General features: G+C 49.6%; 6 protein-coding genes and 1 long non-coding RNA gene across 14 annotated transcripts in view; all 7 read left to right on the top strand.

Moving 5' to 3' along the window:
- The window catches only part of ARNT (aryl hydrocarbon receptor nuclear translocator), a 43,117-nt gene extending 13,130 nt beyond the window's left edge, over positions 1–29,987 (top strand). For 2 of the 3 annotated variants that reach the window (XM_048827888.2, XM_048827889.2), the window contains exons 4-22: positions 1,883–1,927; positions 5,702–5,746; positions 7,940–8,153; positions 8,312–8,525; positions 9,219–9,318; positions 9,934–9,999; positions 11,238–11,323; positions 11,876–11,952; positions 12,655–12,789; positions 15,671–15,745; positions 16,607–16,758; positions 18,661–18,771; positions 19,334–19,409; positions 19,983–20,106; positions 20,803–20,902; positions 21,574–21,724; positions 23,529–23,688; positions 24,330–24,478; positions 25,268–29,987. In XM_048827888.2, the coding sequence (XP_048683845.2) occupies positions 1,883–1,927; positions 5,702–5,746; positions 7,940–8,153; positions 8,312–8,525; positions 9,219–9,318; positions 9,934–9,999; positions 11,238–11,323; positions 11,876–11,952; positions 12,655–12,789; positions 15,671–15,745; positions 16,607–16,758; positions 18,661–18,771; positions 19,334–19,409; positions 19,983–20,106; positions 20,803–20,902; positions 21,574–21,724; positions 23,529–23,688; positions 24,330–24,478; positions 25,268–25,357 (2,170 nt within the window). In that variant the 3' untranslated portion in view covers positions 25,358–29,987. The remainder of the gene's footprint in view (positions 1–1,882; positions 1,928–5,701; positions 5,747–7,939; positions 8,154–8,311; positions 8,526–9,218; positions 9,319–9,933; positions 10,000–11,237; positions 11,324–11,875; positions 11,953–12,654; positions 12,790–15,670; positions 15,746–16,606; positions 16,759–18,660; positions 18,772–19,333; positions 19,410–19,982; positions 20,107–20,802; positions 20,903–21,573; positions 21,725–23,528; positions 23,689–24,329; positions 24,479–25,267) is intronic. The other variant, XM_048827890.2, reaches the window with a different exon arrangement.
- A 9,981-nt stretch (positions 29,988–39,968) lies between these two features.
- LOC142069936 (uncharacterized) lies at positions 39,969–42,378 on the top strand. Its single transcript, XR_012665899.1, has 2 exons — positions 39,969–41,727; positions 42,061–42,378. It is a non-coding gene; the product is annotated as an uncharacterized LOC142069936 (long non-coding RNA).
- Positions 42,379–49,546: 7,168 nt separating this feature from the next.
- On the top strand, positions 49,547–60,028 carry LOC125625610 (cathepsin K). Of its 3 annotated transcripts, none has more exons than XM_048827895.2 (8): positions 49,547–49,700; positions 52,044–52,170; positions 53,763–53,885; positions 54,678–54,833; positions 55,164–55,382; positions 57,109–57,274; positions 58,826–58,931; positions 59,109–60,028. In XM_048827895.2, the coding sequence occupies exons 2-8, from the start codon at positions 52,045–52,047 to the stop codon at positions 59,206–59,208; spliced, it is 996 nt and encodes a 331-aa protein (XP_048683852.1). In that variant the 5' UTR covers positions 49,547–49,700; position 52,044; the 3' UTR covers positions 59,209–60,028. The 3 variants fall into 3 exon arrangements, with proteins under 3 accessions (XP_048683852.1, XP_048683850.1, XP_048683851.1); XM_048827893.2 differs by having other exon boundaries at positions 52,044–52,179; XM_048827894.2 differs by lacking the exon at positions 49,547–49,700 and adding an exon at positions 51,632–51,735 and having other exon boundaries at positions 52,044–52,179.
- An 11,320-nt stretch (positions 60,029–71,348) lies between these two features.
- LOC125625760 (cell adhesion molecule CEACAM21) lies at positions 71,349–76,649 on the top strand. Of its 2 annotated transcripts, XM_048828198.2 has the most exons (5): positions 71,349–71,463; positions 72,265–72,633; positions 73,424–73,522; positions 73,745–73,836; positions 74,438–76,649. In XM_048828198.2, exons 1-5 carry the CDS (start codon positions 71,409–71,411, stop codon positions 74,483–74,485), a joined length of 663 nt encoding a protein of 220 aa, XP_048684155.2. In that variant the 5' UTR covers positions 71,349–71,408; the 3' UTR covers positions 74,486–76,649. The 2 variants fall into 2 exon arrangements, with proteins under 2 accessions (XP_048684155.2, XP_048684156.2); XM_048828199.2 differs by lacking the exon at positions 73,424–73,522.
- A 9,984-nt stretch (positions 76,650–86,633) lies between these two features.
- On the top strand, positions 86,634–96,214 carry LOC125625866 (cathepsin S). The gene is made up of 8 exons (XM_048828436.2): positions 86,634–86,823; positions 87,783–87,923; positions 89,120–89,242; positions 90,844–90,993; positions 91,075–91,299; positions 92,745–92,910; positions 94,447–94,549; positions 94,790–96,214. Exons 2-8 carry the CDS (start codon positions 87,792–87,794, stop codon positions 94,887–94,889), a joined length of 999 nt encoding a protein of 332 aa, XP_048684393.2. The 5' UTR covers positions 86,634–86,823; positions 87,783–87,791; the 3' UTR covers positions 94,890–96,214.
- Positions 96,215–96,342: 128 nt separating this feature from the next.
- LOC125625867 (cathepsin S-like) lies at positions 96,343–110,205 on the top strand. Of its 3 annotated transcripts, none has more exons than XM_075122716.1 (8): positions 96,343–96,531; positions 100,824–100,964; positions 102,150–102,272; positions 104,518–104,667; positions 104,749–104,973; positions 106,364–106,529; positions 108,455–108,557; positions 108,798–110,205. In XM_075122716.1, the coding sequence occupies exons 2-8, from the start codon at positions 100,833–100,835 to the stop codon at positions 108,895–108,897; spliced, it is 999 nt and encodes a 332-aa protein (XP_074978817.1). In that variant the 5' UTR covers positions 96,343–96,531; positions 100,824–100,832; the 3' UTR covers positions 108,898–110,205. The 3 variants fall into 3 exon arrangements, with proteins under 3 accessions (XP_074978817.1, XP_048684394.1, XP_048684397.1); XM_048828437.2 differs by lacking the exon at positions 96,343–96,531 and adding an exon at positions 99,677–99,862; XM_048828440.2 differs by lacking the exons at positions 96,343–96,531; positions 100,824–100,964 and adding an exon at positions 100,971–101,160.
- Positions 110,206–123,902: 13,697 nt separating this feature from the next.
- LOC125625765 (cathepsin K) lies at positions 123,903–133,978 on the top strand. The gene is made up of 7 exons (XM_048828217.2): positions 123,903–124,031; positions 125,290–125,412; positions 126,024–126,182; positions 127,498–127,722; positions 129,919–130,084; positions 132,348–132,453; positions 133,698–133,978. The coding sequence occupies exons 1-7, from the start codon at positions 123,903–123,905 to the stop codon at positions 133,795–133,797; spliced, it is 1,008 nt and encodes a 335-aa protein (XP_048684174.1). The 3' UTR covers positions 133,798–133,978.
- Positions 133,979–138,710: the final 4,732 nt, after the last annotated feature.

Here is a 138,710-nt window from a genome sequence, read left to right as displayed (position 1 = left end):
TGGTTATTTCAGTTGATAAGATTAAGTATGGCACTGCAGAAACATCCCTGCTGGTGTAACGAAGTGGCTAATGGGGAAAAGCAAATGTGATTTAACTCCTTTTAGATCTTTTGAAGGCGAGTTAAGCAGCTGTTCAGTGTTTCCTTTGGGAATACAAGTCCAGCCTAATAGCATGTTTCTCCTATAACAAGGTCAAACCCTTTCGCTAATGAGCAGAGTTTCTATTACTACCCTAGCAATTTGCCATTCAATCTAGTGTACGGATGCTCTAGGTTAGCTTACAGCAGCCCCCTACTGCTGAGAACTCCCAGTGGCTGCAAACATCCCTGTTTATCATAATCCATATGGGAAGCCATGAAGATCTCATGTAATTAATCTGTAGTCCAGTTACATGGATTAGTTTTTTGGTTTAGACAACTCTAATGCAATTCTAGGATGCATTAGGCGAGGTATTTCCAGTAGATATGGGGAAGTGTTATTGCCAGCATACAAGGCACTGGTGAGACCTCTTCTGGAACACTGTGCTATTCTGGTCTCCCATGTTTTAGGAACATGAATTAGAACTGGAACCTGTAGCCCTTCTCTGCATGATCAGAGGAATGGAGAACTACCTGATGAGCGGAGACTTAAGGAACTTTGCTTGTTTAGCCTAACAAAATGAAGGGTGGGGGAAGGTATGATTGCTCTCTGTAAATACATCTGAGGGGTAAACACCAGGGAGGGAGAGGAGTTATTTAAGTTAAGGGCCAATGTTGGCACAAGAAGAAATGGATATAAACTGGCCATCAGTAACTTTAGGCTTGACATTAGATCAAGGTTTCTGACCATTAGAGGAGTGAAGTTCTGGAGCTGTCTTCCAAGGGGAGACATGGGGTAAAAAACCCGAACTTGTGTTAAGACTGAGGGGTGCCTACAATGTCATATGGCCCATCCACGACTGCTGTTAGCAAGTATTCTCCAACGGCCAGAGATGGGACACTAGAAGGCGAGAGCTCTGAGTTACTACAGAGAATTCTTTCCCAAATGTACGTCTGGTGGGTCTTGCCCACATGGTCAGGGTCTAAATGACTGCCATGTTTGGGGCCGGGAAGGAATTTCCCCCCAAGATTAGATTGGCAGAGACCCTGGGGGATTTTTTTCATCTTCCTTTGCTGCATGGGTCACGGGTCGCTTGCTGGTTTGAGTAAAAGGTGGATTCTCTGTAATTTTAAGTCTTTAAATCAAGATCTGAGGTCTTCAGTAACTCCAGCTAGAGGTTGTGGGCCTACCACAGGAGTGGGTGGGTGAGTTTCTGTGGCTTGCAATGTGCAGGAGATCAGACTAGATGATTGTGATGTTTCCTTTTGGCTTTAGAGTCTGAGTCTAATGAAGCTCAATATCCATATGTCAACTTTTCAATTTTTCCCAGATTGCATGGCATTTTGCTATGCAGTTTAATGCCATTTAGGCTTTGGAATGGCTAACAAGCATGACAATGGTTCCGGCTTCTTTATTTTTGTAGTGTATGTAGGATTTATCTACTGAATTCTAAGTCATTGACCTGATGAGGCTATGGGAGAAACTGCATCTTCAGAGCATAATTTAAGCCATTTTACTTACGACTTTCAGGCAGTGAGAGGTGGGTGATCTTGGTATGAGCTCACTCTTCTGCGTCACATGGAAGAAATGTAACTAATAGGCTTATTAATCTCTATGCACTTGGCAATGGGAAACAAAGCTATGACTTCACTATGTCGGGTTGTAACTTGTATTCTACGTAACTGGAGTATTTTTGTTTCAGCGTCTGGCTCTCCCACACAATTTAATCAGCTTGTTACTTTATTGTTGAAAAGGAATGACATGTAAGTATTTTAAAACATTTTTTCCTTTTCCCCCCTCCTAGATGTGATGATGATCAGATGCCAAATGATAAAGAGAGATTTGCCAGGTAAGAATTCACAGTACTGTGGTTGATAAAACCCACAAAGTCATACTGCTTGTATCTAGGGCACCTCACCTACCTGTTAGTGCATGTAGGTGCACCCTTCTCTTTTTTTGTGTTTTTCTGAGGAAAGTCTACATCTTGCACCAGGGAAGCTAGAAATCCTGCAAAATTGCTTTAGAGCAGTTTGATTGTAAAGGTATCAAACTAATTCAGTGTCTCTCTTGTTCAGCTGTCGATTAGGAGCCCCCAAATCTTGTAGAATCATAGAATATCAGGGTTGGAAGGGACCTCAGGAGATCATCTAGTCCAACCTCCTGCTCAAAGCAGGACCAATCCCCAATTTTTGCCCCAGATCCCTAAATGGCTCCCTCAAGGACTGAACTCACAACCCTGGGTTTAGCAGGCCAATGCTCAAACCGCTGAGCTATCCTTCCCCCCTAAAAATTGTATTTATAAAAATACAAGTGTGCAGCATGTTTGTAACAAACTGTACTTGTACAGTGTTTCCTTTTCTGTCTGTAGTATGCTCTGGGTGTTGTCTACTTGTATATTTTGTAGAGGAATTCTGCCAAAGTGGTGTGGATAAATGGGTTGGGTTGTTTTAGAGACCAGATAGTACAATAGCATTAGTAGAGAACTCTTTGACCTTGAAGTTTGAGGGAAGTGTCTGGTAGTGTTGGTGCCGTAGCACTCTTTCCTCGACTACAGCTGAAGTCAGTGGGAGCTGAGGGCGTTGAATGTCTTGCAGGAAGCTCTCTGCACCATCTAGAATTGGGTGCTGGCTCTGTTGTATTTCTCCAGTTGCCTTGGGCGCATTGAAGGGGCACCGCAGACTTAGAATGAAGATAATTTAAGCTGATTTGAAATGTTTAGTTTAAATGTTTTTTAATGTGACTTTGTAATTTTGCTAAACGTTTGAGTTTTATGTATGTTCTGAATGCTGTCTCCAGTCCACGTCTTCATTGTGAGAGTCCATTTTGTCTTCTGATTTTGCTAAACTCTTAGCCAAAATAAGCAACTCTAGAGCATTAGCATCAGTACATGCAATGACTTGTATTAAGCAACTAAATCATTCAGCTAGAGGTGGACCTGAACCAATGAATGCCCTAGATCTAAACGCTCCTGAACTTGGAGTTAAAATACAAACTTCAGGGTGTGGGGCTCGTCTCTGGGTACAAATTATGGCCATTTCTCAGTGTCAGAACTGCTTGTATTCCTTAGGAGAGAAAGCAAAGGATGTTACTTGTGTTTATAAAGAATTTCCGTTCACTAAAATCGCTGTGGGCGAAGGGCCTTGCAGTGTGGTGGGTCGTGGATCTTGAGATTCGGGGGTGCAGAGGAGGCAGGAATGGTACTGAACCTTCCATATGAAGCCCTTCTCAGGCAGAAGGACTATGTGTGTGCCAGTGTTGGGCCTCTGAAAGGGAAAAAGATTAAAAATGGTGTGCATGGGAGTGAGGCTTTGGCCCCTCACCCCTATTCGACTTCCTTGGGGAAGCGACAGTGTTCCAGCACTGGAGTTCTGTTGTCGCAGCAGCTCTGCATTTCCAGGTTTCTTTCCTAACTCCTTATTTCTGTGCGTTTACACAGGAGCGTCTTAATAACAAAAGTCTCAGCATGGAGAGCGAACACTCAACACCAGCCTCTTCAGGTCTATTATGGGCAGATTAAGATAATGCTATGGGCTCAACCTCACTGGGCTTTTGTACTTTGAGTTAATTGCCAATTCCCTTCAGTCAATGTTAACCAACCTGCACTGGCTAACCTGTGTTAAAAAGACCTCTTTCCCTAATGTAAACCTGGCCTTTGGTGGCTTTCAAAGAATCTTAAATATAATAAAAAAAGGCAGTCTTTAAGCATTATTGATGCATAATGTAGCACAGGTTCTCTTGGTATCATGTGTTGTGATATCCTAAGATTGTTCTACAGGGTCAGAACGTTAGCGCTCGAGTTGTATATACTATTTCAGTCCCTGACCCTTCCCAGGAGTTGAGTTAACTCTATAATACTCCAAGCCAGTGGTGCAGTGTTGCACATGGGGTCGTCTGGAAATTCATCTTGACCCTCTGCATGTGATCAACTTACGCCCTGAAGTATGAGATCAGGTTCTCCTTATCTTGGCATACCTAACTACAGATGTTAGCAGCGATGGACCTTCTAATTACCCAGGTTAAATCAAACAGCTACAGTCTTTAACCTCCACTCTTGTGGTTAAAAAATTAAACAAATAAAACAGTGGAGGCATTGAGGTTTAAAAGCGGCTAATGTGCAGGACCACTGTATCCAACATCATTCTGCATATCTTCAGCACTTAGTGTCTGTTCATTATTAATGTGTAAATAGATCCATTCTCTCCTGTACATGTTGACTATCAGGCAGCCAGCAAGATAGCAAGTTACTTCAAGTATAGAATAGGAGGTCTGCAAATACCTGGGTGTTACATTGATAAAGAGTAATCACACAACAGCAATCTGTGTAGAATTGGAAACTCTTTCACTACTGGTGGAATGGAAGAATGCAGTAAAGATTGGGGCTGGATAAAATATATATTTATACCACACATTTGATTGTGATACCCAGGGACTAAAGTCCTTTGTATCCGTGGAATTAACTTGCACCTATTTTGCCCATTAATCCATCTCTACTCGGACCTCTGAGCAGCTTTCATATGGCCACCATTTACCAGCAGAGTCTCTTCCCCACCCCTTCTTCCTCAAAGTATGTACTGAGTGAACCAGGGCTCGAAAGTCAAACATCAGCTGTTCAGTACAGGACTAATAACGGCTTTAAGGTCCAGTATATCACAGTTGGCCAGAAACTTAGATGCTCCACTCCAGGAACCCTAGGTATGTTTGGAAGAGCATGCTTTTTTAATGCCTGGCAAGCAGTGGGAGATGAAACATAAGATTGTAGCTCCCTGACTTATGGAGAACATTTAGTATCTGAAAACTTACAAATGTAGCTTTTGAATCATTATGTGGTACCTAAAGCAACATGGTCTGAAGGACAGAGAGGGTTGGAAAAAATACCGGCGAACTTTTCAAAGTGTTCCCCCCTCCGCCCCCCCCGACCTACTTTTCTCTAACAATGCTGTACAGGCATACATGTTGCTGTGATTATAAGGTTTCTGTAGGCCCCTTGTTTAGATGACTTGCACAGTACCTTTGTGGTTTCACTGCTCGTGCATAATGTGGTCGTCCCAAATGTCCCATCTCATCACACGGTGTCTGTGTATCTAACAGTGTTATAAAGGGCATTTGTGTCTTGGTCTCTGACTCTCTTGGCATTTGTGGGTGTCCTTGTATGCAAAGTCTGAGTGTCTTTTGTCTAGCTCACCAGTATGTTAACACTACGAATCAACAGGGTGCGTGTATTGATTAAAAATACCTTCTTTCTCATTACTTAGGGAGGTAAGTGTATTTTAATATGACTGAGAGTCAGGACTTCTGAGAGCTCTTCCCAGCTCTGCTGCTGATCTTCTGTGACCTTGGGCAAAATTATTTCTGTGCGCCCCAGTTTACCCATCTGTAAAAATGAGTGTAACACTTGCCTACCTTATAGGCTTGCTTGATGTTTTCAGAGTGCTTTGAGACACTTTGATAGAAGGTGCTAGATGAGTGTATAAAGCAATCCATTTAATGACCTCCTTGTTTTGTGATCTGTTTTTATTATAGAACAGATGTATCTATAGGTTGGGTTTCCTAATACATCTTCCCATTTTTTCATTTCTTTAAACTTTTTTCCATTTTTAGCTTAGTTCACTAATTTTATTTTTAGGTCTGATGATGAGCAGAGTTCAGCGGATAAGGAAAGACTTGCCAGGTAGGTAGGAGAATGAAGTTTTCAAGCATGGCAAAGCAGAGTACTTCCTCTCCTTGATGTTTCTGCGGGCATCCCCACTTTGTTTTTTCCTTATCTGCTGCAATAAAGGACTTGAAACTGGACAGACTTCTGGAAATCTGTGCAAAAGTGAAACTTCAAGCTGTATTCTCCTTGTGAAAACATCTTGCAATACCCTCAAAAGAATTTGTTTGCATCCAAACCCAGGCAGCATGAAGACTGCAGGGCAGAACGTGGCTGGGCCAGTGCTTTCACAGATTACTGTAGCTCTGCTAACTTCAGCCTTGGCAAGTAAAACCTCTCCTGCTGGACTGAGAGATGCTAGGTGCAACAATACTCAGTTTGTAAGCTCCTGCCATGTTGCGATGGTGCCTTTTACCACTGTATAAATAGATATCATAATTGCATTGGCCAGACTTCTTCTAAACGCAGTACCATGCCAAATGCTGGTTTGGTATATGGCAAAACAGAACGGGCACTGTGCTGTAAAAGAGTTAAGATTTTTTTTAAAAAAACTATGTTCTTGAGCAATCACTTCTCTTAAGTAATACACAGAATGATTACATGGGTTTGCATGTTTAGAGTTTATCAAGGTTCTGGTTGGCTTATTACATGCTGTCTAAGAAGCAGAGACACCTTCTGGAAGTGCAGCATTTCATAGTTGAAATATTTCTGACCCGATAAGAAAGATGTTCAGTGGCTTAAAGGAGGACCCCTAAGTGTGTCTATGGCGAAAGAGGGACTCATTAGCTGCTTGTGTAGACTGTAGAATGCAGTACTTCCAGGAGTCCTTGTTCTTCTTTAATTAAACAGTGACCCCACAATCTCTCTTTACGGCTGTCTTGCAAAATCCTTCTTGTTGGGAAGAGGCTTTTGCAATGGGGCAAGTAAAATATCATTAGTTGATTTCCCCCCTCCCCCCCCCATTATTCTGACAGAAAGGGTAGGTGAGTAACACATGTCTGGGCAGGTAAATTTTTGTTGCAGCTATGGAAGGCTGAATTAAAGGTGAATGGGATAGTCAAAGCACTGTGCCGAACGCTATTCCCCTTTCAGCAAAAGGCAAGTCCCTATTAAACAGCTGCATAAGCCTACGGTGACACTCCATTTTTAAATTTTTTTTTCCCTTTTTCATCTATTGTATTTAGTTCCTTTTTACTGTTTCTTCCACTTGCTGTCATCCATCCAGTTTCATCTCCCATCGTGTGATTCCTTGCATCTGATCCACTCTCTTTGCACCGCTAACCAATCTTTCCTATAGGAAACCTGGCATTATGTTCTGGTTTGAAAAATCCACCTTCATAACCCAACTAAATTACACTTGGTCCATAAATGCAACATGTGAACACATGCTAGCCTCTACCCTGCGGGGGCCAATAGGGAATGTCCCTCAGGAGCAGACAGATTCCTGAGAGGCATGTTAAATCCACTAGTGGGATCAAATCAAGGAGCGTTAGTTGTAATGCATCTCTAGGAATCTGTACCGCCGCATTGGCGGTAAGGTGGTGGGACACGAGGTACAGGTATGTGTGTCACAGGTAAGGACGGTGGGCCGCTTGTAGAGTTCACTTTGTTTTATACTAGAGATGAAATTGCCTCTCAAAAAAATTAGCAAGCCATAGTGCCTAATGGTCATATATCTGAAACTCCAGCAGTGGACAGAAATTACATTTACAACCAGTCTACGGCCTCTTTATGTGTCCAGCATGGTGAAAAAGGTGCCTTAGTGTAACTGAGAATCAGGCCTGTAGAGTTCACTTATTTCAAAGGAGAATCACCACAGTAACTGTGTGGAAACCTATATTACCATTGTGGGTTACTGGTTTTCTGCAGAGCTGTGCTCTTGAACAGCTGTAGAGAGCTTCCCGTGTTGAAGTAGCTTAGCCCTAACTTACTGTCCTTTGCAAGACTTCTTGAATAAATATAATTTAGAGCAAGGTGCTCTTGTGTTTGGCAAAGATGTCCTGGCTCTAGCTTTTCTCCCTTGCACTTGTTTTTCCCGTGTTCTTTCATGCATGCCCAGCATGGGAGGCTTTTGCAGCCCTTCTAACTTCTGAAGACCCTGGCGCATCTTTCAGTTTTTCGCTCCGGCCTGGCGGGAACCCAGGAAGGGTTGACGTGGCAAAAGAGCTGAGCCGTTTGGCTCTTCTAACCTCTCCCCATCTGCTTTCCCAGGGAGAATCACAGCGAGATAGAGCGCAGGCGTAGGAACAAGATGACCGCCTACATCACGGAGCTGTCAGACATGGTACCCACCTGCAGCGCCCTGGCTCGCAAGCCTGACAAGCTGACTATCTTGCGTATGGCTGTGTCTCACATGAAGTCCTTGCGGGGCACTGGCAACACCTCCACCGATGGCACCTACAAACCCTCCTTTCTCACTGATCAGGTCTCTGCTTTTTTTGCTTCTAAGGACAGATTGAAAGAGCTCAATGTGTAGCTGAGCCAGAGGGCGATTAATGTTGGGGAGACCTAAGAGCTTAAAGGTAGCTGGTGGGTGACGACTGTCTCGCCACTGGGTTAAGAACGTGTCTGTTCTGTATGCAGGAACTCAAACACTTGATTCTAGAAGCAGCCGATGGCTTTCTGTTCATAGTGTCTTGTGAGACCGGAAGGGTGGTATACGTCTCGGACTCGGTGACTCCCGTCCTGAACCAGCCGCAGTCCGAATGGTTCAGCAGCACCCTGTATGACCAGGTTCATCCTGATGACGTGGACAAACTGAGGGAGCAGCTGTCCACTTCGGAGAACGCTCTGACAGGTAAAGCAGCCTGCTGTGGAAACTCTGCCATGCTGACAATTCCCAGAATTTGTAGTGCGCCCATTGGTCTGGCGTGTGGGTGATTCTGTGAGGCTAGAACTGGGTCGTTAACATTCCTGATAAGAGGAACAGACCACCCTGGACCTCTAACAAAGATCCTGAGGATGCATCAGAAGATGCATATAGGCTGAATTTCCATTGTTCTCCTTGTTCGTGGTGCCAAATCTGTTACCAGGAGGGGGATGCTACTACTCCCCTGTTAAAGCATTGAATCCCTCACTCCATCCTCAAATATGCATGAACATGTGACAGACACTACCTTGCTATCTGAGAAGTGGATGGGATACCAAGGAACTCTTGAACAATGTGCCTTGATCTGCTCAAGCCGTTTGAGTGATGAGGCCTTTCCTTTTACCCCTCGAGCATCAGGGCTGACCATAATGCTGTCAGCTTCTGGAGCAGGGGACCAGCTTCTGCAGGAAGATGCAGATCAAGAGCCAGTCTTTAGTTTCAGTGTCACGAGGGAATTATCCACTGCTGTGTCCTATTTTAAAGCTGGTTAAGTAATAGCTGCTGCTTAGGAAATTACGTGGTGCCTGGTGCGCTGTCTGGTGTATCCTGGTGATACTGAGTGACGATCCCAGAAGTTGTCCTGCAAAACAGCGTCACTTTGCTTGTCTTTTTCCCCCTCAGGTCGAATCCTTGATCTAAAGACTGGGACAGTCAAGAAGGAAGGCCAGCAATCCATGAGAATGTGCATGGGCTCAAGGAGATCTTTCATATGTCGAATGAGGTAATACGGGGAATCCGATAGGAGATCTGGTTGCATGAGCCCCTGGCTAAACCTGTGAACTGGCTGCTTAACAAATATCGGAGCAGTTAAGCTTTTCTTTGGCTCTTTCAGCCTTCTCAGGTTCGATGAGATGGAAGGTTGCTCTGTAAAACCTGATTTCCGAATGGGGTTCAGCTCTAAAACAGACTCTTACTTTTCCCACCCTGTGTTAAGGGGATTGTACAGCTCTCCGAGATATAACCACAGGCAGCTCAGGAACTCCAGGCTCTGTTCAAGCTCTGCCATTGACTTGCTCTGACCTTGGGCAGGTCACCTAGCCCTCTGCTTCAGTAAAGTAGGGCTAGTTACCCACAAGGGGCGGTAGCGATGTCCGCTTCTCCTGCTGATGTAGCACTGGCTACACCGAAAATTCAGCCGGTGTCATGGTATTGCTCAGGGGTGTGGATTTTTCACACTCTCCAGTGACATTGTTATACTGACGTAAGTTTGTAGTGTAGACCAGGGCTCAATTCATGTTTATAAAGCATTGTGGAATCTTGAATAAAAGGGCAAAGTGTCTTATTTACAGTCTTTATCGTTGGGGTTTAAACTTTTTCCCCCTCTTGACTGGTCCAGGTGTGGCAACAGCTCAGTGGATCCAGTCTCCATGAATAGGCTCAGCTTCATGAGGAACCGATGCAGGTAAACTGCAGGGATCACATTTAAAGATGATATGTATGAGTCTCACACCACACTGAGTAACAAAGTAAAAAAAAAAAAGTACCTTAGAGCGGTTTGGGATGCGTGGTCCGTAACGCATATGTGAGACGGTATAGCACAGCCTATTTGAGTGCTTCAGTACAGAGAGACCTTAGCAATGCCACTTTCCACAAGACCCTGTTAATGTGCAGATTCAAGCTTCAAACCATAATTCTATGCAGTGTATAGATTAAAGCTGCAGCGGTAGAGCACAGGTTGAGATTCTGTTCCCTTAGGCTTTAATATATTTTATATTTTGAAGACCATACTTTTAAAGGACATTAAGGCAGGCTCAGATGTCTTCAGTCCCTGGAAATTACAGCACATGAAATAGCTCATTCAGCAAGCATCTGACCTTAAGAACATAAGACCGACCTTACTGGGTCAGACCAGTGGTCTGTCTAGCCCAGAGTCCTGTCTTCTGACAGTGGCTGGAGCCAGATGCTCCAGAGAGAATGAATAGGACAGGGCAGATCTTCAGTGATCTATCCCCTGGCATCCAGTCCCAGCTTCCGGCATTCAGAGTCTTAGGCTTGGTCTGCACTACAGAGTTACAGAGTAGCAGCCGTGTTTGTCTGTATTCGCAAAAAGAAAAGGAGTACTAGTGGCACCTTAGAGACTAACCAATTTAGTCACGAAAGCTTATGCTCAAATAAATTGGTTAGTCTCTAAGGTGCCACTAGTACTCCTTTTCTTCTTACTACAGAGTTAGGTCAATATAAGGCAGTTTAGGTTGACGTAACTCTGTGTCTATGCTACGACGTCACTCCCGCCAATGTAAGTCACCCACTACCCCAATCTAATACCTCCACCTCCATAAGAAACATAGCACTTAGGGTGATGTAGTTAGGGCAGTGCAGTGTCTGTGTAGACACTGCATTATGTACATCACCTTTTGGCAGTCAGCCCCATGTGTGGCTCACAGCTCGGAACCCCTCACCCCCCCCACGCCCTGGGGCTGACAGCCCGAGCTGTTTGGGACACCCAGCGCATGGGGTTGCATCCCTGACCATCTTGGCTAACAGCCATCGATGGATCTAAATTAGGTGTCATTGGGCATGTAGGCTCAGGGACTGCACTCCCTCCCTGTAGACCCTTCATTTCAGTTATTTAAAGAATCCAAAATGAGTTGAGCCTCTTAAACATATAAAGAATAATCTTAATTGTTTTGTCTTCTCTAGGAGTGGCTTGGGTGCAGTGAAAGATGGGGAGCCCCATTACGTGGTGGTGCACTGCACGGGGTATATAAAAGCCTGGCCCCCAGCGGGTAAGGAATTATGCCAACTCCTTGAAATATTCAAGTTACCAAATCTGCTCTTAAGCCAGTGTGTGTTACTAGCATGTTCTTGTGTCCCTTCTGTGCATGCACCTCGCTTTCAGACCACCCATGTCTCTAAGCAGGGATGTTTGGAGACACATTTCAAAATCCATAGAGAACTAAAAAGGGTGCCGAACTCTGCTGAATCAGTTCCTATAGGTCTGGGGTTTTATAGAAGGATGGGACGTTCCTGATGGTCGGGCGAGCAGGTCTCGCTTTCAGAACACAGTCCGCTAGAGAATCTGGGGCTGAAACTAGACTCCTTTCCTTTGACTTTCATATAACACTTCGAGTAAGTTGAAAACTGCACAGGCATTGAACGTATTTTTAACCTGTCAGTCCCTTTTGACTAAGAGAAAGTGATTGGCAACAACATAACAGTAAGGCGTGAAATATTGAAATCAGAGCTGCTTCTCTTGCTGCTTCCTCTGTGGAATTAGGGGCTTCTGGTTCGCTTGTCATGCTGTAATTTCTTAAACATTCTCTCATCTTTTGTCTCAGGTGTCTCATTGCCAGACGATGACCCAGATGCTGGCCAGGGGAGCAAATTTTGTCTTGTGGCCATTGGCAGACTACAGGTGAGTAGAAACTTTGTCATTCAGTGGGAATGTGGTGATGCTGAGAATTAAACCACTTTCCTATTTTCTCTCCAAGGTCCTTGACCAGTATACTCTCTCCATACAGCCTGTCTGTGTTCCTTCCCGCTCAACCGTGTCATCTGTGGGTCTAGATAAAGCAAACACAAAAAATCTCTGGAGAATAAAACTGTCCACAGCTCTGATTTGCAAAGCCTACAGAAACTTAGCTATGGATTTCCCACAAGCCCAGCACAGCACTCTGAAACCTGCCAGGTGCATTCTGGGAACTGACATGCCAGCAAGTGCACTGAATGCCCCATCTGGCTTCACAATTCCTACCCTCTATCTCATGCTGGCATTTCAACTCATGGGGGTGTTGTGAGCATCACTGCCCTTTGGAAATGTGCAAATGGCTGTATAAATATTTAATTAGCCTTTGAATTGGGTATGGATTTACCTGGGCTCAGATGCAGCTTTATTCCACCTTTCTGACATACCTTATTAAACAGGAATGTCTCTATCTGCCACCTGTACCTCTCTAAGCAGCGATGCCTGCTTCATGGTTCAGTGGGAGAAAATTCTGTTCAACCAAGCTAAGCACCTATTGTATATGTTGGCTAGGAGGGCACGTTTGCACTTCTGAGTGGCTTTCTGTAAAGCTGAAACTGAATCTAATGGTGCAAAATCTGTCTTGCTTTTCAGGTCACTAGCTCACCCAACTGCACAGACCTGAACAGCATTTGTCAGCCAACTGAGTTCATCTCCCGACACAACACTGAAGGCGTTTTCACTTTCGTAGATCACCGCTGCGTGGGTACAGTTGGCTACCAACCACAGGTGAGAAACGGTAGACGCTTCCCAGTGTAGAGTGCTGCAATTCAAACCGGCTTCCCCTCCTCCTCCTCGCTCCACATGTCATGGCTTTGGTTGTCTGATAGAACTGAGCTAAAACAAATTAGTGCTTAAGTATTGACCCAGCCATCAATTTCAGCTCCACTAGTTGCTTAGAAAACAATGAAAGGTGACAAATCTGAGGAGCTGTCCCAGATTGAGGTGTCAATAGAGGGAAGTTTTGAAACGCATCAGTACATTAAACAGTAATAAGTCACCAGGACCAGGTGGTATTCACCCAAGCATTCTAAAGGAGCTAAAATATGAAATTGCAGAACTACTGAGTGTGGTATGTCCCCTATCACTTAAATCAATTTCAGTACCAAACGACTGGAGGATCGCTAATGTGACACCAATTTTTAAAAAAGGCTCCAGGGGTGATCCTGTCAGATACAGGCCGGTAAAACTAATTTCAATACCAGGCAAATTGGCTGAAAGTATAGTAAAGAACAGAATTATCGAACACCTAGATAAACACGATTTGTTGGGGAAGAGTCAACACAGCTCTTCTAAAGGGAAATCATGCCTCACCAGTCTACTGGAATTTCTTTGAGGGTGTCAACAAAGATGTGGACAAGGGTGATCCAGTGGGTATAATGTACGTGGACTTTCGGAAAGTCTTTGACAAGGTCCCTTACCAAAGGCTCGTAAGCAAAGTAAGCAGTCATGGGATAAGAGGGAAGGTCCTCTCATGGATCAGTAACAGGTTAAAAGACAGGAAACAATGGTTAGGAATAAATGGTCAGTTTTCAGATTGGAGAGAGGTAAATAGCGGTGTTCCCCAGGAATCTGTACTGCGATCAGTGGTGTTCAACGTGTTCATAAATGATCTGGAAAAAGGGGTAAACAGGGAGGTGGCAAAGTTTGCAGATGATACAAATTTACTCAAGATAGTTAAGTCCAAAGCAGACTGTGAAGAGTTACAAAGGATCTTACAAAACTGGGTGACTGGGCAACAGAACAGTAGATGAAATTCAGTGTTGATAAATGCAAAATAGTGCATATTGGAAAACATAATCCAACTGTACATACAAAATGGAGTCTAAATTAGCTGTTACCACTCGAGATCTTGGAGTTGTGGATAGTTCTCTGAAAACATCCGCTTTGTGTGCAGCGTCAGTTAAAGTGAACAATGTCGGGAACCATTAGGAGAGGGATAGATAATAAGACAGTAAATATCATAATGCCACTCTAAATCCCTGGTGTCATAAATATAAAGGGAAGGGTAACCACTTTTCTGTATACAGTGCTATAAAATCCCTCCTGGCCAGAGGCAACATCCTGTAAAGGGTTAAGAAGCTCAGCTAACCTGGCTGGCACCTGACCCAAAGGACCAATAAGGGGATAAGATACTTTCAAATCTTGAGGGGGGGACAGGTTTTTGTTTGTGCTCTTTGTTTATGTGGTGTTCTCTCTCGGGACTGAGAGAGGCCAGACAGAAATCCATCTTCTCCAACCCATCCTAATCCAAGTCTCCAATATTGCAACCAGCATAGGTAAGCCAGACAAGGCGGATTAGTTTATCTTTTATTTTATGTGAATTTCCTCTGTGTTAAGAGGGAGGTTTATTCCTGTTTTCTGTAACTTTAAGGTTTTGCCCAGAGGGGGGATCCTCTGTGTTTTGAATCTGAATACCCTGTAAAGTATTTTCCATCTTGATTTTACAGAGATGATTTTTCCCTTTCTTTTTTTAATAAAACCCTTCTTTTAAGAACCTGAGTGATTTTTCCATTGCTCCAAGATCCAGGGGTTTGGGTCTTTGATGATTTTGTAACCAATTTTTAACCTAAGCTGGTAAGAATAAGCTTAGGGGGTCTTTCATGCGGGTCCCCACATCTGTACCCTAGAGTTCAGAGTGGGGAAGGAACCCTGACACATGATATGCCCACACCTTGAATGCTGTGTGCAGTTCTGGTCATCCCATCTCAAAAAATATATATTAGAAACGGGAAAACTACGGAGAAGGGCAACAAAAATGATGCCAGGGTGTGGAACAGCTTCTGTATGAGGCGAGATTAAAAAGACTGGGACTGTTCATCTTGAAAAAGAGGCGACCAAAGCGGGATAGGACGGAGGTCTGTAAAATCATGACCGGTGTGGAGGAAGTGAAGAAGGAAGTGTTATTGACCTCTTTGTGTAACACAAGAACTGGGGTCACCCGATGAAATTAATAGGCAACAGATTTAAAACAAAGGAAGTATTTCTTCACACAACGTGCAGTCAACCTGTGGAACTCATTGCCAGGGGATGTTGTGAAGGCCAAAACTATAACAATTCAAAAGAAGAATTAGGAGGATAGGTCCATCAATGGTTATTAGCCAAGACTGTCAAGGATGCAATCCCATGCTCTGGGTGTCCCTAAGCCTCTGACTGCCAGAGTCTGAGACTACCAGAGGATGGATCCCTCAGTAATCTGTTCTGTTCATTCCCTTTGAAGCATTTGACATTGGCCATTGTCAGAAGACAGGACTCTGGGCTAGATGGAGCATTGGGATGACCCAGCATGGCCATTCTGATGTTCTTGTGTAACACAGATCAGTGGAGGGAGGTGGATCTGGCATATATTTAGAGCAAATTTGATTAAGGCAAGGTCTTTGACTCCACTTTTGAGTTACAAATTAAACATCAGGGTCAACTGCTGTGGTGCTGTGTTTTGTAAAAGTGCATCAATTCCTAAAATAGGTGGGTGTCCTGATGTTTTTGTCCCAGAGAGTTGTATGTGAGAGTTGTAAGCATTAGTCGAAAGTGGAGCTATTCGAGCAGGCCAAAAGCAGGGAATTTGCTTATTAAGTGCAGACTTTTTTATTCCTTTCCTCTCCAAAATTAGGAACTCTTGGGGAAAGACATTGTGGATTTCTGCCACCCGGAAGACCAGCAGCTTTTGCGAGACAGCTTTCAGCAGGTAATATATTTAGCCACCGTGGCTGCTTACAACTTGATATGCATCCAGGTTGTAAACCAATATTCCTATTGGCCGTCTGCTGTGCAGTGGAACTAAACTGGTTTAGATTTTTATCAAGGCAGGAATCACACCTTACTGGCCTTAAATTTCTCAGTTACTGAGTAGCATACATTTGAATAGATTATTAAACACAGGAGAACTTGCTAACATGCAAAATGAAACTAGGTGGGTTTGTGTGTCTAATTTATTTTTGAATTCCTCCTTTTGCTGCTAGTTGTCTGAGACCAGAGATGTGAGTACAAAGTCTTGACATCAAGGCCATGCTTCAGTGGCTGTGTTTTAACACCAGTTCATCTGCCTTGCCATGCGTAAGGTGTCCAAACTTTAAATGGATGTGGCTTGCTGGCCCTCTTGATGTTGTTACTCTCTCCTCTGAGGGCGCTTGACTTGGCAGGGCAGGAAAGACTCCACTACTGATGATTCTGAAAAGCGGCTCCTCATTCATTTGACCCAATAGTAAGAATTATAAACAGCGGACAATCTTTGGTTGCTGGAGAAATGAACTTTTTTGTTGTTGTTTTCATATATTCCATTGCTGCAAAAAGCATTAATTGAAGGCATAAGAAAATGCTACATTCCACTCCCATATCATCATCCTGGGAAGTCAGACCATTGGAGGAATATTAAGAGTTGAAAAGAATAGAGTAGTTGTATTTTGACGGGGAAGCAAGGTATGATATTATAGCCTTCTGACAAAGAATGCCATAGTCAGCTGCTAGCAGGGTGGGTGTTTGCTTATAAACAACACTGTTCTCAAACGTCTTTTTATCAGGTATTACTGATGGCGTTAAATTTTTCTAGGTGGTGAAGTTAAAAGGCCAGGTTCTGTCAGTCATGTTCCGATTCCGGTCCAAAAACCGTGAATGGCTCTGGATGAGAACCAGCTCCTTTACCTTCCAGAACCCCTACTCAGATGAGATTGAGTACATCATCTGTACCAACACCAACGTTAAGTATGTACATGGCAATGGCTTTCAATCCATGAGCACTTTCAGCGATAGCATATGCACTTTGCCTGATCTAGTGCCTCCCAATATGACCAGCTACACAGACCGGATGCTTTACGAGCTCGGGTTCTTCCACCATCACCCCCTCTTTCTCCCCCCTCACCCCCCCAAGCTTCTGTGCTTTCTTAAAAAAATCACTCACTACACTGGGCAGTATCCTGACAGTGGTGTAGTGCGTGCTATGAAATGCTTTTAATATGCATAACATGGAATTCTTTTGGATGCTCAGTTGGGAGTTTAGGGAGCTGTCAAAATTCAGTTGTTTAACTCCTTAACTTGCTGGTGGTGCATGGACTCTTCAGGCTGTTTATCTGCATTTGGAGTGTTAATACTAGGACGGTGTATTTTAATGTAGCACTTGGCTTCCATGGCAGCAGGACGAGGCATGGATAGGTTGGGGCCCGGATTTGCTTGAATGTGAGCAGGAAAATCCTCAGCTGACACTAGAAAGTAAATATTGACTTTGGTGTTGTCTGCTTGCTTCAGTAGCTCATCCTAGAGTCAGGAAAGAATCTCCCCTAATTGTGACACTGCAGTAAAAATTGTGCTCTCTCTGTTACTATCTTCACAACCCACCACCCGTTCCCTTCTTGGCCATCATGGCATGGCAATTCTGTGCCATAGTTGGCTCTCCATTGTGGGTAGTCAAGGGATGCTGCCTCTTCCTAGGGGGAGCACGAGGCTCTTTATACAGGCCTGGCACTTGAGATCCTGAGAGGGAACGTTCGAGTCTGGCAGGCACGTATCTTGTAGTTGCAGAGCTAGTATTAGCCTTAAAGGACATCTGCCCAGCTGGACAAGAAGCAAGCCAGGCCAGCTGAGTTGGATGTTCAGGATCCCTTCTGGACCTTTCTCAATCACGCTGTACAGTCAGCAGTACACCTTATCCACGCACCAGTAGGAGAAACCCAGTCTAATCAGACTCCCTTAAAAAGATTCAGAGCAATATTAATCCGGTCCCTCTAGGGGCTTCCCTTTGGTTCTAGACCACCAAGGTATGAGCACAGGGTAAGGATCCAAGAATCTGTATTTTAATCATGCCTCTGATGTGCACTTAGCTTTTCCTGGCATTAGAGGCATCTCTTTGACTGTATTCTCTCCTCCTCTTATTCAGTCCACATAAATCCATTCCCATTTCCATACTCCAGCTTCCAAATATACCACGCAAGTTCAGACCAGAAAAGCACAGCTGTGCATCAGATAGCATATGGTGCACTCCAGCTGCCTGGCTCTTCGCTAAGTGCACTGTGCTTAGTTTTATTTTTCACAGACCCAAGTACTCTCTGCTGGGCAGAAGCAACAGCGTTTAAAACACATGTTGAGAGATACCAGATTTTTCTACCTTACGGGAAAGCTTGTTAAAGTTGAGTTACATTCCCCTATACAGACTTCACGACTAGACAGAAGCGGAGCCCAGAGGCTGTTTCTAGGGTTTATATTAGGGTTAACAGTGGCCCCTTACTGAGAGCATCCTGCTCGATCCATGATTTATTTACTGACTCAAATGGTAAGTCATGTATGCTTTAGGCCAGACAATCTTGGGAGTGCTGATTATTTGAGATGTATGTAAGACTGGTGAGGCTTCCAGTGTACACAAATTTAATAGCTTTTCTTCCTGCTGCGTATCTTGGGGGGACTAGTGCCCTTTGGATCATAGATGTGTATCCCATTAGATGTCTGATCTAAAGGCCGTTGAAGTTAGAGGATCATTCCATTGACTTCATTGGGCTTGTGCAAAGACGAGGCTCTTGGACCCACGACTGAACCAAAAAAGGCAAATTTTAAAGGACAGTAACTGACATGTGCACCGTTCCTTTTCTCTCTCCCTTTTTTTTAAACAACACTAAGGAACTCAAGCCAGGAATCTCGGCCTGCTGTGTCTAACTCGATGCAGCGGCCACAGCAAGGACAGAACGTCAGCCTTCCCCTGGACATGGGCACAGCTCAGCTGGCGTCAAGGTGAATGGATTCTACTGTGCCTTTAACTTTGGTCATCTTCCCTCTCTTCCCTTACCTGGCCACCTTATTTTTATAGGCCTGTCAGTTCTCTCTTCTCATCCCTACTTTGCTCTTTGCCAGAGGAGCAGACACTCTAGGGTTAAATGACTGAGTCAAGAGCTCCAAAATATTTATTACAGCAATCAGCTGACCTAGTTAAGTAGCAAGGCTAATGTTGAACTGGCAATTAATTTTTAAATGAGCGGAAAAGAAGAATAGCTGATCTGCTGGAGTCCAGTGGGCCAGGCAGGAGATTGATTGCTTACAAGAGAGTTGAATGGTTGATGCTGTGAGCCTCTGTCGCAGAAACTTCCTTTTGCAGGGTGGCGTCTTAATCGGGTCATGCTGGAAAATATTGGGTTTTGATGGGGGTTGAGCGTAGGCAGAATCTCCAGTAACTCTGTAGCAATCCTCCTTGCTTGTGTAGAGACACTCCAGTTCCTGGCTGCCAGTGGGTCAGGGCTTAGTTAGCTCGGTTGTTTTTAGCAGACCCAGTTCTTATTACATTTACGTTCTACTTTAGGCAGCAGCAGCCACAACAGACTGAGATGGAAGTGGTCCCAGGAAGAGAGAGTCTGTCTGGTTACGACCACTCGCAGGTAAATCAGCAGGGATCTTGATGGTCTTTGTTCTGTGTGTTGTGATCTGTCCCTGACTGTAGATGAAAACTGGCCTATATAGCAGTAATTTGAGAGCCCCGCGTGGGAGTCTGAGTTGCTGGGTTTCACTGGAGCCCATGTTGTGACTTTCTGAGAAGAGAGAGTTGGGCCTGCCACCTGCCCTGCATGAGTCGTGCCCTCATCTCTCCATCAGGTGTGCTGGTACAGCCTCTCCTGCAGGGCAGGGCAAAGCTGCTTCCAGAATTCTGAGCCCACTGGTGCTCAGTCCCTCTGCTTGGGGTGCCCATGTCCCCCAAGAACTGCCTCGTGCAACCCCCATTCTTGAGCTGTTGTCAATACGCTCAGCACCATCAGTCTGGAACAATTCAAGTGGATATTGAGACTGCGCTAAAGCACCTTGCAGACCAAGGTTTATGTAAAAAGCCAGGCAACAAATGCCGTCTGCTCTTTATCATAGACAGTAGGTTCCTAAGTGGCTTCCTCTGTAACCTCAGAGACATCTCTGTTTTGCCTACTGGTTGCTTGTGCTTATATCTCCCTCCTGTGATCCAGGTTGCTGTCCAGCCTGTGACTGCTGCTGGCCCAGAACGCAGCAAACCCCTGGAAAAAGCGGAGGCTCTGTTTAGTCAGGAGAGGGACCCGCGGTTCAGTGAAATCTACTCCAATATCAATACAGGTAGGGATTGTGCTGTGCAGAGGTTGCTGAGTTAGCCTGGACGTTCAGTTGACTCTGTTTCTCGAGCTCAGTCCTGGCTCGGTATCATCACCTGTTCTGTTTAAATGAATCTAGTGCTAGGGACAGGTGCTGAAGTGGCAGTGGAGAGGGAAGTCCCTTCTCTTGCAGAACAGGAATGTCTCAGGCACCCCACTCACCCACCAGTCTGCCTCTAAGCTTTTCCCCCGATTGCTGCCTTCCCACCAGTGCCTGCCTGACTGCAGTCAGCATCTTGGCAATGTTTTGGGGGAGGGTGGCAAGGGCAGTCTTTTGACCTACACCTTGGACCAAGTTTCCCAAGTGTGGGATCTCCTCATAACCCCTTCTGCCTATCCCCAGAGAGCAGATTTGTTTTCTGTGACTCAGAACAGACAACCGTGAACGTCCTAAGCCCCAAAAAGATCTTAAGGCAAAGCTTATTAGAAAATTGAGAGGAAATCAAATTAAATAAGCTGTTATGGAACCATCTGCAGTCTGAGTCTGGGTAATGTCTGTTACAAGACTGTCCCTTATCTAGCCAAGCTGTTTAAGCCAAAGAATCAAACTTGACGTGGAGAGCTCAGGTGTTTAGCTCCCTTGCTAACAGCCTTTGTCTTGGCCTCCATCCATCAGCATTACCTTGTCACAGGCTCTAACCTGTTTGCCTTTCTTTCACAGATCAGAGCAAAGCCCTTCCTGCCAGCACAGTGCCGGCCAATCAGCCACTCTTCCCCCAGGGAAACACTTTCACTCCTGCGCGGCCCGCTGAAAGTTTCAGGTGAAGTTGGTGTGCTGGATGGGGTCGGGTTGCTGTGAATTGTATCTTTCTCTTTGTATTCTGTCTATCCAGGCTTAGTTTTCTGGAGGGGCAACAGAAGAAACGAAGGGTGACAGTGCTTTGTGGTGTCTTGCCACTGCTGAAAGATAAGTGGACCGTAATAACCATCCAGAATGAGCACACTCTGTTGCCCTAAAGGGGACTCTCCCATGCACCAGAACTGACTGTTTGTTGCAAGCGCTGGATCATATCACAATGAAATATGCCTGCCGTTCTTAAAATGCAAGTTTAAACCAAACCCCTAGGAAATATTTGCATGTGCCAGGGTGTCCCTAGTACTCAGACACCATTGTCTTTTAGTTCATTGAAACCATTTGGTTCTGCATGTTTGCTTATATTAATTGCCTGCCAGACAGTAGCTAGACACTGGTGGAAATATTACTACAAATGGACAGACAGCAGAGGCAGAAGTGCATGCTCTGTCACATCCTCTCCAAGTTTAGGCTAGCCTCTTGTGTTGTAATTGAGGTATCTAAGTTGTGTGGGGACTGTGGATTATCTGCAGATGATTAGTACCTGTCTGCCTATGCTTGTAATGCCTCGTAAGGCACGTCTAGTGGTAATGGTTAAATCTGGGCTAACTCTTTAAAGCATGTTCTCTTCTATTCTAGGAGCAGTAGCATGGTACCCCCCGTCAACATCATCCAGCAGCAGCCTGCTTCAGCAGGCCAGATTTTAGCTCAGATTTCTCGCCACTCCAGCACCACTCCAGTCACTGCAACCAACTGGGTGTCGGCGACACGACCGTCCTTCACGGCACGGGTAATATTTCCTAGAAGGCCCAGGAGCCTTCTCCCGAGGGATACAGGTTTGCCGCACACATGCGCCCCTCGCTGTCCTGAGAATTGCTCTTTCGTTAGCTGCGTGTAGCAATAAAGTGCTCCGACGGGGTTGCCTTCTGAATAGCAGAGTGATGGAGAAATTTCTCTGGCAAGTGGAGTAGGTCGTATTGGATGCATTCAACAACTCCAGTTTGACAGCGATCGCTGTCTCTTAATACAGGAACTCCCCGCTTAACGTGGTCGCTCTGTTCCTGAAAAATGCGACTTTAAGCGAAACGATGTTAAGTGAATCCAGTTTCCCCATAAGACTTAATGTAAATGGCGGGGTGTGTTAGGTTCCAGGGAAATTTTTTTCACCAGACAAAAGACTATATATATTTTAAACAAACAATTTAATACTGTACACAGTGATGATGATTGTGAAGCTTGGTTGAGGTGGAGGAGTCAGAGAGTGGGATATTTCCCAGGGAATGCCTTACTGCTAAATGACGAACTAGCAATTGGCTGAGCCCTCAAGGGTTAACTCTCTCACTCTACAAGGCAGCAGGAAAGGAGGGAGGGCAGACGGAGAGACACACCCTGTGTGTGCTTGAGAGATGGAGATGTGCATTTCCCCTTTAAGTATGAAGAGGTGTTGGAAGTACATTGCCTTGTTAATTGACTACAGCTGCTGCCTAAGGCAGCAGCTCCCTTGGTCAGTGTGTCCACCCTGCTCTATGGAAGATGGGGTAAGCGGGGTGCAGGAGCAGAGGGGAGGGGGGACACCCTGACATTAGCCCCCCTCTTCTTCCCCTCCCCCCACACAGCAAGCAGGAGTCTCAGGGAGCAGCTCCAAGGCAGAGGGCAGGAGCAGCACATGGCAGTGGGGGGAGCGACAGCTGAACTGCTGGCAATTGATAGCCTGCTGAGCAGCTGCTGCATAGGGATCTTAGGGGAGCGGGGAGCTGATGGGGGGTTGCCGGTCCACCCTGGTTCCAACCACCCACCAGCTAGCTCCACCAGGCTGCTCTTCCTGCAAGCAGTGGACAAAGCAGGAGGCTGCCAAATGATGTTAGAAGGGAGCATTGCACAACTTTAAGTGAGCATGTTCCCTAACTGATCAGTAACGTAACAGTGTTAACCGGGACGACTTTAAGTGAGGGGTTCCTGTAGCTGAAATCCCAGCAGCTGCTTGTGTGAATTGGTCCAGATCCATTTCTAAAGAGTCAAGTGTTCGACCTCCACCCTGAAAACAATTGCTCCATCATTGCACCGAACTGGGGCCCCTCTGGCACAATCAGCAGTAAGAGTAAAGCTCGTCTGGGCAGGAGACAGAACTTCATCGGGGCCGGTCCCAGACGGGAATGAACCCCCGAGGAACGAAGGTCCATCCTAAACCTCCCCCTCATTTTCTGCTCCAAGGGCAAGGTGCTCTTCTGTGACCTGGCCTTTCCTGTTAGATAAATGCATAGCGACAGGTATATTTATAAAAACCAGAAGAAACCCCCTATTAAACCAAGGCACTTCACTGTACATCCTTCTCCCTTTGGGGAGAGAACAAATATGTGTCAGGTGTGTAGTCCTGTTTAATGCATGGCTGGAAGGCGCTCAGGTACTAGAGAGAGTTCCTCCAGGTGCAGGGCTGGGGCAGATTGGCAGGGAGAAGCTTGCAATGCACATGCTGTACCTTCTTCATAGATAGGGAACATCGGTCACCAGAGCTGGGTCAGTCCAGCAACCTGTGCCGTTTTCAGATTAAGAGCAGAGTAAATACAGCGTTTACTTCTCTCTTGTTGCTGTTCTAGCAAGTGGCTTCCCAGACCGCAAAGACTCGGTCTCCTTCATTTGGAATGGGGAGTTTCCAAGGCACCCCTTCCTCTTTCAGCCCAATGTCAACACCTGGTTCCACAGCTTCCCCAGGTGGGGCTGCTTATCCACCCCTCGCCAACCGCAGCACTGGCTTTGGTAAGTGTCGTTCGTGTCACATAGGGAATATAGGTAGGATCTTGCTGGGGAGGTGGGACCAGGATAAAAATCTTCTTTAAAAAGAGGCTTGGATTTGAGCTTCAAGATAGGGGTAGGGCCAAATTTGGGCCGGGTGTGGGCAGATGCATCTCCCCATGTCCTTGGTCTGTTTTTTGTAAAAATGTCATGAATGCTCTACTAGTGTTACTTCTAAACCTGAATTCCAGCCTCTCCTTTCCCCCAGCTGCCCTACTGAACAAGGGATGACTCAAACCAGAGATACTCCATACAGTTGCAGCATTGGGGGGGGCAGATGGAAGGGACTCCTAAAAATTCAGAGATTGGTTAGAGTGGGAAGGCACCTCTCGAATCCCATTGTCCTGACCTTGCCAGAAATTCATTTCAGAGCTGGTTGGACAATATCAGGGATGGATCCTTCATATTATTGCAGGATCAGATTACCCTTGCTGCTACGTGGCTGGGCACTGGAAGTCCTCCCCACGTTGTTTGCCATACTAAGTTGTCCGCCTGAAGCAATGCCATTGACCAGCCAGGTCTTGTATTTACTGACCCTTTAAAGGCACTTGGGTAGAGACTCTTCTGTGGACGCCACTCGCTGACCTTGTTCCTCTGTTGAACAGCCACTGAAACCGGGCAGACCCCAGCCCAGTTCCAGACACGGACAGCGGAAGGAGTTGGCATGTGGCCTCAGTGGCCAGGACAACACCTCGGGCGAAGTTCTGGGGAGCAGCACGTCCAGCAGCAGCCGAGCCAGCCTGAGGTCTTCCCAGTAAGATGGCATTTTCGTAACCCATTGAGGGAGGGCTGTAAATCCTGCGGGAACGTATGGGGTCGGTTTACAAAAGCGCAGGAAGTTGGCTAGAGTGCAAGCACCTTGGCCAGCATGATGTGAAAGCCATAATAAGCTCACATGGGGCTGGATTGCCGGGGAGGAACTGGTCAAGGGATCTGGAGCTGGTCACTTCTATTAGGTAGCTGGTTTGAATCTGGCTGAGTTTGGGATCCCAGCAGGGCCTGTCTTGTTCCAGTGGACAGTAGTCCACTTCACCAAGAACCACCAGAGTTGGCTTGAATCATCGGTCTCGGAGGTACAAAAGTGGCCGCAGACTGACCTCCCCTCTGAGGCGTTTTGTCCATAAGTGAGCTAAGGCCTCCTGGCGGGGTGCTGTGCAGAGCTTGTGCTGCTGCCTGGGCTGGGCCTGCTGTGTGGAGAGAGGGAACAGCTGGGTTTTCAAAACAAAATACAGCCCCATAATGACTGTTCCGCAGGATTCCTCTGCATTGTGCCCTCCACAGGGTCCAGATGTCCGCTTCAGCCCCCAGGGGCGTGTGGCTACAGTTAGTCACTGATCGTATGAGAAATACAGCTGGTATCTAGACTCTGAAAGGCAGTTGGAATGTGTCTGCAGGAATCTTTAGCTTGTAAGCTCTTTGGGGAAGGGAGTATCTGTTCTGTTTTTGTACAGCTCCTAGCACAATGGGGCCTTAGTCCATGATGGGGGCTCCAGCTCCTACATGTGACTACAGGACAGATACAAAACTTATTTTGTTCTTACAGGACATGCTTTCGATGCTGGGAGACCAGGGATCCAACTACAACAATGAAGAATTCCCAGACTTAAATATGTTCCCTACCTTTTCAGAATAAAAACAAAACAAAACTGAAACCCCCTCACAAATTTTATATAAATATCTATGTGTAAAGGAAAAAGCACCTACGTCTTTTTTCTCAGACTCCTGAACTTTCTAAACACTTCCTACTTTCTGGAGGTGGAAACTTCCAACCAAGAATCCAGAATGGACAGCTCCTCCCGAAGGAGGAGGCAGGGTCTTTGCAGTGCTGCCAGCCCTGTGTGGAAGATGCGTGGGATTGTTCATCAGACGGCTTCAGGACTCATGAAGCATTGGAGAGTGCAGGAGAGAAACTCCCACAGACTGCGGGATGCATGCAAGAGGCTTACTCTGTGCACTGGGTTGGGAGGAGAGGCTCCTGGCTCCTTCAGCCAGCACCTCCCAAAGCTCACAAGGTGCTTTTTAAAAATTTCAGTCTTCTATCCCGTGACTTTTTAAAGACTTGTTGTAACTGTGCTGAAATGTTGGAACCTTTTCTCAAATGTTACCCTAGGATCGAGTTATAAAGGGTTAACACATGCTGGGGATTACAAATCCTTCTTGGTTTACCCAGCCTTTCTCATTGGGACTGCAGGTCACCTCAGCAAGGAAGCTTTTGTCTCATCTCTGGAGAGGAAAGAGTAAGGTTATTACTGGCTCCCCGGCTTGTGATCGGGTTGTGTTTGGTAAGAAGCTTCCATGTTCACGGGAGCTTAGCTTTGGAAGAACATGTTTGTTTGAAATCCCATCTCTCTTCCATAAACAGTGCAATTAATATGGGTATTTTAGTTAGCATGACCTATAAACTTGGATTTTTCATTCACTTAAAGATGGGAAAATAATGAGCCATAAAGTGTTAAATAATCATATGTAGCTTTTCTTTCTAGATGCACCAGTCCACAACTGATGGCTTCAGTGCTGCCATAAACCAGTGTTAAACGGGTTTTCAGTGAGTGTCTCTCTTAAGAATAACATGGCACTTTTAGTGCAACTTTTACCATTTTTATCTCCTTTCCCACAACCTCCATTTCTGAGTTGTAGGCCCAGCTCCTGTTGGAAACAGACTCTTCTGCCTGTCTAGCTTCTGGGTAAGGGATCTGGTAAATAGCCAAGAGTTGGGCTCTTCACTCAGCTATCAGAGTGGCAATCTCCAGTCTGATGTTCACTGATCCCTTAAAGAACTTCTTACTGCCAGGTGCTGATCTATTGCCAAAATACAAAATGGAGGAAAGCGAGACAGGTATTTAACTTAAAGATTCAAGCCTTGTGTTTGAATTTTCTGGCACCTTCCCTGGAAAATTTGTGGCAAACTTCACACTCCCTCCTGGCCCTGTTTTTGAAAAAGTGATGGTGAATCCAGTACCCATGTCAAGAGTTTGCTGCTTGGATTCAGTAGGTGGGTCGGTCTGTCGTTGGGTTCAACACTTGGAAACCAACTCTCCAACGCTGTGGTAGAAAAACAGAATCTTTCCTGAAAAGGGAAATCTGTTTTTCTTCAGGATTAAATCTGTTGGAAGCTGGTCTTGTTGCTTTAAAGCATGTATGCTGCGCCATGTTAAATGAGATTAGGGATGCTGACCTCCTGGGGTGACCATCCTTCAGCCAGTAAGGTCAGAGCTGGACAAATAATGGAATTTCCGCTGGTTAGCAATTTTGCAAAAGTAAAGAAGAAATTTGGCTGGGTTAAATTTACGATTTCATTTTGATTGTGAGCATTTTCAAGCTGCTGGGTTTTTTAAAAAAAATCAAAGGAAATTTTGAAACAAAGTTCTTTCAAACAAATATTTCAACATTTTACATAAAATCAAGTAAGACTCTTGAGTTTTGTTATAAACAAAACAGAACTGAACATAAATTCAAAGTGTTTCATTGGTGCAGGATCTGCGTTTTTCCACGGTTTTGTGCAAAAAATTTTGCCTAGCTCTAATGGCAAGATTGTCAAAAGGAAGGGTGTGGTCTTTGTCTGGACTAGTAGATCTTGAAGCAGGTAGGGGTGTAGCAGTGTTGAGGAGGACCCTTTGCCAGCTCACATATACCCTTCAAAGAGCAGATTTCCCAGATTTGTAGGACATGTGACCTCCGTCTGTGGAAGTATTGGGGCAAAACACATTTGTGTGAATAACTGTTGTAAAGTGCGATGAGACGTTTCAATATTTTCTGAACCCTGCCAGAGATGATACTGACACTAGGATTAGAAGAACCAAACCTATACTGTATTCTCATGCTTTCGTTGTTAAAACGAATGTTTGGACACTAGTGACCTTGGTCAAATCTTCAAAAACTCTGAAGTCCTGTCTCAAAAGTGATTCAAACGATCGCTTTTAAAAATGGGACTTGAGCTCCTAAATCACTTATGAGCTTTTGAAAATTTTACCCATATACTTCATCTGCTCTCTGCTGGGTGGATTATCAGGGTGTTGAGCTGAGCTAACAGCAGTAACTGCATTTGGCTCTTCTCTTCAGCTCTGGCCGTTCACCATGTTCCAAATAATGTTATCACTAGCTCTTTGGCTGTTGAGCCATGGGGTTTTCTCAGGCTTAGAGCAAATCTGTTTTGTAAAGTTGTAATGTGTTAATGCTCCCAGGTATTTGTACTCAGTATGGCAGTGTCTGCTTGTGAGTTAACTTGTATTAACAGGATGGCAGAAGCATGTGTGTGAGAATGACTAGAACTCTGTGACGTCTCTCGAATGGTAGCGCTGTATTCACTTTACCAGTCTCAAAAGGAGAAGGCAGCTTTGGCCTTGAAAACAGAACGAACCTGTTGTTACAAACGCTCTGAAACTATGTGGCCATAAGGGAAACCCCTGTTTCTACAGAAACCATGTACTGTATGCACACTATTGTAACGTGACATTGAAGAGAAACGCAACCTTTTTCATTCTACTGCTCAAATCTTTCCGGGGGCTTGCGGGGCTGAGGGGGAGACCACGTAATAAGGTCAGTTGCTTGGCTTTGTTTTTGCAGTCAGTTCTCTCTCGTGGTGCTCTGATTTCCCATCTCTGTGGCAGAGAACAGGGCACGTGCATGGTCAGATGAGCTCCTGCTAGCTGGGTAATGACCTTCTCCACCATCACATTCGTAACTCGTAGGTGCTCATATTTGTTTCTTTCTTAGCTGGGCTGCTACCAGCAAGGGGGAGAACTTGGCTCTTAAACAGAGATGATGGTCCTTGCCAAGGGAAATTTGCCACCGTGATGGCTTGAGCTCCACCAGCCCTGACCTGGGGGGGACCATTTCCCCCAAGAGGTAGTGTTGCGCCCTCCCCCTTGTTGCTCAGTTGTAGGATGTGCATTGTCTACAGGGGAAAAAGGGCACACTTCACTGACTCAGTGCTGTTGTGTGAGACAGGAGTCCCAGAACCTACCCCTGGCTCTGAGCTCACCGCACCTTAATGCAGTGGGATTCAGGCAGCCCCCTCGCCACCCACTGGACCGGAGATTCCTAAACTTTTCTTACTGGCTACCCTCTTCCAGATCTACCAGCTGCCTGTAAACCCCTGCCCTTCTCAACACTGATAATTTGTGCTTAACACTACCTGCCTTGAGCCATCTGTCTATATTTCACTGTTATGTACAGATATAATGCAAAGTATACAACCGAACCCCCCCCCTAAATTCTGAGTTCAGTTAAATTGGACAATTGCTGAGCAACTGAACCCGCGCTGTACCGTGATTGGAGGTGAGGGCTCTGTACGTCAGCGTGTGTGTGTTCTCACTGGTACGTCTTGAAGTTAAATTAAGTACCGTATTTTATATAACAAATTCTCAGAGTTTTAAAGCTTCATCTGAGTAGCCTGGTATGAAAATGCAATAAATAAAATCCACCGTTACACAATTTCTCCCACGTACCCCTAGAGATGTCTTGCGTACTCCCAGAGGTACGTGTAACACACTTGGGGAACCCCTGCTCCTGACAAACTTTGGTGGTGGGCTTAATTAGGTGTTCCAATACTCAGGTCCATATAAATAGTTTATAGTCTGTAAACCCCAGATTTAAAGGACCCAGTAGGGAGGATTCAGGAGCTCTGGTCGGGCGGCCAGCCATAACTGGTGGGAAGCCCCTCTCCTCTTAGTGCTCAGACTTCATGGGGTTTGATCCTGCATTCCTTGGAATTAAATCAGTGCAGGGATGAGGCTTTTAAGAGCCTGATCCTGTGAAATCTTACATCCCATGGGAGTGGCCGGTTGTGCTCACCCTCCTGTGGAATGACACCGCGACCCTACACCTGTAGTACACCCCACGTGCCTGTAGATTACACCACGACCTAACTGAAGTGTCACCTGCTAGCTCAGCTTAGAAACCAAAAAACAGCTCTGGTTTTGCCATGCAGGTAAAAAGGGCTTGCATGAAATTATCGTTGGTTCTTTTCCTTCCCTGCTACTCTGGATGCAAAGGAGGCAGAAAGTCTTATGAAAACAAAAAATCCAGTAGCCGAACTGAGAAAGGTTGACGTTCATTCAAGTCCCGTTTTTGATAATCAAATATGTTTGAATGTGACTATTTTACTGAACAGTTTGGTTGGGGAGGGGTGGGGGACGGGAGACGCTAAACGTTCGTTCTTTTTTAAATGTTCTGTACTGAAGGCTTTGTGTTGTGACAGAGGTTGCAAATAATTATATGTAGCAGAGATTTTACAAGAAGATATTTTTTTTTCCTTTTTAAAAGTGCCGTCTGTCTCTTTTCTGCTGGATGTCTTTTTACAGGCGTTCCACTGGCCTGACTAAACCCATTAGGCGTGCAAGACCTCCCTTGGGTGTGCTAATGGCCTTGGGTCTAATTGTGCCCTGCAGTCTGACGAGCCTCCAACCCCACTTTTTCTTTTTTTCTTCCCAGTCCTTCTCCCTAGCTCTTGTGTGGGGAGATTAGCAGCATGGTTCTCTTGAGTGGCCTAACGGGGAGAGATTTTGAAAGGCTCAAATGGGGCAGTTTCATGCCCAGCTCCCGTTGAAAGGGAGCGGGAGTTGGTGCCAGATTCCTCTAAATTGGAATTGTTGGAGAGACCTAAGGGAAAAATTTTTGAAAGTGCCTCAGGCTCCTGAGTGCCTAAGTCAATTTAGAAAAGAGGGACTTCAGGCTCCTAAGTCATTTAGATGCTCTTGAAAAATTCACCCTAAATCCCTACCCCTGTGTTCTTGCTCAGGAGATTCAACTCCCCCATGTGTTAAAGCCCTCCAGATCCCAGTGGTGACTAGCTGTCTGCTATCCTGCATTGGTTTGGGGAGCAGAATAGCCCCCCCCCCAAACTGTGGCTGTTTAAACAAGTGCTGCTTTTGCGTGTGCCAGTCTGTGTTTCTAGCCATCTCATTGAGCACCTTGGGGGTGTGCCCTGTTCCGGAGATGTTCAGAAATGATCTGACCAGTGTGCTGGGTCTGAGGAGATAAGTAATAGTGCTGTGTTTCCCGCTGCCCAGAATCTTGATATTCCATAATCTCTGGCTTCAATCAACAGTTGAACATCTCCGTTCTTTTTCAAATGTGCATCCCCCTTGTCTTCTCCCTGCTGTCATAGCTTGAATCAAAGCCAGGCTTTTTATCAGTGACCAGCAAGTTCATTCCAATCTCCGATCCCTCCTAGCCAGCACCGTCTCTTCCTGCTGGGGCGGATTAAGAAGCAGAGCGGGCCCACTACTCAAGCATCGGCAGGGCTGTTGCAGGTAACCTATCATTGGCACCGATACTAACACAGAGCTGAACTCCCGCCATCTTGACCCACCCCACCAGCATCTCCTGACCTCCCTAGTAATGCTGTGGAAGCTAAGAACAACTTCATGGGTGGAGGAGGAAGTTTTCTGCATAACAGACAGTGTAACATTGCTCTGTTTGGGCAACTTGGCCTCGTCCAGTACAATCAAGAAAGATAATTTGGGGTGTTGGAGGGATTCCTTAAAAAAAAAATAAAAAATTGGAAGTTTCCTTTAGGCTGTTCTAGCAGCATAGTAAGGAAGAAGGGGTCATGCCCAAGGTCTGAGTCCTGCCTTCCCAGCCAGCCAAAGAGTGGTGGTGGGGGGGGGAAGGTGATTCTAGGTGTTGAAGCCTTGAGCACATGTGGCCCGCCTAGACCTGGGAAGAGGAGTTGAGCGTGGGAAGGAACAGGGAAATTGCTGCTCGGGAGTCGAACCCTCCTCCCAGCAGACCCAACAATCCTGCGCCCCATTCCTTGTGCGGGTGGCCGGAGGAAGTTGTGTCCTCTGCAAAGTGCAGGAAAGAAGGAGGAGAAGGGCCCAGGTGGAGGGAGAGACCTGCCTGGGAAATGATGCTCTGCCTGCTGGCTCGGTAATGTGACTAAGGTGCACAGCTCTTGCTCGGGCAGCAGGCAGGCATGTTGTTTTCAGAGGCTCACGCTGCATTAACGTGTTTTACGGAACTTTTCAGCTGCTGCTCCAGCTTTTCGCTGTTCCTAGCAACCGAAATTGTACTGGCTGGACAGCTCGGGGGTTTGCTGCTGAGCATGAAATGGGAGCCTTTCACCTCCAGGCAAGCTGGATCCAACACCTGTTTAGCCTCCACCGGTGGCCAGCTGTCCATCACAAATGGTGCCTCTTCTCCACATCTTACTCAGAGAAGGCATGGAGATTGAGCTCCTTATGACCTGTGGAGGGTGCAGAGGGCCCTTCCAGCACATGCTTTGGGAGAGGGACGCTTGCAAAGCCACCTTGTATACAATTTCCGGAACCCATCTAGTCCTGAAACTCGCTGCACTGCTCTGAGCATCTTCCTGAAACGCCCCTTCAGCAGCAATCTGCTCTGAGGAGGAGCCTCCTGTGGGCGCCGAATTGGGGTAAGTACAGGGCAGCCTGAGGAACACAAGAACAGCACTGAGGAGTCGACCGTGCGGATGTGGAACACAAAGGGCTCTCCTGGGAGCTGAGCGCACACAATGCGCTATCCATAGTATCATAGAGTGAGAAGGGACCACAAGGGTCATCCAGGCTAACCCCCTGCCAAGATGCAGGGTTTGTTGTGTCTAAAGGATCCAAGACAGATGGCTCCAGCCTCCTTTTGAAAACCTCCAGTGAAGGAGCTTCCACCACCTCCCTAGGGGTCTGTTCTTACTGTTAGGAAGCTTTTCCTGAGATTTAATCTAAATCTGCTGTAGTTCGTACCCATTGCCTCTTGTCCTGCCCTCCGTGGCAAAAGAGAAACTTTTCTCCATCCTTTTTTATAGCAGCCTTTCAATTATCTGAAGACTATTGTATCTCCCCCTTAATCTCCTCTTTTTTTCAAACTAAACATACCCAATTCCTTCAGCCTTTGCTCAGTTGACGCTTGCATTCCATCCCTTGGATCATCTTTGTCGCTTGCCTCTGGATCCTTTCCAGTTTCTCTACATCCTTTCTATACATCGGTAACCAAAAGTGGACACAGTCCTCCAGCTGAGGCCTCGCCAGCACCGAGTAGAGCGGCATGGTCACCTCCCGTGACTTGCGTGTGATGCCTCTGTTAAAGCAACCTACAACTGCTTTTGTTGCTTTTGCAACAGCATCGGATTGACGACTCACATGGCGGATGTGCTCCACCACAACTCCCAGGTCCTTCTCAGCAGTGCCGCTGCCAAGCCAGTTATCCCCCCAGTCTGTATTTGTGCATTTGGTTTTTCTTCCCTAAGAGAAAAGCACCTTATCTTTGTCTTTGTCGAATTTCATTTTGTCGTGTCTAACTGCCCAGTTCTCCAATTTATCAAGATCCCTTTGCATTTTAGCTCTATCCAAAATATTGGCAGCCTCTCCTAGCTTTGTGTCATCTGCAAATTTGATCGGTCTGCTCTCTACTCCTTCATCCAAGCCGTTGTTAAACACCAGACCCAGAACAGGTCCCTGTGGAACCCCACTTGAGACCTTATTCCATTAACTCTTTAACTATCTTGTGCCGGGGCAAGATTTCCTCCCAGCGCTTGGCTTGGCAACTTGAAATTCACACCAGCTGATCGACTGCTCATGTTCTTGTAGCTCCTTCTCAAGGGGTTTGAGGTCTGCATTTCTGGGTGCCCAACCTGAGACACCCACCTACCTCAAGCTCCTGTTGGCTTCAGTCAGAGGAGCTGGTGCCGAGCGCCCTCTGAAAATCCCAGCCCAGGGGTCTCAAATGGGACATCCAAAAATCAGAGACCCCTTTTGAAAATGTCCCAAAGGTGCAGTGTGAGGATAGTTCCTCCCCATCCCAACTTGGCCTAAATAAACATGTTATAAATATTTGACCCTAACATGTAGGAAGGCAGGACTAGTGGATAGACCAGCAGACTGGGGTGCAGGAGTGGTTGGGTTCAGCCCCTGGCCTTGGCCACAGCCTCCTGGTGGGACCTGGGGCAGATCACTTAATCTGTTCTGTACCTTCATTCCCTAGCTGTAAAAGGGGTTAGTATTCCTCTACCTTCCAGGGCTAGTTGCGAGGGTAAAAATCTATGAATGTTTGATGCTCAGGAACTGCGCTCCCAAGGGCTGTAGAATTATCTGAGCCCCACTGAGCTAGGCCCTGTACAGACATGGAGTAAGAGATGGTTCTTACCCCAGGGTCTACAATGGACCAAGACAAAGGAAGGGTCAGTCTCCCCCGTGCACGGGGGGGGAACTGAAGCCCAGAGACACACTCAAGGTCGCATTGTGAATCCGTAGTGGAGCTGGGAATAGAACACCACTGCAGAGCATTAATCACAAGCCCGACCTTCCCCTACCACCCAGCACAGTCCCCGGTTCCTTATCTCTGGGAAAGTGCTCGGGGATTTATGGCTGCAAAGTGCTGTTTCTGGCCAATGCTTGTGACTGTGTTTATAAAAGAGAGGGGAGGTGGGGGGCCAGCTCATCCTTCCTTTCTTGCTCTCGCAAGCAGCAGGCCTAATAGATGCAGCAAAGCAGATGCATCTGGCCATGCCATTAATCCCATCCGGTGCGGCTGTGGGCGGAGTGCCCTGAAGAAAGATGCCTTTCCTAAGAGGAGAGAGGGGTTGCCAAGCTGGAAAGCATGTGTCTGGCAAGCTAATGATTCCCCAGCCCCTTTCATCTCCTGTTCTTAGTGGTGTTTGAAGTGGCTTGAAAGCCAGAGTCTGAAATAAAAGGGGAACAGGAATGCTCTAAGCCTGCGCTCATTCTTTCCCTTTGAAGTCTCCTCCTCCTCCTCTGATGCGAGGTGGCAGCTTCATTCTGCTGCAGCCTAGAGAAGACCCCACCATCCTGTCTCTCCTGCATCCTGTAGCTTCCTTCCCCTTTAACTGCCCTGCTCTGCTGTCTCCAAGGTTTAAATCCCGCTCAATTCTTGAGCGGTGGTGTGGTCCAGTGGGTGCGGTGCTAGGCTGGCACTCAGGAAACCTGGCTTCTAATCCTCTGAGCTGGCTGGCCTTGGGAAAGTCACTTCCCCTCTGTGCCTCAATTCCCCTCCCAAATTGTAAACTGGGGGGCAGGGAGAGTTTCTCACTGTTTTGTCCAGGGCCTACAGCAATGGGGCACTGATACCCTACTGTAATACCAAATGATCACTGTCCTCTTTCATCTGGGTCAGCTGTTGTGTATCCACCAACCAATCAAAACAATTCCCAGGCCCTGATGTCACTGCCAGATGTTACCAATTTTAGGTGGCACCTCTCCCAGCCACCAACGCAGCCGACATCTGGCTCATGATCTTCGCAAGCGTTTTAAAAGGGCCTGTTGCCTGAGGATCCATCTGCTGCGATGGTTGGAAGAAATGGACCAAGTGGTTGCAGCAGCTTGCTGAGTTAAGTAACAAGCTATTACAATTGACTCTTTAAGGAGCTGCAGGAGCCAACCCCCTGGAGGGATACAAAGTGACCAACTTTTCCATGGACGGTGGGAGATGGCGGCAGTTCGGGCGTATTGAAAAAGGTGAAGTGTGCAATTCTTTATGCAGAATGGTGAGCTCTTTCCTGCTGCAGCTCTTGAATGGCGTGGTAAAGGCGCACGCCTCTCATGCTCTTTGCAGATGGGGAACTGAGTCACACGGGCCAAGACTTGGCTATAGTCACCCAGTGAGGCAGCAGCTACCTATGATGTAATGCAGGCCTCGTGCAGCTCAGCCTTCCATTCAACCATATTCCCTCCCCGGCTTGGGAATAGACTCCAGGAGTCCTGACTTGATGCCTGTAGCCACGAGGCCACACTTCCTTTTCAGTGGTGCAGGAGTTGAATAAACAGACCTCAAAGGGCTAAAACTCCCCCTCTTGCCACCCAGCTTCAGAAACCAAATTGACCAAGTCTCAGCTCTTTCCAGTTGTGGCCACTAATCAAAGCAAGGTCCTCCATTCTGCCCCGCTCTCTAGTGGGTGACGCTCCCAGTACCCTGGCTCATTCACCGCATGGCCATTGTTCTGCAGCGGTGTCAGGTGAGCAGACTGGCAGCTGTCCAAGTGATCTCATACGAAACCACCCACTGCAGCTGCAGGGTTTAAGCCGATTTCTAGCTAGCAGAGACCTAATGCCGGGAGCAGATTATCCCCCGGCTGTCCATGGTGGGGGTTCTCTAACACCTTCCTCTGCAGCATCGAGTGCTGGCCACCTCCAGAGACATGGCACTGGGCTACATGGGCCTCGGGTCTGATCCAGTCTGGCAATTCCTCCTCCAGCGTACGCTTTGCTCCCGGCTAAAGACAGCGTGCTTGGAACCCAGCTGCTGGGCTCTGCCCGCCGCGCGCGCCGGAATGCACTCCAGCTCACGCTCTTAGCTGGGTCGCCCCCTGCACGAGTTAGAGTTGGCCTCTCAGCTTCCAGTGCTGCCCCTGTGTGGGAGAGGAGTGGCGGCTGCAGAGGGAGCTGAGAGCCCTCTCCTGTGTAGCCCAGCCCAGTCCCCTCCCCCGTGGAATGGAAGCCCAGGCTGATGTGGAGGATTGGAGCTAGTCACAGATGGGGCAGAAATAATTTTACCATCAGCATTAACCGCTGGGCAGCCTGTCAGTAACTGGCGTGAGCTCACGTCCGAAGCCGCTGGTTCCTGGAGCATTATTTCACAACCCCCCCCCTCCAATGCAGCAATCAGGGCCTGATGGCCCCCCAGGCCCTGCTGTGCTGGGGATTGGGGGGGTCAGCACCTGAGCAAACAGAATAGTGCAGGCGGCTGGAGCTGGGGACCGGGGGGATATTCTTTATCGACAGGCAGCACCAGCTACGTCCAGGCGCTGCCCCGACACAGTCCCTGTCCCAAATAGCTCCCAGGCTGAATAGAGACAGAGTTGGGAAAAGGAAGGATTGTTCTCCCCATATTACGGAGGGGAAACCCAAGGCTCAGAGATGAAGTGACATGACCAGGGTCAACCAGGACTGAATCCAGAGTTCTAGGCCAAAGCTCTCACCGCAAGCCCTTTCCTCCTGGGCATGATGCCAGCTCCCGCCACTCGCTCTCTTGGGGTAGAGTGCTGGCAGGAATCCTGTGTGGTCGGCTGACATCTATGCTCCAGGACTGGGCGTCATTGTGGGGGGTTTGCCAGCAGTGTCTTTCTGCTGCCCTGTTGTCAGTATTCCCGTAAATCAGGATTTCTTCCCTGCAGGCTGCTCCCTCCCCTCCTGCTGCTTAATTGTTTGCAGATCCTTAGAGCTGGGTCTGGATGTGATTAAACTGGGAACTTTGTGATCGTGAGTTATTTCTGTTTACGTCCTTTCTAAAATATCACATGCTCCCCCTGATGTGGCAAGAACTCCACAGGCAGGATTTGGGGGGGTGGGGAAGAAAGGTGGGGGATGCAGGCAGAGACACTCATCCTCCGCTTCAGAGAGTCTAAGTCTAAAATCCGTTCCCCTTGCAGGGGTGCGTTCGTCAGTCACAACCCTGACAGTAAAATACAGGAGTCCTGACTCCCAGTCCCCTGCTCTGGCCACTAGACCTCAGTCCCCACTCCCAGAGCTGGGAATGGAACCCAGGAGTTCTGGCTTCTGGTGTTTCCCTGCTCTAATCACTGAGCCACATTCCTATGAAAAGCATTAGGGGGAAATTTACCTTCCTTGGTATGAAATACTCCCCTGTTTTCAGCATGACGATACCAGGAAAATGGGATTTTACCTGCCTGTCAAAATGTGAAACCACGTGGCGTAGCGGATAGAGCACGACTGGCACTCAGGAGACCTGGGTTCTATTCCTGGCTCTGTCCCTGACCTACTGGGTGACCTTGGGCAAGTCATGTCACTGCACTGTGCCTGTTTCCCCATCTGTAAAATGGGGGATAACGATACTTTAGAAAGCACTTTGAGATCTAGGGATGACAAGTGCTGTATAAGAGTTAGGGAATGTTCCCACCCCCAATCATTCAGGAGTTAAGGCCCCCACATATCATGAAATTGGCTTAAAAATCACAAGATTTTTAAAATAAAATTTTAGTTCTTTAAGTTGCCCTTTTGCCTTTATGGGTCACACTTGCAAGCTTTTCACTGCAACTACAAGGGCTGGAAACCTGCTTTAAAAATAACACCCCCTGCCCCAAGATTCCCATAAAACACCAGGACTCCAGGAGCTGGGGCTTTAAGAAAAATGCCAGCTATTGCGGGGCTTGTGATAAAATTATGTGGCTTGGCAATGCTAATGATCTTGGATTCAGGAGCATGTAGGATGACCTCAGGGGCTGACCTGGTTGGAGAATTCTTAATTCTTTGATGTATTTCCTCTTGGCCCCATATCTGTGCTTCTCTCTGCCTAGCTTGTTCCCAATAGGATGCTGCCTGCACCTTTTGCTTTGTTCATCATGGGGCTTGTCCCTTACCACGTTGGAGGCTCTGCTTCGGACGAGAGATGCCCAGAGGTTTTAGCACCTCCTGGGTCACCGTCAGGAATGAATGCTACAAAGTAGAGACGACCTGCGATTCTGCCTGGCTCGGAAGTGACCTCTAGTGACCCCTGGTACATACTGCAGCTTGTTCTTTGTCATTTTCAGCGTCTGTGCCTTTATTGCACTGGTATTAATGATTTGTAATCCTGGAGAACTTTGGAGCCTCAGTCACAGACCAGGACCCCCCAGTGCAAGGCGCTGAACAAACAGCATAAAAAGCCGGTCCCTGCCCCAAAGAGCTTGCGACAGAACAAGAGACGACGGATGGATCAGACGGACAAAACCGCCGAGACAATATTGCTCAACATGAGGGGCCGCGTAACCCTTGTCAAGACGTTTTGGTCTGGGGCATGGCCAAGGAGTGTTTTGAAGAGGCATTGGAAAGAGGACCATGAGGCCATTTTGTGGATGTTTAGAGAAGGGGGAGCCAGCTGTGGGATGTGAGGCGCTGGGTGATGTGGTCAGAGCTATGGGCTAGGAAAACCATCTTTGCGGCACCATTCGGACGAGATCTGAGCGGGGCCAGACTGCCGTTGTCCAGGCCAGAGAGACAGATGTTGCCGCAGTCGAGGAGCAAGATGCCAGCCTGGACAAGAGTTTTAGCTGCATGGGTGACTAGGAAAGGCTGTAGCTTGGAGCAGTTACATGGAGAGAAGCAGCAAGGTTTAAAGGCAGCCAGGATCTGAGGACCCAGAGAGAGGTCTGAGTCAAAAATGCCCCTCAGGTTGTTGGCCTGCGTGACCAGCAGAATGCTGGGGTTGTCCACCGTGAATAAGACAGGAGGTAGTGGGCCGGGCTGGGGAAGGGATTAAGAGCTCCGTTTTAGCCATGTTGAACTGGAGCTCGGGCTAGACATCCCGGAGGAGACGTCAGAGGGACGGACCACACTTTTTTGGGGGCAGAGAGCTAGATCTGAGCATGCCCAACAGAGAAGAGAAGGAGCCCAAGGGCAGAGACCCATATAACCCCTGCAGAAAGCTGGGGTAGGGGAGGATCCTCCACAGGACACGAGAAAGGAGCGATTAGAGAAATAGGAGGTAAGCCAGGAGAGAACAGTGTCACTGAAGCTGAGGGAAGGGAGATTTCCAGAAGACGAGCGCACAGACAATGGTGTGACAGGCCCGGGTGCAGAAGTGGTGGTTTTTTGCACATTCCGCATCGCACGCTAGAATGCTATGGCCTGCAATCCTGGCTGGCTCGGAAGTGACCTCTGAGGGGAGAGCGCGAGATGGGACGGGGTCCCTGGGGCAAACGCAGGGGTTAGAGGAGGTGAGCAGAGGAGAAACTTCTGTAGCTGTGACTGGAGAAGGAGGCAAGAGTTGGGGGCGGTGGGGGGGAGGGAAGGGCACCTGGTGTGGTGGTGTCAGACTGGTGCAGAGGGGGAAGTGGAAGCAAGCCGGGGGAGGAGCGGGCACGGAGGGAAGGGTTTGAGGAATGAGTCAAAGCTGGCTGATGGTGGTGTTGTGGGGTTCAGTTCAGTGGGAGAAGTAGGAAGTGGTTATTTAGGAAGGAGGAGAGCAGGGGGATGGGCAGTGGCAGGAATCTGCCTGCAGCTTGGAGCAGCTCCCCTTGCTCATCAGGGTCGTTTTGATCCCTTCAGCCCCAAGCCCCTGGCCGGGGCTGTGCAGAGCTCTGCTTCCCTGATGTGCCGTTCCCATCCGCTGTCTCCCCATATGCATTGATTGAATGTGTCATGCTCCCTCCTAGCCCCAGGGCCCAGCCAGCTCCCCTCTGATTCCTGTTCCTGCTGCAGACTGAAGGGGGCCTGGGCTTGCCATGAGCCAGGTGTAGGGGTCAGGTGGGGGGGAGGGGTGCAGAGCTCCCAGGATCGGGCCTGCTGTCAGAGGTGGGGGGGGGGGGGAGGCGCCCAGACTGCAGAGAGCAGGAGGCAGAGCGGCTGGTAGGGAAGTGGCTCGTGTGGTGAACGAGAGGAACCCCCTTGGGGTGGGGGAGCCGGGGAAGCAGCAGCCGAAAGCCAGACCCTGAAGAGGCGGGAATGAAGTAGAGCCTCGTGATTGCTGGCCTGGTGCTGAGCCAGCTCAAACGCCTGGCACCAGGAATGCAGCTCTTCCGCTGAGTCCCTTACACTGTGGTGAGCCTCCGTCAGGGCATGTTACAGAGGGAGGGAGGGCAGGCGCTTCCGGAACAACCCCAGCTCCTTGTGTGGCTTCAGGTTCCTTCCATGCCTCTGTGCCTCAGTTTCCCCACCTCTAAGGTGGGCATCACAGCGAGCAGCCTCTGGTGCAGAGGCTGAGGCCTGGCTGGGAAACCCCAGGGATCTGGGTCCAGTCGCAAGAGGCTCTAGCTGGGGTCTATAGGAGTAAAGACCCCAACTTCCAGGAGTTTAGTGTCCAGCTCCCTTAGGCAGGGATTTCCCCGGCAGCCAAAGATCCTGCAAGCTGACACCGCGCTCCAGTTTGCTGGCAAAGGCCAGATGGTGCTGAGAGTGTCAGGGCCAAGGTGCTGCCACCCTAAGGGGTTGATAAAATGGGCAGTGCAGCAGCACCCTCCATTCTGCTTTTGGCTTCTGGGGGCCATTTTTGGTCTGGCCCGGACCTGGATAAACAGCTCCTGCTCCTACAGGAGTCAGGCCCCCGTGACTCGGTCACAAGCTGCTAGCTCACTCGCGACGGCTCTCTGGGGAGTCGTGCGCGTCGGGGCCGCGGTCCTTGGCAGAGATGACTCTCTGCGTTTGCAGTGACCCCTTTACTCGGGCTGATTCATGCTGCTTCCATGCAGCTCTTTCCTAGCCTCTGCACGAGCGCCAGGAATGTTCCTCCTGGCAGCTAGACGCAAACAGCCCCATCCAGCGACGATGGGAGGGGAGAGCTGGTCACGGGACGGGAGAGCTGGTCACGGGATCTGCCATCACATGAGTCTCTGCTCTCCACGGGAATAGCTGTGACCTACCAACTGGAATCAGAGAAAGTGATCCTCCCCACCCCTCCCACACAGGCTTAATAACACACACACACCCCCTAAAGATCCCAGCTGAGATCAGTGCCGGGAGCTTCCCAGACACAGCAAGAGACAGGCCCTGCCCCAAGGAGCTCCCCATGAAAAAATGGCTGTTGCCATACCAACTGTCTGATAGGGCAACACCTGGTTTTTCATGTTCTCTGTGTATATTTTCCACTACATGCATCTGATGAAGTGGGTTCTAGCCCACGGAAGCTGATGCCCAAATAAATTTGTTAGTCTCTCAGGTGCCCCAAGGACTCCTTGTTCTTTGTTTTGCTGATACAGACTAACATGGGGCTACCGCTCTGAAACCTCTTGCCGTTTTAGACACACTCATAGTCTCCAAGGCCAGAGGAGCCCATTAGATCACCTACTCTGATCTCCTGTATAACCCCGGCTGGAGAATTCTCACCCGTTTCCCCTGTAATGCGCCGGCTAATTTGTGTGTGACGAAACCATCACTCTGATGGGGAGTTGAGGGCCAGAGAGAGGACGCGACTTGCCTTTTTTTCTCTCTTTCATTTTAACTTCTTTCCACGCAGGCCCCATATCAAAGTGAGCCAGGGCTGAACGTGGCTCTCTCCTGCAGTGATGTCACCGTGCCGCTGGCCAGACAGGTTTGCTAGAGAGGGATGAGACGTGATCCCAGAGCCACTTAGTCTGGGGAACAAGACTGAGACCTGTCCTGGGTTTGTATCCTTGAGGGGATGGCACATTCAGCTGTCCCTAGTTAAATGGGCAGAGGGATGTTAACGGATCTTCATACTTTGTTCTTTACCCTCCCTGGGCCATAAGAGACACTGTCTCTTTACACTTTCTAAAATGTCCATATTGGGACTCGAGGGTCTCTGTGTCCAGAGCTGGGAATTAAACCCAGGCGTCTGGAGGCCCACCACAGGGCTACCCTAGAGGTGAAAGGTGCAGGCAAGGCCATGCCCCGCCGAGCCCCGACGTCAGGACTTGGGTTTCACTCTGCGAGCCAGACTGTTGGTTTCATTTCCCTTTATTTGTTTTGATTTCAGTGCTACTTTCAAAATTCACCGTTCCTTTTCAGCGGTAGCAGCCGGACTTCTTGTCTTGCGCGTTATTGGAAACATGAGCCTTTCACCCTGTGTGGAACTGTTTTATAGTAAAATGTGGACTGCCCTTGTAGTGGAAAAGCTTTCGCCCCAAGCACGTACACGAGAGAAGTGCCGAAGAGAAGACAGGTGCTCAGAAATTTGGGTACCCTGTTTAGTACTCAGAGGAAGGCTCCCCACCCAGCAAGCCAGAATCTTGAGCCAAAATTCTCTGACTATTAACTCGATCCTGAATAAATACTGAGTAATGTAACTGTGTAACTTTGCCTTATGAAAGGTTTGTGTGGTTTTTTTAAACGACCTGTACAAAGCTCTGGGTGCCCTGACCTACAATCCCTGGAACAAGCCAGCAGCATTCAACTATTGATTTGAGTATTATTGCTAGAGGGCTGGCCACGGTGGCGTTTATGTGAAACACAAAAATCCAGGACAAGCGCCTTGAGACAAGACGGCGTTGCTTCGTTGGCTGGGCTGGGCGCAGAAGCTCAGGAGTTCTCGTTCGGACACCGATTGGTATTGTGGTCAATGGAGATTTGGCTAATGACTGAGATGGGCCCCTTCTCCATGCCTCAGATTCTCCCTCTCTAAGATGGGGAGGATGGGGCTTGCTTTAAAGGGCTGCCGTGTGGCTGGATTACCTAATCCAATGCATTGCAGCTCCCTCTGGCAACGTCAACGCTCCCAGCCTCCAATACACGGCTGGGGGGCTGTAGGCTGCTGCCAGGAGGGGGAACCGCTGCTGGGGTGAGGAGCCATGAGGGAGGGGATCGGACAGGACCTCTGTCCATGAACAGCCTCCCCAAAGAGGCACTAAGGGGAGCGCCGGGTGCACAGAGGAGAATAGAACTAGGGGAGCTGTGCAATATGGTTACTTGTAATATGCTGTTCAGCCACTAGATGTCTCCATCTGCAACACAGCGCTCCAGGCAAGTTGTCGGTCCCTGGCAAACCAGGGAGATAAAGTTGGAACACAAGCTGCGTGGAAGCTTGTTTGTGAGTATGAGTGGTTGCGTTCCTTTAAACAATGCCTCCGGGTGAGAGGGGCTGAAGTTTCGTATGTGAGGGCAGGGAGATGAAAACGTGTGTGTATGGGGGGAGTTTAAACCAAAATACCCTGCTTCCTAGCATCTTCCTGTGAAGAGTCCCAGCAGGCCCTACGTTAACTGGAATGGCTAATGCAGGGCTCTTGTTGTCTTGTCTCCAAAACATGCCCCGGTCACTGCTCTGTTTTTACAGTGTAAGTCCTTTGGGGCAGGGTCCCAGATCTCCCTGTGTGTCAGTCCCACATCTAGCTTGATTGAGGCCTCTGAGCACTAGCTACACTAGGAATAAATACTGGTTTCAGAGGAGCAGCCGGGTTAGTCTGTATCCACAAAAAGAACAGGAGGACTTGTGGCACCTTAGAGACTCACCAATTTATCTGAGCATGAGCTTTCGTGAGCTCCAGCCCACTTTGCTGTAGCTCACGAAAGCTTATGCTCAAATAAATTGGTTAGTCTCTAAGGTGCCACTAATCCTCCTTTTCTTCTTAGGAATAAATAATAATGTAACCAAACTTGTGGCCTGGTGTGTAAGAACTGGGCTCTGCTTGCAGGCATGGAAGGGGAGAGACAGGAGACAGGCCTGGGGTAATAAGCCACTCCACTTGCTTTCTCCTTTGACCAGTAGTGCCGAGAACAGCACCCCTTGCTGGGCTGCAGGAGGCAGCCGTTTTCAGCAGTTTCTCCCTACCTGTTTTTTGTCTAACAGCCAAGGCTGCTTCCTTATTGCAAGTCACCTGCTTTCCTCCATGCCTTGCCAAGGGCAGGGCTGCTTCATGAACTGCTGACACTGCAGCGCTGCGTGTGCATCGGGCCAGAAGCACCTTTACCCAGAGAGCAGGAGTCAGCCTTTCTGGTCTGCTGAGTGCCGTCCTCCAACCTGAGCAGCTGCTCCAAGCAGGGAGAGGAACCCTTTGTCTGCCGGTGAGCACGTTCCCATGCTGCAGGGGCGTTGCTCCTCCACTCCCATGTCCTGGCGGGTGTCGGTGGTTTTAATTATTTGTATTATTAAAGCACCTGATTACGACCAGGACTCTGTCGGTGCTGGACAAACACAGACCAAAGACAGTCCCTGCCCCAAAGAGCTTCCAATCGCAAGAGCAGGGAATCTGCTCCCCAAGGGGTGGGTTCTTCTGTGCGTCGGGGGAGCCAATGTTGCTCTGGGAATGGAAAAATGAGGCTTGAATGCAGTTAGCTGAGTGGTGATTGTGACCCCCGCAACCGCAAAGATCGGTTGAGATGCAGTTATTGAGTGAATTCAAGAGGACGCTCCCAATTAAACACGTCCTTCCTCCCTCCCCACCAAAGCAATAAAAACTGGAAATCTGCCAATTTAACATTCTAATCCATAACTCTGGCACACAGACCATTTTGCAGTGATCAGCATCCAAATAACTTTAACTCTGCCCTGGGATTTGTGTTTGGCCTTTAGAGCCCAGTCCAACTCCTCGTCTTTCCTTGGATTTCAGTGGGATTTGGACTGGGCCCCTCCTTGGTTTAACGTTCCAAGGGTATGTCTGCACTGCGCTAGGAGGTATGATGGCCGCTTGGGTTGGCATCCCCACCTAGTTTTCGTCTAGCTAGCAAGGCTAAAGATAACAGTGAAGATGCAGCGGCAGCTAAGGATGGTGTATTACAACTGTGTCAAAAATTGTAGGCTGTCACTTGAGACTTCAGGGTTTTTCCAGCTGCTGTGGGCAGGTTACGGGGCTCCGTAGGGAAACGTGCAATCTGGGGGTCTAGCAGCGGTCAATCCATGCCTGCGTTTGCGTCTGGTTTTTGGGGGGGTTGTGTGTGTTCTCTTTCTGAATTCTACACGAGAAAGTCACGTTATGTTGCAACCTTCCAGCGAGAGGAATTATGTATTTTTTTTATCTAACTTCCCTGTGTGTACACAAAGAATACACACCTGGGTACGTACTCGCATTGCTGGTCCACACCAGGCTCCATGCTGGCCGGATCTTTGCTGCTACCGTTAGCCACGCTAGCTGTATTAAAGCTAGCCCTGCTGGACCTATCTGAGCTGCAGTCCCCCACCGGTTTGCAGGGCCGACCTACACTCAGTTCTCCAAATGGAGGGTATGCATTTATTGTTTCCTCCGTTCCATCAGATCTGATGGCTGGGTATGACCCACCTAGTCTCTGTCTTTACTGGGCCCTGGTTTTGTGGCTTGTTGAGTCTGTGTCCGTACAGCAGCGTGGTATCTTGTCTAATTAAGGGTGACATGGAATTATTTTGCTCTCTGGAAAAAGGCAGCTGGTCCCTCCTGCTTATTCACAGATCAGTAGACGGTAAGGCCAGAAGGGGCTGTTAGATCATCTCGTCTGAACTCCTGTAGAGCACAGGCCGGAGAACTTCACTCAGTTGCTGCTGGATAGAGCCCAGTAGCCTCTGTCCGGCTAACACATCCCTTCCAGAGAGGCAGCCAGACTGTGTGAGAAGATAAGGTGTGGGGAAGCAGTTCAATCACCCTCGCTGGTAAAAGTTGATGCCTGATTCGTACTCTGAATTTGTGTGGCTTTAACCGCCGGCCGCTGGGCGTTGCTCTGCGTTCTACACTAGAAGTTGTCGTAACACTAGGGACAGAGCTGGCTTCTCATCCAGCCAGGGCCCCCTCCCAGCCCTGGGTGCCCCCCCCAACCAGCATTCTGGGAGTGGAGCCCCCCTGACACCTTGCTGTCATCCCCGCTGCCCCCAGGTTAAACCCCTGTATTGTAGAGCAGCCTAATAGAACTAGGCAGGATGGCACAATTCTCCATCGCTTATGCAGTCGTTTACAGCAGCGCAAAACCAAGGTCAAATGTTGCCTACTTAATATGGCAGCGTTTTTTGCCTTGGTCGAAATGATTCCACAAGCTATAGAGCAATGAAAGACCAAGAAGATAGGCCAGAGGCAGTGCGACCTAGTGGGAAGGGCACTGGGCTGCAACTCCAAAGACCCGGCTCTGCCACTGACCTGCTGTGCGACCTTCGGCGAGTCGTGTCTTGGCTCTGTGCCTCCATTTCCCCATTTGTACAATGGGGATAATGATACCGACCTCGACTGTGAAGCCCTTTGTGACCGACAGATGAAAAGCGCGAGATCAGATTATCTGGGTAGATGACATTGGAGTCACCTTGAGTGGCTCGTGTCTGTATGGAACGCTATACTTTTGTATGAATAAGAGGGAGGTTTTCTGACCAGTTTGAAGGGGAGGCCACAGGACGCATGGATAAGAGTCATTCAGACTGGGATGATGCGCAAAGCAGCTGATGAGCTGGTTGCCAGGTTCCTGTTTAAATTTAATCCAGTCCTTGGGGAAGCTTTGAAATTCCCAGGCACTGACTTTCTAGCTAATGCATTTACTTAGACGGGAAGCTCTTTGGGGAACAGACTGTCTATTTGTTGTATGTGCAGCGCCTAGCGCCCTGGGGGCCTCCTCCCTGACTGGGGCTCCTAAGTGTTACTGTAGTGCACCTAATAAATAAGAGGTGGAGAGCAAGAGTGAACACGTTTGCTGGATCTCTCTGGTTCCTTAATGACCGGTTTCAGCGTAGCAGCCGTGTTAGTCTGTATCCGCAAAAAGAATAGGAGGACTTGTGGCACCTTAGAGACTAACAAATTTATTAGAGCTCAGAGGAACAGCCGTGTTAGTCTGTATTCGCAAAAAGAACAGGAGGACTTGTGGCACCTTAGAGACTAACCAATTTATTTGAGCATGAGCTTTCGTGAGCTACAGCTCACTTCATCAGAGTTTCCACGGTAAACATCTGATGAAGTGAGCTGTAGCTCACGAAAGCTCATGCTCAAATAAATTGGTTAGTCTCTAAGGTGCCACAAGTACTCCTTTTCTTTTTGCAAATTTATTAGAGCATAAGCTTTCGTGGGCTACAGCCCACTTCATCGGATGCATAGAATGGAACATATAGTAAGATTATATAGATAGATAAGTTGGAAGTTTCCACACAAACTGTGAGAGGCTAATTAGTTAAGATGAGCTATTATCAGCAGGAGAAAAAAACTTTTGTAGTGATGATCAAGATGGCCCATTTAGACAGTTGACAAGAAGGTGCGAGGATACTTAACTTAGGGAAATGGATTCAATATGTGAATGACCCAGCCACTCCCAAGCTCTATTCAAACCCAAGTTAATAGTACCTAGTTTGCATATTAATTCCAGCTCAGCAGTTTCTCGTTGGGAGTCTGTTTTTGAAGCTTTTCTGTTGCAAAATTGCCACCCTTAAATCTTTTACTGAGCGGCCAGAGAGGTTGAAGTGTTCTCCTATCGGTTTTTGAATGTTATGATTCCTGATGTCAGATTTGTGTCCATTTATTCTTTTGCGTAGAGACTGTCCGGTTTGGCCAATGTACATGGCAGAGGGGCATTGCTGGCACATGATGGCATATATCACATTGGTAGATGTGCAGGTGAACAAGCCCCTGATGGCGTGGCTGATGTGATTAGGTCCTATGATGGTGTCACTTGAATAAATATGTGGACAGAGTTGGCATCGGGCTTTGTTGCAAGGATAGGTTCCTGGGTTAGTGTTTTTGTTGTGTGGTGTGTGGTTGCTGGTGAGTATTTGCTTCAGGTTTGGGGGCTGTCTGTAAGCGACAGTCTCTATGCAAAAGAATAAATGGACACAAATCTGACATCAGGAGTCATAACATTCAAAAACTGGCAGGAGAACAATTCAACCTCTATGGCCACTCAGTAAAAGACTTAAGGGTGGCAATTCTGCAACAGAAAAGCTTCAAAAACAGACTCCAACGAGAAACTGCTGAGCTGGAATTAATATGCAAACTAGATACCATTAACTTGGGTTTGAATAGAGCCTAGGAGTGGCTGGGTCATTACACATATTGAATCCATTTCCTTAAGTTAAGTATCCTCGAACCTTCTTGTCAACTGTCTAAATAGGCCATCTTGATTATCATTACAAAAGTTTTTTTTCTCCTGCTGATAATAGCTCATCTTAACTAATTAGCCGCTCACCGTTTGTATGGCAACTTGCAACTTATCTGTGTGTGTGTGTGTGTATATATATATGTGTATATATATGTGTGTGTGTGTGTGTGTGTATATATATATATATATATATATATATATATATATATATATAAAATCATATCTATCTTCTTACTATGTTCCATTCTATGCATCCAAAGAAGTGGGCTGTAGCCCACAAAAGCTTATGCTCTAATAATTTTTTTCATCTCTAAGGTGCCACAAGTCCTCCTGTTCTTTTTCTGATTCCTTAGGGACAAATTATTTGGTGGCCTCAGAGTGCGGCCACCACCTCTGGCTGATGGCTGCTCACACTTGTTCCTAAAATACTTGATTAGTTTTAGGAAAAACAAATAAATTATGCACATCCACACGTCCAACTCATTGTAATGTACTTATTGCAAGCTAGTAATTCTGTTGTGAAAAGTGATATTAACAAACATACGAGTATCACTTTTCACAGCAGATTTACTTAGCCCCAGCAAGCTTGGGGACAAATTAAGCCGTGGATAGGGCAGTCGGGGGAGGCAGCGGGGGCCGGGGCAGACAGCAGGGGGCTGGAGCTCGAAGCCCCCCAGACAGAGCCTGGTCCCGCGGCTGGGCTGGGTGGGATGTGTGGCTGGGGGGAGAGGGGTGCGTGTGTAGAGTTTTAGCTTAAGCTGTCGCCGCTCATGCTCTCTTAGCTCTGAGGTCGCTGGGTCAATCCCCCGGTGCCTCTGCTAAGAGGTGTCATCACACAAGTAGCGTGCTGAGCCATGGGGGCAAGGTCGAGCCTTGTGTTGACCCAAGTGACTCCTGCAGCTAGTTATGTGGTTTAATTGCCCAGGGGCCACGTGCCCGCAGCTCCGATAAACTGCAGCTTATACGAGGGGTGCTCGGGGCTGACAACCAGGCCAATCTGGGACTAATCCTGCAAGGGGTGACCTGCCCCAAAGCCAGAGGAAACGCAGGGTGCTCAAGACCTCCTTGGCTAGGACCCTCCATGCCTTGCTGATGGATTCGGTAGGGGTGGTACCTGTGACTCTGGGGTGGCATTAAAAGCAAAGGGCCCTTTGGGCTTCCCAGGTGGTGATAAGCACCCTCCCAATCTGGGGCAGGGTGTGGATTGTGCACCCTGTGATGGGGTGTGTGCTCAGGAAATCTGTGTCCTCCTGGGGCTTTGGGGGAGGGATAGACGCCCCCCCCCCCCCAAGTTCTCCCCTGCACCCGCTTTGTCCAGGTGCAAATGACTCCCCAGGGGGCAAGGCCCGGTGAGAGGTGACTAAGTTCTGCAGGCAGCTGCAGGTCATGTGAAACCGAACACCCAGCCAGCTCCGCACTCTGCAGGCCTCCCCCACCCGCCAGGCCCATATGCAAATCTGAGTAAACCCTGCATGAAACTGACAGCCCATATTTTCCAGCTTCCTGCCCGACTTCCTCAATCCAGCCAGCATAAAAAGAACTAGCAGGCAAGCAGGGCTGCAGCATCCCGGCTCTCATCTCTGCTCGGCATCTCTTTGGGGCACGGAGAAGAGGTTGCTAACTTTGGTATCCGAGAGCAGCCACGACTTACAGGTGAGGCCCCGCTTTCCTCCTTAGCAGCAAAGGGGGATAAGATAGCTCTCCAGACACAGCCACCAGGGCTGCTGGGTCTGCTCGCTCCGAAGCTGGTGCCCCATGCCTGTGGGGTACGATGCAGAAAGATTCTCCTGCCTGTGCCCTGTGGCCCAGATTACAGAGCTTTCCCTGGGGGGCAGAAGAGGTTTCATAGCCCCGGGCAGTAGCTTTTGCTGGTCTCGGAATAGGTTCTTTGTTCGCTTTCGTTTCCTTCTTCCCCTGAGCATCTGGACCGACCAGCAGAGGCCTGGGGCAGTTTCAGAAGTTTGCTGCTGGGGCTGAACTTCCCCCAGGCCCAGGGGAATGGAAGCAGTTTGGAACCCCAGGTTGATAGCCCGGCTTGTAAACTGAACGGGGAGTCTGGCATGTTAGTTTTATAGGAGCACTTGGAGGCCTTCCTGGAGAGCCAGGGCTTCCACTGGGCTAGGTCTGGTGCATACTTGAAGTGAGAAACAGCCCCTGCCCTCAAGGGCTTCCACTCAGAACTGACCAGGCAGATAAAAGGTGAGAGAGGGGAAACTGAGGCATGGAGAGGGAGACGTGACTTCCCCCAGGATCACGCCAGAGACAGAAACCAGGTGCTCTGTGCCCATTTCCAGTGCTCCAGCCATTACACCGCCCTGGGGGTCACTGATTTCTGAAGAGGGGTTTAACAAGCTGAGCTCAGCACGGGGAAGGCGGGTTGCACAGAGCGGGAGGAGCCGTCCATTCATCCCTGGTCACTGGCACGCTGGGTGCCAGGCAGGGCTGGAGGATGAACGCGGGCAGAGGGCACTGAAGGGAGCGTGACAGAGCAGTGATGACGCTGGCTGTGACAGGTTTCAGAGTGGAAGCCATGTGAGTCTGTATCAGCAAAAACGAGGATACTGAGGGAGGATACCACTACAAAAGTTATTTATCCTGCTCTTAATTGAATTGTCTCATTAGACTGACCTCACACTTGGTAAGGCAACTCCCATCTTTTCATGTATTTATACTTGCTCCTGTATTTTCCACTCCATGCATCTGATGAAGTGGGTTCTAGCCCACGGAAGCTTGTGCTCAAATAAATTTTAGTCTCTAAGGTGCCACAAGGACTCCTCGTGGAGCTCAGGGCTTGATCCTGGCAGCTGACGAGGGCAGGAGCGCCTGTTGGGGGACCTGCATTCTACACCCAGCTCCGTGCCCCTGGGACACGTCCCTTCCCCACGCTGCCCTGCATTTCTGAAGTTGGGAAATGGGGATAGCAGGCTTGAGAGGAGGCAGGGTGGTCCAGTGGTTAGAGCAACTGGCCCAGCAGCCAGGACACCTGGGATCTGTTCCCAGCAAGGCCGCTGACTTGCTGCAAGACCTCTGGGCCTCATTCTGTGCCTCAGTTTTCCTATCTGTAAGGTGGCAATAACGTTACCTGCCTGTGGAAAATGCCTTGAACAGGGGGGAGCTAAGGCAGCAATGAGCTGCAATGGGTTTTATCCTGCGCCGGCCTACGCCAGGCCGAGCTGCCGTAGAGCCGAGTTAACGAGCCCAGCCGGCTTGCCCTGCATTCCTCCAAAATCTCCCAGGCGTCTGCCAAAAGGCCCTAATGGGAAACAGCTGCTGGGGCTCATGTGATGGTTGCTTGTGCATCTGACCAGGCTGTCCCAGCCAGCTGGGAGTCCAGGGGCTGGGATCCGGCTGGTGAAAGAAGAGCCTACCTCACACTGAAGTTTTCATTGACCGCCCCCATGTAAAACCCTCCCCCTGCCCAGGCTTTGCGTTTTTGGTCCGGGGAGTGGAGTGCTTCCGAGGGCTCCATGTCACCAGAATTCAGGAGCAAAGTGCTCGCTCTAGTCACGGAGCAGAACGGGGCAGGGCCGGAGCCCATCCCCCTGCCCCCAGCAATGCTAAGCCCCAGCGACCTGCAGCCGCAGGGGTAATGTACAGGAGGCAATCACTTGAGCTGCAGCTGTGTTAGAACAGGGTGCGAACGCCTGCCGGTGTAATGACACCCCCTCCCCTGCGGGTCATCAGCCAGGTTTGAACCCAAACTTTCAGAACCACAACCCAGACTTCCACCGCTTGAGCTAAAAGGGCAGCTCCGGCAGCTGTAGTAGGCAGTTATCCTCTATGCGGACTGGCCACTAGAGGGGGACCTGGCCCACATTTTGCCATGCGTTGTGCATGCAGGGTATGCAACCTCTACAGCCATGGGGATCTGTATTGACACTGTGTGGTTGGAGGTCATCGGGGAGGGGGAGAGGGGGGAGTCTCGTATCGCTTTAACCTGTCCAGTGCTGCCCTCCTACATTGCCCTGCTCATGGCTTTCCCCTCCGCCCTGGCAGGATGTGGTGGATCAGCCTCCTAGCCCTGCTGCTCCCAGCAGTGAAGGCCAGCGTGTACCCAGAGGAGGCGCTGGATTCCCAGTGGGAGCTATGGAAGAAAACCTACCGCAAAGAGTACAACGGCAAGGTACCCAGGGTAGGGCAGGAGTACGGCAGCTCCATGTGGGTCAGGACGCTTGGGGGAGCAGTGGGCTTCAGCACAGCTGTGGGGCTGAACGCTCAGCAGGCCAGGCCCCAAAAGCAGCCGTCGCCTTGCTAGCGCGCATGGGGATCTAGAGCCGAGGTCTGTCTCCTCTGCTAAAGACCGTGGGGCTGGTTTGCCCTCATGTGGTCGCCGCTCGCACCACTGCAGAGACCTGCCACATCAGGGGGACCGGTAGCACTTTACACCCACTCTGCCCCAGCACGAATGGGTGTGGAGAATCAGGCCCCTGGCTTTCCTGTAGCTGGAGCACTGAGGTTTTTTGAGAACGGGGCAGCTGGTTTTTGAGTGGCTGATGGAGTGCCTAGCACTGGCAATGAGATTCCCCTTCCCTGGAGGGGTAAGGAGTGGAGGGATTAGGGTTATGGGCAGAGCGGGTCTTGTAGGGCTAGAAGTTCGGTGGCAGAGGGGTTATGGGAGACCCCCAAAAGAGGGTAGGAGCTAGCAATGGGGAAAGGCCGAGAGGCTGCATGACCCTGGGGGAACGTAGGACTAGAGCTTAAGGCTAGACTGGACCCTAATGAGCCACTAAGCCTGACCTCCTGCATCAGAGGTCCCGAGTTATCCCCTGCACGAGGCACGTCCAGGATTTGAACTTTGGTCCGCTGGCACAAAAGGCGAGGGCCATCTGCTGCGGCACCCCCCAACCACTTGTTACTGCTTTGGCCAGCCTGGGGAATTCTCCTGAAGCTTGAAAGCAATTGTGCGCCACCAGGATGTTGCATGGATGTTGACTGGCTCTTATGGACTGGGGTAGGGGCAGTCAGGTCTAGTGGATGGAGCAGGGGTACACGTTGGGGATCGAAGCCAAGGGTCGGCACCAGTCAGCTGCCAGTTCCCAGAGCCAGGGATCAAGCCAGAGGGAGAACCAGCACTGGAAGCTGGGGGTCAGAGCCGTGGTCAGGTGCCCAAGGCCAGAGCCAGGGGTCACGCAGGAGTCAGGTGCAGAAGTCCGAGGCCAGGGTGGGATCCGGAATGGTCACTGGGGGCGAGCACGGTGGGAACATGAGCAGAGCAGGAACCAGGAACACGACTAGGTGTGGGGGCCAGCCCCAAGCAGGGTTTGACGCAACCACAACCGGAAACTACCTGGTTCCTCAGACAAACTTCCTATTCCTCCTTCTGGTTTAAACAGCATAGCTGGACCAATCGGTGGAGCTGGGCGATCTTCCAATCAGAGCTCCTGGGGGTGGTGCCTTGGCTGGGGCTATAGCCCAGTGGGCTTCAGTAGCCATTGAGTGGAGGCCAGGATGTGGCAGGTGTCTGGGGACTCCCAGGCCTGGGTTCAAGACCCGGGAGATCACCTTGCCCATCCCAGGGCAATATGGGAGACTCTATTCCAGAGCTCTCGATCTCTGCGGTGCACTGGGACAGCGATAACTCTCACCCCCACCATGTAGGCTCCAGACCCTGCTGTAGCTTCCCATGCTAGCGCCGGCGGGAGTCTGAGCAGGGTCCGGCCCTTGGCATCCAATAGCCTGGTGTGTTTCCATTCCTGAACCCTCCTTGCCTCACAGATGGACGAGCTCTCGCGGCGGCTGATCTGGGAGAAGAACCTCAAGTACATCGCCATCCACAACCTGGAGTTCTCTCTGGGCACCCACACCTACGAACTGGCCATGAACCACCTGGGGGACATGGTAGGTGGATGATATGCCGGGGTATTTCCGGATCCTCTGTGAATTATCCCCCGGTGCTGCAGCAGAGTTACCGTCTGTCCGTCTGCCCCACGATCATCGCTGGGGAGTTCGGCTTAGGGTGACCAGATGCCTGGTTTTCGACGGGAACGCCTGGTTGAAAAGGGACCCTGGCGGCTCCGGTCAGCAACAATGACCGTCTGGTCGGCGGTGCTGCGGGATCTGAGGCAGACTAGTCCCTACCTGTCCTGGTGCCAGTAGGTCCGGCTCCTGGGGGGAGTCACGGGGCTCCTCACCTGGACCCACCCCGGAGCCCTCACCCCAACCCCCTGCCCCAGCCCAGTGAAAGTGCGTGAAGGTGCCGCTGCAGTACATATGCTAACGAGGTGGGGAAGACGATCTCGCCAAGCGTCTGAGCATGGGGCTTTGCTCCTATCCCCATCTGTCCAGGCACCGAGTCTGGCTGCTGGAGCATAGGGGCACGACCTGCTTCCGCGTCTGTACGCTTTGACCCCTGCGTCCGTGCTGCACCAGCTTAAACACTGTTCATGGCAGGGCAAGAGAGGGGAGTTCTCTCTCGGCAGAAGCTCATGTTTCCTCTCCAGCCGGGGCGTGCGCCAGCCTGGCAGGTTTAGACACACTAAAGTTCTCCTCTACCGTGCAATTCCCCAGGCAGTGCCTTTGGTTCACGGCCCCTCCTGCCCTGGGCCACGCGCGGCAGCTCTCGCCAAACGGCGACTACAAAACTGTCCGCCAGCGCCCAGCTTTGCCAAACGTCCGCCTCTCCTTCCCTAGACCAGCGAGGAGGTGGTGCAGAAGATGACGGGGCTGAAGGTCCCTCCGTCGCGTGGGCCCAGCAATGACACGGTCTACATTCCCGACTGGGAGGAGAGGGTGCCGGACTCGGTGGACTGGAGGAAGAAGGGCTACGTGACGCCCGTGAAGAACCAGGTAAGCAGTGCTGTTGTCCAAGGTCGGCGCTTCCTTGTCCTCCCCGGTTGAACCGTACGGCTGCCCTACACTGCACTTTGCTTGTTGGCCAAGATTTTCAGGACCAGCTCAGAGAGCAGGTGGCCAGGATCTGAGCTGGTTTCCACAGAGGTGGAGTGGCTCTGGATTTAGGCCAGGGTGATGGAGATCTGTCTCCTGTGAGATCCTTACATATCAGTGGGGGGAATAATCACAAATACCGGCTGTTTTCTGCTCTCCCTCTCTGCTCCTTCTGCCCCTCGGGCTAGGAACAGCCTCTCATTTCTGACCATCTTCCCTCCTGTGCGTCAGGGCCAGTGCGGCTCCTGCTGGGCTTTCAGCTCCGTCGGGGCCCTGGAGGGGCAGCTCAAGCGGCAGACCGGGAAGATGCTGTCTCTCAGCCCTCAGAACCTGGTCGACTGTGTGACCAACAATGACGGCTGCGGGGGCGGCTACATGACCAACGCCTTCGAGTACGTGAAGGAGAACAGGGGCATTGACTCGGAGGACTCCTACCCCTACATCGGCCAGGTCAGTGCACCGGCTTTGGCTCTATCAACTTGGTGACAGAGATGAGAGCAGCTGGGGGCAGAGGGGGAGGGATTATGGTGATGCACCAGTCCAGGCGTGAGGTCTGCTCCCCATGGCACTGAGGGCAATGCAGCCGCTAACTCCTTGGAGTAGAATTTTGCAAGGCTGGGAGAGGGGGACTCGCACCTTCTTGCCCAGAGGATGGCAGTGAGTGGAGCTGGCTTGATCCAGTCCAGATAAGGGGCAGTCACTAGATGGTGACTCTAGTGACCACTGACTTCCTGCTGCCGCTGGGGAAGTAACCTGTGCCAGCTCTGCCCTGACAAGACGCCTCCCGCTCCCTGCCCACTTGTGTAGGACCAGGAGGAGCTTAGCCGGCAGCTGCTCTACGTCTCCGGCAGACGCTTGCTGTAGGGAGCTGTGCCATGGTGTAAGAGCTCCTGAGATGGGGCAGGGCTCCTCGCCAGACCTGGGCAGCACTTCCAGGACACCTAATTTACTCCAGGAAAAATGCAGTTTTGGTCGAGGTGAAACGATCCCTGATTTTGACGTGAATCATTTCGGCCAAGCGGTGGTGATGGTGGTGCTGTGCCCCCCCCCATAACTTCTAGCCCTGCCAGGGCACGCCCTTGGCAGGCGGGAGCCCCCGTTTTCAGGCCCCGCTCCCCTGAACGGACCAGCCCCAAGTGCTTTGCTTTGGTTCATCAAAAACACCAGAAAAAATTCAGATTTTTGGTTCAACCTGAATTGAAAAATCACTTATTCGCCCAGCTCGGCTCACAACTGAGCCTCCTGGCTCTCCGCCAGCTCGGGTCACTGATCCCCCCGCAGCCCAGCTGTCCCCCACTCTGGCTCTCAACCTGTCACTCCTGACACCCACGCGACCCGTGTTCCTCTGCAGCCAGCTCCCCGGCTGCCGCTACTTCCTCCTGAGCGGCCCCCTCTGGTCACGCTACCTGCTTCTGGGCTGGAGAGATCGTGGGAGCTCCCTGCTGGCTGGACCTTTCGCTTACGGTTCACACACTGCGCAGGAATGAGCCAGCAGCTTCCTTACAGAGCTAGCAGCTTTCTCCAGTGTCTCCAGGCCGCTGCGTACTGACCCAGTCCAGTGCCCCAGCAGGGCAGTTCTCCCCTAAAAGCCGGGATGGGTTCTGCAGGGGTCCTTGTCTCCCCAGGACAGTTGTTCCAAACTCCTGATCGGGATGACGGAGGAGGATGTTTTCCTGGGGTATCAGGGGCATAAAGCAACTCTCCTCCCACCCCCCCACCCCCCGGGTATTTTGCCCTTGCCTGGCTCTGATCATGAGAGCTGGCTGGGAAATTCTAATTATTTATTCTTTTCCCCCAGCACAAAGTTTGGATGAAATTGAAAAAGGTTTTGTTTTCCGCAGAGTTCTCAGAGTTTTTATTGGAAACCAAAATTTTAACTTTAGGGGGTTTTTTGGGGGGTTTTTTTTGCAACCGGACACTGAAAAATGTCAGCTGGTCGGTCAAACCCGCTGGTTTCTCTCACAGTAGCCAGACCTTTTCAGTTTTGGTTGCAGAAAACGGGGGCATAAAATTTAAAAAAAAAAAACACTATAAAACAGAGACAAAATCAGAATCCCCTGGAAATTTCCGATTCGACAAAGCAGCCAGTTTCCTTCCCCCGAAAACCTCCTTTGATGGTGAAATTGCAACCTGCCCTATTGTTGACATCACCGGCTGTGCTCTCTGCCCCCTGCAGGATGAAACCTGCATGTACAGCCCTACCGGAAAAGCCGCCAAGTGTCGTGGGTACAAGGAAATCCCAGAAGGGAATGAGAAGGCCTTGAAGAGAGCTGTGGCCAGGGTGGGGCCTGTGTCTGTGGGCATTGATGCCAGCCTGTCCTCCTTCCAGTTCTACAGCAGAGGTAGGAAGAGTGGAACCTAATGAGCCCCAGGTGATGACTAGAGACGCATCGGGATTGCCCATAGGGTGGGGTCTATTCCGCCTTGGCTTTTGCTGGTGGGAAGGGAGTCTCAGGTATGTTGGGCATCGAGGGGAGGGTAAGACCCCACTCTCCGCATTTCATCCCACTCCATCACATCTTCCACCCTGGGCAGATGGAAATGCAGATGCCACGGAAATGCAGCCACCTCTGGGGTGGAAGGCAGCCGCTGGGCAGACAGATGAGGAGGAGGAATTTTGACAAAGGGCATCCCTTGATCTAATGCGAAGTGCCATCTGATCTTTAACGCACAGGCAGAGCAGACAGGAGCTGGGTTCTGGGATAGCTTCTGCCACACAGTGAGTTGTGTGTAGTGTGCCCCTTCTATGCTAATGATGCTGGAGTTGTCCGGTGAGGAACTCCCTGGAAAGGGGGTGTGTGTATGCTTGCAAGTCCAAGCTGCCTGCAGGGTGAGGATCCTGCTTTACAATGGGCTGACTTGTAACAATCAGCATAACAACTAACGGCAGCTAGCATTGATTGTAATGCTTTGCATGGACAGCTGATGACATTTAAAAGGTGGCCAAATTTGAAACTGATTAAAAGGAAATAGATTCCAAGGCCAGAAAGGACCACGGTCATCATCCAACAGGGGTAGTCAATAGGCGGACTGGGGCCCAAATCTGGACTGCTGGACATTTTTTGAATGGACTCGGAAATCTTTTTATTTACTTATTGTTTTCTATGGAATCTGGACCTTTGACTGCACCTTGATCAAGACATTTGGACCTTGACAAAAAATAATTGTTTGCTCTGATAGTCTGACCACCTGTATAAAACAAGCCGTAGGGCTTCCCTGAATTAGCTCCTCTTGGGCTGTTTTACTAAGCTAGTCTGTCTAGTTCAACCTTGACTGTAAAATTGCTTGTGAGGGGGAATCCACTATTCACCTCAGTAAATTGTTTCCACGGTTAATCGCCCTCACTGTTAACAACTTGCACTTGGTTTCCAGTCTTTTCCACACCGAGTGTAATTGGGCTGCGGAACTCATTGCCACAGGAAGGTGGTGAGACCAAGAATTTAACAAGATCCCAAAAGAGATTAGACCTTTATGTAGATAACACGCGCAGCCAGAGTTGTCGCCATTAACGCTCACCATTTTTGGAAGGGATATTAAACCTCATGCTTCAGGATTTAATAATAACAGGCCCTAGATAAGAGGTAGGGGCTATCGGTAGATCTCAAAGCGCTTTGCAAAGGAAGTCAGTATCATTATTCCTATTGTATAGATGGGGAAACTGAGTGGGGGATGGGTTTAAGCCTTGCTCTAGTTATCAGAGACCAGGATGAGATCTAACATGGCAGACAGATTATCCCACATCCGCCTACTGTGGGGTTTTTGCGCTTTCTTCAGAAGCGCTATCAGAGGCGACATTCTGGGCTAGCTGGGCCATGGGGCTGGTCCAGTCTGGCGATTCCTATGTCCCAAAGTGCTGTTACACCCACGAGTGACTCCTGCCCTCCGTCCGCCAGGTGTGTACTACGATGAAAGCTGCAGCGCTGAGAACATCAACCACGCAGTGCTGGCCGTGGGATATGGCACCCAGAAGGGCAGCAAGCACTGGATCGTCAAGAACAGGTAATGCAACGCCAGCCCGTGCCTTCTAAGGGCACCTGCCTCCGAGTGCAGCCGCAGCCTCTGCCAGGAGCCCCGTGGTGAGGAAAGGTGGCACTGGGCCAGGGTGATCTTACAGAAATGGGGAAGGGCCAGTGAATCCTGGCAGAGCTTTTAACTCCCTCTCTTTTTTCTCCGCAGCTGGGGAGAGGGCTGGGGCAACAAGGGTTATATCCTGATGGCCCGGAACATGAACAACGCCTGCGGCATTGCCAACCTGGCCAGCTTCCCCAAGATGTGAGCCCGCTGCCCCGAGCACTGTTCCAAAGCAGCGGCTGGATTTTTGAGCTGGCATCGTGGAGTATCTGCATCTCTGACTCAGCGTCCAGGGCTGTCTCCTCCTCGGCTTCTGTACTAGCCTTTTGTGCTTGCCATTTTTATACTCTGCCCTTCTCTTTTTTGATCTGCAAAGTCTGACGAGGGATTGTCCCTGTTCTATGAGCCCCCCCCACCCCCACCCCCCAAAACGTAAGCATCTCCCTCTCCCAGGGATGCGTGGGTAAAAGAACACAGACGCTGTTGCTGGGATTAGAACTCTCGCCCAGCAGCTCCAGAGGAGCAGGTCTCTACCCATATGAGCTGTAGAACTATAGCCATCGCGTCTCCTAAATCCTGGATCTGCTCCGTGGCCCCAACGTCCCTCATTCGTATGCAGCAGTCCGTTGCAGCCCGTATGATGCACGCCCTGCTGCTGAGTTCTGTCCTGCCCCACCCCCCACTATAGGGACAGAGACGCACAGGTGAGAGGGATCGCGTAACCCAGATTCTGAAACCTTGGGATGCATCAGCAAAGTGGGGGGAGGTTGCCTGGATTCCACCTCCTAGTGAGGTTCTGCAGGTGGCTTCATGTTCCCCCTGTCCTGTCTGTCCTTCGTTCCACTGGAGACATTGCCTCGCTGGGGTTGGAAGGGGAGGATGCTTTGCCTGTGTGTTGGCACATATGGCAACCACTGTGCCCACTCCGTATCCCATGCACACTTGCAGCCCTACTCCAGTGTGCCAGGTTCTGGTGAGACTGACATGATTTTATTTTTAAATAAACCCAGTTGGGAATAACCCGTCCCGTGCTTGGTGGTTTGCTCTGTAGCCCGGCTGAATTGTCACGGGGGCACTGATTCAAGGTTGCCAAGGGCGTCCACAAATCCTGACCTCCCGGTTTGGTGTCAGGCTGGGCCTTGCGAGGTGACGCCCCGGCCCTGTTCGCTGCTTGCCAGTCCTGTTGTTAAGCCTCAACCATGATTCCCTTGGGCCTGCCGTTGGAGGAGCTCAATGCTGTTTGAAAACATTACAAATACATGGGGGCCCTCGCTGCCAGATGAGGTGGCTAACCCAGCCGGTCAAAACCTTTGCATCCAAACTGTAGGTGGAAAACTGGATGTCTGACCAAATGAAATATTTTGCAAAGAGTCTCTGCCTGCTTCCCATGGAAAGCTTTGATGTTTTTCATCAAACAAAAACAAATGCCTGAAAATGGAACAATATAGATTCTGACCTCTGCCGCCATGCCTCATGGGAGTTGTAGTCCAGCTGCATCATCTGCCCCACGCTTCTCAGCTGGACTGCAACTCCCATGATGCACCATGGCCATAGGACTCCTATGATGCCTGGCCTCACCACTCCAAGAGGGGAGAGTATGATGCATCATGGGATATGTAGTCTGAGTAGGGAGTCAGCCTATAGAGAAGAGTGGAGGCAGGAGGTATCTGAGCTACTACTCCCATGAGGCTCCATGGAAGCATTTCCAAATTGAACTATTTTGCCTTTTGATTTTTTTTTCAATGAAACTGTTGAAATTTTCCATGGGGGGAGGAGAAACCATTTTATGACCAGCTCTAGTGGGTAAACATTATCCCAATGTTACAGACACAAAAAAGCCACATGTGAGAACTCTAGGCAGCCCAGCATGAAGAGCTGGAGAGAACCAGGGTCGGTCTGTAACCAGCAGCCACAATAACGAGTCCCTTTGTGCTTGTGACAGGCCAGTCTCTTCTCTGTGGGACACGACCTCTACTGGGCTTGCTTCACCCCTTGGTGCAATGCAGCCACCTGTGGGGTGACCCTTTGGAAGTATCCGAGGACTGATCACAAGGCGAGAGGGCTACAGCTCTAGCAAATAGGTTTGCATTGGGTTGTTTCACTGATGAAGCTGCAAACCAAGGCCACGCTGATGATAGCAGGGGTGATCCAGACTGCCTGGGGCAACAGAGAGAGAATCGGACCATTGCACCAAATGCAACCCCTTCCCCAACTCTTCACACTTACACATAAGCAGCTAAAACTCCATTGTAAGCAAGACATGAGAAGTAATTCTTCTCTTCTACACCACACTGCTATGGCCTCAGCTGGAGAAGTGTGTGCAGTTCTGGACACCACACTTTGGGAAATTGGACAAATTGGAGAAAGTCTAGAGAAGAGCAACACAAATGATTAAAGGTTGAGAACACCTGACCTACGAGGAAAACTTGAAAAAATTGGGTTTGTCTAGTCTGGAGAAGAGACGACTGAGAGGGGACATGAGAGCGGTTTTCAAGTACATCAAAGGTTTTTACAAAGAGGAGGGTGAACAATTGTTCTCGTTAACCTCTGAGGATAGGACAAGAAGCAATAGGCTTAAATTGCAGGAAAGGAGGTTTAGGTTGGACATTAGGAAAAACTTCCTAACTGTCAGGGTAGTTAAGCACTGGAATAAATTGCCTAGGGAGGTTGTGGAAGCTCTCACTGGAGATTTTTAAGAGCAGGTTAGACAAATACCTATCAGGGATGGTCAGATAATACTTAGGCCCTGGCTACATTTGCAAGTTGGAGCACATTAAATCAGCCCTAACTCCTAAGATGTCCACACTGGCAAGGCACATAGAGCACCCGGACTCTGCAGCTGGAGTGCTCCTGGTAATCCACCTCCACAAGAAGCACAGAGCTTGCTGCGCCCAGCTGGAGTGCCACGGTGCCAGTGTGGATGCCCTGGTCTATTAATGCACTCTGGCTGCCTCCAGGAAGTGTCCCAAAATGCCTGTTCTAGCCACTCTGGTTATCACCTTGAAGTCTACTGCCCTGCCCTCAAGTGACCATACTTGGGGGCGACACCCACCTCCACTCCAAAGAGCACCATGGACACTTCAGAGGCCATGGCAGCCCAGAGTGCATCAAGGCAGGACGAGCAAAGTGGGAGTGAGGGTGCTGAGGAGGGAGGCCCAGAGCCAGAGGATGGCACAGCATCCCTAGATGCATGCAGCCAGGAGCTGTTTTCAAGCTAGGAGGAAGGTAGCCAGTCACAGCGGATGGTGCTTGGGGAAGCACAAACAGCAGAGGAGGTGCCCGGTAAGCAGTTTTATTTTGAGAAGGGAGTTGTTGGGTGTGGGCTCTTGGGGCGAGGAGGGTTGCAGAAAGAAGGGTTAGGGCTGCATGCATGCCTAGATGCGGAATAGGGCATTGATGTACACTCTCACATCATGGTAATCGGCCTCCGTGATCCCATCAAAGGTCTCAAGCAGAAGCTGGGCAATCTGCTTGCGCAGGTTCCTTGGCAGAACTACTGTGCTCCTTGTCCCAGTAAGGCTAACATGTCCACGCCACTGTGCCGTGACGGGTGGGGGGACCATTGCTGCACACAGGCAAGTCGCATTGTAGTAGAAGACCCTCCCTTGCTTCCCAGGTCACCCTCAGCAGCGAGATCTCTTCCAGGATGAACCCATCCTGTGGAAAATGTGGGTTGAGTATAGGGCTCCCCTGCAGCTGTTGGCTCTCCCCAAGGCACAGGACCCCAGAGGATAGTACGGCCCTAGAAAAATCAGTCCTCTCAGCCCCTGTGGTTACTCACCGTTTTGGGGCTCTTGTGGGTTATGTGCGCTAGCCTTGGGACAGGCAGTTTGTGCTATTGTGTGAACTGTGCTTGTCTTTAAGTTCAGCTGAATCATTGGTCTGACTAGTGTTAACAATGCTGCCTCTGTTAAATGTTGCATTTTGGCTTTACAGATGCAACTTTGAGATCCCAGCCGTCCTTGTTATCAATGGCTGAAAGGCTGCAAAGACTCGGAAAGCGGCCGCGAAGAACTAAAGAGGACCTGCTGCATGAAGTGATGTAGCAGTCCCTTACTGAAAATAAAAAAGTACAGGAGTGGCAGGAGACCGAAAGGAGGCTCTGCCAGGAGAATGCAGATTGCTGGCACCAAAGCACAGAGCGGCTGCTAAGCATCATGGAGCGCCAAGTGGACTCGATAAAGGCGCTCACAGCACTGCAGATGAAGCAGATCTGCACTCGCTCGCCCGCCCCCTGCCCCCCCACAGCCCTTGTCCCAAAACTCTTTCCTTTGCGCCTCCATGTCACTGCCAACCCACTTACCCCAACATCCAGTTTCTTATCACCACTAGCTGCCTCCAACACCTGTAGCTTCACCGCCCAGCCCTGCAACCTATGATCCTTACCCACTGCACTCAACCGCCATCACCATGCATTTTAGCCAGCCTGAAGTACAGCACTGATTGCTTGGCATTCCACCCAGGAAGGCTGAGTATGATAACAGGACATACGCAAATCCCTCCTTCCACACAGCGCACATGTGTCTTGCCATGTGTGTTTCTCCAGCAGTTGTGTTTCTTTTCAATAAATGATTTTTTTGGTTTTGGAAACATTCTTTATTGCATTAAGTAAAAACAGCATAGCCCAGGAAAGCAACAGGCACTGCTAGTCAGTGCCTCATACGTAGCAAACACAGGCGCCTACTAGCATTGGAACCACTGCACTTCACTCCCTTGCAGGGTACCAAACATTACTGGTGGCTTTCAGCATTGAATTGCTCCCTCAAGGCATATCTAATCCTTACAGCCCCGTGCTGGACCCCTCTAATAGCCCTGGTCTCTGGCTGTTCAAATTCAGCCTACAGGCATTCAACCTCAGCAGCCCATGCTTGAGTAAAGCTGTCACCCTTCCCTTCACAAACTTTATGGAGGGTACAGCATGCGGATATAACCGTGGGGATGTTGTCATCAGGTTCAGCTTCCCATACAGACAGCGCCAGCGGCCCTTTAAATGGCCAAAAGCACACTCAACAGTCATTCTGCGCTGACTCAGTCTGTTGATGAACCTCTCCTTGGTGCTGTCAAGGCTCCCTGTGTATAGTTTCATGAGCCATGGCATTAAAGCGTATGCGGGTTCTCCAAGGATCACAATGTATATTTCAATTTCCCCTACGGCGATCTTCTGGTCCGGGAAGAAAGTCTCGGCTTGCAGCTTCCTGAGCAGGCCTGTGTTCCGAAAGATGCGTGCATCATGCACCTTTTCAGACCAGCCTGCGTTAATGTCTGAAACACCCATGGTAATCCACAAGCACCTGGAGAAACATCGAGAAATACCCCTTCTGATCTAGGTACTCGGAGGCTAGGTGGTCTGTTGCAAGAATTGGAATGTGCGTGCCATCTATCACCCCTCTGGAGTTAGGGAAACCCATTTGCTCAAAGCCATCCGCAATGTCATGCACATTGCCCAGAATCACAGTTCTTCTGAGAAGGATGCGATTAATGGCCCTGCACACTTGCATCAACGTGATTCTAATGGTAGACTTGCCCACACCGAACTAGTTAGCGACCGATCAGTAGCTGTCTGGAGTAGCCAGTTTCCAGATTGCAATCGCCACCCGCTTCTCCACTGGCAGGACAGCTCTCAATCTCATGTCCTTGCGCCGCAGGGTGGGGGCGAGCTCATCCCACAGTCCCATAAAAGTGGCTTTTCTCATCCGAAAGTTCTGCAGCCACTGCTCGTCAACCCAGACTTGCCTGATGATGTGATCCCACCACTCATTGCTTGTTTCCCGAGCCCAAAAGCGGCTTTCCACGGTGGTGAGCATGTCCATGATTGCCACAAGCAGTCTCTTGTCGCATGCGTTATGCATGTCGACATCATCGTCAGACTCCTCACTGTCATTTTGTCGTTTAAGGAGTAACTCGAGTGCAATTTGTGACGTGCTGGTGAGACCCATCAGTATATTCCTCACAAGTTCAGGATCCATTCTCGCAGACCGAAAGGGAAGACAGAGTGCAAAAACTGTTGAAAGATGGGGCCAAATGTGGATGGAAGCACAGAGATTGCTGGGCAAGTGAAGCGATGCATCGTGGGGCATTGGGACAGGACCCAGGATGCCCCGTGACCCCTTCCCACAAGCCTCAGCACCAGAATGGGAAGAGGTGCTCTGTGGGATAGCTGCCCATAATGCACCACTGCAAGTGCTGCAAATGTGGCCACGCCACGGCGCTTGCAGCTGACAGTGTGAACACATGGCAGCGCTTTCCCTGCTGCGGTCTCTGAGGGCTGGGTTTAACTCCCGGCGCTCTACATCTGCAAGTGTAGCCACGCCCATAGTTGTGCCATGAATGCAGGGGACTGGACTACATGACCTCTCGAGGTACCTTCCAATCCTACACTTCTATGATTCTATCATGTAGTGGCTGTGTGATGGGTTGCCCCCTGCCTCCGGGATGCCACCTGATGTACTGGGGTACCACTGAGCTTGCCTGTTCCACCAGCCTGGCCTCCCTTACGCTGTCCTACTGAGCCAGGCCCTCAAGCCTCCTCCAGCATCCACACAGGCAGGGACACACCCAATTGCAGAAGGACACAGACACTGAAATCAGCTCTGCATGGGAAGACTCAGCTAGGGAATTGCCCAGCACTCAAGTGCACACCCCCGCTGGGGTGTAAACCCAAAATGGTACTGTCTTGCGCTGTACAGAGAACTATACAGTGTAAGCTCATTGAAATTCGCTTCCTCCCTCAATGTGGAGAAAGATATTCACAGCTTTTTGCTCCCCAGAGAAAACAAAAAGTTTATTAACTACAAAAGAGAGATTTCAAGTGATTATAAGGGGTAGCAAACAGATCAAAGCAGATTACCTAGCAAATGAAACAAACACACAAGCTAAGCTTAATATACTAAATAAACTGGTTATCATAGAACCATAGAATATCAGGGTTAGAAGGGACCTCAGGAGGTCATCTAGTCCAACCCCCTGCTCAAAGCACGACCAATCCCCAACTAAATCATCCCATCCAGGGCTTTGTCAAGCCTGACCTTAAAAGCTTCTAAGGAAGGAGATTCCACCACCTCCCTAGGTAACGCATTCCAGTGTTTCACCACCCTCCTAGTGAAAAAGTTTTTCCTAATATCCAACCTAAACCTCCCCCACTGCAACTTGAGACCATTACTCCTCGTTCTGTCATCAGCTACCACTGAGAACAGTCTAGATCCCTCCTCTTTGGAACCCCCTTTCAGGTAGTTGAAAGCAGCTATCAAATCCCACCTCATCCTTCTCTTCTGCAGACTAAACAATCCCAGTTCCCTCAGCCTCTCCTCATAAGTCATGTGTTCCAGTCCCCTAATCATTTGTGTTGCCCTCCGCTGGACTCTTTCCAATTTTTCCACATCCTTCTTGTAGTGTGGGGCCCAAAACTGGACACAGTACTCCAGAGGAGGCCTCACCAGTGTCGAATAGAGGGGAACGATCATGTCCCTCGATCTGCTGGCAATGCCCCTACCTATACATCCCTAAATGCCATTGGCCTTCTTGGCAACAAGGGCACACTGCTGACTCATATCCAGCTTCTCGTCCACTGTCACCCCTAGGTCCTTTTCTGCAGAAACTATCAACTATAACTAGCAATTTCTCACCCTAAATGTTGTGTTAGGCAGATTGCAGAGGTTCTTGAAGGCAAGCTGCTCTTGCTTGCAGCTTGGAACTCCAGGTATCTCTTTCACAGGCCAGACACCCTCTCACCTGGTTTCAGTCCTTTCCCCCACTTTGTCTTTGTTTCTTAGATGTTTTCAGCAGTTATCCTGGGCTGGGATTCAGTGACGAATGAACACTGATTAAGTCACTCGCCTGCATTAAGTAGGCTTTATATAGGGTTGGAATCCTTTGTTTTCCAGAGTGGTTCCACCCCTCCCCCCGCCCGCCATATACACACACATTCAGTGGAAAAATACTGGTATTCTACTATGGATGCCGTGATCACATGACCCTGCAGCCATAACCCAAAGTCTATTTGCAGTATCCACAGGAAGGCTTTCCAGGAAGGTGGGAGATCTGCATCTTCAAAGACCTATTGTCTTTCCTAATGGCCCATCTAGAGTGATTGCATTCTGTCTGGTGGGCGTTCCCCGGGTGTAAACCCACTTGTAATTGATCATAGACTATCAGGGTTGGAAGGGACCTCAGGAGGTCATCTAGTCCAACCCCCGTGCTCAAAGCTGGACCAATCCCCAATTTTTGCCCCAGATCCCTAAATGGCCCCCTCAAGGATAACTTCAGATGCAGAAATGATACAGGCCTGCAAATGGGATAATCATATTCAGCAAATCATAACCTTTCCAGTGGTATCTCACATGCCTTATCTTGTACAACCTATATTGTAGTTATGCTATAATATTATAATAATATTTCATGGACTATCAGGGTTGGAAGGGACCTCAGGAGGTCATCTAGTCCAACCCCCTGCTCAAAGCAGGACCAATCCCCCAATTTTTGTCCCAGATCCCTAAATGGTCCCCTCAAGGATTGAGCTCACAACCCCGGCTTTAGCAGGCCAATGCTCAGACCACTAAGCTATCCCTCCCCCAATATTCTAGGAAGAATAGGGGGCATACCTCATAGGCTGCATGAGCCCAGCTGGCAGGAGGAAGAGATCATTAGGCCTGGTAAGCTGAACCTGGCGTCTGTTTTATGCTCCGTTCCTCTTTCTGTTTGGGTGTGGAACAGCTGTGTTTATTTTTGCACTTCTTGTGAGATGTGGGTGGGGAGGGAGAGAAGTTTTGGCTGAAGTAGAAATAGATGCCCAATACACCGGCTCCGAACCGAGCTCAGACGCTGGTTGCCCAGAGGTCTGTTGTCGCTGTTTGCTGGTTTTACTGTAACCTGCATTTCCTGCTAAGCAATGGCCGACTCAGCCCTCTGCTGCTTATTTTGTGCCTTGCACGCTCACGTTCCCAGGATTGCCAACTCCAAGCATTTAAAAATCATGAGTAGGCCCCCACCCCCACATAATGGTTGCCTTGATTATTTTTTTTTAACAATACCACATGTTTTGGGCTCTTTTAAAACTTGCTTTCCTGTTTTTGAATCATTAAGGGGCCATGCCGTCAAGCTTTTCTCTGCAACCCCAAAGTGCTGGAAACTGGTTCTTTTTGGTTTGTTAAATGAAAGCTGGGAGTCTCGTGGGATCCCGTGACTCCAGAAGCTGGGGCTTAAAAGCACCAAATATCGTGAGACCTGTGATAAAAACCATGAGAGTTGGTGCCACTGTGTCGGCACACGTTCCCGCAGCATGGATGCTGCCCTGTCTTGATGCAAAGACTCGTCCTTTGGGGGCGAACTCCAGGAGAGGCAGCTTGATCTCTTCCCAAGCGCAGTATGGAAGCCAGAGGTCCTAGTGAAATACTTTAAATTCATAGCTACATCAACATCATCATGGATGAAACTGGAACTCCATGTCTGCAAAACCCCAGCCGCCACATCTGTCTCCAGGTCCTACTTCCTCTTAGGGCTTGTCTACGTTACCGCTGGAGTTGATACGAGTTACGCTGCTCAGGGGTCTGAAACCCCCCCTTAAAGTGGTGTCTGCACCACGGGAGACGCCGTCCAGCCGACATAGCTCCCGCCTCTCGTTGAGGGGGAGTAATTACGTCCACCTCTCCCAGGCGCCCGACGCTGGTGCCGCTGCATTGATGCAGCAGTGCCAATTTAGCGCGGCAGTGAAGACAAGCCCTGAGAGACTTGCGGGGCCCAGCAGAGGGTGCTACATCACACGATCTATCTGCAAACCCAGAGCCCATTTTTTCAACTCCTGAAACCTCCGCAGAACTTTCATGGGCGATCTTACACCATTTCCAGCTGTATTAGAACAGGGTGAGCTTTATGTCACGGTTGAGGTGCATGCTGGGAGGGGCCCGGTGCATGCTGGGAAAGGCGCGTCCCTGAGCCTGGGTCCCGCCGCCCGGGGACGTCCCGCCAATGAAGCGTTAAAGGGCAGGAACAGCCACCGCCCGGCCCGGGGGGTCCGTCCGTCCAGGCTGCTTCCCTGGCGCCCATCACCGCAGCGTCTGGGCCCCTCCGAGGCCTCGTCCCCACCCCTGTGGGGGGCTGGGCCGTTCTCCCCACTGCACAGAGGGGCCCGGGCGGCTCAGTGACCAGCCTGGGTCCCACGGGGAGTCTGTGGGGCTGCAGGGACTCAGACCTGGGTCTCCCCAGTGCCCGACTGGTGTCCAAACCAGGGCCAGGGGTCCCCGCCCAGGGCTTCCCCCCGCACCTCACACACACTTCCTGGTGTTTGTTCTAAGCCTGCCGCCCATTCCTGTCATTTCCCGACCCCTAGTCCTTGTGTTTCGAGGAGTAAATAACAGGAGCCTCCAGCGGCTCCTTCTCCAGCTCTGGGCTCCGGTCAATAAACTCAGCCTGGTTGTCTCTGTAAGACCTGGCCGTGCTGGGGCCCAGTGGGGCGCTGGCTGGGGGGTCACTGCTCAGCTGGGGGGGTCCTAGTCCATGGGGGCAGCGGAGCTGGGAACTCGGCCAGTGGGCAGCGCCAGGGGGTGGGCACCCCAGGGGGATCCTGGGCGATTGGGGGGCGCCGATCGCTGACCTGTCGAGGGCTGAGCGGGGAGGGGGGTTGTGCTGTCCATGGAGGGGGAGTCGGGGGTCTGACGCCCAGCAAGGCCAGACAAGGCTCCTCACAGCGGGGCAGGAGGTCACGGGGGGCCTCCCAGCCTGGCACCCCAGGGGTGCAGTGGGAGCAGAGAGAGAGCAAAGGCCCCACATGTGGCCTCCGTGGACCCTATGATTATGGCCCCGCAGCTGGGCCGTGCCCTCTGAACCCCGTTGTGTTATAACCTGGTCCCGGGCAGGGTACCCCCAGGTAGGGTTCCCAGGTGTCCGGCTTTCGACCAGACAGTAAAAGCCCGGTCGGCGGCGCTGCGGGGCTAAGGCAGGTTCCCTGCCTGCCTTGGCTCCGTGCGGCTCCTAGGTACAGGGGCGGCCATAGGGGCTCCGCAAACTGCCCCCTCTCCGAGCGCTGGCTCCAAACTCCAAGGTGGCGGGGCTTGCGGGTGGGGGCAGAGCTCGGAGCCGCCCCCTGGAATTGTGCCGCCCCAAACACGTGCTTGTTTGCTGGTGCCGAGAGCCGGTCCTGTCCTGGCCGCGCTGACGCCTAGGGGGCTGCAGGAACACGCCGGGCTCTTCCCAGGCGCCGGCTGAGGTCAGGTCTGCCCGGAGACCACAACCCAAACCCCCTCCCACACCCCAAGCCCTGCCCAGCCCGGTGACAGTGGGGCAGAGCGAGCGACGGAGGGAGGGGGGATGGAGTGAGTGGGGTGGGGCCGGGGAAAGGGTGTGGTTTTGTGCAATTAAAAAGTTGGCAACCCACACCCAGGCCAGGCCAAATCGAACGCTCGGTGGGTGGCGTGTGGGTGTGTATGGTGTGGGTGTGGGGAGTGTTTGTGGGCGTAGGTGTGGGTGTGTGCAGGGGTGTGGGTGTGTATCGTGGGGGTGTCTATGGGTGTGTGTATGGGGTGTCTGTGCGGGGGTGTATGGGTGGGTGGGGGGTGTGTGTGTGTGTATGGGTGTGTGGGTGGGGGTGTATGGTGTGTATCGTGGGGGTGTCTATGGGTGTGTGTATGTTGTCTGTGCAGGGGTGTATGGGTGGGTGGTGTGTGTGTGTATGGGTGTGTGGGTGGGGGTGTATGGTGTGTATCGTGGGGGTGTCTATGGGTGTGTCTGTGGGTGGGGGTGGGTGGACACACGTGGGCCCACAGGCGGGGCGGGATCAGGCTGCTCAGCCCAGCTCTGTGTCTGTCTGTGCCCAGTGGCCTCACACTCTGTCCTGTTCCCCCCCGGCCCATCCTGCCGGGGGGGGGGGGGGGGGGGGCTTTGGCTTCCCGTCAGTCTGGGCTCTGCCCCCCCCCCCCCCGCAGGGGTCTCCCTGTGCCCCCCACTCCCTAACGGGGGGTTTGTCTCCCACTTCCCACGGGTGACTTCCAGGGATGAGCCCCCCCCTCCACACAACCTCCACTGGGAGGCAATATCTGGGGGGAACAGGGGGAGTAGGATTCCTGGAGGTTGGGGGGCCCTGCCCCCTTTCATGCACCAGCCCCCCAGGGGCCGATTTCTGTGCTGTGTGACACCACCCCCCCACACACACACACATCTCCCAGGGCCAGGCCCCTGTCGAAGGAGCAGCGGGGGCCTGGATTGCTGCACCCCCTCGCCCCCGTGTCTGGGTGGGGGCAGAGGGAGGGGCGGGTGATGCTTTGTGGAGACAGGCAAGGCTGGGAGGGGCAAGGGAGATGCTTTGTGTCAGCTCCGCTCCCTCCCACTTCCCCCGTCTCTTCTCTTTGCCCCCAGCTGGGAACCAGGCATCTCTGCTGTCCCGGCAGGTCCCGGCGGGTCCCGCAGCAGCGAAGGGCGATGGGGCGAATCCCCCACAGACCAGGCGGCCCTTGGACAGGGATTCTCCTGGCAGGTCAGAGAGGGAGAACATGGGACCCAGGTGTCCGGGGCAAAAAGGGCTGCAATAAGAGCCAGTGTCAATGAAAGCGGGGGGGCTGTGGGTCGGGACTCAGGGGCACCAGCAGAGCTGGGCTAGGGGCACCCCAGGGCTGGAGTAGCCGGAGGGGGGCTCTGACGCTTCCTTTCCCAGGCTGGGTCCAACCCCACCCTCCCCCGAGGCTGTGCCCCAAAGCCGCGGGGACACGCACAGAAGCCCCGTTGTGTCCCGCAGCGGGGATCAGCTATTTGCTTGTGTCTCTCTGTGCTAGAGAACTGGGGGGGACACACCCAGCCCTCCCCCCCCACTGAACTCCCTCCCCCCAGATCTAGCAGGCGGAACCAGAGCCAGACAGAGACCCAGGGACCAGGCAGCCCGTGGGGGGCGGGGGGATAAGGGAGAAGACCCTTCCCCCCCCCCCCGCCCCCGGGTTCCTTCCTCCAAAGCAAAGGGGAAGTGAGCGGAGGAGGCTGGGAGGGGAAATCTGAGGCCGGAGGGGCCCCGTGGGACTGCCCTGCCTGTGGGTCCGGACTTCAGGGTCCCGGCCCAGAGAGGCCTCCCCTGGGTCGAGGCAGGTCTGGCTGCAGCAAAAGGCGGCGGGGCGGCACCTGGAGAGGGGTCCCTTGCAGCTGAGAGGGTGGAGCCGGGGTGTGGGGACCCAGGTGTCCCGGACACCAAGGACTGTAATAGGGGACAGTGCAAATGCAAACGGAGGGGCTGCAGGTCGGGAGTGAGGGGCACCAGTTGGTATCTGTCTCTCTGGTCTCCCCCCTGCAGCCTCCATCCTGGGCTCCTGCCTCCAGCTGGTGCAGGCCCAGACCCCGGTGACCATCGTCCTCACCCCACCAAGCCCCGCGGTGGGAGGGGGCGTCCGCCTGGCCCCGCAGAATCCGCCACAGGACTTCGTGCTCTGCAGCTGGTTCCGATCAGCGACCTCCACGGATGGAAACAGCCAGATCCTCACCTACTACCCACAAACACCCCCCGTCCAGACCAAGGACTGGGCCCACACGGGGCGGGAGACAGCGGGGCCGGGCTGCGCCCTGCACATCGCAGGGTTAACACTCAAGGACACCGGGAGCTACACGGTGCTGATTCAGAGCCCGACTAGCCCTGTCCTCGCCACGGTGCATCTGCCCGTCTCTGGTAAGTGCCACCCCCGGGCCCTGCCCCTTCCCCATCCCTGCCCCAGCGATGGGCTCTGGGCCTCTCCCCCGGGGATGAGCCTGGCTGGGTCATGGGGGGGACCTGTCCCCAAACACAGACCCTGCCCTGTATGTGGCATCCCACCCCCTCGCCCCCAAGAGATGATGACCCCCCCAATACACAGAGATGTGGGGCTCTGGGCCCCCAGACGCCCGCTCCCTGAGCTGGGAGCCAGGACTGAATATGGATGGGGAGTGACCCCCCCCCAACAGCTGCTGCTGTCGCAGTTGGTACAATCTGTATTAACCCCATTGTGCCGGCTCCACAGACCTCCCCACGCAGACCCCACTCCCCTGCCCTGCCCGGATCGAACCCAGGAGTCCTGGCTCCCAGCCCCCCCTGCTCTAACCCACCAGCCCCCACTCCCCTCCCAGAGCTGGGGAGAGAACCCAGGAGTCCTGGATCTCAGAGCCCCACTCTTTCCCATGTTGCTGTGTAGCCCTACAATAAAGTCTCTCTACTGCCACCAGGGAGCTGGGTCTGAATCCTCCACAGGGCTGTGGGGCAGGAGCCCCGTAGAGCGAGGGCTCCCCTGGGGTCGGGGTGGATCCAACTGCTCCCCCCAGTGACGCTCTCTCTGTTCCCAGATGGAAGAACGTGCCGCAGACACAGGGATCCCAGTGCTGGCACCAATGCCCCAGTGCGGCACTAGGGGCCCAGGCTGCAGGGAGCGGCGTGGGGGGATTGTTACTGACCGTGTGATCCAACCCTCCCCACATCTCTCCTCCAGACACCCCTCGTCCAGGTCTCTCTGCCAGGGCCGTTGCTGGGATCGTCATCGGGTCACTGGCGGGGGCAGCGCTGGTCGGAGTTGGGGCCTATTTCCTCTGTGAGTAACACCCGGCCGCCCTGGGAGAGCCAGGACTCCTGGGTTCTCTCCCAGCTCTGGGAGGGGACTTGGGTCTAGTGGTTAGACTGGTGGTTGGGGGGAGGAAGCCAGGACTCCTGGGTTCTCTCCCTGGCTCTGGGAGGGGAGTGGGGTCTCGTGGTTAGAGGAGGGGGGGCTGGGAGCCAGGACCCCAATTCCAGCATCTCTGATGATTCCTCCCAGACTCTCGCTGCCGGAACGAGACCCCCAAGGAGAACGGGGCACCCGTCCTGGTGTACGAAAACCTGCCCCTGACAGCCAGGCCAGGGCCAGTGGTGAGTGACAAGGCTCCAGTCCCGCCCCTTATTCCAGTCCCGCCCCCTCCTGAGTCCCGACCCACAGCCCCCAGCCAGTTTACCCGGTCCCCTTTGGGCGGGGGTGGGGGAGAGTTACACAAACCCTGGATCCCACTGACTCTCCCAGGGTCCCTCCCCCCACCCCGAGCTTGGCTGGAGGGGTGGGGGGGTCTCTATGGTCCGGTGCTAAAGCCCCTCTTGCCTCTGTCTCCCCCAGCCCAGCCCGGGAGCCCCCCTGACCCCAGCCCCACATACCAGGTGCGCACCGGCCCCTTGCGCTGTATCCTCCCCCTGAGGAGGGTTCGGACCCAGTGGGGGGAGGGGGGAGGTGCCCCCCAGAAGCCCTATGGCTGAGAACAGGGCTGGTTAACACATCCCAGAGCAGGGGGGAGCAGAGTGAGCCAGAAGGGGACCAGCCGGGAGCCTCAGGGCTGAGGGGAGGCGCTATGGGGGACCCAGCACTGGGAGGGGGAGGATGGGCCCCTGGTGTAGGAGGGGCTGTTGGGGCCCCACGGGGGGGGGGAGGGGACTGGGCCCTCCCCTGGGGCGTCTCTGGCTGAATCGTCCCCGTTTCCCCCAGACGCTGCAGCCCCAACAGCAGGACGTGTACAAGGAGCTGAAGAAGTGATGCCCCCTCCTGCCCCCTGGTGCATGCTGGGAGGGGCCCGGTGCATGCTGGGAAAGGCGCGTCCCCGAGCCTGGGTCCCGCCGCCCGGGGACGTCCCGCCAATGAAGCGTTAAAGGGCAGGAACAGCCACCGCCCGGCCCGGGGGGTCCGTCCGTCCAGGCTGCTTCCCTGGCGCCCATCACCGCAGCGTCTGGGCCCCTCCAAAGAAATCAGAAACTCGGTGCCTGTGAGTGGCTCTGGTGCCATTGTGCCCAGCACAGTATTTGGGAGCCCACCTCTGCCACCGGCTTGGTGACGTCTCAGGACCAAACACCCCCCAGCCTGGGGCACGTGCCCTGTTTTCTGCCCGCCTGACCTGAGCCTGGCGCGCTGAGCTATGTCCCACCCCAGGCCGCGGGAGCTCCCCACTGCACAGAGAGGCCCGGGCAGCTCAGTGACCAGCCTGGGTCCCACGGGGAGTCTGTGGGGCTGCAGGGACTCAGACCCGGGTCTCCCCAGTGCCCCACTGGTGCCCAAACCAGGGCCAGGGGTCCCCGCCCACGGCTTCCCCCCCACCCTGCCTCCAGTGCCCGGCCCTGTGTCTTCTCCTCCCTGGGGCAGTTCTCCCGTGCAGAGCTGTGAACAGCGATGCTGACCCGCCTGGCTGGGACCCGGGACCCCTGGCGGAGGGCACAGGGCGCCGAAGGGCTCATGGGACCCCCAGCTCTGACGTCTACAGACCAGCCCCCAAAGGGGCTTTTGGGGTCCCTGCCCAGAGCTGGCATCGCTGGGCACGGTGACCATGGCGAGCCGAGTGCCTGGGGTCACATCTGGGGCTGTGTGTCTGGCCTGGATCTCAGGGGCTGGTTCCAGCCGGGCAGCGGGAGGCGCCAGGCCCGTCCCTGGCAGACAGGAGGCACCAGGCTGTTCTCTCTGTGCCCGGCTCCGGGGGAGCTGGGTGGTGCCGAGCTTGCTAGGCGGCTGGTTCCACCCGGAGCCAGGCCCCAGCAGCGTCTGCCCCAGCCCCAGGGAAGCAGCCGGCAGGGAAAAGGGCCCAGTGCAGGGGGCAGGTGTTTCTGAGGACAGACGCTGGCTTGGTGGGAGTTATTGCGGGGTGCGGGTTGCACCCAGGGTCCTGCCCCGAGGGGAGGAGCTGCCAGCGGGTTTGTCTCCTGCAGAGAGCATTGGAGCCTGGGCGGCTGGGAGCCAGATGCTGGGGGGAGCTGAACCCGCAGGAGCTGCCAGGGGCGGGTTCGGGACATCGGGACGCTGGGAAATGCGTCCCCAGTTTGTTCTCCATGTTACCCATTGTCCCATTAACTCCATGAGAACATAAGAGCAGCCAGAGTGGGTCAGACCCAAGGTCCATCCAGCCCAGTGTCCTGTCTGCCAAAAGTGGCCAGTGCCGGGTGCCCCAGAGGGAATGAACAGAACAGGGAATCGCCCAGTGATCATCCCCTGTCGCCCATTTCCAGCTCCTGGCAAACAGAGGCTAGGGACACCATCCCTGCCCATCTTAGCGAATAGCTATTGATGGACCAATCCTCCAGGAACTTATCGAGTTCTTTTTTGAACCCTGTTATAGTCTTGGCCTTCACAACATCCTCTGGCAGGGAGTTCCACAGGTTGACGGTGCGTTGTGAGAAGAAAGACTTCCTTGTGTTTGTTCTAAACCTGCTGCCCGTTACTGTCATTTCTCGATCCCTAGTTACGAGGAGTAAATAACAGGAGCCTCCAGCGGCTCCTTCTCCAGCTCTAGGCTCTGGTCAATAAACTCAGCCTGGTTGTTTCTGTAAGGCCCGGCCATGCTGGGGCCGAGTGGGGCGCTGGCTGTGGAGTCACAGTCACATACTGGTATGCATCCGATGAAGTGATCTGTAGCTCACGAAAGCTTATGCTCAAATAAACTGGTTAGTCTCTAAGGTGCCACAAGTACTCCATTTCCCTTCCCACTCTCTCTTGCCTATTTAGACTGTAGGCTCTTTGGGGCTCCTGTCTTACTAGAAGCTTGTACAGCACCTAGCACAATGGGACGTTGATCTCAATTAGAGCCTCTATGTGCTACTGCAATACAAATAAAGTAGGTTTCAGAGTAGCAGCCGTGTTAGTCTGTATCCGCATCCGATGAAGTGAGCTGTAGCTCACGAAAGCTTATGCTCAAATAAATTGGTTAGTCTCTAAGGTGCCACAAGTCCTCCTTTTCTTTTTGCGAACCCTTTAGCTCTCACCTTGCAGGGGGGAAGGGCCCAGGCCATCAGTTGCCAGGAAACAGGGTGTCAGCCATTCTCTGTGTCCAGACCCCTGCACACACCTGCCCCCTAGGGCTCTGCAGTAATCATACACCCTTACCCCACCACCTAGATACTTAAGAACTGCATAGGGGAAACTGAGGCACCCCCACACTATTCAGAGGAAACACTGAGAACAGTCCCACTTCGTCACATCTCTGCCCCCTTCGAGACCGAACTGAGCGGGGTCACTTTAGCCAGTGACCTGGGGAAGTTCGAAGCCACCATGGATGCCCCAGCATCTCTCCCATTCCTTGGTAGGAGTTACACCAGGCCCTTCCAGTTTCACGCCCTCCCTTAGGTCGGGGGTGGTCGATAGCACTCGCAGGCCGCATGTGGGAAGGCTTATGCAGCCCATGCCCTTTGGCCACCCCCAAAACTCCAGGGGGTCAAACTGGGATTGGGTCTTCTCCCCAACAAGCTGGCCAAACACAGCCACTTGGTTATAGGACCGCTTAACTTTCTTAACAGCTTTCACTCCATCTGAGACCTTCTCAAAGCTATCCACACTGGATCTTTCAACAGGAAAGTCAGTGGATCCATTCACAACAGAAAATTTCTGGCTGTTAGGAACTGAAACTTTCTTGATTAAATCACTTTCACACCCTTCACTTGCAGTAAACTGCTTGCAAAGACTCCATGAGGATTCCTTTCCCTAGGGGCTTTTCTATGCAACAATTCACCCCGCACAGAAATTCTGCTCTTACCCTCTTCACCAAGGGCTTGCTCTAGAGGAACACTTTCCTGAGCAACAACAGATTCTTTCTGGGTCTCCCTTACATCCAGAATTACCTCTGGCCCATCCGGCGGATTCCTACACAATACCCTTTCAGGCAAACTGACAGACTTCCTAGATAAAAGGTTAGAAGCCTTCTCCTTCCCTTTGCCACACAAGTTCAGGAATCTTTTCCTTCTTGCTACAGGTTTCCACACCCTCAGTAGGTAACACAATCACATCACCTTCATGCTCTCCTTGTACCCTGGCTAGGATCTCACCCCGATTAGACAGAGTTGCTCCACCCTTTCCCAGCAACACAGTAGCAACAGGCAAAATACAAGCACCAGAATTGTCTGGACTCTGAGATTTTACATAGACACTAACTGGTCTATGCGACCTTGTTACAGGGCCATTCTCCCGAGCAGACACAAACTTAGGGCCCTTCCCTCCCTGGGCTTTAGCTGAATCCAGAACAAACTCTGAGACAACTGCACGACCCTCAACCATCACAGGCTGAAAGGCCCCTTCTGTCTGCTCCACAGACAAAGAAGAGCCGGACACACTTTCTCCTTTCCCAGACTCACAGACTCATTCCCCTTGTCCCAGCGCACAGGGCTGGTCACAGACAACTGCTTAAAAACCGGGATAGCTCCCACCACAGGCAAGTCAACACCCCTGACAGACACACTGTCACAAATCTCCACCCAGGTAACAGGTAAGGTCCAGGGACACACATCTTCCACTCTCCTCGCCTTCCCACCCTGCTGACTAGACAAAGCCATCAGCTCACAAGGCTGCCTAGGCTCATCCAGACTTTCCTTACCAAGCACCTTGCCACTCCCAACAGATCCCCTGCCCTGCCTGTGTCTCCCCCCACTCAGCTGGGGTCTCAGCTCCCACCCTGCTCAGCGCTACCCTTGCTGTCCCAGTGGGGGTAAGCAGCGAGCTCGCTGCTTTCCTCACTGCATCAGAGCCAGCGTGAGCCCCCTGAGCCCCCCCCTCCGGTGTGCAAGGGGGCGGGGAGCGTCTCTCTGTCCCACCCAGCCCCAGGGGTCTGGTTACGGGCAGGCAGGTATCCTGAGCCTAGAAGCTCCTCCCTGCTGCCAGCCAGGTCATCTGCATTTTCACTGACCATTTTCCTCTCCGCCGATTGGTTCCCTGGATTCATATTCAAACCCTTGGCAGTTACCGGAGCAGGGCCTGGATCCTGTCCCAAAGAGACACAGTCACCCCACAACAGGGTCTCACAGCCGATATCCCGGAGAACCCCACCGACCAGCCAGCCCCACCCCTCCTGGGTCTGCACAGGGATCTGGGCCATAGGCAGCGCGAGGGGCTTCGTCCCTGGGACCCTCACCCAGCTCACACAGCCCCTCAGCATCTGAGGCTGCACCACCAGGGGTCTGACAACCATTCTCTCTGTCCCAGGATCTCGCCACCCCAGGAATGTCTCCCCATCGGCTGTCACCTTCCGCTCCCACTGGGGGTTCGAGGGGCCTGGCCCCAGGAAACTCCACACAGACATATAGGTTGGGGTCAGGAGTGGGAGCCTGTCCACCTCCCCACCCATCTGGCTGACGGAGTCTATGGCCTCAGGACCCAGGAAGGGAGCTAGACACCGGGGCTTTTCAGCAGGGTCCCCCTGGTTCAAATCGCCAGCCCGCTCAAAGGCAGTGAGGTGGGCATCCACATCCCTCCCCCCTTAACCAGGGGCAGCAATTTAGTCTCGAAGTTCCCTGTGGAACTGGCCCCCCGGGGTCTATCCCCACTCACCCCGGGGAGGTACCCTAGGCCTCTCCGCTCCACCATTGCCAGTTCATGCTGCTGCAGCTCTTTCTCAGGCTCTCGCTGTCTCTCACAGTCCTCTTGCTCTGTCGGACTCAGCTCCAATCCCATCCGTCTCCGATCCCCCGATGGGGAACCCGATCGTGAAGACCCTCATCTGGTCGGGGACAGGTGTCTTGGGGATGCCTGGCTACTACTCCAGCTGCTCCCAGATCCTGCTATAGCCCCATTTGGGGTCAGGAATCTGTTCCTTAGAGCGGTCATCCTCCTCCAGCTGCACGATTAACTGTGCCTTGGTGAACTTTCCAATGCACAACCCTTCCTTTCTGCACAGGGTTACAATGTCCTTCTCAAGGAGACAGTGACAGGCCATCACTCCGCTCTTCCCAAGTTGTTGTGGACTCACAGGCCTGCGTGCTCTCAGTTCCCCACGGTTTCCAGGGAGAACCCCTAGTGTGCCAGCCCTTCTCGAGGTCACCTCCTCTTTGCCAGAGTCGAGCTGCAGACTCCTCTGCCCCTGGGACCGCTCGCTGCAATCCCCCGGGGGACCCTGTTACCGCAAAAGTCCTTCTCTCTGGTCTCCCAGGGTTTAACCACCCCCTGAAACCATCTCTCTCTGAATCTTCAGCACGCCTGGTCCCTGTCAATCCCCCTTCGTTTTACTGCTCCCCAGTCACTCACTGCAGGAAGTGCCGTCCACGGGGTGCAGTACATCCCACCTTTGCCACCAGTTGTCACGGAGTCCCCCCGGGCGATGCTCTGGAAGTGCTCCCCATGAAGCCAGTCAGGACTCTGGGGAAGTCTCCTCTCTGTGAGCAGCCTGTCTGCAGGACACACAGCTCACCCGGCTTCCACCTTCCTGGGTCTGACCTCGGAGCGTTCAGCATCCTCTGCCCCTCCATGCGCTTCCCACAGCGAGTCCGCTCAGGCGGGGCTCCTGGGGAAGCCAGAGGGTCCTGCACCCCAACTTCGCAGACAGACGTGACTCTCAGCCAGCCAGTAAAACAGAAGGTTTATTAAACGACAGGAACATGGTCTAAAACAGAGCTTGTAGGTGCAGAGAACAGGACCCCTCAGCCGGGTCCATTCTGGGGGGCAGTGAGCCAGACAACCACATCTGCCCTTCACTCCATGTCCCAGCCAGCCCCAAACTGAAACTCCCTCCAGCCCCTCCTCCTGTGGGCTTTGTCCCTTTCCCAGGCCAGGAGGTCACCTGATTCCTTTGTTCTCCAACCCTTTAGCTCTCACCTTGCAGGGGGAAGGACTCAGGCCATCAGTTGCCAGGAAACAGGGTGTCAGCCATTCTCTGTGTCCAGACCCCTGCACACACCTGCCCTCTAGGGCTCTGCAGTAATCATACACCCTTACCCCACCACCTAGATACTTAAGAACTGCATAGGGGAAACTGAGGCACCCCCACACTATTCAGGGAAACATTGAGAACAGTCCCACTTTGTCACAACCCTCGGCCCCTCCCACTGGGTATTGCTCCACCAGCCGATTGCCCCATTTCCTGTGGGCTCTCCCAGAGCGATCGGCTCCGGCTCTTGGCAGATTCAGGCAGCGTCGGTCAGGCCTGGGTCACATGTTCAGGGTTTTTTGGGAGGCCTCCCAGCATGCACCAGGCTCTCCTTGGCATGACTCTGGCTCTCGATTCGCGCTCCCACAACTCCTGTCCCAGCCGGGTGGACACGCCCCAGGCTGGCGTTGGGCCCCGGGTACTGGCCGAGTGGGAGCTCCCAGGACACAGGTTCACGGCGCAGAACAGGGAAAACGGGCTCTGGATGGTACCGAGCGGCCGGGCTGCCCCCAGCAGCGCACGGCAGAGGAATCAAGGTCCTGGCGGTAACTGGGCACAGGGCCGTAACACACGTGGGCGCCCAGACTCACCCGGGTTCCGGGCCAATCACCGGCTGGTCAGCGAAGGGACGCGCCACAGAGCTCACACGCCCGGCGTTCAGGAAAGCCTCTGCCATGGAGCCCCGTGGGGAATTCCCCACTGCGTCGGGGCGCTGGGGCCCACCCACGCTGCGTGCGGTGGGTCGGGAGCCGGCCACGCGGCGAGGGCTGCGGGCGGTGCTGAGCGGAGACTCACTGGCCTGGAGGGAGGTTGCTACAGGCGTCCGTGCGGCTCGGTCTGGGAACCAGGCTCAGTCAATAGTTTATTAAGGACCGTGGCACATGACATGGGCGGGGGCAGCCGACATTTGCTGGTGGTACAAAGTCGGGGGCAGGGGCACTGCGGGGAGGCCGGGGCCCTTACCCAGGAGGAGCTGGAGGACCCGGCAGACCGGAGCGACAGCCACGGCCTGGACGCCGACCACGCAGGTCGCACCGGCACATGGTTCGGGGCTAAGAACAAGATTTCCTCTGCAGCTGGGAGCTCAGCGGGGCCGCGACAGAGGAGGAGAGAGCCCTGGGCGTGGGGGCAGTCGCAGGATAATGGAGAGTCCCCTGGGGATGTGGCTGTGAGCACGGCAGGCCTGGGATGGCTCAGGTCTGTCCTGCAGCGCGGCCGGATTAGTCCCACTGGCCGCGCCCTGGTGAGCCCTCGGCTGGGAGCAGGCGGCTGCTCTGTCCCCCGGGGGGAGAAAGGGGAAGGCAGCCGGGAGCCGGTGCAGAGGCGCTGCCTGGCTGGGCAGGGGCTGGAGGGTCTGTCCTAGGAGCGGGGCCTGGCAGCTTGGCTGTTTAGGTGGTGAGGCGGATGGGCGGGGCTGAGCACTCGCAGTAACTGCAGTGGGGGTGTAACTCCCCAGGGTGTGGGGTGGGGGGAGAGTTCAGCCCAAGGACCCCAATGCCACAGACCAGGCTGGACACTACAGGGTTTCTAGTGTTACCAGAGAGCTGGACAAACTGACGGGTGGGGCTTGTGATGGGGCTGGGCCAGGCCAAGGGCAGGGGCTGAGCTCAGCATCTCCGGGGTCACGCCTGGTTTACATCTTAGGTTGCTAATGCTCATGCTTCAGGGTCTCAGCCAGCTGCCGGCAGGGGTCAGGCAGGGATCTCACCCCCGTGTATTCTGGGAGGTTTTTATCTCCTTCCTGCAAAGCATGGGGGGTGGCCTGGCCTGGGGCTGGGCTCTGCGGGGCTCCAAGCATCTCTCTCTCTCTCTGGCAGGTGCTGGGCTGACTGGTTCTTGCTCACATGCCCACTGTCCAGCGAGTCGCCACGTCTGGGCTCAGGAAGGTTTTTCCCCCCGGTCAGACTGGCAGGGCTTGTGGGGGACTCCCCTCCCTCTGCAGCATGGGGCAGGTCACTGGCCGGGGTTCTCTGGGTCTCTCTATCTCCCGCCCTGCCGCATCTGGTCCCCCGGTCCCCGCCCGTGGCACAGAATGGGCTGGGCCCCCGGGAGCAGTGACACTTTGCTCTGACTTCGGGTGCTGGATGGAGCAGGCGGGTGCTGGGGGGGAGCTGGTGGCTGGTGGGACACAGGAGCTCAGATTGACGGACTGGTCCCATCCGGCCTGGCTCACTGACAGCCGAGCCCCTGGCTCACCCCCCTGTCCAATGGGGGCACACGGCCAGGGCTGCGCTGGGTTCCTGTTACACACCCACTGCAACCGCTCTGGGTTCAGCCAGGGGCCATCTGGGGAGAGACCTCGGGGAGCCTCCCCGGCTGCGGGATCCCAGCATCTCTCTCCGGATGCTTCCTTGGCCCCTGGCTAGACCCGAAGACCAAGAGGGGGCCCCTCCCCCCAGGCTGGATGCCAGCCTGTCCCAGAGCCCCGCCGGGACTAGTGACCCCCGAGGGCGGGGGGGGGGCTGTTAGTGAACTTAGCAAAGTGGCTGTAAAAGAGCAGGTGGGACTGACCCACACACACAGCAGAGATGCTCCCCCCCATGCCACGATACAGGGGTCTTCCCAGCATACACCAGGGCCCTGGGGGGCCTCATCTCTGCAGCTGGTCGTACATGTCCCGCTGTCTGGGCTGCAGCATCTGGGGAAATGGGGAGGGGTCAGAGATGCCCCAGGGGAGCTGGGGACACCCCCCAGGGGGCCCACGCCCCCCACAGGGCCCCAACAGTCCCTCCCCCCGGGGGCACCTTTCCTCACATTCCCCCCTGCTACCCTATAGCCCCCCCAACGCAGGGTCCCCTCCCTTTCCCTTCCTCCCACAGGGCCTGCATGGGGGCAGCTCCCCTCTCTGCACATAGAGTTCGGACCCCCGATGCGCCGCACTGGGGCCCGCAGAGAGAGAGCGCCCCCCATCCCCCCCGAGCCCCCAACCCCTCCTGTACAGGCACTAACATCACCCGGGGGCACTGGTGCCAGCACTGGGATCCCCGTGTAAACAGCCACCCCCACACCAGAGGCAGCCGCATCTCCATGGCTGGGCGATGCCGGCAGGGCCGGGGGCAGCGCGGCCGGGGGGTGGGGCTGCAGTTACTCACAGGCCAGCGTCTCGGCGCTGGGCTCGCTGCGGTTGGTGCTGACGGGGGTCCCGACCTCGCACTGGTGGGCGCCGGCATCGCCCCGGGTGACACCCAGCACCGGGAGGGTCCGGTTGTCAGGGGACAGCCCCAGCCGGTCACGAGTTGGGCTCTGTATCTGCACCGCGTAGCTCCCGGTGTCACTGAGCGTTAACCCCGCGATGTGCAGGGCGCAGCCCGGCCCCGCTGTCTCCCGCCCCGTGTGGGCCGGGCCGGGGGTCTGGACGGGGGGTGTTTGTGGGTAGTAGGTGAGGATCCGGCTGTTTTCATCAGTGGCGGTCGCTGGTTGGTACCAGCTGCAGAGCACGAAGCTCTGTGGCGGATTCTGCGGGGCCAGGCTGACGCCCCCTCCCACCACCGGGCCCGGCGGGGTGAGGACGATGGTCACTGGGGTCGGGGTCCGGGCCAACACCAGCTGGAGGCAGGAGCCCAGGACAGAGGCTCCGGGGGAAGGAAAGTCTCAGTTGGGCAGCGATGGGCCGCGGTGTGGGGGATCAGTCGGGGCCTGGGGGGACACGACCACCAAGTGCCAGACCAGGGGGGAGCAGCCACCCAGCTAGACCTGGCCGGAGAGTGCGGGGCACGAGGCAGACCCTGGGCCGGTCCAGACCCAGACTTCCAGAGCTCAGCCCCCAACTGAGAGAACCTGCCCTGGGCCCTGGGGAACGAGACCCCCAGGCTGGGCTGCACCAGGGAGACAGACAGCAACGTCCCGAACACCTTCCCCAAGGGACCCCAGCCTGGGCGGGGTGTGTGTGTGTGTGTTTAGCTGTGTGTGTGCATTCTCTGTGTGTGTGCACAGCGGTATCTCTGTGGCTGTGTGTATCTTTGTGTGTGTGTCTGAGTACATGCATTAGTGGTGACTGTGTGGGTATTCAGAGGAACAGCCGTGTTAGTCTGTATTCGCAAAAAGAAAAGGAGTACTTGTGGCACCTTAGAGACTAACCAATTTATTTGAGCATGAGCTTTCGTGAGCTACAGCTCACTTCATCAGTGAAGTGAACTGTAGCTCACGAAAGCTCATGCTCAAATAAATTGGTTAGTCTCTAAGGTGCCACAAGTACTCCTTTTCTTTTTGTGTGGGTATTGCATGTTTGTGTGTGTCTCCATGCACACATGTGTGTCTAGTGTCTCCGTTCTGCGTCAGGGGTGCGGGTGTCTGGGGACCCAGCGTTGGGTGTCACTCCCCAGTCGCAGAGCAGAGGGCAGGGTGGCGGGCAGGTGCTGCCGATGGCTGCATGGAGACAGGGTTTCCCCAAAGCTGCTGGAGGATTCAAACACATGAACCGCCCCCTCCCCGTAACGGCTCTGAGATCCCTGGACACAGGGTGGGTCAGAGCGTGGGACATGGGAGGCTGGTGCCCCCATTCGGCTGGTGGGGGGACAGAGAGGGATGAATAGGAAACGAGCAAGAGAGCGAGGGGCCTTGCTATGGGTTAGGATCTGGGCAGCCTGGCACAGTGGGGCGCCCCAATCTCAGATCCCACCCCCCAGGCCCTGCTCTCCCAGCCCTGAGCTCCCCTCCCACAGCTCTGCCGGTGGCCCTCACTCACGAACCGCAGCCCCTCTATTCTCATTTCCATTGTTCCCTACTGCAGGATTAGATATAGATCTTTCGTACTATAACGAAAATATCACACACTGGAACATACTTCAGTACTAAAGTGATTTGTAACCCAACACCAGCCAAAGTTGATTATTTTGAGCAACACTGCTCTATCTGCTGGGTAGCTCAGCAGAGTAGGTGCGTTCATGTAAATACAGTTTGCTCCTGAAGTCTCTTACTCTCATTCACAGAGTTCATTCAGACCCTGCTTACATGTGTAACCCGTTAGAGGCTGCAGCAGGCAAATATTCATCTCCGAAAGCATTTCATTGCTATGCAGTCTGTGTTCCGAGGGTTATTCAGAATAGGAGCTATGCTGATTTCTAGCAGCTGAAGATCTGGCCTGATCTGTGCACTGCTATAGAACCTTTCATCTGTGGATCTCAGGGGTCCATCTCAGCACCCGCAGGACTGGATTAATCTTTTGTGGGCCACGGTGCCAGGACTGTCGCTCCACCCCCTGCTCTGTCCACTGCTCCATTCCGACACCCCGCTCCACTCGGCCTCTTCCCCCAGAGGCCCTGTCCGCGCTCCACCCCATGGCCCCACTCACACTTGGCCTCTTCCCTCCCAAGGCCCTGCCTGCTGTTTGAAAGGGGTGAAGGGGTGGGGAGGAACATCTGCCAGCCTGTGTTTGGGATTCTAGGCCTCATTAGCATATTCAAAGTGCCAATATCCATATGCTAATGTGCACCTAGAGGGCATTTCTGCTCATCCCTGTGCACTCAGGAAAGTGCCTGAGTGCTCTGAAAATCCCAGTCAATGGTGGGTGCTCAGGCAGTTGAGGCTAAACCAAACACCGGCTTGGAGAGCGTGCTGGGTGCCCAAATGCCAGTGAAGCAGACACTGGACTGCAACCCAAGAGACCTCTGTTCTAGTCCCCGCACTAGCCCTGCCCTGCTGTGTGACCTTGGGCAAATTGCTTCCCTGATCTGTGCCTCAGTTTCCCCCTGCCCTTCGTCTGTCTTTATCTATTTAGCTTGCGAGCTCAGGGAGGCAGGCTCTGTCTTTCCCTCTGTGTTCATGCAGAACCGGTGGACCTGGGTCCTTATTTCAGCTGATATCTCTAGGTTTTACCATAATACTGATGGTAACTTAAACCCCAAAAGGGAGGTCCCAGCGACTGTTTGCACCTGTCTGAGCTTTTGAAAATGTTGACCCTACTAGTTTATTTTTTAACTCTCCCAATCATGTGCTGTAGGGTCTGAGAAGGGAAGGAAAAACATCTGATTTTAGTCTTCCGGGGCTGGGGACTGAAAATCAGCCTGCAGCTGTAGTGAACATCCCTATTTTGATACAGTCACAGTAATAGTGAAACCAGAGGTGCTGGCATTTCCTCATTCACAGTCCCCTGTGATGAGCCTGGCAGGGCAAACCGAAGTTGTTGTTCTCAGCATGCAGTCAGAGCAGGAAGTGTGTTAGGGTTCACTCAGGAGCTAACGTTGGGAGGAGAATTTGGGGGAATTCTTGCTGCCTGCTGATCAGTTCAGGATTCCTGCCTAGAAATCTCCACTGGGCGAACTCCCATCTGGTATGTTTGGCTTTTTCTTTTTCCCCCTGTACTTTAAATCTCCTCTTCGTCATGTTTGGAATAATGTGTTTGAGGAAGTAAAATCAAAAAATGATGTTTTGTATTTTGCTTGTAGAGAGTTTGCATCTGCAGACACCGGCGTGTATCAGTCTTGTCTTTCTATCCCCATATAAAAGTCTCTCTCTTCCAATAACCCCCTCTATCTATCTATTCAACACCCTCTCTATCTATCTATTCTCATACACCTGCTCTGTCTCTCTCTGTCTCTCTAGCTCCATAAAACTTTCCATCTTCCTATCTTGGCTGGAGTGTTCAAAGGAACCTAGGGGAGTTAGGTGAGAGTTAATGGGAAAATTAACTTGAAAATTGCTTGGGCTCCTTTGAAAATTCAAGCCCTCTTCACCCAAATCTCTCTGGGCCAGGTCTCAGCTGGTGTAAATCAGCTTTGCTCCAGTGACCACAATGGAGCGACACCAGTTTACAACACCTAGGGATCAAACTCATTGACCTTAGTGAAGCTACAGCAATTCCCACCCCAGCTGGGAATGTCTCTGACTTTTGCTAGCTCTATCCCTCCCTCCCCGCTGTATCCCTTATACCAGGCTCTGATGCCCAGGTCCAGGTCCAAGATCCAGTTCAGGAGCTGTGGAAGTACCCGGGTGATATTATCCATTCACCTAGCTCTGTTTTCCTTTCAAGTCTGTTGTTGTCGTATGGGGTTCCAGGAAGCCCCTTCCCCTGCCCCCTCACCCCCAAGAGGTACAAGTGTGAGAGCTGCTGCAGGGTCAGGGTTTGCTTCTTGACACTTTGCTCCTGGCAGAGAGAGTGGAGAAATCTCAGCAAGTCAGTGTTGGATCTTTTGCACCATCACTGAGTGGAGGAAATTGAGACACTTGACTTAACCATGCAGATATTATCTTTCACCAGCGCGCTCTTTTTTTTTTTTTTTTTTTTTCTAGCTGACCAGAATGAAGCTGTTGCTTTGTATCTTCCTGGCCTCTCTTGCTTCTGCTGCTACTGCACATCTACACTCAGACCCGACGCTGGACAACCACTGGGAGCTCTGGAAGAAAACCTATGGCAAGCAATACAGCCACAAGGTGGGGTCTGTGCAGCTGTGGGTTTGAAGTGGGGGAGGGGGATTTCCATCACCATCTCCCCTCCGGTCAGCAGGTATCCAGGACCTTGGCATGCCAGCCCTCTGGCAGCTCTCACTGAGATCGGTGCCTCCTGTTCCTCTTCTGGAGACTGTAAAGCTCTCTCTACTTTCAGAAGTGCATTCAGCTTTAATGAGCACTGAGCCCTGTATGTACCCTCCACCTTGCCTAAACCATCCCAGGGGGTTAGCTGATTTCTTAAAGCGTGTTTTATTTGGGATAAAGAACCAGGTGATGTTTTTCACACAACTCTTTTTTTGTGTGTGTGGAAAAATGCAGACTTGGGTTGACAGAAACAACTGGGGAATTCGGCTCGATATTGGCAAATTGTTTTAATCAAATTTAAAAAAATAAGATGAAAAGGTGGGAAAAAATGGTTCATTTCAGAGTTTAATAAATGAACTGTTTTGTCTTTTCTTTCGGAAAGCCATTTCGTGTTGGAATTTCCCTCTGTTCTATTCACAATAACTAAATAAAAAGGTTTAAAAAGCCCCAAATTGAAACAAAATGTTTGACTCAAGTCCAAAAATCTTCAAGTGATTTTTAAAACGTTGTTTGGTTTGGCTGCCAAACCAAAAAGTCAGTGATTTGCACAGCTGTAAGCTGTATTGTGAATGTTTGATTCTTGATATTGTTTTGCCTCCTAACTGTATGTTCAGCTCCTTAATTACTTTGGCTTAGTTGAAGGCCCCGACTGTTTGGGGTCATTAGTGAATCCTACAGTACTTTCCTCCTAAATTACAAGGTATCATCACTGTCCTGGTGGCAATTACATTCTGCCTCCCTATAATTCCCCCTGATGATTTAAGTGGATACAATGTGATTCTTCTCTTCTTGTCCCACCCTGTTGTGTAGTGTTGCTGTGTGCAGTTAAAAAGCTGCTGCACACCACTCCAGAACTGGCTGCATTTCAAGGGTGGGAAAGGACTCAATCTTGCCACGCTTAACTTGTTAAGACTCCCCTTGATTTCCTAGGAAGTTTTGCTTGAGTGAGTGTTGTAGGATCTGGGCAAGATTTTTGCAAAGCACTCAGGTTCCTGGGGGATCAAAAAGCGCTGTAGAACTATAACTCATTTATACTGCACATGGTTTCCTCTGGGCTACTGCATAATAACGTGGGGACTGTGCTTTGGTTCCAGAAAGAGGAAGGGGAACGGCGCGTGACTTGGGAAAAGAACCTCAAGCTCGTTATGCTGCATAACCTCGAGCACTCACTGGGGCTGCATTCCTATGAGCTGGGCATGAACCACCTGGCAGACATGGTAAGTTTAAAAAAAATATCACTTCAGACCAAGTGACCGGGCATCTGGGAATTATCTGTATTTCCCTGGGAGTGCTGTGGACAGAGAATGTAACTGAATCAGGGGCAGAATAAGCTGCAGCCAATCCAGGGTCAGTATGAGCAGTGCAGAGGTAGGCCCACAAACCACAGCACCCCTATGTGTCCTCCAGCAGCAACCTGCCCCCTTTACTGCTCCCGAGAGCTGTGCAAATCTTTGTCCTACATGCTCGTGTCAGGGGTGTGTGTGGGAAATCTGCCATCAATGGGGTAGCCCTGATTTTTTAAGTGCAGGTACTCCACCCCCTGCTAGCCCGCTGCTGGTGTGACCCCTCCTTTTCCCCCTCCCGAATGTTTCTGTATCAAATGGCATCCTCCAAGCAGTGTCACCTTGCACATAGAGTGCACGTGAGATCAAAACTGAGAGAATCCCATTCCTGCAGGTTCCTGTTTCTCTATGTTATTGTGTCTGCCACCCTCCCTTGCCCCCATGAGGAATGCCACATGTGGAATAACACACAGCCTGTCTGCTAGGCCATTGCCGGTTAAAGAAGTTGCTCCTTTAACTGAAATTGTAGAGGCTTGTGCTTCAGATCCCGCTACTGCCAACGCCAAGCATTCAGAACTCAGGAGTCAGGCCCCTAAAATCATGGGGGGGCTTAAAAATCCTGGAATTTGAAGAAAGTCTAAGTCTGGGGGCTCTTTTTATTTGCCTCTGGGTTTTGCGCTTTTAAGGGTTATGTTTTCCTGCAGGTCTCCACAGCTACACGAGAGATGGAAATTAAAAAAAAAAAAAAAAAAAGGCTGAAATTCTTGTGCAATCTCACGACTCCTTCCCCCCCACATTGGTGCTTTAAGGAAAACACCAGATATACTGACACGCTCAATAAAATCAAGAGACTTGGCAATGCTGATGCTCCTGGGTAGAGCTTTGTGAAGAAGAGATTTTTTTGGTTTGGTGGCTGAAAAATCAATCAATCAAAAGTTAGCTTCAGGTGGACCTGAAATAGCAATGGTGAAATGAAAAAAGGATGAAAACAATTGATTTAGGGTTGGACAACGCATTTTGTTTAGTTTTCTAGATTATTTTACCTTTTTTAGAAATAAATAAATAAAATGGCAGTAAAATTTGAACTGAAAAGTCATTTTGACGAGTTATGAATTTTTTCCTCCCGGCTGAAACAATTTTACAAATTCAAGGTGAGTTCACGCATTGTTTCGGTCCACCAAAATATGCAGTTTTCAGCCAAAAAAAAATATTGTTTTTGTCTGAAAACTTTCCGACAGTGCTAGTCCTGGGTTCTCTCCCCAGCAATGTCCTGGGGGAGGATTAGCACATGAAGAATCACAGAATCCAGAGTTCCCAGCAAACAAAGCTACAGCATAGGCTATTGTGTCAGCCAGGCTGATCCCCAGCATTCAGTCCTGCTCATATTTTTCAGTGCATAAAGGAAAACACTGTGTCAATGAACATGAGTTGAACCTGAGCCGCAGAGTTTGTATCTGAATTCCCCCAGTGTTTGGGGCCAGCTGTACATCCAAGGGGATGTCAGTCTGACGGGGTGTGTGTGTTCTTTTAACTAGACCAGCGAGGAAGTGGCTGCTTTGTTAACTGGAGTGAAAATTCCCCACCCACCTGACCGGAATTCCACCTACAGGCCGCGCCCTGGCAGCCAAGTGCCGGACTCCATGGACTGGAGGGACAAAGGATGTGTTACTGATGTGAAGAATCAGGTGGGAGGCTCAATCTGTTCCCTTTGCTGACATGGGTGCCCATCACAGCAGTGGCTCAGTGCATCTCTCTGGCTTTTTCAGGGGCCCTGTGGCGCCTGCTGGGCTTTCAGTGCTGTCGGTGCCCTAGAAGCCCAGGTGAAACTGAAAACTGGAAACCTGGTGTCTCTCAGCGCACAGAACCTAGTCGACTGTACCAGTATGTATGGGAACTACGGCTGCAGCGGTGGATATATGACCCAGGCCTTCCAGTACATCATTAATAATGACGGCATTGATTCGGACGCTTCCTATCCATACACAGCTCGGGTTGGTATCCAGGTTTGAGACAGACACAGAGAGTGTCTGTCTACACTGCACACTAAGCCCGGGTTCTGACTCAGGTTTGATCCCAGGCTCCCCTTCCATCCATACACTAATCAGCCTGACTCAGGACAGCAAGCGCTCAGGCCCCAGGTCCTAGGACTGTGCTAGAGGGGAGGGTCAGCGTCCGCGTCCCACTGACTTGCGTCCAAGCCTTGTCATTTTGCAGAGTGGGTGCAGCAAAAGCTGCAGAGCTGAGTCAGAAGGTCTGTGCAGGGCAGTATGGACACATTAGCACAGCTGTGAGACCTGGGCCCAGCAATTGTAAACCCAGGTTTACAGTGCAGTGTGGATGCTGAAGAGTGGGCTTGGAAACACTGAGTCCGCAAGCCTGGGTCCCAGAGACCCAGGTTTAAGAATGCCATGTAGACATCCCCCAAAAACTCAGAGACTCCCTAGTCCTTTTCGTAGTCTGTTGCTGGCATCTCTTCTGGCGAGTGTGTAGCATTCTGTTCTTTGTGGCCTGTTTTGCTGGGTCTTCCTGTGCTGTTTGTGTCAGCACAAAGAACAAGAGAAGAGGTCTGCAGGCAGTCGTTAGAGCAGTAAAACTTGGCATCAGTATTCCTGACGTCTATTCCCAATGTTGGGTGGAGAGTGGTGCCTAATGGCTAGAGCAGAGGGACTTGTGCTCAGGTCACTTGTAATCTTAGCTCTGTTTGTTGTAATCTTAGCTCTGTTTGTTCCTCTGACTTCTCTGTGAAACCCAGCTAATCCCACTTCCCCCTGTCCCAGAGGCATGGAGGCTCATAAATCCATCGGTGAAATGCGTGCTGCAAGTGTTCACTGCTGTCACTGAAAGCTGAATCCTCATATTTCTCCTTACCTGAGTGATGGGAAAGGAGAGAGATGAACACTGAGTGAATTAAAATTGGCTGAAAATGCTCTTTTCAGGGCACCAAAGCTATTTGTGAATTTGACCTAAATTTGGCAAATATTTTCAGCCAAAAACCTCCCCTGATTTTTTTCCCCCCGGAAATGTCAAAAGGAACCATTCTGACAGCTCATTCGGAAATGAAATAACATTCGAGATGTTTCATTTGAGCCAAATCAAATTTTTTTCGATTTTTCGTTTCAGCAAAAAACCCTGAAAAAAATGCAATTTTGGTTTGAAACAAACCAATTGGTTTTTTTAGATTTTTGTTTTGTTTTGTTTTCTTTCATTTGTTTGTTTTTCCGGGTAAGTCACTGAACTGAAAAATGAATTAGTCCCTCAGCTCTGATCTCGATGCCCAGAGGCAGAGGGAATGCTCCAGAGGGAGCAACATTGGTCTAAGAAATGTGAGGAATTCAGACTGAATACAAAGGAGATAAAAACAAATGTTGCGAGTGGGTCAGATGTTCATGCCAGAGACTGAAATGTCCCTGTTTCATCTGCTCTTTGCCACTGCCAGAACGGAACGTGTCACTATAACCCTGCCACGCGAGCCGCCACCTGCTCCAAGTTCGTTCAGCTCCCGTATGCCGATGAAGCAGCCCTGAAGGATGCCGTAGCCGATATCGGACCTGTGTCCGTCACCATAGATGCGAAACAGCCTTCGTTTTTCCTGTACAGATCAGGTACGTTCTCTAATCTAGAACACCTCGCGCCCGGTGCGGTACGTCGTTTGAAGCCGTGATGCCTTTGCTTTCTGTGGACTGTCTCTTTAAATGTAAAGCGGAATGTGCAGGAAGTTGCTATTTGTTCTGCAGCTTGTTACTGAGGAGACGCACACATTGTGCTCTTCCCATAAAGACCTGGCTTTTGTTTTCTTGTTATTTCCTGGAATCTTTTGATCCCTCTATAAATTACAGTCATTATCAAACAAAGGCCACAGGCAGCTGAATGCATGTTTTGCTGTATGTGAGTGACACCATCCTGTTACCTCTTGGTTCATAGGTGCTGACTTTTATTTTTCCCCAGGGGTGCTCCACCCCTTCCCCTGAGGCCTCACCCTCACTCCGCCTCTTCCCACTCCCAGCTCCCCCGAGGCTCCTGCCCTGCTTACCGCTCTCTGCCTTTCCCAAGCGCCTCTCCTAGCTGCCAAACAGCTGATCTGCGGTGCCTCCAAACAGCTGATCAGTCGCATCTTTGACAGTGCCGCCCATCATCTGTGGCTGCCTACATTACCCCAGGAGCCATCTCAACCCCAGAACTGGGCTGAAAGGCCATTTTAGAGCCGTCCTGGGCTGAGTTTGGTGCAGCACAAAATTGCAGCCACAATATCTGACAGTTCCTGGAATACAACCCAGTCAAAACTAATTAAAAAAAAGCACAGGTTAATATAAGCCACACCCACTCAGTGGGGTGTTCTGTCCCCCTCTAGTGGTGGCTGGGCCACAGAAAGGTTGAGGAGCCTGCCAGCCTGGGTTAGAAGAGGCTGGGTTTTACAGAGCAAGCAGGAAAGGCTCATGCGTTAATTCAGAAGTCCCATGTTCGGTCCCTGCTGCCCACCCTGGCACACTGGCATTACAATAGCATGAGAGAAGGGTCCACACTGGGGTCCACACTTGGATGTTGCATAAGTTATGGCAAGCTCCCAAGCGCCACACAGAATTGCTGTAGACCCTAACCCTGGCTGGCATGCCCCCTATGCCGGAGCTTTTGGAAGGGCGCCTCCTAAGACAGCTTGTGGCTGTCTTGCTCGGTTCCTGTGCTGGGGGAATTCTGGATGTAGGGTTTTTAAGGGAACACTGTGAGGAGACCATAGTGAGAGGAAGATTCCCTCCCGGTGCTTATGGGAATTGGGATACTGAAATAACTCACGGGATGTGTGAGATAATGGAGCCTTTCAATGTTTGTACAGGCCATGGAAATTAAACTTCCCAGTGGACAGAGCGCTGGACTGGGGCTTAGGAGAGCTGGGTTTGATTCCAAGGGCAAGTCACTGCCTGCACTGTGCCTCAGTTTCCCCATCTGTGCAATGGAGATAATGAGACTGAGCCACTTTGTGATCTACTGATGAAAAGAGTGAGAGATTGTTATTATTACCCCCCTTACAGGTTAGAGGCATGTTGGCACCATTTGGGTGCTGTTGCTCACAACAATTTTACTGAGCAGAGAAGTCCTTGCTGGCTTTTTATTCTCCCTTGTGATTGCGCATTCTTTCCTTCCAGGAGTCTACGATGATCCACGTTGCACTGATCATGTGAATCATGGGGTTCTAGTTATCGGCTATGGCACCCTGGATGGGAAGGACTTTTGGCTTGTGAAAAACAGGTAAAAGAAAATCCATCACTGAGCCGTATTTATCTATAGAATAACGTGCTCCTGGGATATGCGTGGGGTAGAAGTGAGCTGTGTAGAGCTGTGCGTGTATGTGTCTGTACTGATGTGAATTGGATGCCCTTTTTAAACAGCTTGAAACACATGAGAAAATGGGGGAGGGGAACCCTGCCTATAAAGAAAGGTGTTTTATTCTCTTAATGTTTAATTCTGTGCTTTTTCTCCTTCCAACAGCTGGGGTGAATATTTTGGTGACAAAGGGTACATTCGAATGTCCAGGAACAAAGGAAACCACTGTGGAATTGCCAGTTATGGTTCTTATCCACAAATATAGAGGGACGCTCTGCTTCAGAATGCACTCTGGAGATGTGGTCTGTTAAACTGCGAATCTTAGCCTTGCTGTAATCTAACTGCTGTGTTTGAGAACAATGTACGGGCTGTAGTGGCAAAATCCTCCCATCAGATCCATCTGACGGACCTGAGATAAGTAGCCAAAATGATGAATGATCGCGGTTGGTCTGGTCCAGAATTTGGGCACTTGTAGCTCACTCTCCCTATCCCGCAGGGGTGTTTTTAATTGATTAATGTCTCTACATTGCTTTGCGCATGTGAAGTGCTATTTCAGTGCTGAGTATTGTCACTGCCTCTGTCTCAAAACATATTGGCTGAAGGCCACGTTGCACGGATAAAGCTACTCCACGTGGTGGAGTTGCCGAAGCCACGTCAGAGGTGGAGAGGCGAAGTAGCTGGATCAGCACATCCCTAGCCACATGTATGGATTTTCCCCAGTACAGGTCACAAAGCAATCATTAGCAACCTAGGAGATCAAGCAAACTGTGGACATTCCTTGGAGGAGGGAACATGTTTCCCATGGCCACACAAAATTGGGTTGGTATCTTGCAATGCTGCTCCCATAAGTCTTATGTGAAGACATTAGCACACCAGCCGTCAGAAACGACCTGAGATCGCCTTGTGCCGTGGAGAAGCCCAGCCATGGAACCAAGTGCTTCTGCTGTTATAAAATGTGACCTACAGAGTGAAGTCAGCCTTTGCCACCCGCAGCGCTTGGACCAAGGACACGGTGCAGAGATGAAGGGCCTGATTCTCTCTGCCACTGCACAGCCATTTACCCCTGTTCAAAGTAGGTGTATAATGTTGCTGAATCAGAATAGCAGCAGTTTTCAGCCGAGGTATAAATGACTGCACGGGATGCACAGTAGCGGGGAGTCAGGCCCAAAGGCTGTAAATCTAGCTGCAGGTAGAGGGCTAGTGATTGAATGAGCAAGAAAGCAGGGAAAGGGTGAACCTGGAATCCACACCCCCAGCTGCAAGTTCCAGCACAGCACCGGGAAACACACATCTGCTGCCCTGTTCTACTCCACAGGCTGCGGGCCGGGGGCGCCCTGCTTCTGGATCTGACCTACTGTGCCCTACTTCGAGATATGATTTGCAGACACCTATTGACCGAATCCTTGCGGGATACGGTTTCAGTGTGACGTCACATATCTCCACAGCACCTGAAATGCATTCTCTTCTCTCCAATTCAGCAGTGAGGTTGCTATGATGCTCCAGATCTAATCTCATCTGTAAGCAATGCATGTAAAATAAATTACACATCCTCTTCTGAAAGGAAAAAAAATATATCCAATTGTCTGAGAAGTTTAGGCTCAGTCTGTTTAGCAGGGCCAGGTGTGGGATACTTAGCGAGCGACAGAAATGCAAAGCCACAGCGATTACAGACGAAACAAACTCTCAGGCCCTGATGCTGCAAAATCTAATTCCCCACAAAGCCACAAAAAACCCCATCAATGGATGAATGTGAACAACTGAGCAACATCGCCTCATGGTGAAATTTCATGAGATTTTCAAGAACCACCAAAGCATTTCTTGCCCTGGGCTAAATTTTCAGTTGTACTTGGGTGGTTCCCTGAGGCTGTCTTGTGTCACTGCTTCCCCTCGTTTGCGGGGAGTGCCAGGTGAGTGACTGATGGATCTTGGGCAGCCCCTGTTGTTAGGCAGTGTCTGACTGTGTGCTGTTTGTTACCTGAACGTTTAGGATGAAATTCACCATGTGCAGAGGGCCAGCACAAGGTCTAGACGCCATTCTAGGGTGATCAGGTGCCCAGTTTTTGCCTGGAAAGTCCAGTTTTAAAAGGGACCAGATAGTGTCCAATCAGATTTACTGACTGGACATTCAACGTCTGGTTACTGCGGGCGAGGGAGGTGCTGGATCATCACCCACACCAACCTCTACTCAGCCGGGGCCGCCTCCTACCTTTGTTGAGTGGCTGCAGCTCCCAGCCCTGGTTCCACAGGCAAATCCCTCCTGACCCAGGTGGGGAGGGATGGAAGGAGAAAAGCAGTGAGCAACAGGGGGAGGAGGGAAGAGGAGTGGATGGGGCTGGGCCTCAGGGGAAGAGTCGGGGCAGAGGCGGGGCTTTTGGGGGAAATAGGCAGGGAAGGGGAGATTCTGGCATGCACACACACACGCACACACATATAGAGCCATCTGTACGATGGCCCCAGCCACATTATGGGCCTGGCTCCTGTTTGCACTATGGCCTATTTGCACTGGGTAGAGCAGTGTACAGGTGAGTCCCTCCTTACCAAGGCGGTGGGGGATGGAAGGGGAAAAGCAGCAAGCAACAGGGGGAGGGGGGAAGAGGAGTGGATGGGGCGGGGCCTCAGGGGAATGGGCGGGGCAGGGGAGGTTCTGGTACTCCTGCGGGAGTGTCCGGTTTTTAAATACAGTAACTCCTCACTTAACATTGTAGTTCTGTTCCTGAAAAATGCGACTTTAAGCAAAACAATGTTAAGCAAATCCAATTTCCCCATAAGAATTAATGTAAATGGGGGGGGGTTACGTTCCAGGGAAATTTTTTTCACCAGACAAAAGACTATATATATATATATATATATATATATACACACACACACAGTATAAATTTTAAATAAACAATTGAATACTGTACACAGTGATGATGATTGTGAAGCTTGGCTGAGGTGGTGAAGTCAGAGGGTGGGATATTTCCCAGGGAATGCCTTACTGCTAAATGATTAACTAGCTTTTGGCTGAGCCCTCAGGGGTTAACCCATTGTTGTTAATGTAGCCTCACACTCTACAAGGCAGCACGAATGGAGGGAGGGGAGACAGCGTGGCAGACAGAGACAGAGACACACACCCTGTGTGTCAGAGAGAGACGCACACTGACCATACCCTAAGTACACTGCCTTTTTAAGTAGATCAGCAAGTTGAGACAGCAGCTGCTCCCAGGAAGCTCCCTCCATCCTGAGCCCTGTTGTGTCCACCCCCCTCCTCTCATGGAGATGGGGTAAGTGGGGTGCAGGAGCAGGGGGGAGGGGGACACCCTGACATTAGCCCCCTTCTCTCCCGCCCCTGCACAGCAAGCAGGAGGCTCCTGGGAGCAACTCCGAGGCAGAGGGCAGGAGCAGCACATGGCAGTGGGGGGAGGGACAGCTGAACTGCCGGCAATTGATAGCCTGCTGGGCGGCTGCCGCACAGGCAACTTAGGGGAGCGGGGAGCGGATAGGGGGCTGCCGGCCCACCCTGGTTCCAAACCCCCACCAGCTAGCTCCAGCGGGCTGCTCTTACTGCAATCTGTGAACAAAGCAGGCGGCTGCCAAACGACTTTATAGGGGAGCATTGCACAACTTTAACCAAGCATGTTCCCTAATTGATCAGTAATGTAACAACGTTAACCGGAATGACTTTAAGTGAGGAGTTACTGTATTACCAAGTTGGCAACCCTACTCACATCCCATCTAAGCCCTCAAAAAAGACGGGGCGCTCCAGGTCCCACTACCCCAGCATGGGATCCCCTCCACTGCTCCATGTCACCAGTTCCCTCTCTCCTTTGACTTCCAGAGTGAAGGGGTGAAAGGGAGTGGTGGGGGAGGAAGGCTGGAAGGCAGGAAGGAAGCAGAGGAAATAAATGGATGATGGGGTAGATGGAATGGGGATGGGGTTGGAGCAAGAAGGGGGAGGCCTGGGAGAGCAGGGGCTGTGCTCACAGATTTTAAGCTTCATTTCCGTCAACCATTGGACCGTAGGGTGGGAAATTGCTATGCCCACCTGCTGAGAGCAGGAGTCCCCTGCGGAGAGATGCCACCCCCTGGAACAGGTGCCCCCGAGGTGGGTACAAGCAGTCACTAGCACTTTGTCATTGCAGCAGTGGGAAGGAACAGGTTAAACCAGTCCTGACCCCCAGACCCCCCCTAATTTGAGACAGGGTTAAGCCCTTCATTCATACCATAATGACAACGCATTGATAACAGCATTCACCACCCTGCATTCAGATTTAATAATTTTATTAAGATGTTAAAATAAAAAGAAAACGGTACAGAGTTTAAGCATAGAAGTTTCTGGTCATCAGGGAATAAGGTACAGATTTTCAAGGGGTGCAAAGTTCAGTTTAGGAACGGGTGGCGTAAGGAATAAATAATCTGCACCTAGAGGGCATTTCTGCTCAGCCCTGTGCACTCAGGAAAGTGCCCGGGGGCTCTGAAAATCCCAGTCAATGCTGGGTGCTCAGGCAGTTGAGGCTAAACCAAACACCGGCTTGGAGAGCGTGCTGGGTGCCCAAATGCCAGTGAAGCAGACACTGGACTGCAACCCAAGAGACCTCTGTTCTAGTCCCCGCACTAGCCCTGCCCTGCTGTGTGACCTTGGGCAAATTGCTTCCCTGATCTGTGCCTCAGTTTCCCCCTGCCCTTCGTCTGTCTTTATCTATTTAGCTTGCGAGCTCAGGGAGGCAGGCTCTGTCTTTCCCTCTGTGTTCATGCAGAACCGGTGGACCTGGGTCCTTATTTCAGCTGATATCTCTAGGTTTTACCATAATACTGATGGTAACTTAAACCCCAAAAGGGAGGTCCCAGCGACTGTTTGCACCTGTCTGAGCTTTTGAAAATGTTGACCCTACTAGTTTATTTTTTAACTCTCCCAATCATGTGCTGTAGGGTCTGAGAAGGGAAGGAAAAACATCTGATTTTAGTCTTCCGGGGCTGGGGACTGAAAATCAGCCTCCAGCTGTAGTGAACATCCCTATTTTGATACAGTCACAGTAAAAGTGAAAGCAGAGGTCCTGCCATTTCCTCATTCACAGTCCCATGTGACGAGCCTGGGAGAGCAAACCGAACTCCTTCTTCTAGGCATGCAGTCAGAGCAGGAAGGGTGTTAGGGTTCACTCAGGAGCTAACGTTGGGAGGAGAATTTGGGGGAATTCTTGCTGCCTGCTGATCAGTTCAGGATTCCTGCCTAGAAATCTCCACTGGGCGAACTCCCGTCAGGTATGTTTGGCTTTTTATTTTTCCCCTTGTACTTGAAATCTCCTCTTCGTCATGTTTGGAATAATGTGTTTGAGGAAGTAAAATCAAAAAATGATGTTTTGTATTTTGCTTGTAGAGAGTTTGCATCTGCAGACATCGGCGTGTATCAGTCTTGTCTTTCTATCCCCATATAAAAGTCTCTCTCTTCCAATAACCCCCTCTATCTATCTATTCAACACCCTCTCTATCTATCTATTCTCATACACCTGCTCTGTCTCTCTCTCTGTCTCTCTAGCTCCATAAAACTTTCCATCTTCCTATCTTGGCTGGAGTGTTCAAAGGAACCTAGGGGAGTTAGGTGAGAGTTAATGGGAAAATTAACTTGAAAATTGCTTGGGCTCCTTTGAAAATTCAAGCCCTCTTCACCCAAATCTCTCTGGGCCAGATCTCAGCTGGTGTAAATCAGCTTTGCTCCAGTGACCACAATGGAGCGACACCAGTTTACAACACCTAGGGATCAAACTCATTGACCTTAGTGAAGCTACAGCAATTCCCACCCCAGCTGGGAATGTCTCTGACTTTTGCTAGCTCTATCCCTCCCTCCCCGCTGTATCCCTTATACCAGGCTCTGATGCCCAGGTCCAGGTCCAAGATCCAGTTCAGGAGCTGTGGAAGTACCCGGGTGATATTATCCATTCACCTAGCTCTGTTTTCCTTTCAAGTCTGTTGTTGTCGTATGGGGTTCCAGGAAGCCCCTGCCCCTGCCCCCTCGCCCCCAAGAGGTACAAGTGTGAGAGCTGCTGCAGGGTCAGGGTTTGCTTCTTGACACTTTGCTCCTGGCAGAGAGAGTGGAGAAATCTCAGCAAGTCAGTGTTGGATCTTTTGCACCATCACTGAGTGGAGGAAATTGAGACACTTGACTTAACCATGCAGATATTATCTTTCACCAGCGCGCTCTTTTTTTTTTTTTTTTTTTTTCTAGCTGACCAGAATGAAGCTGTTGCTTTGTATCTTCCTGGCCTCTCTTGCTTCTGCTGCTACTGCACATCTACACTCAGACCCAACGCTGGACAACCACTGGGAGCTCTGGAAGAAAACCTATGGCAAGCAATACAGCCACAAGGTGGGGTCTGTGCAGCTGTGGGTTTGAAGTGGGAGAGGGAGATTTCCATCACCATCTCCCCTCCGGTCAGCAGGTATCCAGGACCTTGGCATGCCAGCCCTCTGGCAGCTCTCACTGAGATCGGTGCCTCCTGTTCCTCTTCTGGAGACTGTAAAGCTCTCTCTGCTTTCAGAAGTGCATTCAGCTTTAATGCCCTGTATGTACCCTCCACCTTGCCTAAACCATCCCAGGGGGTTAGCTGATTTCTTAAAGCGTGTTTTATTTGGGATAAAGAACCAGGTGACGTTTTTCACACAACTCTTTTTTTGTGTGTGTGGAAAAATGCAGACTTGGGTTGACAGAAACAACTGGGGAATTCGGCTCGATATTGGCAAATTGTTTTAATCAAATTTAAAAAAATAAGATGAAAAGGTGGGAAAAAATGGTTCATTTCAGAGTTTAATAAATGAACTGTTTTGTCTTTTCTTTCGGAAAGCCATTTCGTGTTGGAATTTCCCTCTGTTCTATTCACAATAACTAAATAAAAAGGTTTAAAAAGCTCCAAAATGAAGCAAACGTTTGACCCAAATCCAAAAATCTTCAAGTGATTTTTAAAACATTGTTTGGTTTGGCTGCCAAACCAAAAAGTTAGTGATTTGTACAGCTGTAAGCTGTATTGTGAATGTTTGATTCTTGATATTGTTTTGCATCCTAACCGTATGTTCAGCTCCTTAATTACTTTGGCTTAGTTGAAGGCCCCAACTGTTTGGGGTCATTAGCGAATCCTACAGTACTTTCCTCCTAAATTACAGGTTATCATCACTGTCCTGGTGGCAATTACATTCTGCCTCCCTATAATTCCCCCTGATGATTTAACTGGATACAATGTGATTCTTCTCTTCTTGTCCTACCCTGTTGTGTAGTGTTGGTGTGTGCTGTTAAAAAGCTGCTGCACACCACTCCAGAACTGGCTGCATTTCGAGGGTGGGAAAGGAATCAATCTTGCCTCGCTTAACTTGTTAAGACTCCCCTTGATTTCCTAGGAAGTTTTGCTTGAGTGAGTGTTGTAGGATCTAGGCAAGATTTTTGCAAAGCACTCAGGTTCCTGGGGGATCAAAAAGCGCTGTAGAACTATAACTCATTTATACTGCAGATGGTTTCCTCTGGGCTCTTGATAGTATTGTGGGGGCTGTGCTTTGGTTCCAGAAAGAGGAAGGGGAACGGCGCGTGACCTGGGAAAAGAACCTCAAGCTCGTTATGCTGCATAACCTTGAGCACTCACTGGGGCTGCATTCCTATGAGCTGGGCATGAACCACCTGGCAGACATGGTAAGTTTAAAAAAATATCGCTACAGACCAAATGACCGGGCATCTGGGAATTATCTGTATTTCCCTGGGAGTGCTGTGGACAGAGAATGTAACTGAATCAGGGGCAGAATAAGCTCCAGCCAATCCTGTGTCAGTATGAGCAGTGCAGAGGTAGGTCCACAAATCACAGCACCCTGTGCGTCCTCCAGCAGCAAACCTGCCCCCATCACCGCTCCCGAGAGCTGTGCAGATCTTTGTTCTACTTGCTTGGGTCAGGGGTGTGTGTGGGAAATCTGCCATCAGGGGGGTAGTCCTGTTTTTTTAAGTGCAGGGACTGCACCCCCTGCTAGCCCGCTGCTGGTGTGATCCCTCCCCTCCCCCCCAGAATGTTTCTGTATCAAATTTCAGAGTAACAGCCATGGTAGGTTTGGATTTGTGCTGGAAATGGCCCACCTTGATTATCATGCACATTGTAGGGAGAGTGGTCACTTTGGATGGGCTATTACCAGCAGGAGAGTGAGTTTGTGTGTGTGGTTTTTGGAGGGGGGTGAGGGAGTGAGAGAACCTGGATTTGTGCAGGAAATGGCCCACCTTGATTATCATACACATTGTGAAGAGAAAAGGAGTACTTGTGGCACCTTAGAGACTAACCAATTTATTTGAGCATGAGCTTTCGTGAGCTACAGCTCACTTCATCAGATGTATACCGTGGAAACTGCAGCAGACTTTATATACACACAGAGAATATGAAACAATACCTCCTCCCACCCCACTGTCCTGCTGGTAATAGCTTATCTAAAGTGATCAACAGGTGGGCCATTTCCAGCACAAAGCCAGGTTTTCTCACCCTCCACCCCCCCACACAAATTCACTCTCCTGCTGGTGCTAGCCCATCCAAAGTGACAACTCTTTACATAATCAAGTCGGGCTATTTCCTGCATAGATCCAGGTTTTCTCACATCCCCCCCACCCCCATACACACACAAACTCACTCTCCTGCTAGAGTGAGTTTGTGTGTGTATGGGGGTGGGGGGGATGTGAGAAAACCTGGATCTATGCAGGAAATAGCCCGACTTGATTATGTAAAGAGTTGTCACTTTGGATGGGCTAGCACCAGCAGGAGAGTGAATTTGTGTGGGGGGGTGGAGGGTGAGAAAACCTGGCTTTGTGCTGGAAATGGCCCACCTGTTGATCACTTTAGATAAGCTATTACCAGCAGGACAGTGGGGTGGGAGGAGGTATTGTTTCATATTCTCTGTGTGTATATAAAGTCTGCTGCAGTTTCCACGGTATACATCTGATGAAGTGAGCTGTAGCTCACGAAAGCTCATGCTCAAATAAATTGGTTAGTCTCTAAGGTGCCACAAGTACTCCTTTTCTTTTTGCGAATACAGACTAACACGGCTGTTCCTCTGAAACCTGTCATTGTGAAGAGAGTTGTCACTTTGGATGGGCTATTACCAGCAGGAGAATGAGTTTGGGGGGGGGGGGGCGGAGGGTGAGAAAACCTGGATTTGTGCTGGAAATGGCCCAACTTGATGATCACTTTAGATAAGCTATTACCAGCAGGACAGTGGGGTGGGAGGAGGTATTGTTTCATGGTCTCTGTGTGTATATAATGTCTTCTGCAGTTTCCACGGTATGCATCCGATGAAGTGAGCTGTAGCTCACGAAAGCTCATGCTCAAATAAATTGGTTAGTCTCTAAGGTGCCACAAGTACTCCTTTTCTTTTTCTGTATCAAATGGCATCCTCCAAGCTGTGTGAGTCTGACCTTGCACATACAGTGCATGTGAGGTCAAAAGTTTGGGAATCCCATTCCCGCAGGTTCCTGCTTCTCTACCTTACTGTGTCTGCCACCCTCCCTTACCCCCATGAGGAATGTCACGTGTGGAATAACACACAACCTGTCTGCTAGGCCATTGCGGGTTAAAGAAGTTGCTCCTTTAACTGAAATTGCAGGGGCTTGTGCTTCAGATCCCATTACTGCCACCGCCAAGCATTCAGAACTCAGGAGTCAGGCCCCTAAAATCATGGGGGGGCTTAAAAATCCTGGCATTAAAAAAAAAGTCTAAGTCTGGGGGTTCTTATTATTTGCCTCTGGGTTTTGCGCTTTTAAGGGTTATGTTTTCCTGCAGGTCTCCACAGCTACACGAGAGATGGAAACTTAAAAAAAAAAAAAAGAAAAAAAAGGCTGAAATTCTTGTGCAATCTCACAACTCCTTGGGGATGTCAGTCTGACGGGGTGTGTGTGTTCTTTTAACTAGACCAGCGAGGAAGTGGCTGCTTTGTTAACTGGAGTGAAAATTCCCCACCGACCTGACCGGAATTCCACCTACAGGCCGCGCCCTGGCAGCCAAGTGCCGGACTCCATGGACTGGAGGGACAAAGGATGTGTTACTGATGTGAAGAATCAGGTGGGAGGCTCAATCTGTTCCCTTTGCTGACATGGGTGCCCATCACAGCAGTGGCTCAGTGCATCTCTCTGGCTTTTTCAGGGGCCCTGTGGCGCCTGCTGGGCTTTCAGTGCTGTCGGTGCCCTAGAAGCCCAGGTGAAACTGAAAACTGGAAACCTGGTGTCTCTCAGCGCACAGAACCTAGTTGACTGTTCCACTATGTATTGGAACCACGGCTGCAGCGGTGGATATATGACCTACGCCTTCCAGTACATCATTGATAATGACGGCATTGATTCGGACGCTTCCTATCCGTACACAGCTCAGGTTGGTATCCAGGTTTGAGACAGACACAGAGAGGGTCTGTCTACACTGCACGCAAAGCTCGGGTTCTGATTAAGGTGCCCCTTCCATCCACATACAAATCAGCCTGACTCAGGACAGCAAGCGCTCAGGCCCAAGGTCCTTGGACTCTGCTAGAGGGGTAGGTCAGAATCCGAGTCCTGCTGACTTGCGTCCAAGCCTTGTCATTTTGCAGAGTGGGTGCAGCAAAAGCTGCAGAGCTGAGTCAGAAGGTCTGTGCAGGGCAGTATGGACACATTAGCACAGCTGTGAGACCTGGGCCCAGCAATTGTAAACCCAGGTTTACAGTGCAGTGTGGATGCTGAAGAGTGGGCTTGGAAACACTGAGTCCGCAAGCCCGGATCCCAGAGACCCAGGTTTAAGAATGCCATGTAGACATCCCCCAAAAACACAGAGACTCCCTAGTCCTTTTCGTAGTCTGTTGCTGGCATCTCTTCTGGCGAGTGTGTAGCATTCTGTTCTTTGTGGCCTGTTTTGCTGGGTCTTCCTGTGCTGTTTGTGTCAGCACAAAGAACAAGAGAAGAGGTCTGCAGGCAGTCGTTAGAGCAGTAAAACTTGGCATCAGTATTCCTGACGTCTACTCCCAATGTTGGGTGGAGAGTGGTGCCTAATGGCTAGAGCAGAGGGACTTGTGCTCAGGTCACTTGGGATGTAATCTTAGCTCTGTTTGTTCCTCTGACTTCTCTGTGAAACCCAGCTAATCCCACTTCCCCCTGTCCCAGAGGCATGGAGGCTAATAAATCCATCTGTGAAATGCGTGCTGCAAGTGTTCACTGCTGTCACTGAAAGCTGAATCCTCATATTTCTCCTTACCTGAGTGATGGGAAAGGAGAGAGATGAACACTGAGTGAATTAAAATTGGCTGAAAATGCTCTTTTCAGGGCACCAAAACTATTTGTGAATTTGACCTAAATGTGGCAAATATTTTTGGCCCAAAACCTCCCCTGATTTTTCCCCCCCGGAAATGTCAAAAGGAACCATTTTGACAGCTCATTCGGAAATGAAATGACATTTGAAATGTTTCATTTGAACCAAATGAAATTTTTTTGATTTTTTGTTGCAGCAAAAAACCCTGAAAAAATGCAATTTTGGTTTGAAACAAACCAGTGGGGTTTTTTACGTTTTTGTTTTGTTTTCTTTTGTTGTTGTTGTTGTTGTTTCCGGGTAAGTCACTGAACTGAAAAATGAATTAGTCCCTCAGCTCTGATCTCGATGCCCAGAGGCAGAAGGAATGTTCCAGAGGGATTCAGACAACAGAGGGGAATAGAAGGGAGATAAACAAATGTTGCGAGTGGGTCAGATGTTCATGCCAGAGGCTGAAATGTCCGTTTCATCTGCTCTTTGCCACTGCCAGAACGGAACGTGTCACTATAACCCTGCCACGCGAGCCGCCACCTGCTCCAAGTTCGTTGAGCTCCCGTATGCCGATGAAGCAGCCCTGAAGGATGCCGTAGCCAATATCGGACCTGTGTCCGTCGCCATAGATGCGAAACAGCCTTCGTTTTTCCTGTACAGATCAGGTAAGTTCTCTAAGCTAGAACACCTCGCGCCCGGTGCTGTACATAGTTTGAAAGACTGATGCCTTTGCTTTCTGTGGACTGTCTCTTTAAATGTAAAGCGGAATGTGCAGGAAGTTGCTATTTGTTCTGCAGCTTGTTACTGAGGAGACGCGCACATTGTGCTCTTCCCATAAAGACCTGGCTTTTGTTTTCTTGTTATTTCCTGGAATCTTTTGATCCCTCTATAAATTACAGTCATTATCAAACAAAGGCCACAGGCAGCTGAATGCATGTTTTGCTGTTTGTGAGTGACACCATCCTGTTACCCGTTGGTTCATAGGAGCTGACTTTTATTTTTCCCCAGGGGTGCTCCACCCCCGCTCCGCCCTGAGGCCCCACCCCCACTCCACCTCTTCCCCTGAGGCCCCGCCCTTGCTCCACCTCTTCCCGCTCCAACCTCTACCCCAAAGCCCCCTCCCCACTCACTGCTCTCTGCCTTCCCCAAGTGCCTCCCCTAGCTGCCGAACAGCTGATCTGCGGTGCCTCCAAACAGCTGATCAGCGGTGCCTTTGGTGGTGCCGCCCATCATCTGTGGCTGGTGGGTGCTGAGCACCCACTATTTTTCCCCCATGGGTGCTCCAGCTCCTCTAGCAGCTGGCAAGAGGATAAAAGCCTACTACTGCTAGAAGCTAATGTCTTTTGTCTTACACCTAGGATATATCTCTACTGCATCCCGGTGGTGGTGGCGTGTTGGGTAGATGTAGCTACACATGGCTGTTAAAGGCACTGCGCTGTGTAGCTACCCACAGCACTGGAAGGTTCTGGCGCTGGAGGCAGTGGGAGCTGTCCGAGTTTTTCCCCACTACCTCCCGCTGCTGGAGTCTTTCCCTGTGGCAGAAAAAGGCCCCAGCAGCGGGGAGGTAGCGACGTATGACATTGCTAAAACGAGCAGTGCAGATGGGGGAGGCCCTGCTTGGGCGTGTAGAGAGCCGTGTAGGGCACATACCCTAAGGGTTCAGGTATGTCTTTACTCCCCTAAGCCGTCTACCCTGCTGTTTATGCGGGGGGGTGTGTGTAGTGTATACAGTCTACACGCTGCAATAAGGAGTGTGCAGTGTGGACATACTCTTACACTGGAAGCTCTTTGGGGCAGGGACGATCCTTTTGTTCTGCGTTTGTACAGCGCCGTGGGGCCCTGGTCTATGTCTGGGGCTGGCAGGTGCTCCTGTGACACAGATTAATAATAACAACAAATGACCGGAAATGCTCCTTTAGCTCGAAAGGTGCTTCAAGGGTTAACGACCCCGGGTTCAATTCCTGCTGGTGTCTTACAGGGTGTCATTAAAATAGCACCCCAGGGTGGGCCCTTCACTCATGTTAATGTAATGCCAATGTGCCGGGGTGAGCAGCGGGGAAGGAACGTGGGACTTCTGAATCTTAACACATGAGCCTTTCCTGCTTGATCTGTAAGACCCAACCTCTTCTAACCAAGGCTGTGGGAGGCTCCTCAACCTTTCTGTGGCCCAGCCACCACTAGAGGGGGACAGAATGCCCCACAGAGTGGGCAAGTCTTACATTAATCTGTGCTTTTTTTTATTAGTTTTCACTGGGTTGTATTCCAGGCATTGTCAGATATTTTGGCTGCAAATTTGTGCTGCTTCAAACTCAGCCCAGGGGTTTACGAGAGCTGAGTTCTATTCCCGGGCAAGTCATTGCCTGCTCTGTGCCTCAGTTTCCCCATCTGCACAATGGAGATAATAAGACTGACCTGCTTTGTGATCTACTGATGAAAAGAGTGAGAGATTGTTATTATTACCCCCCCTCTACAGGGGACCAGGCTAGAGGCATGTTGGTACCATGTGGGTTGCTCACAACAACTTTACTGAGCAGAGAAGTCACTACTGGCTTTTTTTCCTCCCATGTGGTTGCATATTCTTTCCTTCCAGGAGTCTACGATGATCCACGCTGCACTGATCATGTGAATCATGGGGTTCTAGTTATTGGCTATGGCACCCTGGATGGGAAGGACTTTTGGCTTGTGAAAAACAGGTAAAAGAAAATCCATCACTGAGCCGTATTTATCTATAGAATAACATGCTCCTGGGATATGCGTGGGGTATAAGTGAGCTGTGTAGAGCTGTGCATGTATGTGTCTGTACTGATGTGAATTGGATGCCCTTTTTAAACAGTTTGAAACACATGAGAAAATGGGGGAGGGGAACCCTGCCTATAAAGAAAGGTGTTTTATTCTCTTAATGTTTAATTCTGTGCTTTTTCTCCTTCCAACAGCTGGGGTGAATATTTCGGTAACAAAGGGTACATTCGAATGTCCAGGAACAAAGGAAACCACTGTGGGATTGCCAGTTATGGCTCTTATCCACAAATATAGAGGGACGCTCTGCTTCAGAATGCACTCTGGAGATGTGGTCTGTTAAACTGCGAATCTTAGCCTTGCTGTAATCTAACTGCTGTGTTTGAGAACAATGTACGGGCTGTAGTGGCAAAATCCTCCCATCAGATCCATCTGACGGACCTGAGATAAGTAGCCAAAATGATGAATGATCGCGGTTGGTCTGGTCCAGAATTTGGGCACTTGTAGCTCACTCTCCCTATCCCGCAGGGGTGTTTTTAATTGATTAATGTCTCTACATTGCTTTGCGCATGTGAAGTGCTATTTCAGTGCTGAGTATTGTCACTGCCTCTGTCTCAAAACGTATTGGCTGAAGGCCACGTCGCACAGATAAAGCTACTCCACGTGGTGGAGTTGCCGAAGCCACGTCAGAGGTGGAGAGGCGAAGTAGCTGGATCTGCACATCCCTAGCCACATGTATGGATTTTCCCCAGTACAGGTCACAAAGCAATCATTAGCAACCTAGGAGATCAAGCAAACTGTGGACATTCCTTGGAGGAGGGAACATGTTTCCCATGGCCACACAAAATTGGGTTGGTATCTTGCAATGCTGCTCCCATAAGTCTTATGTGAAGACATTAGCACACCAGCCGTCAGAAATGACCTGAGATCGCCTTGTGCCGTGGAGAAGCCCAGCCATGGAACCAAGTGCTTCTGTTGTTATAAAATGTGACCTACAGAGTGAAGTCAGCCTTTGCCACCCGCAGCGCTTGGACCAAGGACACGGTGCAGAGATGAAGGGCTTGATTCTCTCTGCCACTGCACAGCCATTTACCCCTGTTCAAAGTAGGTGTATAATGTTGCTGAATCAGAATAGCAGCAGTTTTCAGCCGAGGTATAAATGACTGCACGGGATGCACAGTAGCGGGGAGTCAGGCCCAAAGGCTGTAAATCTAGCTGCAGGTAGAGGGCTAGTGATTGAATGAGCAAGAAAGCAGGGAAAGGGTGAACCTGGAATCCACACCCCCAGCTGCAAGTTCCAGCACAGCACCGGGAAACACACATCTGCTGCCCTGTTCTACTCCACAGGCTGCGGGCCGGGGGCGCCCTGCTTCTGGATCTGACCTACTGTGCCCTATTTCGAGATATGATTTGCAGACACCTATTGACCGAATCCTTGCGGGATACAGTTTCAGAGTGACGTCACACATCTCCACAGCACCTGAAATGCATTCTCTTCTCTCCAATTCAGCAGTGAGGTTGCTATGATGATCCAGATGTAATCTCATCTGTAAGCAATGCATGTAAAATAAATTACACATCCTCTTCTGAAAGGAAAAAAAAATATCCAATTGTCTGAGAAGTTTAGGCTCAGTCTGTTCAGCGGGGCCAGGTGTGGGATACTTAGCAAGTGACAGAAATGCAAAACCACACAGATTACAGATGAAACAAACTCTCAGGCCCTGATGCTGCAAAATCTGATTCATGAGGGTGGAGCCCTGAATCTCTGCAAAGCCCCAAGATGGCTCCATATATGCTCATGGGTCCACTTGAATTAATCAGGTTAGAAGGTCAGGGCTTGAGTTTAATCAAAGGGAAGCTGGCAAAATTGTGGGATCCATTTATGTGTTGCAGGGCCAGGTGGAAAAATGGTCACCAGTGGGACAGGAGTGAGAAATGACATCTTTGTGAAAATGTAACCATTTGGGGAGTTGTCCCCAATTATTTCCTCATTTTTGTGGCTTGTTTTAGCAAAATATAATCTGTCAGTTGCAAAAAAAAACCGAAAACAAAAAAAACCACCCCTGACAAACCCACAAAAAAACTCACCAATGGATGAATGTGAACAACTGAGCAACATTGCCTCATGGTGAAATTTCATGAGATTTGCAACAACCACCAAAGCATTTCTTGTCCTGGGCTAAATTTTCAGTTGTACTTGAGTGGTTCCATGAGGCTGTTTTGTGTCACTGCTTCCCCACGTTTGGGGGGAGCACCAGGTGAGTGACTGATGGATCTTAGGCAGCCCCTGTTGCTAGGCAATATCTGACTGTACTGTATGTTACCTGAACTTTTAGGGTGAAATTCACCCTGTGTAGAGGGCCAGCACAAGGTCAAGACACCACTCTAGGGTGATTAGGTGCCCAGTTTTCGACCGGAAAGTCCGGTTTTAAAGGGGACCAGATAGTGTCCGGTCAGATCTATTGACCGGACACTCAAAGTCTGGTTACTGCGGGTGAGGGAGGTGGAGAGGCGCCGGGTCATCATCTGCACCAGCCTCTACTCAGCTGGGGGCGCCTCCTACCTTTGTTGGGTGGCTGCAGCTCCCAGCCCCGGCTCCGCAGGCGAGTCCCTCCTGACCTGGGTGGAGGAGAGTGTAAGGGGAAAAGCAGCGAGTGACTACGGGGGAAGGAGAGAAGAGGAGTGGATGGGGCGGGGCCTCAGGGGAATGGGCGGGGCAGGGGAGGCTCTGGCACTCCTGCTGGAGTGTCTGTTTTTTAAATATTACCAAGTTGGCAACCCTACTCACATCCCAACTAAGCCCTCAAAAAAGATGGGGCGCCCCAGCTCCCACTACCCCAGCATGGGATCCCCTCCACTGCTCCATCTCACCATTTCCCTCTCTTCTTTGCCTTGCAGAGCGAAGGGATGAAAGGGAGTGGTGGAGAGGAGGGTAGGAAGGAAGCAGAGGAAATAAATGGATGATGGGGTAGATGGAATGGGGGTGGGGGTCGAGCAAGAAGGGGGAGGCCTGGGAGAGCAGGGTCTGTGCTCATAGATTTTAAGCTTCAGTTCCATCAACCATTGAACGGTGAGGTGGGGTGTGGAATTGCTATGATGCCCCTCTGGCCGAGGTGCAGAAGGGGCCCTCAGTGCTGCCATCTCATGGTTTTGCTGGAAGATCACTGGGGATCTCTCTCTCTGTCTCACTTGCACACATACACATGCAGAGCTCTGCAGGGTGGACCCAGTCACAATACGGGCCTGGCTCCTGTTTGTATTATGGCCTCTTTGCACTGGATAGAGCAGTGAGGATCAGTCTGTTACTTGCGGGGGAGGATCAAGCCCCAGATGGATGCCAGCCCAGCTGACAACTGAGCTGGGAAGTGAGGGGGCAGGCCCACAGTCCAGTATATGGCTCTAATATGGACAGCCCCTGGCCCTTTTAGTGGGTGCTGTGGCCACAGCATGGGGAGAATTGGGAGGAGACCAGGACAGGGGGCTTGAGAGGGGTAATCCAGACTAGCTATGGCTGCATCAGCGTCCTTTCTGATCTGAGGGGCAAAGGGAGGATTCTATAACTGTTCAGTCATTTGCACCAGTGCAAAGTGGGTGAAAAACTCTTCAGGAGCAATGTTCTGGTAGCACTTTCTGCCCACTTTGAGGTGTTGTAAGTGGCCACACAAAGGGCATGGCAATGGGGAATCAGGCCTACCACAGATATTTTATTTTACTTCTTTCATTGCTGGTCTCTGACACCTCCAAAGGCAACTGTCTAGAGCCCCAGGAACCCTGGAATTTCATGTAAAAATCAGAAGATAATTAACAATATTTTATTTTTCTTAAAACTAATTCTAGGTTCTTTCTCCTTCCAAAGCCTGGGGTGCATATTTCAGTGACCAAGAGTGTATATGCAGAATGAGAACAAGAGAACCACTGCAGCATTGCCAGCCACAAATATAGATCTCTGTACTCCAGAATGGTCTGTTGAGAGCTGGAAATGTGGCCTGTTAAAATACCAACAGCTATGCAAGCCTTTAAATAGTTTGCGAGCCCTCGAGAAGCACTTACTGGTCTATTTAAAGGGCTTATACCCTAGCCCTACACACGATGCTAACCTTAGGCACCTTTTAATCTAATTGCTTTGTGTAAGAACGGTGTAGAGTCTCTGAGGGGAAAATCCCCACAACTGATCTATCTTGTGGATCTGAGACAAGCCTCAGAAATTAGAACTTATTGCAGCAGGCCTCACCAAGGAGGAGGGTATTTTTAGTTCGCTATCCACAAGCCTCCCCAGGATGTTGTGAGCCTTAATCGCTTTCTGTCTACACTGCTTTGATCATGGTGCTCATTGGCATTGTTGCTGTCTCAAATTGGGTTGGAACAAAGGCTGTGTCAGGTGTGAAACATAGGTGCTGACTTTTATTTTTCACACACGTTCTGCCCCAAGGCCCTACCCCTTTCCGGCCCGGCCTTGAGGCCCCACCCTTGCTCCGCCTCTTCCCGCCCCCCAGCTCCAACTCCTCCTCAAGGCCCCTGCCTTCTCCCTGCCCTCTGCCCTCCCCCAAGCGCCTCCCCCAGTCGCCAAACAGCCGCTTGGTGGCACCCTGGAACAGCTCATTGGGAGTGTTGCCAAACAGCTGTGGTTGGTGGGTGCTGAGCACCCACAATTTTTTGTCTACAGGTGCTTGAGCCCCGAAGCACCTACAGAGTCAGTGCCTATGATGGGAAAAATACCTCACTCCCTTGGTGCAGCTACATGGCAGCAAGGGCCACGTCGATGGATCAACATGTGTCTGCCCTGTCCATGTGTGTAGATTTTCTTTTTTTTAACCCAAAGGCTGCAAAGCAAACACTAGCAACCTGGGCTATCCAGTGAATTGTGCACCCTCCACATGCATTCAGCAAAAGTAGGCGGAAGGAGAATGGAGAGAGAGAAGCAGAGAAAATCAGATGAAAGACGCTTCCAAGCAGCCTGGATGAAAATTGCCTTTTCCAGTGCCGTGATCCCCAGACACAACTGTATCGCTGCACTACAAGAAACTTTTTTCCTTTATCTAAGGCTGAGGACAACAGGAGTGCAGAGCACGTGCTGGGCGTACAGAGTCTGAACGTAGCGAGGGTAACACAGGTGCGCTATCAAGCCAGGAATCCAGCTGGCGAAATTCTCAATGCAGAAGTTTCCTTTTCATTTCTTCAGTCCTTTACCGTAAGAACATGGGTTATTATTTCTCTGAACTTCCCAGCTTGCTCAGTCATTGTTTTGTGGTGAATAAGCAGGCACAAAAATGCAGGAAGCTGATATGTGACACTTTAGAGGCTGCAGCAGGCAAATATATTCATCCTCGCAAGCATTTCATTGCTATGCAATCTGTGTTCCGAGGTTTCAGAGTAGCAGCCATCTTAGTCTGTATCCGCAAAAAGAAAAGGAGGACTTGTGGCACCTTAGAGACTAACAAATTTATTTGAGCATAAGCTTTCGTGGGCTACAGCTCACTTCATCGGATGCATTCAGTGGAAAATACAGTGCGGAGATTTATATACACAGAGAACATGAAACAATGGGTGTTACCATACACACTGTAACGAGAGTGATCAGGTAAGGTGAGCTATTATCAGCAGGAGCGGGGACAGGGGGGAAACCTTTTGCAGCCACACTATCAGAGGCTCATTCACCTGCATATCTACCAATGTGATATGTGCCAGCAATGCCCCTCTGCCATGTACATTGGCCAAACTGGACAGTCTCTACATAAAAGAATAAATGGACACAAATCGGACGTCAAGAATTATGACATTCAAAAACCAGTCGGAGATCACTTCAATCTCTCTGGTCACTCGATTACAGACCTAAAAGTGGCAATTCTTCAACAAAAAAACTTCAAAAACAGACTCCAATGAGAGACTGCTGAATTGGAATTAATTTGCAAACTGGATACAATTAATTTAGGCTTGAATAAAGACTGGGAGTGGATGGGTCATTACACAAAGTAAAACTGTTTCCCCATGTTTATTCCCCCTCACCACCACCACCACTGTTCCTCAGACGTTCTTGTCAACTGCTGGAAATGGCCCACCTTGATTATCACTACCAAAGGTCCGTCCCTCTCCTGCCCGCCCCGCTCTCCTGCTGATAATGAAGCTCACCTTACCTGATCACTCTTGTTACAGTGTGTATGGTAACACCCATTGTTTCATGTTCTCTGTGTATATAAATCTCCTCACTGTATTTTCCACTGAATGCATCTGATGAAGTGAGCTGTAGCTCATGAAAGCTTATGCTCAAATAAATTTGTTAGTCTCTAAGGTGCCAAGTCCTCCTTTTCTTTTTGTGTTCCGAGGGTTATTCATAATAGGAGCTATGCTGATTTATAGCAACTGAAGATCTGGCCCTATTAGCCTTTGCACTGCTATAGAACCTTTCATCTCAGGGTACATCTACACAGCCAAAAAAAAACCAAACCAAAACCAAACAAACCCACGGCGGCAAGTCTCAGAGCTCAGGTCATCTGATTAAAAATAGTGGAGTAGACATTTGGGCTCAGGCGCTGAGCCGTGGGTCTTTTTTATGCCTTTGAAATAATTATAATGGCTTTAATTCCAGTGAGAAAAAGGCCTGCCTGTACTGACTTTAGATAAATTGTTTATGCTCTGTGCCTCAGTTTCCTCACCTCTAAAATGGTGACACTGCTATCAACTCAATTTTGTAAAGTGCTTTGAAGTATTTGGATGGATGGTACTATGTAAATACTATGCATTATAAGTATGCTATGCATTATTATTACTATTGTCCTGGGTATTATGTATTATTACCTATTACTGAAGTTGGTAGGTCAGTGGCCTCATGCCTACAGGCCTTTTCTGAGAGAAGTAATTGGGGAATACTAATAATCCCTAGCTTTTATTTATTGCTTTTCATCAGTAGATCTCAAAGCACTTTGCAAACGTCAGTATCATTAACCCTATTTTTCAGCTGGGGGAACTGAAACCAGAACAGGGAAGTGACATGCCCAAGCTCACCCAGCAGGCTACTGTCAGAGGTGGGAATAGAACCCAAAGCTCCTGACTCCTACTTTGGCAGTCTATCCACTACAGTACCAGGTGAGGTAAGCCAAAGTTGGATGGTGGAAGGGCAATTATTACTGGAGAGTAATAAGCAAAATGTGAGTTTGGACAGAGCATTAGTTTGTTTTAACGGTTGCTAAATCCAAAGGAAACAATATTCTTAGAAATAACTTAAAGGGATTAAAACTGAACATTTTAATAATCATGCTCTCATCTAGTTAAATTTACTGTACTCTAGACCAAAATTATGTGAAATAACAGGACTTCTTTGCTCTTGCATGACAATGAAACAACAGTAGGGATGACAAGAATACATTTTGGGAAAGCTGGGGTCAATTTGAAAGTCATAGGTGCTGAATTTTCATAATTATCCACTGGATTAGCCTTACTTTTCATGGGGCCTTATGATGCCCTGTCATTCGCAGGCAGTTTGAGTCACTAGTATCCTTTTGACATCATGATGTGATGTTCTGTCATGAGATAGCAGCCACCCACTGGCTTGTGTGATTTCCACACAGGGTACCATTGCGCCAAAATGCAACCCTCCATTGTGAAAGTGAAAACGTTGCAACGTTCAGTGAAATCACATGAAGCCATCATCACAATGGGATTAGTTTGCGCCAAAATGCAACCCTCCAGTACAACACAACAACCCCACCAACCCATCAGTGCAACTGGGAAGTGAAAACGTTGCAAAGTTCGGTGAAATCACATGAAGGCATCATCACAATGGGATTAGTTTATCCTCCAGGAAAGATAAGAAAAGGTGGTAGCCCTAAATCAGTGATAAAGTCCGTGGAGCAGGCAGACTTGGATAATAGTGTCAGCACCTTCACCTGCCTGTGCTAGCAGAGAGTGGTGAGCAAGAGCTGAAGCAGTGACGAAGGGTATGTCTACAGTGTGATAAAAGACACACTGCACCGAGTCTCAGAGCCTGGGCTCCAGCCCGAGCCTGAATGTCTACACTGCAATTTTATAGCCCCACAGCCCAAGCCCCATGAGCCTGAGTCAGGCAACTCAGGTCAGCCATGGCCTCGCTGTGGGTCTTCTCTTCTCTCAACTAAACAAACCCAGTATTTCCAATCTTTCCTCTTAGGCCATGTTTTCTAGACCTTTAATCATTTTTGTTGCTCTCCTCTCAACTTTTTCCAGTTTGCCCACATCTTTCCCAAAGTCTGGTGCCTAAAACTGCACACAATCCTTCAGTTGAGGCTTTAGTGCTGAGTAGAGTGGAAGAATTACTTCTCGTATTTTTGCTTACAACACTTCTGCTAATACATCCCAGAATGATGTTTGCTTTTTTTTGCAACAGTATTACATTGTTGACTCATATTTAGTTTGTGATCCACTATAATGTTCAAATCCTTTTCTGCAGAACTCCTTCCTATGAAGTCATTTCCCATTTTTATTTGTGCAATTGATTATTCCTTCCTAAGTATAGCATTTTGCATTTGTCCTTTTTGAATTTCATCCTATTTAGTTTCTCAACCATTTCTCCTGTTCGTGAAGATAATTTTCTTGCATGATCAGACAACAAAAGACCATGGGTCTAATTCTCAATTTTGCTAAGCCCCTTTTGCACCACTCTGGCAGTTGAAAGAGGGTTCACCATAAGTATAAAATACATTTGTACCCACTTTAAGGCACTTTAGGCTGCCAGAGCAATGTAAGTGAGCCTTAACGTAACTACGAAAAAGGCCCTAAAATCTCATTCAAGGTTGCACTCTTCAGAGTAAGGGCAGGTCTATGCAAAAAAGGCTGCATTGGCGCAGCTGCACCCATGCTGTGGTGTTGCTATAGTGCTTTAGTGATCTCCCGTTGGCAGAGTTAATCCACTTTCCTGAGAGGTGGTAGCTATGTTGACCGGAGAAGTTCTCCCACTGACACAGTGCTGTCTGCATGTGGGGGTTAAGGTTGGTATAACTATGTTGCTCAGCGGGGTGGATTTTTCACACTCTGAGCAATGTAGTTATACCAGCGTAGGTCTGTAGTGTACACCTGGCCTCAAGGAGTAGGTGTGCAAGAAACTAGAGATTGATTTTCTCTCACCGTGGAGGCCTATGTCGAGCAGTTAACCCTCTTTGTGTTCATGCATAGCCTCCGTTCAGATTTGCAATGGAACACAACAACCTTGGTTGCAGGATCAAGGGCTTGAAGTGTGGCTGATAAGTCATGTTAAAAATGGCGTTGTGGCTCTCCATGTTAACTACAGAGCAAATCTGATCAGTTTACAAATAAAAAGATTTTTTTTCCTAACTGCCACTGCACACTGGACTTGGGATCTGAAATTCAAGCTGGGTACTTCTTGATCACCAAGAATAAAGAACTTGCTCACCAAACTCTGCCCTCACTTACACCTCCGCAACCTCATTGTCTTAAAATTATGCCCCCAGCTATCCCAGTCTGACTCCATGTCTCTGATGGAATTGCAGACGTAACTTAGTTCCTGCGACTGGAACTTAGTTAACAGTTCTATTGATACAAATCAGAACTGAATCCGGCTCACTTAGCTGTGTTTGATCTTTAGGGCCAATAGGAGAATAAAGCACTTTCATTTTGTCACTAAAATCAGCACATCTAAACTCCGGATACTAAAAGAAAGCAGATCCATTGACTCATGTTGCCCTCGCACACTGGTAATTACTGGTAATTTTTTTCTGTATTCGCTTCTCTTTTTTTCTTTCTTTCTTTTTTAAGTAGACTTTGGAGGAAGTAGCTTCTATGATCATCAGGCTCAAGATCTCTGACTCAGAAATGAATAACCTTACAGACTATTGACCTGAAAAAACTATTCAGCACCCAGCCTGGAACAAAAGAGGAAAGGTTATGTCACCAAAGTAAAATACATGATGTGAATGCAAAGTTGGAAATTAAAGCAGGTGGAAAATAAAAACGGAAATGACCATGTTTACTGAGCTATGCAAAGCTCCTACCCCCGTCCTTGCATTGCTAAGGATCGTCTGCCCACTCCAGTAAAATGCTTGCAAATGGAAATCTGTGAAATTATCAACTTATCTGTATTAATCACCTCAAAATGTAGATTAGTTTGATTTCATTTAAAAATGCCTCTTCACTGAGAATTCGTTTATTTAATGTAAAAAGCAAAGGAGTACTTGTGGCACCTTAGAGACTAACAAATTTATTTGAGCATGAGCTTTCGTGAGCTACAGCTCACTTCATCGGATGCATTTGAAGTGAGCTGTAGCTCACGAAAGCTTATGCTCAAATAAATTGGTTAGTCTCTAAGGTGCCACAAGTACTCCTGTTCTTTTTGCGAATACAGACTAACGCGGCTGCTACTCTGAAACCTTTATTTAATGTGTTTTTCAGCAAATCTAGTGATAATGTAGTTGAAAAGTGTCAGATGCATAACTTGGAGGGTGAAGTTCTTGGTTTAGTGTAGAAAAACTGAAGTGTAAAACTGGAGAGACAAAGTGGGTGAGGTAGTATCATTTATTGGACCAACTTCCGTTGGTGAGAGAGACAAGGCAGTGGCACTGTAAGCATCTCCCACTGTGGCCCCTAGCAAAGTGCCTCAATCCTGATGTGAGAGGTTGCGTTCAGTTAAATGCTTTCAGTTCCAAAGGGTTATAGAATCATAGAATATCAGGGTTGGAAGGGACCCCAGAAGGTCATCTAGTCCAACCCCCTGCTCGAAGCAGGACCAATTCCCAGTTAAATCATCCCAGCCAGGGCTTTGTCAAGCCTGACCTTAAAAACCTCTAAGGAAGGAGATTCTACCACCTCCCTAGGCAACGCATTCCAGTGTTTCACCACCCTCTTAGTGAAAAAGTTTTTCCTAATATCCAATCTAAACCTCCCCCACTGCAACTTGAGACCATTACTCCTCGTTCTGTCATCTGCTACCACTGAGAACAGTCTAGATCCCTCCTCTTTGGAACCCCCTTTCAGGTAGTTGAAAGCAGCTATCAAATCCCCCCTCATTCTTCTCTTCTGCAGACTAAACAATCCCAGCTCCCTCAGCCTCTCCTCATAAGTCATGTGTTCCAGACCCCTAATCATTTTTGTTGCCCTTCGCTGGACTCTCTCCAATTTATCCACATCCTTCTTGTAGTGTGGGGCCCAAAACTGGACACAGTACTCCAGATGAGGCCTCACCAATGTCGAATAGAGGGGAACAATCACGTCCCTCGATCTGCTCGCTATGCCCCTACTTATACATCCCAAAATGCCATTGGCCTTCTTGGCAACAAGGGCACACTGCTGACTCATATCCAGCTTCTCGTCCACTGTCACCCCTAGGTCCTTTTCCGCAGAACTTCTGCCTAGCCATTCGGTCCCTAGTCTGTAGCTGTGCATTGGGTTCTTCCGTCCTAAGTGCAGGACCCTGCACTTATCCTTATTGAACCTCATCAGATTTCTTTTGGCCCAATCCTCCAATTTGTCTAGGTCCTTCTGTATCCTATCCCTCCCCTCCAGCGTATCTACCACTCCTCCAAGTTTAGTATCATCCGCAAATTTGCTGAGAGTGCAATCCACACCATCCTCCAGATCATTTATGAAGATATTGAACAAAACCGGCCCCAGGACCGACCCTTGGGGCACTCCACTTGATACCGGCTGCCAACTAGACATGGAGCCATTGATCACTACCCGTTGAGCCCGACAATCTAGCCAGCTTTCTACCCACCTTATAGTGCATTCATCCAGCCCATACTTCCTTAACTTGCTGACAAGAATACTGTGGGAGACCGTGTCAAAAGCTTTGCTAAAGTCAAGAAACAAAACATGTTCTCTCCACAGGTATCGTTGCGGAGAGTGGACCAGATGATATGTCTGGGGCGAGAAAGCAGAAGGAGACTCCACTGGTTGGAAGGCATGAGATGCTATGTCCTGAGGTTGGGGGTTCCACGACCACCACTCCCAAGAGGAGAAGGCGGGTGGTGGTGGTCGGGGACTCTCTCCTCCGGGGGACTGAGTCATCTATCTGCCGCCCTGACCGGGAAAACCGAGAAGTCTGCTGCTTGCCAGGGGCTAAGATTCGCGATGTGACGGAGAGACTGCCGAGACTCATCAAGCCCTCGGATCGCTACCCCTTCCTGCTTCTCCACGTGGGCACCAATGATACTGCCAAGAATGACCTTGAGCGGATCACTGCGGACTATGTGGCTCTAGGAAGAAGGATAAAGGAGTTGGAGGCGCAAGTGGTGTTCTCGTCCATCCTCCCCGTGGAAGGAAAAGGCCTAGGTAGGGACCGTCGAATCATGGAAGTCAACGAATGGCTAGGCAGGTGGTGTCAGAGAGAAGGCTTTGGATTCTTTGACCATGGGATGGTGTTCCATGACGGAGGAGTGCTGGGCAGAGACAGGCTCCATCTTACGAAGAGAGGGAAGAGCATCTTTGCCAGCAGGCTGGCTAACCTAGTGAGGAGGGCTTTAAACTAGGTTCACCGGGGGAAGGAGACCAAAGCCCTGAGGTAAGTGGGAAAGTGGGATACCGGGAGGAAGCACAGGCAGGAATGTCTGTGAGGGGAGGGCTCCTGCTTCATACTGGGAATGAGGGGCGATCAACAGGTTATCTCAAGTGCTTATATACAAATGCACAAAGCCTTGGAAACAAGCAGGGAGAACTGGAGGTCCTGGTGATGTCAAGGAACTATGACGTGATTGGAATAACAGAGACTTGGTGGGATAACTCGCATGACTGGAGTACTGTCATGGATGGTTATAAACTGTTCAGGAAGGACAGGCAGGGCAGAAAAGGTGGGGGAGTAGCACTGTATGTAAGGGAGCAGTATGACTACTCAGAGCTCCGGTACGAAACTGCAGAAAAACCTGAGTGTCTCTGGATTAAGTTTAGAAGTGTGTGCAACAAGAGTGATGTAGTGGTGGGAGTCTGCTATAGACCACCGGACCAGGGGGATGAGGTAGATGAGGCTTTCTTCCGGCAGCTCACGGAAGCTACTAGATCGCATGCCCTGATTCTCATGGGTGACTTTAATTTTCCTGATATCTGCTGGGAGAGCAATACAGCGGTGCATAGACAATCCAGGAAGTTTTTGGAAAGCGTAGGGGACAATTTCCTGGCGCAAGTGCTAGAGGAGCCAACTGGGGGGGCGCTTTTCTTGACCTGCTGCTCACAAACCGGGTAGAATTAGTGGGGGAAGCAAAAGTGGATGGGAAGGGTTCTGCTTTTGTTCCCTTCCACTTGGTTTTTGTGCCTGCTTAATCATTACAAAACAAGTCTTGAGCAAGAAATAGTCTGTTTTCATGATAGAAAGCACATTTAAAGAAAATGAAATCTCTGCATAGGGAACTTCTCCAGTTGACCGCTGGATCCTTGACTTTATAAAGCACGCGAGAACCTTTGCTACATCCAGACTTGGTAAACTTGGTCTGTGCTCTGTTGTCCTCAGCCTGGTCCGTAAGTGCAAAGAAGGAGTACTGTCTCAGGATCACAGCAATTTAACAGGTAATTTGCATATATGCTACGTGTATTGACTTATCTTACTTTCTCTGTTTTTCTCTATTTCTGCCCCCTCGTACATTTAGTGCAGTGAAGGGTGCAGGATCAACAGTCCCAAAGACAGAAGTGACATCTCCTATCCATAACAAAATAGACACAACGACTCAGTGAGCTTCCTTCACATTGCCCTGCTCAATGGGACTCCACGCTATCCCAGAGGGAGCACCTCATGGGATAAGCGGGGGGTTAAATTTCTATGGCTTATTCTGTTCTTGGTCTTAACCAATAAGGGGGTCCAGTGGTGAGTATGATAGCTGCTCTTCTCTTTTAAAGATCTAGGAGTAAACGTTGGAAATGATCGGAAAGCAGATTCACAAATACTGGGCATACTTAACTGGTTTTCATAGAGTAATATTATTTGTGACTGTTTGGAGGAATATTTCAAATATTGATTAAAATGTTTGTGTAGTGAGGTGGTGTGGCCTCCCTCCTGCTCAGCTGGGGCCAAGACACCAGAGGAGGCAGACGGACCCAGCTCGCTCCCGGCCACCAACCCTGCTGCTGAGCCCAGTGAACTTACTGCTGCCACAGACCTGTCAGGACTGCAGTGGGCCACCTATCCAGAGGAGGCTGGCTACTCCAGGTACACCCCGAGGGGAGGGGAGGAAGTGGCCCAGGGACAGCCAACCTTAGTCTGGCTATAACTCTACCTGAGGGACAATCAGCGTGTTGTAGCTGGGATCCCTCTGACTCAGTGGTGGACCATTCCACTACTCTTAAGGCTCCGGGTTGGGGACCGGTGGAGTAGGGTGGGACCAGACCCCACCTGCCACCCCACTCCTGGGGTGGCAGCCTCCCCTCGTCAGGTCCAGCAGCCTGGGTTTGTTGGTCGTCCGCTGGAGGTAGGACGCCTGACCCCTGGGTTTTCTCTGGCTCTGCTGCCAGAGCCCAGAGCTAATTAACTGCTGGCTGGTTCTGGCTCTGCTACAAGAGCCCAGAACTCATTGACCGCTGGGTGGGCTTTTGGCTGTATCATGAAGCCAGGGCTGATTGATGCCTGGATTTGCTCTGGTTCTGTAACGAGAGCCCAGAGCGAATTGACTACTAGGCTGCTCTGTCTCTGCACCAACAGACCAGAGCTGAGTGATTTCTGTGTTTAACCTATCTCTGCCTCCAGAGGCCAGAGCTAATTGACTGCTGGGATTGCTCTGCCCTGGGCTGATGGGTTTGGAGCGACTTAATGCCAGTGTTGGCCCTGCCCCAAGGGCCCCAGGCCATAGACTAAGGTGGACGCAGTCCATGCTTGTAGGGCCTGAGCACCCTAGACGGTGGGCTGCACAGGACGCTAATGCCTATGCTAATTCCCCTGATACTAGGTGGAGGCCCCGACAACGAAGTGAGGCGGTGTGGCCTCCCTCCGACCCAGAGGGGAAGGGACAACGGCACCACCACTACACTTTGCAATTCTGTAAATTTACCATGAAAGTTCTACTCTCTCTAAATATTGAAACTGATTCTCCACTGCCTTGCACCATAGCTGTCATTTTACCCCTCCGCAATGTGAGTGTTACACAATGCCACGGCTGTGAGTGGAGAATTCTGTTTTGGTATACATTTTACATTCTGCACATGTGGAAATGACAAGATGCAAGGAGTGGAGAATCAGGCCCACCGGATACATATTTGTGTGGGGAGAAAGCATAGGCACAGACACAGGACCTGCTGTGTGCCTGTGCCATTCCTTTGAGCTCTTCAAAGATCCTGGATTGTGATGGGAAAAAAGTAATACATTGTGTTATATGACATCCGTTTTATATCTTTTGCAGTTTAAGATGCTAACAGTGGGCAGTGTTTTACTGCTTCTGGTAGCAGCATCTGTTGCCAACATAGGCAAGGATCCTACCCTTGATTCAGACTGGGAACGCTGGAAGACAATCTACCAAAAGCAGTACAGCAGTGAGGTAATTATCTTTGCATTCTAAATATTTATTTTTATGGTATATTGCACTAAACACTCATAGGCAGAACCATACCCACTACTACCTGGTTGATTCTTTTTACTGGTTAATAATTTAGTGGCCAAGACAAACAGAAGAACTGAATAGAGTTCTGGAGACTGAAATGTTCAACATCATGGTATATCTGGATTAAATATGATCATGAGCAGCTCCACAACGATTTATTAGTGATATCCGAACTGTGGTAAGGGTCACTTACACTTCCAGCTGAAGGTTGCTTCAATGTGCCTACAAAGTGCAGCTCGAGTTTGTGTTTCTAATAAGCTAATTTACATTCTTGGACTATACCACAAGTGGAGAGAAACATTCTTAATATTTTTCATCCAAAGCAATTATGTTTTGATCTGATTTCCTCAAATTCCTGTAAGGAAAAAAATAACTTTACTCACTCTCAATCTGGTGTATATTTCCTGCCCATGGAAATTACCAGAAAGAAGCAGAGTGCTCCACAATATTTAAAAATTGTAATTACATTGTCCATGCTCGACAATTTAATGAGAACTGAACCCATTTTTTGCCTTATGAAAAATTTTCATTTCAAATGATTCATTTGATATTTTTCAATTTGTCACCTGAAAATTTTGAAACAAAAAATGTTCATTGTGTCAGATTCATTTTGAGATTTTTGTTGTGGTTTTAAAAAAACTAAAAATTAGTCAAACTTTTGAAACGTCTGATTTTAGTTTTTTCCCTTTTCTCTATTTCTCTATTTATTTATTTATTTTTGCGACTGAATGTAATAATGAAAGATATCTTTTTTCTTTCCACTTTTTACTCTTTCGTTTTTTCCTTTCTCTACTCTGTAACTTGGCAAAACTTCTCTAACTTTGGAAAAGCTAGAATAGCATATTTCATTTTTCCTTTTGCCATTATGTAACTGTTGTAAAATGGAAGAAGTTTAAAATGTTAGAGTAGAAAAGGGAAAAAGGAAAACTTGGGAGTCCTCTTTCCCCCAAACTATACATTATTCATCTTATTGTGGTAATAAGGGAAAAAAAGAAGAAAAGACAGTGAAAATGTTAGAAGAAAAACAAAACAAAATGAAATTTCTATTTAAAATTAAACAAAAAAATGTAGTTTCACTGGGAAATTTCCCACTGGAAAATAATCACAAAAACAATTTATCCTGCCAAAAAAATTAATTTTTTATTAACCTGATTTTTGTGGCCAAAAAATGTTCCCATTTCTTTCATTATTTCAGGAGGAAGAGCTTTCCAGGCGCTTGATCTGGGAAAAAACCCTGAAAATTGTTACAGTTCATAACTTGGAAGAGTCAAAGGGAATGCATTCATACACAATGGCCATGAATGGCTTTGCAGACATGGTAAATTTCCTCATGCTACTTTGTTCTCAAATTATGTAGTGACATTTTAATCTAGGCGTTATTATTTCAAGCTCTTTTTTTTTAAAGAAGTAATAATAATTGTAAAAAGATTTTCCCTCACCTTGGTCAGGATTGCTAGTGTAATTAATTACACTAACTAGTTACCTGTATTCTGATTACTTTTAAAAGTAAATGATCAAAAGTAATATGATCCTGAGGAGGTACATGGGCGCAGAGGGTAGTAACATAGTTCAATGGCTAGGACACTGGATTGGGAATCAAGAGATCTAGATTCTGTTAACAATCCTGCCACTGAATAGCTGTGTAGCCTTAGACACCTGTAAAATGAGGATAATACTTACCTTCCTTTGCACTGTGCTTTGAGATCCTCAAGTAAAAAGAGCAGAGAATTGTTAAAGGAGTGGGCTTTGGATCAAGCCCCATTGAATAAGGAGGTGCCATTTTACACAGCCACTCTTTATAGTATATCTACAGTTTAAATCTTAGACGGTTTCTGCCATGTATTTGTCAACTGCTACAATGTTGGCCAATTAGGGCACCAGTTACTGATTTAATATACTCTATTCCTTTTTTAATTTTTATTTTAACAGACATCTGAGGAAGTAACGGCTACAATGACAGGACTCAGGGTATCCGACTCAGAAATGGATAACCTTACAGTTGATTGGCCTCGAGAAAGTATTCAGGATCAGGGCCCAGACTGCATAGATTGGAGGAAGAGTGGTTATGTCACCAATGTAAAGAACCAGGTGCGAACTCAGAGGTGGAAATTACAGTAGGTGGAGAATGAATATTGCAAGCCACATAATTGCAGAGTAGTGCAAATCTCCCACCCCCTTCCTCACATTGCTGAGGAAGAACTGCATGGTCACAGCAATACAATGTTTTGTAAATGACATTCTATGAAAATATCTATATATCTGCATTATCCATGTCAACATGTAATTTATTTTATGCAAAAAACATGCCTCTTCCTTTGAAGTTGTTCATTCAATTTAATTTATTTTTTAAATAACTTTAGCATTAATGTAGGTGAAAAGAGTCATTAACAAAAGCAGAGAATTAAATTCTTTGCTCTTATACAGAGAAGACAGAGTACGGCATAGGCAATGGCAATGCAAGATTCTCCCCCGCTGACCTCCTACCAACATGCATCAGCCCTGATCTGAAAGGAGAGGGGATGGTTGATCTCAGTATCAAACATGGAAGTGTTTTTTGTGGGGTGGACACCTATCAGCTAGGAACTGGACCGAGGTCACTAAACTCAATGGCACTGATTTGCACTACACCCGAGCAGTGCTTGAATGTAGTGAAGAGTGGTGGTTGCAGGGAGATAGTTGTGCCACCTTGAATCAGGACTGCTGGATCCTGCTCTAATTTATGTTGTTGTGTAAAGGATGGCACTGAAGGAATAAGACCCTTTATGCATAGGATCATTAGCCATACTGGAGTTCAGCTCCACTACGCTGCCTCTTGCCCCTTTCATGGGGTTGGGGAGGCAGCTATACCATCCAGCTCTTCATCAGCAGACATTCCTCCTACACAAGGAGAATTCTTTGTTGAAAATCTCTGGCTGGTTTAAGGCCGCTTTGTGCTGCAAAAGAACCTGGGGAATCTGGCCCAATTCACATAAGACACTGAATAGCCATTGCACAGAAAAAAAAATGTCACTGTTGCCATTGACTGGATTTTAACTGTCATCTGAAAAGCTGCATAACCCATTTTCAACTAAGACTTATCATTCCAATACTTAATGTATCCAATTCATACTGTTTCATGGGTTGGGTTAGCAAAAATTGTTATCAAACTCATTTTATGGAAGCTATATGTCTCCAAGAATTGCAAGTAGACTAGCTATATTTACTTCTCAGTCCGTTAAAGATACCTATCTCACAACTGCATTGTGTCCCTCACTCTTCTCTCACTTATGCTGCTGTAAATCAGGAATAATGCCGGTGGAGTTACCTCAGTGTTGCTGTCTTAAATGTATAATTAAACTATGAATGACACCTGCCATAACGTTTCTCCTTTTTTGTTGTTGTTGAACCTTACAATGTGCCACAGGGATCTTGTGGTTCTTGTTGGGCTTTCAGTGCCGTGGGGGCCTTGGAAGGACAACTGAAGAAGAAAACAGGGCGTTTGGTGTCACTTAGTCCCCAGAACCTAGTAGACTGCTCCTGGAGATATGGCAACCATGGTTGCAATGGAGGCTTTATGACTAAAGCTTTCAGATATGTTATGAACAACCGTGGCATTGACTCAGAAACGTCGTATCCATATGAAGGTCAGGTGAGTATCACCTTAGCCAGAGCTGTTTCTTTGGGGAGGAAAAACATTGGAAAAGTCTGTATTTTACCATAAACTGTTTTATCTAAAAGACAAATCAGGGGGAGGACTCAAACCTCTACTTTATACTATGGTTATATTAACATATTAATATATTTGGGTTTTTTCCTTCTTGCTTGCTGCATATTTTAACTCAATTTAAACACACAGTGATGTCTTTTTTTAACATCATCTAGAAAAAATTAGGGCCTTGAATATTCCACAATTTTGTGGCTGCAAAATTTGCAGCAGAATCCATTCCTTACCACAGATCTGGGTTCCAGAATATAAACTTTCATTTAACAACAACAACAAAAAAAAATTCTATATGTTTATAAAACCTTCCAAACAGGACCCAAGTGTAATCCTAATACCGTGTTGTCTTCCTGAGTCTGCAGAGTGCTTGAAAGAACAATTCCCAGAGAAGTGTGAACCACTTCATTCATAATTATGGCAATTTAAATAAGCATTAACTATTTCACTGTTGATTATTTTAGCAAACATATGTAGCTAATATGCTTTTTTCACAATCTTCAACTGTTTCCCACAACTTTTGGAGTGTCCAAACCCCAAAGCTGTTCACTAGCCAGCTGCCAACACTTCCAGCTTCCTATTGACAACTTCTACCATGCAATTATGTGATATTAATTTAAAAAAACCAAACACTGTTGCATACTGAAAACTGAAAATGCAGTGGGGGAGCCAAATAAACTGGACCTCATTTTCCACTGCCTTGCACCTTGTGTAGTCATTTGCAACTGTTCGAAGTCAATGCAAATTGGGTGTACAGTGATGTCCTTTTGATCTGGTAGAATTGTATGCCAACTTAATACTGACTTTGCACAGGTATAGATGACTACAGAAGACAGGCATGATACTGCTCTGTGTTGCCCTGGTGTAAACCAACAGTAAATTCACTGAACTCAGGAGAGTTACTCTTGTTTAAAACTCGTGTGAGAGCAGAAACAAGCTTGGTGCAAAGCACTGGAAAATCAATAAGATTGAATTTAATATTTAAATAAACACCAGGGATATTGTACTATTGTCTAGTATATTTTCATATTTAAAGGAGCACCATCTACCTGAATTCTATTCAATTTAATATAATGATAAGATCAGATAAGCTAGCTGCGTGAGGCCACCTGCCAATTTTTGTGGTTTTGCAATCATTTTCCTATTTTTTAAAAATGCTTTTTGTCAGTCTTGTTGCTCTGTGAAAGATTCACACAAACAACAGGGGTAACTGACTATACAGGGCAAACTGTGAAACAGACTACACATAAAGAGCTGACAAATGTGCAAAGCAAACAAACTGTAAAATAGAAAAAAATCTTTTTTTCTGAGATCTTTTACAATTATAGTAATTTCAGGTGTTTCCTTTTGTAACAACGGGTTTAAAACAATTCGGACAGAAGAGCGATTGTTTTGAAGTTGACATTGTTCATTTAATTAAATTGTATCAAACACCACATTTTGAATGTTACCTGTATTTGTGGCAACATTTTCAGTGTCAGTGCCACAGAAAGTAGGAAACCATGCCACTGAATCAGAATTTATATCCATCCTGTTCATGGGGCCCTGGAAATAATGGTGCCATTTCATATACCAGCATACCACAGAGTCAGATAATTTTGTAATATATCGGCTAATACATATATTCTGTACTGGCATTTACTGGATGGAGTGTGTCAAGCTAGTACATGTGTGTACAGTGAACAAGTTGTTCGCAGTGGTGTTGTAGCTGTGTTGGTCCCATGATAAATTGTTAATTGCCCACTTCCTCTTCATGTGTTAACTCCCTATCCTTAACAATCTCTTTCACCATGTATTTAGCTGTGACATTCTAATTACCTTTCCCAGACCTGGAGAAGAGCTCTGTGTGGCTCAAAAGTTTGTTTCTTTCACCAACAGAAGTTGGTCCAATAAAAGATATTACCTCACTCACTGTGTACAGTGAAAAAGTAAGTTCTATTTTCTGGGATGAGCTAAATTACTGGAAAGGAACTAAAACACACAAACAGATCTGAATAAACCAGTATGTTATATACCTCTGGGCTGTTACAGGATTCTGTTAATTAATGAAGATGATAATATAACTTGGCATTAACTTACTTGCCATACTTATTGTGCCCTTATATCTCTGTCTGCCATCTTCTACAGAACAAGAATTGCCGTTATAAAACTTCTGGACGGGCTGCCACCTGTGTCAGCTATAAAAGCATACCTAAGGGAAATGAAACTTATCTTGAAAGGACAGTGGCTTCAGTGGGACCAGTATCTGTTGCTATAGATGCAAGTTTGAGATCCTTCCATCAATACCACAGTGGTAAGCAGTTTTCTCTTTCCCTGTATTTTCTGAGACCTAAATAGTTCTTAACAAAATTAGAGACAAAGACCCTGAATCAACAAAACACAAACCTAACTTCAAGCATGTGAATAGCTCCACTGAAATGAACAGAACTAATTGTCACGGTTCAGGGCAACTGCATCTGTATTTTTCCTCAATGGTCTAGCAAGGGTACCATTCTCAAGCTTCCAGCTCCCCAGCCATTGCCTCTCTTGGGTGCAGACACATGTCTCTCTCCCTTCTTACTGGGTTATTTCCAGGATGCACACAGTTCCCTGCCTTCACTTAATTATTCCCAGAAGAAATAGGCTCCCCAACCATACCTGCTTGCTTTCTCTTCAGAGACTGATAACAGAATTTCAGAGTAGCAGCCGTGTTAGTCTGTATCTGCAAAAAGAAAAGGAGTACTTGTGGCACCTAAGGCACCTACTTCTTGATAACAGAATGATTGTCAAAAGTTATAAGTACCACACAGTTCTTCCTATGCAAGCCTATTTTATTTTTACAGTAAAAAGCATTACAGAGAAAACACATAAAAAACAATAAAAGAACCTACATGCATATTAATAAGCTCACCAGAATTCACCCCAACAACCCTAACATAGATTCTGGCAGAAGCAGTCATTCAGATTCTGACCCAAGTGGATTCCTTGGGCTACAAGTTCATCACAGCTTCAGCTCAGAACAAGTGCTCTCATAATGTGTTTAGTCCACTTTTTATAAGGTGCAGTGTCCTTCATCTGGAGTTTCCAAGAGTAGGTAACTGGTCTCTCCCCAGGGTGTAGCTTCAATAGGCAAGCTCAGGAGGGGATAATTTGCATTTCCCTCCTCTCAAGTACAGTCTAGGAAATTCACTTTACAAGTAGTGTTCCAAAAAGTATTTTGAAGTTCCATACAATCCCACAATAGTGCATACATATTTGCATTTTTAATACAACTCCAAATATGTTAAACATAATTCAGTAAGGTTTAACTTAATTCAATAAAGTTTGTACATGTCAGTCTGTCACACTGCTCACATGCCTAAAGTGAAGTACATGCTAGTAAGTGGTTTGCTGATTCAGGATCGAAGAGCAGCCCTGGAAAATTTAAGGGGTGAGTTGATTACATTCTGTAAATATCTACATGGGGAATAAACATTTAATAATGGGCTATTCAAACTAGCAGGAAAAGGTATAACAAGATCCAATGACTAGAAGATGAAGCTAGACAAATTCAGACTGGAAAGAAGACATGCATTTTTAAGTGAGTGTAATTAACTATTGGAACAACTTATCAAGGGTCATGGTGGATTCTTCATCATGGACCATTTTTAAATCAAGATTGGATTTTTATTTTTTAAAGATATGCCCTAGGAATTATTCTGAGGAAGTTTTACAACCTGTGTTATACAAGAAGTCAGACTAGATAATCACAGTGATTCCTTCTGGCCTTGGAATCTATGACTCTATTAAATTATTGGGGGTGGGGAAACATCCTACTTAGAAATAATTCTGCTGATATACTAGGGGCTCTCTGACTTGAGGAAAAGATGTAAGGAAACCAATCAATCATCTTCCTGTATGTGCTCCAGCAGTGAGAGAAGCTTGGGAACTTAAAAAAATTCATCTTAACATCTGGTCCTGCAAAGCCGATTTAGAAGTAGATCCATCAACTTCACATAAGAAAGGATTACAGGGTCAGATTCCCAAATTGTTTTTGATTAGACTAAGTGATGAGGCTACCTCCATTTACAGCATTGGTGAAACAGTATATCCTGTATCTGTGAGGTTCAGGTTTCCAAAACAGCAACCCATTGACCTGTTACCTGTTTTAGGAAAATGGTTTCAAAATCAAATGCAGATTTGCCAATTGTATCTTTATTCTGTTTTATATCATTTTTACATCTCTCTTTTAAATGATTTAGAAACCTTAAGTGGTATATATAGTTAACCTATGCAACCATTGGTTTTTTTGAACTGTCACCCTTGTCCTCCCTCCCCACTTCTGTCCTACAGTTATATACTCATTCATTAGCTCTTGTTTTAAATTAGGCCACAGTCCAGCAATGAGCTCCACATGGGTGTACCTTTGTACTTGTGTGGAACTCATTGCAGAATTGGGGCTTTAGACTGTAACCTCTTTGGGACAGAGACTTTGTCTTCCTATGCGTTTATACAATGCCTATCACAGGAGCACAATGCTCCTGATTGGGGCTTCTGGGCACTGCTGTTTCATAAATAAATAAATAAAACATTTTCAGGTGTGTACTACGACTCAGAATGCAGTTCCTCACGTTTAAACCATGCCGTTCTTGTTGTGGGATATTGTGTGGACAAAGGTGTGCCATACTGGCTCGTCAAAAACAGGTAAGGATGAGTTTTCTTTAATTAAAATACCTTTACTAAAAATTCTTTAAAATATAATTTCATCTTAAAGAACTGGTTTAGTACTTTACAAGGACAGCATCAAAATAAATAAAATATGTTTTAAAAGTCTTTAACTGTTCTGTTAGCCATATCTCTGATTATTAAAAATAAAAGAATATTTTAAAATTCTAATTTACTTTTCACTATTAATTCTGTTTAGGTTTTGCACATGACAGGCAGCTTGACACAAACTAGTTTAGTTAATTTCATTCCCTTTCTCTAATCAGTTTTGCTTTCTGATTCTCATGGACCAGCACAAGGTTAAAGACTTTGAGTTTCAAAAACAGAGAGGAATAGTTCATTCCAGAAGACAAGTGTATACATTTAATTTTACTTGAAATTTCACTGAACTTTTTCAATTACAAAAACATGTATTCATATGATTTATTATAGACCTAGATTTTGGCCCTGAACTCTGACATTATGTTTTTTAAATGATTTCCAATGCGTAATAATTTTGATGTATTGCTGGACTAGTGGCCTGCAAAGAGGAAATAAATACATTGTGTGGGTCTGAAGTAAAATATGAGATAATTCTGCAAAATTCTCAAATGCAAACCAGACAGATAATAATTATGAAACTAATGGGCATGCCCGGTACTCTTTTCAAAAAGGTTGTGGAAGTCTTTTCCCCATTTTTAGTCTTTCTTTGAGTGTGGATGTGAGCTTATTACCATTACCCAACTATTGAGCTTTAACAGGGTATCTGTATTCTGACAAAGATAACAATTATGTTTATTGATACATCCCTGTCTGCAAAGTGAATTCTGGGTATGCTTATTTGTATTTCTTATTATTTATAATACACTTCTAGTGTGCAATGGTTTCAGAGAAGTGCTGCATTCTGAGTTCTAGGAGCACACTTTTATTTTTGCTAAGGCTTATTTATGCTTAATTTAAAATCTTGCTTTTCATGGAGACCTCTCCTTTTATAAAACATTCAGACTCTGATCTGTAAAAGTGCTCTGCATCTCTAGTTTCCACTCAGCCACAACTGAAAAGGAACTGTAACAATTAAATTTTGTGTCAGGAACAGCAGTAACAAGATTTGCCCTGCTAAGATGGTCATACTATAAAAAGTCGATAGGACCCCCCCTCCCAAAACAAAAAATACCAGGGAACCTGTATTAAGATTTAACATTATATATAAAAACACATATATATTTTTTGTTTCTCTTCTGCAGCTGGGGAACCAGATGGGGTGATCAAGGTTATATCCGGATGGCAAAAAACAGAGGCAACCTTTGTGGAATAGCTTCATTTGCCAGCTATCCACTGATGTGAAAAATAGACTTAATCCTGGTGGGCAGGAATGAAGAGTCAAACATGCTTTTAAATTCATTTTGTTCTGAGTTCCCCAAAGAACTGTAGTCTTCAATAAATAAGTCCTGTCTTGAATCATACAAACTTGATGGACCCCAAAAGACCTGTTAAATGCAAGAACAAAAAACTACTGTAAGAAGAATCACTGCTTGCTATATGACAGGTTTCAGAGTAACAGCCGTGTTTAGTCTGTATTCGCAAAAAGAAAAGGAGTACTTGTGGCACCTTAGAGACTAACCAGTTTATGTGAGCTGTAGCTCACGAAAGCTTATGCTCAAATAAATTGGTTAGTCTCTAAGGTGCCACAAGTACTCATTTTCTTTTTGCTTGCTATAAAACTTCATGAGTGCTAGTTATAGCCCTCTTGACATATTGCTTTCATGTTCCCTAACCAGCCTGGAGTTGCTTTCAGAAAATCATCTACACCAACTACTTCAGCCAACTAGTCACATGATACTGGTTCTCCTTGTTTCGTTAAAAGAAGTTAAAAACATATTAGGAAAGCATCTAATATTACTTTCCTATGTAGGCAATTGCTATTAGTGTCACAAACAGGAGTGGAGGTGGGGCATGTGTTCACAAATTGAAGGAGATGTGTCCTCAAAACAATCTCTTTATTAAGGTATGGTCCACTCTATGAATAGATGCTAATTTTTGTAATGATGGAGGCCATATAACTACCGAGATAGATAGTTCAGAAAGTTTGAGAACCTTTCTATAATCAAGTTTCTCAAGGTTTTGCAAGTGAAACTGTTGCTTTTTAATTTGCCAAAAATGCCATTTTTTAATGCTCAGGTTTTTAAGAACCTCAAAACACACCTGAAAACACTTGGACATGATGTATGATATGATGTATGATGCATTGGACGAATTCCTGGAGATTTCACCACATGACATAATCTTTAATTAAAGATTAATCTTTAATTCCTGCAGACTCCAGCACAATCCTGGAGGGCTGGCAACCCTAATGATATGATGTACTATGGCATCAAAGTCAATGTTAAATGCCAGATTTACTGGCAGTAAATAATCTCAAAATTTTATCCCACGTATCACAACAGTTGGTGTTTTTTCTCAAAGATCGTGGAGTTTTGTGATTATGTGAGACTCTCAGCCTTCTTTTTATTTTTTAAAATGTGTTTCTAGTGCTCATGGTTGTGGATAAAAGGTTGAAAATGTGATACAAGTGACCCTACAGGCTCAAAGATCAGAAGGCAAATAAAAAGCACCCCAAATGTATTTTTCATCTCATGATTTTGGGTGGGGGCATGACTCATCATTTTTGAATGCTTGGGGTTGACAATACTCATGTTATAATCTTGGTAGGTGATGTATTACAGAAAGATGCATGCATGATAATTCAGAACCTACGTTAGGTGTTCTATCTTGTCCTGCTTCCTGGGTTTCTTGGTAATTAATGTCTTAGTATGTTAATTCCCCAAGAATTGTACTGGGATAACAGCGAGTATAATCTATCAGTATGAGGTTTTTATTAATTTAAAATTATGTATTGTTAAATGACAATCAAAGATGTTTTCTCAAAACTTACTTAAAAGGCTGATTGTAAGATTTTGCATGCATTACTTCCCACAGAAGCTTTAGTTTGTGGTGATCAGTGTCGGTACAATATTGTGTAGATAGCACCAGGACAGTAAAGGACACTTAATTAGAGTGCTTATTTGTGGAAACTTTGATATTTTTGTCCTTTTTTACTAAATAAAAGCAAAACCTGAAAGACAAGGCTTGATAATTGGCTAGTTAAATTTTTAACTTAGATGTTGTTTTTTAAATATTGCACAATAAATATTTTTCAAAATACAGGTCACAAAAATAGTTTAAAAAACCCCCCAATTCCATTTCTGGCAAAGAAATGCAGAACGATGAAAAAACAACATGGAATATATTCCTCTCTTAATACTTTCCCTCAGAAATTGCCATATTTATTAGGCTGTACTTGTGTCTGTCTGTCCTATCGTGTATACACCCTATGAGAGGGACTATCCAATATGATCTAATGTTTTCATGATCCTGTTGTCCTACAGTCTGTAACTATTACAGAATATGAGTCTAATACCATTACACAAGTGTGGGTGTTTTAATGGCTCTGTGCTTTACACATATCCCCATGAGTGGGCTCAGATTCCCCCTCTTCCAGCGAACTGCAACCCCAGTTTCCCTTCCCCAGGCCAGCCTCTGTGAAGTCTAGGATAGCAGCGGGAAGGGGAAAGGTGTGGAGTCTTTGGACATGGCCCTAGGAGGGGTGCAGGAGGCCATGACTAGAGAGCGGGAAAGTGTATTGCAAGTGGCGCTGGATGGGAGGCAATGGGGCACGAGGAAGAGCCATTGCACGTGGTGCGACGGGGCAGACAGATGGAGGCGATAGCAGGAGAAGAAAAAGAACGAGCCTTTGGCTCTGTCCACACCACAGCGGTGTCCCTGCAGCGCCATAGCATAGGCACTTCCGACATGGGTGGAAGGGCTTCTCCCACTGCTGTGGTTAATCTGGCTGCGCCAGAGGGTTAGGGCGACCTTAAATCAGAGCACAGGGCGCAAAATTTTTCACGGCCCGGAGCCATGCAGCTGGGGCAATCTAATTTTTCAGCGTAGACCAGGCCTATGTATGTGACCCTAGGGTAGTGGGGAGGCAAAAGTGTGAGGGGAAGAAGGTGCGACGAGCCTTTGCACCTGGCCCCACACAAAGTGGAGGTGGGGGAACAACGGTACCATAGGGAAAGGCGGCAGGCTTTGCACCCTAGCCCCAGGGCGTGGTGAGAAGGCAGCTTGGGGAGGAGCTGGGGTAGGCAGCGCGGGCTCTTGGCACAGGGCCCTTCGCGGAGGGATCAGCGGCGCTGAAGTCAGTTGAGGCGTAAGGCAAAGAGGCGTTGAAGCCTTTGCACACGGCCCCCTGATGGGCGCAAGGAAAGAGTGTGGGGGGGGGGGGAGCCGGTTACGATGCACACGGCCCCCGTTCCGAGGAAGGCGCGCGCGCGTCGACAGCGTGAGAGGAAAAGGCGGGAAAGCGGTCGGCGCGCGGGCCAAGGGGAGGTGCGCTATGCCCCTGCGGGGGGCGGGGCGGGGCAGGGGACGGTTACTGTGCGCGCGGCGCGGGCGGGCTCAGGGAGCGGCGGCCGCCGGGCAGCACTAGCGCGGGCCAGGCAAGGGCGGGTCTTTCCCGGGCCAGCGTACGCGGCGCGTTGCGCCTCATGAGGCGGCTCGGATTCCCCCGTCTGCTCCAGCGAGGTGCGACCCGTGTTTCCCTGGCCCCCCGCACCCATGGGTCTCAGTTTCCCCACTGGCCCTAACTCCTCTAATTTCAGGCTCCCCACACTGCCCCACCCCGGCTCCTTGGGCCCTGCAGAGTCCTGCCTTGGGCCAGTGAGTCTCTTCCCCCTCTGTTTTGGCTAGGGCAGCGTCTGACGCCGAAGGAGCCCTTTAAAGCAGAAACCCGGGTCCTAAGGGCATGGCCGCACTACAGCTAGCATGACCAGATGTCCCGATTTAATAGGGATAGTCCTGATTTTTGGGTCTTTTTCTTATATAGGCTCTTATTACGCCCCACCCACGTCCTGACGTTTCACATTTGCTGTCTGGTTACCCTAGATACAGTGGCACAGCTGCGGGTAGCACCGTAGTGTGGCTGTGCCCTATGTTGATGGGAATGGGCTCTCCCCATCTGTGTGGGTAATCTACCTACCTGAGGGGCGGTAGCTAGGTCAGTGGCAGAATTCTGCCAACCTGCGCAGGGCTGGGCATGGGTGGTTATGCTGATCTAACTAGAGCGCTTAGGGCAGGGGTGGGCAAACTACAGCCTGAGGGTCACATCCGGTCCTCCAGACATTTTAATCTGGCCCTCAAGCTCCCGCCTAGGACTTGCCCCACTCCGTGTGGCTCCTGGAATCAGCAACATGTCCCCCTCGCCAGCTCCTAGGCATAGGGGCGGCCAGGGGACTCTGCATGTTGCTTCCACCCCAAGCGCAGCCCCTGCAGCTCCCATTGGCCAGGAACTGTGGCCAATGGGAGCTGCAGGGGTGGCGCCTGCGGACGGGGCAGTGTGCAGAGCTGCCTGGCTGCGCCTCCGTGTAGGAGCTGGAGGGGGGACATGCTGCTGCTGCTTCTGAGCGTTGCTTGAGGTAAGCACCGCCCAGAGCCTGCACCCCTTCCCCCCTCCTGCACCCCAACCCCCTGCCCTAGCCCTGATCCCCCTTACATCCTCCAAACCCCTTGGTCCTAGTGCAGAGCACCCTCCTGCACCCCCAACCCCACCCCAGAGCCTGCACCCCCAGCCGGATACCCCCCCCGCACTCCAACCCCCAATTTTGAGAGCATTCATGGCCCGCCATACAATTTCCATACCCAGATGTGGCCCTCGGACCAAAAAGTTTGTCCACCCCAGCTTAGGATGTGGAATGTTTTACAGGCCTCAGCGACGTAGCTAGGATGATCTAATTTTTAAGTGTAGACCAGGCCTAAGGCGACAACTACACTAGGAGCCCTTTACTGGCGTACTATGCTGGCAAAGCACTTCTAGGGCTTGGCCACACTTGAAACATTACAGTGTAGACCAATGGTTCTCAACCTATTTATCGTTGTGGGCCATATATGCAGCTGTCTGTGTGTTATGTGGACTGCAACCACATAATATATATACACCACCTGTGTGGCCCTGAGGATGTCACATGGGCCACAGCTGTGTGCTGATTGGGCTGCAAGTGAGCCATGGGTTGAGAACCACTGGCATAGACACTACTTATGTTGACAGAGGAGGTTCTCCTGTTGGCATAGCTAATGCGCCCCACTGAGAAGCAGTAGCTAGGTCCACTGAAGAATTCTTCCATCAACCTAGCAGTATCTACACAGGGACCTAGATTGGCTTA

Source organism: Caretta caretta, chromosome 24 (assembly GCF_965140235.1).
Source record: "Caretta caretta isolate rCarCar2 chromosome 24, rCarCar1.hap1, whole genome shotgun sequence".
Taxonomy (NCBI): domain Eukaryota; kingdom Metazoa; phylum Chordata; order Testudines; family Cheloniidae; genus Caretta; species Caretta caretta.
Note: the sequence above shows the minus strand (reverse complement) of the source record. Positions and strands in the feature narration are given on the sequence as shown.

What these genes read in the sequence shown, in the direction of transcription:
- LOC125625610 (XM_048827893.2), top strand. Translation starts at nt 52,045, where the DNA reads ATGTGGTGGATCAGCCTCCTAGCCCTGCTGCTCCCAGCAGTGAAGGCC. An exon ending in TGAACCACCTGGGGGACATG is followed by an intron (nt 53,886 to 54,677) that starts GTAGGTGGATGA and finishes CTCCTTCCCTAG; the next exon opens with ACCAGCGAGGAGGTGGTGCA. An exon ending in TGACGCCCGTGAAGAACCAG is followed by an intron (nt 54,834 to 55,163) that starts GTAAGCAGTGCT and finishes CCTGTGCGTCAG; the next exon opens with GGCCAGTGCGGCTCCTGCTG.
- LOC125625760 (XM_048828198.2), top strand. Translation starts at nt 71,409, where the DNA reads ATGGGGCGAATCCCCCACAGACCAGGCGGCCCTTGGACAGGGATTCTC. An exon ending in AGTTGGGGCCTATTTCCTCT is followed by an intron (nt 73,523 to 73,744) that starts GTGAGTAACACC and finishes GATTCCTCCCAG; the next exon opens with ACTCTCGCTGCCGGAACGAG. An exon ending in CAGCCAGGCCAGGGCCAGTG is followed by an intron (nt 73,837 to 74,437) that starts GTGAGTGACAAG and finishes CGTTTCCCCCAG; the next exon opens with ACGCTGCAGCCCCAACAGCA.
- LOC125625866 (XM_048828436.2), top strand. Translation starts at nt 87,792, where the DNA reads ATGAAGCTGTTGCTTTGTATCTTCCTGGCCTCTCTTGCTTCTGCTGCT. An exon ending in GTTTTTCCTGTACAGATCAG is followed by an intron (nt 92,911 to 94,446) that starts GTACGTTCTCTA and finishes CTTTCCTTCCAG; the next exon opens with GAGTCTACGATGATCCACGT. An exon ending in TTTTGGCTTGTGAAAAACAG is followed by an intron (nt 94,550 to 94,789) that starts GTAAAAGAAAAT and finishes TCCTTCCAACAG; the next exon opens with CTGGGGTGAATATTTTGGTG.
- LOC125625867 (XM_075122716.1), top strand. Translation starts at nt 100,833, where the DNA reads ATGAAGCTGTTGCTTTGTATCTTCCTGGCCTCTCTTGCTTCTGCTGCT. An exon ending in TGAACCACCTGGCAGACATG is followed by an intron (nt 102,273 to 104,517) that starts GTAAGTTTAAAA and finishes TCTTTTAACTAG; the next exon opens with ACCAGCGAGGAAGTGGCTGC. An exon ending in CCTATCCGTACACAGCTCAG is followed by an intron (nt 104,974 to 106,363) that starts GTTGGTATCCAG and finishes TGCCACTGCCAG; the next exon opens with AACGGAACGTGTCACTATAA.
- LOC125625765 (XM_048828217.2), top strand. Translation starts at nt 123,903, where the DNA reads ATGCTAACAGTGGGCAGTGTTTTACTGCTTCTGGTAGCAGCATCTGTT. An exon ending in CTTCCATCAATACCACAGTG is followed by an intron (nt 130,085 to 132,347) that starts GTAAGCAGTTTT and finishes AAACATTTTCAG; the next exon opens with GTGTGTACTACGACTCAGAA. An exon ending in TACTGGCTCGTCAAAAACAG is followed by an intron (nt 132,454 to 133,697) that starts GTAAGGATGAGT and finishes TCTCTTCTGCAG; the next exon opens with CTGGGGAACCAGATGGGGTG.